The 139,164-nt window shown below is 49.9% G+C and overlaps 7 protein-coding genes and 3 long non-coding RNA genes across 15 annotated transcripts; 3 read left to right on the forward strand and 7 right to left on the reverse strand.

Annotated features, from left to right (window-relative positions):
• Positions 1–812: 812 nt before the first annotated feature.
• Positions 813–12,455, forward strand: LOC141998723 (E3 ubiquitin-protein ligase TRIM7-like). The gene is made up of 7 exons (XM_074971698.1): positions 813–1,310; positions 5,328–5,414; positions 6,394–6,627; positions 8,138–8,163; positions 8,743–8,858; positions 10,007–10,039; positions 10,539–12,455. Exons 1-7 carry the CDS (start codon positions 882–884, stop codon positions 11,063–11,065), a joined length of 1,452 nt encoding a protein of 483 aa, XP_074827799.1. The 5' UTR covers positions 813–881; the 3' UTR covers positions 11,066–12,455.
• Positions 12,456–14,182: 1,727 nt separating this feature from the next.
• LOC141998698 (uncharacterized) lies at positions 14,183–26,646 on the reverse strand. 4 transcript variants are annotated; one of them, XM_074971649.1, is made up of 7 exons: positions 26,491–26,646; positions 22,438–22,515; positions 21,108–21,794; positions 17,674–17,800; positions 16,986–17,099; positions 16,123–16,236; positions 14,183–15,534 (listed from the first exon to the last, which is right to left on the reverse strand). In XM_074971649.1, the coding sequence occupies exons 2-7, from the start codon at positions 22,459–22,461 to the stop codon at positions 14,453–14,455; spliced, it is 2,148 nt and encodes a 715-aa protein (XP_074827750.1). In that variant the 5' UTR covers positions 22,462–22,515; positions 26,491–26,646; the 3' UTR covers positions 14,183–14,452. The 4 variants fall into 4 exon arrangements, with proteins under 4 accessions (XP_074827750.1, XP_074827749.1, XP_074827747.1 ...); XM_074971648.1 differs by having other exon boundaries at positions 14,185–15,534; positions 16,986–17,102; positions 21,108–21,791; XM_074971646.1 differs by having other exon boundaries at positions 14,185–15,534; positions 16,986–17,102.
• Positions 26,647–33,540: 6,894 nt separating this feature from the next.
• Positions 33,541–54,277, reverse strand: LOC141998703 (uncharacterized). 2 transcript variants are annotated; one of them, XM_074971658.1, is made up of 12 exons: positions 54,122–54,277; positions 53,200–53,277; positions 51,876–52,559; positions 48,736–48,862; positions 47,688–47,736; positions 47,137–47,277; positions 45,460–45,588; positions 38,238–38,300; positions 37,269–37,347; positions 36,415–36,529; positions 35,558–35,657; positions 33,541–34,350 (listed from the first exon to the last, which is right to left on the reverse strand). In XM_074971658.1, the coding sequence occupies exons 2-12, from the start codon at positions 53,221–53,223 to the stop codon at positions 33,966–33,968; spliced, it is 1,896 nt and encodes a 631-aa protein (XP_074827759.1). In that variant the 5' UTR covers positions 53,224–53,277; positions 54,122–54,277; the 3' UTR covers positions 33,541–33,965. The 2 variants fall into 2 exon arrangements, with proteins under 2 accessions (XP_074827759.1, XP_074827758.1); XM_074971657.1 differs by having other exon boundaries at positions 51,876–52,562.
• LOC141998766 (uncharacterized) lies at positions 40,317–43,832 on the reverse strand. Its single transcript, XR_012641912.1, has 3 exons — positions 42,186–43,832; positions 42,000–42,081; positions 40,317–41,546 (listed from the first exon to the last, which is right to left on the reverse strand). It is a non-coding gene; the product is annotated as an uncharacterized LOC141998766 (long non-coding RNA).
• A 6,894-nt stretch (positions 54,278–61,171) lies between the features above and the next one.
• On the reverse strand, positions 61,172–81,917 carry LOC141998702 (uncharacterized). 2 transcript variants are annotated; one of them, XM_074971656.1, is made up of 12 exons: positions 81,762–81,917; positions 80,834–80,911; positions 79,510–80,193; positions 76,370–76,496; positions 75,322–75,370; positions 74,771–74,911; positions 73,094–73,222; positions 65,869–65,931; positions 64,900–64,978; positions 64,046–64,160; positions 63,189–63,288; positions 61,172–61,981 (listed from the first exon to the last, which is right to left on the reverse strand). In XM_074971656.1, the coding sequence occupies exons 2-12, from the start codon at positions 80,855–80,857 to the stop codon at positions 61,597–61,599; spliced, it is 1,896 nt and encodes a 631-aa protein (XP_074827757.1). In that variant the 5' UTR covers positions 80,858–80,911; positions 81,762–81,917; the 3' UTR covers positions 61,172–61,596. The 2 variants fall into 2 exon arrangements, with proteins under 2 accessions (XP_074827757.1, XP_074827756.1); XM_074971655.1 differs by having other exon boundaries at positions 79,510–80,196.
• LOC141998765 (uncharacterized) lies at positions 67,951–71,466 on the reverse strand. The gene is made up of 4 exons (XR_012641911.1): positions 69,820–71,466; positions 69,634–69,715; positions 69,050–69,180; positions 67,951–68,840 (listed from the first exon to the last, which is right to left on the reverse strand). It is a non-coding gene; the product is annotated as an uncharacterized LOC141998765 (long non-coding RNA).
• Positions 81,918–88,392: 6,475 nt separating the features above from the next.
• On the reverse strand, positions 88,393–113,463 carry ZNF692 (zinc finger protein 692). The gene is made up of 12 exons (XM_074971663.1): positions 113,447–113,463; positions 111,998–112,209; positions 111,438–111,469; positions 106,967–107,443; positions 105,457–105,505; positions 104,906–105,046; positions 103,225–103,353; positions 95,561–95,623; positions 94,591–94,669; positions 93,737–93,851; positions 92,864–92,963; positions 88,393–92,183 (listed from the first exon to the last, which is right to left on the reverse strand). Exons 2-12 carry the CDS (start codon positions 112,183–112,185, stop codon positions 91,799–91,801), a joined length of 1,758 nt encoding a protein of 585 aa, XP_074827764.1. The 5' UTR covers positions 112,186–112,209; positions 113,447–113,463; the 3' UTR covers positions 88,393–91,798.
• LOC141998767 (uncharacterized) lies at positions 97,693–100,142 on the reverse strand. The gene is made up of 3 exons (XR_012641913.1): positions 99,761–100,142; positions 99,575–99,656; positions 97,693–99,140 (listed from the first exon to the last, which is right to left on the reverse strand). It is a non-coding gene; the product is annotated as an uncharacterized LOC141998767 (long non-coding RNA).
• Positions 113,464–122,732: 9,269 nt separating the features above from the next.
• LOC141998866 (histone H2A.J-like) lies at positions 122,733–123,161 on the forward strand. Its single transcript, XM_074971839.1, has one exon. It carries the CDS (start codon positions 122,733–122,735, stop codon positions 123,159–123,161), a length of 429 nt encoding a protein of 142 aa, XP_074827940.1.
• Positions 123,162–130,791: 7,630 nt separating this feature from the next.
• Positions 130,792–131,223, forward strand: LOC141998867 (histone H2B type 2-K1-like). Its single transcript, XM_074971840.1, has one exon. The coding sequence runs from the start codon at positions 130,792–130,794 to the stop codon at positions 131,221–131,223; it is 432 nt and encodes a 143-aa protein (XP_074827941.1).
• The last annotated feature ends 7,941 nt before the right edge of the window (positions 131,224–139,164 follow it).

Raw genomic sequence — 139,164 nt, forward strand, 5'->3', positions numbered from 1 at the left:
TTGTTCTAACCACTAGACCCCACTCCCGTCCCAGAGCCCTGGACAGAACCTGGGAGTCCTGACTCCCAGCCCCCTTGTTCTAACCACTAGACCCCACTCCCGTCCCAGAGCCCTGGACAGAACCCGGGAGTCCTGACTCCCAGCCCCCTTGTTCTAACCACTAGACCCCACTCCCGTCCCAGGGCCCTGGACAGAACTCGGGAGTCCTGACTCCCAGCCCCCTTGTTCTAACCACTAGACCCCACTCCCGTCCCAGGGCCCTGGACAGAACTCGGGAGTCCTGACTCCCAGCCCCCTTGTTCTAACCACTAGACCCCACTCCCGTCCCAGGGCCCTGGACAGAACCCGGGAGTCCTGACTCCCAGCCCCCTTGTTCTAACCACTAGACCCCACTCCGGTCCCAGAGCCCTGGACAGAACCCGGGAGTCCTGACTCCCAGCCCCCTTGTTCTAACCACTAGACCCCACTCCCGTCCCAGAGCCCTGGACAGAACCTGGGAGTCCTGACTCCCAGCCCCCTTGTTCTAACCACTAGACCCCACTCCCGTCCCAGAGCCCTGGACAGAACCCGGGAGTCCTGACTCCCAGCCCCCCGCGTTCTAACCGCTAAAGGCCACTCCCCGCCCAGAGCAGAGAGAGAACCCAGGCGTCCTGCCTGTACCTAGCCACCAGAGAGCGCTGCGCTGTCTATTGCTGCAGGACCCAGACGAGCCTTCCCCTCTCCTCCCTCTTCCTCGGCTGCCTGCCCGGCGATTGGCATCTCCTCCGGGCTCGCCTGCGCTCGCTGCGGTGCAGAGCCACCCCTGCCCGGCGGCCCCGGGCCCCGCGGGAGAGGCGGCGGCGGCGGCCCCTGCAGCCCTTCGTGCGTTTGCAGCTGCAGCCATGGAGGGCGCGGCCGGGCCGGCCCGCAGCCTGCAGGACGAGCTGACCTGCCCCGTGTGCCTGGAGTACCTGCGGGACCCGGTCATGGTCTCGGACTGCGGGCACAATTTCTGCCGCGCCTGCGTCACCAAGTGCTGGGAGGACTCGGAGCGCAGCCTGGGCTGCCCCCAGTGCCGGGAGCCGGTCCCCCACCGCCTCTTCCGGCCCAACCGGCAGCTGGCCAACATCGTGGCGATCGTCCAGCGCTTCGGGGCCCAGGCGGCCGCCGGGCCGGGGGCGGCCGGGGCCGGGGTGTGCGAGCGGCACGGGGAGGCCCTGAAGCTCTTCTGCCAGGAGGACCGGAAGCCCGTCTGTCTGGTTTGCCACCTGTCCTGGGACCACCGAGCCCACCGCGTGGTGCCCATAGAAGAGGCTGCCCGGGGCTGTAAGGTAGGAAAAGCCGCCCGGTGCATCGGTGCTGGAACTAGGGGTGCGTCCGCACCCCCCTGGCTTGAAGGGTTTCCGTCCTATACAGCCCGGCTTCTCAACCGTTTTCTTTCCGAGGCCCCCTCCAACATGCTATAAAAACTCCACGGCCCGCCTGAGAGGCCCAGCAACTGCTTTTCTGCATATAAGGGCCAGGCCCGGCCTTAGGGGGCAGCAAGCCGGGCAGTTGATGGAGGCCCCGCACTAGAGGGGGGCCGGCAAAGCTATGGTGCGCAGGCTTCAGCATCAGCCCCGGGGTGGCCGGGCTCAGGGACCTGTGCTTCAGCTCTGTGGGGGGGGGGCTTCGTCTTTCTTTCCAGTGAGTCTAATGCCAGCCTTGCTTCGTGGACCCCCTGAAACCTGCTTGCAGCCCCCCCCCCCAGGGGTCCTGGACCCCTGGTTGAGAACTGCTGGTATACGGGGTTTCCAGTTTGGTTCAGTGGTTCTCAGGACTCCCCTGTGCGATACAAGTTGTGCCAGCTCCCCTGAGCTGGTGTGTTGCTAGGGTTTCCAACCTGGAGTCTCCAGGAATTAAAGATGAATCTTTAATTCAAGATTCTGGCATGCAATTAAACCTCCAGGGATATCTCCAGGGATACATCCCACCAAAATTGGCAACCCTATAGGGGCAAAATCGTGGGGTATGGCTTTGCCTGGGAGAAGTGTCTCTTGGGTGGCTTGCACAGGCCAGGGTGTGTTTTATCTTCTGCAAGGTAATCCTGTATTAAGAAGGAATCTAAATCGGGTGTTAAGGAAGCACGTCAGTCCTGCGTCTGGCTGAAGGAAACAGGCTGCTCTGATTATTTTCCTTCCTTCCTCTAATCAGCTTTCTTTGGATAGCCTGATCTTGGAGTCATTGTGGATAGTTCTCTGAAAACATCCACTCAATGTGCGGCAGCAGTCAAAAAAGCTACCAGAATGTTGGGAATCATTAAGAAAGGGGTAGATAATAAGAGAGCAAATATCATATTGCCTCTATATAAATCCATGGTACACCCACACCTTGAATACTGCTTGCAGATGTGGTCGCCACATCCAGCTATATTGGAATTGGAAAAGGTTCGGAAAAGGGCAACAGAAATGATTAGTGACATAAAACAAACACAATCAAATTTATTGCAGGCCTTTGTAACTGAGACAGGCTCCTACTGCAGGGTGAGGCCTAAATGCTAGCCCGAAAGCCTGGATCGGAAGCAGATTTTTATGAGAATTTGAGGGGATCTCTGGAGCTGGGGATTTAAGGTGGGGGGTGAAGGTTAGAGAAAAGGTATAGAAAACCTGACCTGAGAGGAGAGGTTAAAAATCTGCACATGTTGCCTTGGGAAAAGAAGAGTGGGAGGAAAACCCTAATAAGTTTTCAGTTCTGTTAAGGGCTATTATAAAGGGGACAGTGATCATTTCTTCTCCATGTCCACAGAAGGCAGGACAAGAAGCAATGGGCTTAATCTGCAGCAAAGGAGATTTCAGTTAGATATGAGGAAAAACTTTTTAACTGTCAGGGTAGTTAAACTCTGGAATAGGCTTCCCAAAGGAAGTTTTGAAATCCCCACCATTGGAGGGAATGGCCAACACCTGTCAGGGATTGTCTAGGTTTACTTGGTCCTGTCTTAGCGTGGGGGGATGAGATGAATTCTTGAGGTCCCTGCCAGCCCTACATTGCTATGATTCTATGTCTAGGGGTTTGAGGGGAGGGGGGCAATGTTTGGTTCCACTTGTGGGAGGAGCAGAGTAGGGGTGTTCCGAGCTGGGGGGATCGGTTTGGGTGTCGTGTTGGAATGACTGAGGGTATGTCAGGAGGGGTGGGAGATTTGGAGGCAGGGGCTGGAAGCTAATTTTGGGGCAGTGTTTTTGCTGCCATGTCTGGGGATGTTCAGAGCTGGGGTTTTAAGGGATGCGTGGATTTGGACTCGGTTTTTGAAATAGGTTGGAGGGGCTAGGACTTGGTTGCAGTGGGTTGGTTTGGGCAGGATGGATTTTTTTGGTATGTCAATACATGACGGAATTTCTGTCTGGGAGGTAAAACGAAGAAGGCTCCTCTATTTCCAATTGTGCCTGAGGTTTTTTGTCCCTCTTCCTTCCCCCCCTCCCCCGGTTGAAGATCCATTTGTCCTGTTGCCTCCTCTTCTCACATCTGCATGGTTGAGCATGAAGTGTAGCTAAGAAACAAAGTCCCAGAGAGGCCTACATCTTGCCCTCAGACATGCGAGTGAGCAGTCCCAATGGCTCCTAGGGAAGCTGTATGTGTTTTTGCAGAATTTGTGCCTGGATTTGTTGGGCTACGTAAAGGGTAAAGAATAACAAGGTCGGTATTTTAACAACATTCTATAAATCGGTGAGATGCCCTCACCTGGGATACTGTATTCATTTCTGGTCAAGCAGTAACAGAAGGGGTTTACAGATGGGCATAGAGCATGATCTGGACTCCAGAGAGACTTGTGAATGGGCAGGATTTGTCAGCGCGGGGGCTGCTCAGTTTAGAGAGAAGATAAACAAGAGGGGGAGAGAGATAGGTATCGGAAAGAGTGAATGCAATAGAGAATGGAGATTAGGAGACAGGGTGAGTAGAGTTTCCGCAATACTGTACAGAACAAGGGGACATTCAATGAAATTGAAAGGTAGCCAGTTTTAAAGCTGATCAAAGGAACTACTTGTTCACATTATATGCAATTAGCCAGTGGAACTCATTGCCACAGGATATAATTGAAGCTAGTACACGAGCAGAAGTCTATACAGGACTGGATATTTGTATGAATACTTCTAGCCTTAAATTGTTCTTTATTTGTACCGCCCTTTGTTTTGAGCTATAATAGTAAGGATTAAAAGTGCAAGGGCCACATTTTCAAGTCAAAGAGTGATTATGAATTACCTCTCCTTTGCCAACAAAGGACACTCTGAAATGACATGATTTTTCAGAGGACAAGCACTGAGTCTTCCTGAAAATCAGGGCCCTTTAATCTTCTCAAACTGGGCACCCCCCAAAAAAAGTTGACCCCCCCTCCCCCCCCGGAAGACTAATCATTCCTCAAACTGTGGATCCAAGACCAGTGGAAGGGACATACACACTTGTGCTTCAGTGTTCCTTCCTAAGTCTCTATGACGGGGTGGGCAAACTTTTTGGCCCGAGGGCCACATCGGCATTGCAAAACTGTATGGAGGGCTGGGTGGGGAAGGCTGGGCCTCCCCAAACAGCCTGGCCTCCGCCCCCTCCCACTTTCTACCCTCTCAGAACCCCTGACCCATCCGACCCCCGCCCCTAACCGCCCCCCCGGGACTCCACCCACTATCCAACCCCCCTGTCCCCTGACTGCCCTGACCGCTGTCCACACCCCCAGACAGACCCCCTGGGACTCCCACGCCTATCAAATCGCCCCCTGTCCCCTGACTGCCCCGACCCCTATCCACACCCCCACCCCTAACTGCCCCCTGGGACCCCACCCCCTATCCAACCCCCTCTGCTCCCTGTCCCCTGACTGCCCCGACCCCTATCCACACCCCCGTCCCCTGACAGCCCCCCCCCCCCCGGGACTCCCAAGCCTATCCAACACCCACTGCTCCCTGTCCCCTGACTGCCCCCCGGGACTCCCTGCCTCTTAGCCAACCCCCCCTCCCCGCCCCCTTACCATGCTGCTCAGAGCAGTAGGAGCTCGCAGCCCCGCCACCCATGCAGCCCGGGGGAGGGAGGACAGTGGGGGAGGGGCTGAGGGCTAGCCTCACCGGCAGGGAGCTCATGGGCCGGGCAGGATGGTCCCGCGGGCCGGAGTTTGGCCACCTCTGCTCTATGAGCTAGAATAATGTTTGCCTGGGGGCAGACTAGCCCATAATTCCCTATTGCAGGGTTTATCGCACCTTCTTGTGAAGAAGCTGGTGTTGGAGCCTGGAGATGGGCTCCTGATCTGACCCAGACTGGCAATTCCTGTGTTCCTAAATCTGGGAACTTTGTGGCGAAACCATCCCAACAAAGATCCTTCTTGCTTCTTCCAGGAGGCGCCACAAGAGCATCTGGCTGGTCTGAGAAAAGACAGAGAAGAAGCCAAAGCCAATGAGGAGAAGAGAAGTGAGGAGCTGCTGGTATGTGCCCAGAGCCGCCCTCCACCCCAGGTTTGCCTGGGATCAGAGTGCCCTGAGTGAGACAGCAAACGCAGGGCCTGTTTCTCTGTAGCCCCTGGGGGAGATGGGGAGAGAGAACATGGGCTGGCTGGCTGGAGAGTTTGGTTCAGTGCAGGTGGACAAGGTTTTGAGAAAAATCCCTGCTGTTGCTGTTAGCAAAGGTGCAGATGCCCTTGCATATGCTGCTGCTGTTGTCTGCTCTAAGAACTGCCCATCTGCAGGGCTCAGCAGCCATATTGTTCTCTGGGCCGCTGGAAACCATCACAGAGGAGGCACGCACGCTCTGCTACCCCTCTCATAGGGACTTCACTTTGGTTCCCTCTCTGTGCCCCTTTTCCCCTCCCTTTCCTCTTCCCTCACCGGGATGAGGAATTGGTCATCTGGCCAGACTCCAGGTCACCTCCCTCTCCAGGGCTGGGCTTCTGTGGAAAGGTGAGGGCTTCTGGTCTCTCCTGAACTCTGCTCACTCACAATCTCCAAATGAAATCCCATTTGCAGTGCATGGAGCATATCTTCATAATAGGATCATCCCTCTCCCTTGTCGCCTATTGTGGTCAGCGGTAAAATGTTTATCAAGGATGACGTCTACCTTGTAACCATTAGGCTTCAGAGTTAACATGATTTTGATACATGGTGACAGTTCATGTCTCTGAGAGATATTGTTTCAGGCTGTTTGCAGACTCAAGTAACCCTTACTGCATCATTCACATTTTCAGTTATTTTTTTGCCACTGTCAGGGAAAAAAAAATAGAAACTGAACCTCAGATTTTGGGGCACAAGATGCAGAGACTAGGGAAAAGTAACAGGTTACTGAGCTACTGCTAAAGGGCTCGATCCTGCCCTGAGGATCCTGCTCTGTCCTTTCTGTTTAAAGAAGTCTCCCCATCTGCTGAGAGACTACTTATGGTCTGTTACCGAGCCACCCTCTCTGTAATTGCAGAAACAGACAGAAGCCGAGAGACAGAAGATCCTCTCTGAGTGTAAGGAGCTGCGTGGGTTCTTGGAGGAGAAGGAGCAGTTCCTGCTGTCCCGTCTGGAAGCGCTCGACGGAGACATTGCCCAAAGAAGGGATGAGAGTGTCTCTAAACTCTCAGAAGAAATTTCCCACATTGACAAACTGATCACTGAGAAGGGAGGAGAGACGGGGCAGCAGCCGGTGAGCCAGTCCGCGCAGGTGAGAGATATCGTAGGGTTACTATCATTATCTTCCATCTTGCCGATTAGAGGAAGGCAGAAAATGAGGCATGGAACAAAGCAAGTTGATTGCAGTGCTGGGACTAAAATCCAGGAGTTCTGACTCCCAGATACCCCATCTATAGACCTGGCTCCTCTCCCAGAGTTTGGAGTAGAACCCAGGAGTCCTGATCCACTGCAAACTCCTTCACTCGACAGGGATGTGTCTGTCATATGTGTATTCTGATCCATTCCCTGTCGGAGTCCAGGATTCAGAGTTCACAACGTAATTGACACACACATTATCTAGATGCTACCTGGAGCCAGTCAACCCACTCCCCCTTTAAATTTGTATTTTTTTTTAATCATCTCATTTTCACAGTAAGGAACACTTTTTAAAAAAATGCATTTGTTTTGGTCCATTTTGTTCCATGGCCGGATTTTGAACTTAAAGGCTTCAAAAGCTGTTTGTTACAAAAAAGGAAACAATTGAGATTTCTTGCATTAAAAACATCCATGAAATTTCAAAGTTGGGAAAAGAGAACTTAAAAAAAAAATAAAAAAATCATGGGGTAAATTTCAGCCAGCGTTCATGTTAATAGCTCAGTAGGACAAATTGTGCTCTCAAGTGGGACTGGTTGGTGTAAATCTACTGAGTCAGTCTAGCTTGACACTGGTATGAATCAGATCTGAATGCGGCCCCTGTTCACATAGGTCTGGTCTGCACTAAAAAATAGATGGACCTAGCTACATTGCTCAGGGCTGTGAAAAATTTCGCACCGTGTGATGTAATTAGGTCAACCCAATCCCCACTAGAGATGCAGCTGGGTGGATGGAAGAATTCTTCCATCAACTTAGCTACCATCTCGCAGGGAGGTGGATTACCTGCAGCGACAGGAGGACACCTTCCGTTGATGTAGGAAGTGTCTACGCTACGGTGCTTCAGCTGCAGTGCCAGAGCTGGGCTGCTCTAGTGTAGACGTGCCCATTGAACACCTTCCTCCCAGTCATCTGGAATCCCTCTGCAAACACAAGTGAGTTTAGCTTCGAAGCTAGAAGGGCACTCCTAGCCTTGCTCTACAGATAGGGAAGCTGAGGCAGAAAAGGACTGACTTTCCAAGCAAGCCAGTGGCAGGACAAAGAGTTGGAGCCAGGAGTCCTGCACTGTAATGCCCCCCACCCCCCAAGCTCATCCTTCCGCACCACTTGAGGTCCCTGTTTAGCAGGATAGGGAGACTTGGGGGGCGCTGGGGCTCTCACTCCCAAGGCAGAAAATCTTTTCTTCTTGTAAAGTGCATGGGGAGATGCTTTCCCCTGTGGCCACCTCCCAGCTGACCCTTCCTGAGGCTGCTGAGAGCAAACATCCCAGCTGGAAGGAGCTGGAAGTTGCAGCTGCTCTCTGAATGGGAGCCTGTGTGTCAGACTCCAGTGGGGGCTCCCCTGCAGGACCAAGAGGCCTCCCCAGTCTGGGACACATTCACTGACTGCCTCTTCTTTCTCCTCTTCTCTAGGGTGGTGGTGGCGGCAGCAGGATGGGGTAAGTCCTGGGCTCCATCTCCCTCCCCTTCACGCTCAGCTCGGCTTGGAAATGGCACTGAATGCCACGGAGTGCGACACGCTGGCGCGTGATCATGTGTCCTGCTAGCAGCTGCCATAGCAAGGAGAGGAGGGGCTAGCTGCTATGTGACAGCCAATGGGATTACTCCTTTAGCTTCTGTGGTAGGGGCTTTGTCTTTTGGTGTTAGAGAGCCCAGGTTCTATCCCAGCTGGAGACCTGCGCTGTCTATGGTCCTAGTGTTTTACGTGAGATACACCACTCTGGATCTCTGTCTCCTTTCTTTCCACATAACCCTGGGATTGGTGCCCCTTGTTACTGGAGTAGCCCAGGGTGAGAGAACTGGGCTAGTGGGAATTCAGAGAGCTCTCAAACGGATCTCCATTCCTGCCCTCCGAAGTCCTGTTCCAGGCCATTTGGAGCATGGGGTTGTAGTCACATGACTCACAACAACCCGGATTGTCTTGCAAAGCTCAGATCCAAACTGGCCTGAGAGCTCCCAGGTTTTCTGGGGCCAGGCCTCAGGCATGTTTCTAACCCTTCGTCCTCCTCTCTCTCCAGCAGCGAGAACTGGACGTTTCAGAAGCCGGAGCCTGCGTTTGCGGAGCTGGAAAAAAGACTCAGGAGTTTCTCTCAGAAAAGCGCCGTCCTGAAGGAAGTCCTGCTGGAGTTCAAAGGTGAATGGAAGCATCTGTGTCTTCTCTGCTCATAGCTGCCGTAATATTGGGGAGGGCTGTTACGTCAGTAGCTTACCTGGTCTCTCAGTCCCTAACTTATATCAGTCGGCCTTACCTGTGGCTGTGTCAGTGGTCTCTGTCTTGCCACCCTGTAATTTTAAAATCCGCTGCTAGACTAAAGCAGCAGCAACCCCGTGGTTAAGGCTGCAGCATGTGGTCCTCAAAATCATTTCACATCTCCTCCAGTGACCCCCCACCACCACATACATGCTCCGTCCACATGTGCTGCTCTTTCTCTGAGGGCTTGTTTTATAGCAAGAGTTGGAAGAATTGGGTGTGTAGCATGTCTCTCACTCCTTGCAGTGGAAGGCACTGTTCTGAGTTGGGTTGTGAGGACCTGGTGACAGTGTGTCTTGCAAGGGATAGGATACTTTCCCCTTCACTGGGCATTTCCTAGCTCTGAGTGGTGTCTATAATGAAGCCTTAGACCAGTGGTTATCAACCCACGGCCCATGGGTGGCTTGTGGCCCAATCGGCACACAGTTGTGGCCCATGGGACATCCTCAGGGCCATACTGGTAGTATATATATTGTGTGGATGCAGCCCACATAACACACAGGGCTTGTCTTAAATCGGTGCCACTGCGATTGATGCAGCAGCATCGATTTAGTGGATCTGGTGGAGATGCAGTAAGTCGAGGGCTGAGAGCTCTCCTGTCAACTTCAGTACTCAGCCTCCCCAAGAGACGGAAGCTACGTTGATGGGAGAGCGTCTCCTGTCAACATAACACAGTGCTGTAAGTTGACTTAAGTTACGTAACTTGCCTAACTTAGATCGACTTACCTTGCTAGTGTAGACCAGGCCATAGAGAGCTGCACATGCAGCCCACAATGATAAACAGGTTGAGAACCACTGCCTTCGACACGGGATATTAAGCGGTGGTTGAAACTCTTCCAACAATGGCCTTTGTGCTAAAATGGAAACTCCTTCATCTTCCAGTGTAATGGAAAAACTTGTTTCCCATTCCCTACCCCGGTTCAGTGGCAGAAGGAAAGCTTTCATGGATATTGTTTCACTTTTTCAACCTGGTCTAGATGCTCATCCCCATGAAAGTCAGGGCTCAATTCTCTCTCCTTTCATTCCCCTAGAAAATCTGCGCTTTGAGCTGGAGAACGACACAGGTAAGCCTCCGCCTCCCTCCACTGACTTCTTCCAGTGCCCCAGGAACAATGCTGGAAACTGACGTTAACCCTGCTGCTGTGGCAGTAACAGTGCGGGCGTAGGCCTGGCGAGATGGCTGAAGGGAATTCAGCCAAAATCTCCCCTCAGTGTTTTGTTTCCCTTTTGGATAAGGAAACAAAATGCTGACGGCTGCGAAGCAGGGTGAGACAAACACCTGTTGCATTTCCTCAGCAGACCCCCTGCTTTCTAGTGCGCTCTCCTGAATTCCTTCCTGAATCTCCTGTTTTCTTTAAGGCAAACACAGTTTGGAAACTGTAAGAGCATGCAGTGTTTCTGGGCACAGAGACCTCCCCTTTCCCCTGCAGCTTCCTTCATCTCTCAGGCTATTGCCCGGCCACACAGATAGTGCCACAGCTTAAAAGAGGGAAGATCTGGTGGCGTAAGGGGCTGTCCCCAGGGATGAGCTCTGCTGTTAAATCCCTGTCTCCCTCTCTCTAGCCGATATAACTCTAGACCTGGACACCGCAAACCCCTACCTGGTGCTGTCCGAGGATAAGCGCAGCGTGAGGCTGAGGAGCGCCCCGCAGGACGTGCCGGACAGCCCCAAGAGATTCGATTACTCCTTCTCTGTCCTGGGGGCTGAGGGCTTCACCTCGGGGAGGCACTACTGGGAGGTGGAAGTTGGGGACGGGGACAGCTGGGCCGTGGGGGCTGCCAGGGAGTCGGTGAGGAGGAAGGAGAAGATCGACTTCATGCCCGAGGAGGGGATCTGGGCGGTGGGGCTGAATTGGAAGGGCAAGAACTGGGACCAATACCAGGCTTTCACCTCCCCTGAGACTCCCCTGTCCCTCTGCGAGAGGCCCAGGAAGATCGGGGTCTACCTGGACTACGAAGGGGGGTGGGTGGCGTTCTACAACGCTGATAACATGGCCCCCATCTTCACCTTCACGGCCGCCTTCTCGGAGAAAATCTTCCCTTTCTTCTGGCTCTTCTACGTAGGCTCCTCCCTCACACTTTGCAACTGACACGCCTGGCCTGGTTTGCTCCTTAAGGGGACCTGCAAAGGGTGGGGGTCCTGGCCCCTCCGTTCTTTGTTGTTGTTGGGGTGTGTGTTTGGTTTTTTGCTGATTTGAGGTATAAAGAGAGCCTGAAAGTTTGAAATGAGCTTTTCCCTCCAAACTTTTCTCTTCTCATTACACTAGAAATTCAGAGCTTGTCTACCCTGGAAAATGCCATGGCCTGCTGGGAATCTCTGCTTAGATGCTGAGGAGCACAAGTTGTATTGCCTTTCAATGAGACTTGCGCTCCTAGGTGGTTTTTTAACACCCCCACCCCCCCACCTGTCCTGGAAGACTATAGCCCACTGGAGACCTGGCAGCCATACCAAAGAACCTGCTTGAGATGAAGTGAATTAGTTTATTCAGGCAGGTTGTTTTTTTTAACACCCCACTAACTCAGTTGCCCTACACACACTTGGGAGAAAAGCTCTCTTTGTTAATGATTCACCACTCCCACCTGCTTGTTTGAGCTCCTGATCCACATCTCTGAAACCTCCAGTGAGTCTGCCAGAGAAAACTAGACTTGATTCTCCTGATGTCTCTGTGGTAAATTGAGCTGTGTGGGGGAAGAAGGCATAAACAGCTGGGCCTTTTTTTTGCACTTTGCAGGTCACCTTTTGTGAATGTAGCTGCTCCAATTCCCTCTCCCCTTCCTCCCCAGCCTTAGCAATAAGACGCTTTCTCTCATAACACAATGTTACCCCTTCTCCTGGCCACTAGCACGTAACAAGAGTAAAGCCTGCTTCCCCTTCTGTTGCTTTCCCTATGTTGTCAAATACCTAGTGAGTGTTATAGGGTTGCCCTTGATGTTGGTGTTTTGGGGCCATATTGAGGCTTCTGGAAGCCCAGGGCCTCAGTTTTGCTCAGGCTTGTTGTGCATGAGCTGTAGACGACCTAAGGGCTGGGGGTGATGGTGGTCTGTGATAACCTGCTGATCCACTGGTGAATGGAGCCAACTTGTCTAGAGGCCACATTCTGGAGTTACATGTGAGATAAGCAAGGGCAATCGAACCCAGGGGGTTCCCAGTGAGGTTGGATGATGTTTTTGAGTTACACTAGCACAACTGCAAGTTACAGCAGTCTGGAGTGACTCCAGTGTCAATTGAGAGCAGACTCCAGGAGTCAGTCTAGATTTGATTCCAGCCCTAAACCCCATTGATTTCAGTTGTTGTCCTGGTTGAACACAGATGCAACAGGGTAAAGTTAACCAGAGGGGTTTTCCATCTGCTTGTATCTAAGTCCAGCCCAGCATTCACTCTAGCCTCTGTAACCCCATCAGTGCTGTGCCTCTCTGAACTGTCGCTCTGTTTCGTAGGAAAATAAAATTCACTGTGCAAATAGAAAAAGCTCCTGTGGGGTTGAGTATTTCACTGCTGCCTGCCTGGCATACAGCCTTATGCAGGCAACAGAGCTGCCCTAAACAGGAGCCTCCCTCTTCCGCTGCAGCTGGTGAGGACAGCAGGGGTGGGCTGAGTGTGATGGCTAATCCACAGGCACTAATGGATATTCGCAGTACTTGGGCTGAGCACTGCTATGTCCCCTTGGAGGGACTGCAGCTCTGTCCCGCTGTAACCCGGGCTGCGCTGCTTTCATGACAGGCTTAAGGGCACTGAGGGGGCTAGAACCCAGCTTTCCCCATCTGGTGCCTTCATGAGTGCATAACACGATGGCTCCTCCGTCTGCCCGTCTCAATGCCAGGTAAGCGGAGCACATTTCCACGCCTGGCTGAGGCCTTGTCTGCGATGGGACGTAGCTGCGCCGGTGCACACTCCTAGCACCGATGAGGTTCGGCGCATCGTAGCATTGCTTGTGCCCACCTGAGACGCAAACAGAAGGTGTGCTGGCAGGTGCCTGCACGGGTGTGACCACTAGCTGGGGCAGCGGCCACGACGGGCAGACAAGGCTGCAGAAAAGGGAACATCTAGCTTGCTCTTCTCAAGACTGGGTCAGGGTCCATAAACTGATCCATGTGACTGTGTGGGGAGCAAGAGAGTGCCAGTGGGTGCCATATAATAGTGGGCACCAGTGTTCCCTCTGTTTTTTCCCACGCATGTGCGGAATGAATTTTGTTATGTGCAGCAGGGGTGGGGTCAAGGGGTTCAGGGCTGGGGCAGAGGGTTGGAGTGCATGGGGTGAGGGGTTTGGGGTGCAGGCTGCCCCAGGGCTACAGCGGGGAGAGAGGACTCTCCCCAGCTCTCTCTCTCTCCCTGTAGCAGCACCTGGGCTGGGGCGGGGAAAGGTGCCTCTCCCCTGGCAGTGGCAGGGCTGGGTTGGAGCCACGGGAGAGGTGCCTCTCCCCCGGCCGTGACAGGTCTAGGCTGGGGGAGAAGCATCACTCCCCACCGCGGCACTTAAGGGGCTGCTGTGCAGCCATACGGCTTAGAGGGACCTTAGGTGGGCACTCCTGCTGCGAGGAGCAGACACATGGACCATCCTGCTCGGAGCATGCTCCCTTGGGGGGAGATCTGGGGGAGGGATAGCTCAGTGGTTTGAGCATTGGCCTGCTAAACCCAGGGTTGTGTGTTCAATCCCTGAGGGGGCCATCTGGGGGGGGGGGGAATTGGGAATTGTGCCTGCTTTGAGCAGGGAGTTGGACCAGATGATCTCCTGAGGTCCCTTCCAACTCTGATATTCTCTGATCTAGTTAGCCTGTAAGAGCTGTGAGGCTGGCACATGCTAAGTGCAGACAAAATCTTGCCAGCATTTAGCTGCAGAACTCTTCAAGTCACCTCTACTGAGCACGTGCAAGCTGTTTGGTGGCTTATAACTGTGGCCGATTCAGGTGGATTTTTTTTTTTTTTTTAACAGGGGTGGCAAAAAGCAGGGTCCAGACACGAGGGTGACCCACTCCCACCAAATTTCAAGTCCCTGCTCCACAGCATGCAGTTATTACACCACCTTGGTGAAACTTTCACCTGGCAACACACCTTCTTCCAAAATTGGCTCAAAAACGAGGAAGCCGTTGGAGTTGATTTGTTTTTGAGAGTTTCAAGCCCCTCAAGCTGAGGCCGTCCCTAACCATGAGTGCTGACAGGCTGAACGGTTAGAATGGCAAAGTTAAACGATAGAGACAAGGGCTTCAGAGATCAATCTAGTAGCATGGGTACTGCTGGTACACACTTTCTGGCAGGAATTTTATTCGATGCACGCTGGGGCGTAGATGATACTCGAATACAAACAGCGATGGCCTTCCGGGCACAAGGCGGCCCGCTGACAATCCCCTCCCCAGTGGCAGCTCAGCACGTGGCTGTGCTGATCAAGGCTTCACCTGGTGATTGCTAGGCCAGGCAGAGCCAGAGCATCACTACCAGCTCGGGACCGGCCGCTGCCGGCTCCTGACCGGTGAGCCGACGCTCACCCTGTCCAAACTGAGGCGACGCCGAGGTAGAAATCCTCCCCGCCATGGCTTTTCTGATGGGCAGCCAGGTGTGCCCTCTCCTGGAAGCCTTTCCCACATGCGGGGCACTTGTGGGGCTGCTGGCCCGCGTGGACGCTCTGGTGGTTCCTGAGGTCCGAGCTGCGGCCAAAGCCGATGCCGCACTGGGGGCAGTGGAAGGGCCGGTCACCGGTGTGACTCCGCCGGTGGAGGATGAGGTCTGGGTGCTGGGCGAAGCCCTTCCCGCAGTCGGCGCAGTGGTAAGGGGCGTCCCCAAGGTGGCTGCCCTGGTGGGCCAGGAGGTGGGAGCGCTGGCTGAAGCTTTCCCCGCACTTTAAGCAGGTGTGCCGTTTCTCCTCCATGTGGCTGTACCGGTGCATTTCCAGCTGGCCGGGCCACTTGAAGCCCTGGCCGCACTCGGGGCACTTATAGCGATCGTCCTGCAGGTGGGTGCGCTGGTGGTTGACCAGGACAGAGCGCTTGCGGAAGCGCCGCCCGCACTTGGGGCACTGGTGGGGCCACTCCCCCATGTGGCTCTTGCGGTGGGCAGCCAGGTCACAGCGGCGCAGGAACCCCTCCCCGCAGTCGGGGCAGGGGAAGGGGATCTCCCCGGTGTGGGAGCGCCGGTGGACAGCCAGGTCGCAGCGCCGCAGGAAGCCCCGCCAGCAGTCGGGGCAGGGGAAGGGCTTCTCCAGGGCATGCAGCCGCTGGTGGCGCAGGAGGTGAGCGCTGTCAACAAAGATCTTACCGCACTCGGGGCACGGCTGCTGCTGCTGCTCCGGCTGGAGGCTCAGCAGGACCTGGATGTATCTGTGGCCCTCGCTGCCTCCCCCGGGGGAAGTGGGCTGGGCTCCCTCCTGCCCTTCTAACCCGCCCCAGCTCGCACAGACGTCCTCCTGTTCACGACCCCCTTCGCATTTCATTGATGACGTTGGGTGCGGCTCCCCCTGCACCGGTGTCCAGGACGCGTTCCCTTCGGATTTCACGGGCGGTGTCCTGCACAGCTCCACTTGCTGGGGACCCTGGTGTTGAGCATTTTCACAGGCCGGGCCCTCACCTGCTGGGACAGAGAGAGAATCCAGACAGGAAACCTCAGAGAAGGGAATGTGTAGGGGGGAAACAAACCACAGTAACAGCTGGGGAGATGGAAAAAAGAATTAAGTTCCTGCTCAAACTCTTCCCCAGAGGACAGAGAGCAGGGGACCAGTTCTGCCTCCACCCCATCTGACGACTCACGGGTGAAGGAAGCTACTGCTAGGTGTCAGTCAGGAACGGGTGGGCACAGAGGTGCTGGTTTTCTGATTGGCCGAGGGGTGCTCCGCCCCCTTCCCTGAGCATGCTTCATCCTTGCTCCTCCCCCCAGAGCCTCCTGCCCGCCGCTGAACAGCTGCTCCGTGGTGGGTGGGAGGCGCTGGGGGGAGGGGGAGGAGCTGATTGGTGAGCACCCATGGAGTTCAGCACCTACGTGCGGGCACTCGGGCGAAGGAACCTACTGCCAGGGGTCAGTCAGGAATGGGTGGGAAGCCATGCTGATGGTTGCCGTGACACAGCTGAGGATAACCCTGCTCTGGGGGGTAGAGAGCAGCTCAGCAGGCCAGTTATTTCCTTTCCTTGCTGATGGTGTGCATCAGTAGAGCTGGTTCCTCACCTGCACAGGTGCCCCGTGGGCTCTCCTTCTTATCACAGCCATGCAGATCGGGGACCCACGGCTCGCCCTCCCCTTTCAACTGGGAAATCACATCAGGCTTGGAAATTGGAAATCCTGCGCAAGGCAAAGAAACCAAGTGAGATGAGGTGAATTCGTGGAATATTTCTTACGAAGAGCGTTCCATGATTTTTAACCCCAGCTCATATTAAAGCGGTAAAATCCCAGGGCCAGCTCCCCAGCTGCTCAAAATCTCTGCATATTCTGCTATGGGGGGGCGGGAAACAGCTCTCTGCTGAAAACACTGAGAGCCAGACACTCATCAGCAAAGCGGTTCCTATAGTGTATGGAAACCAACTTTATGTCCTAGAAAGTGGAAACTCCACCTTGGATCCACTTCTTACAGACGGAGAGGGGCCCAGTGATAGAGAGTCACAGGGACACTGGGACCAGTGGGATTCAGTGCAGTAAGGGATGGGAAAAAGTTGGGGGTATCACCCAGTGCAGCAGTTCAAGGGCGTTAGAGGTCAGCCAAGCTCATTCTGTGGAATGAAGCCATCAACGAGCTTGTGAAATCAGGAACCAAATCCCCACAATCCCTTCCCCAGAGGACAGAGAGGAGTCCCCCCATCCTCCCTTCACACCCATCTGAACACTCAAGGCCAAGGGAGGTCAGTGGGGTGGGAGCTGGTGTCAAGGTGGGTTGGAAGCCTGGAGCGACATCTGCCATGAGGGGACTCCTAGTGTGGACAATCATGACCTGCGTGGGATGAGGCAGAACTGGGGGAGCACACGAGGCTTTTGGAGGATTCCCAGCTGTTCCTTTCATTGGCTGGTGGTGTGTGTTAGTTTAATCGATTCCTCACCTATGCAGGCACCTCTCAGGCTCCCCCTTTCCTCGGAGCCCTGAAGATCCGAGACCCACGGCTCTTCCCCTCGCTCCAGCTGGGAGATCACATTGGGTTTGGGAATGAGAAATCCTGCTGAGGGGGGAAGAACATGGTGGGATGGGATGAATGAATGGTTTGTGGAATGTCTGTTACAAAGAAAGTTCCATGATTTAACCTAGCCCCTCCCCACTCTGTGGGGACGTGGCATCAGAAGACAGACATGGGAGACCCTTTGGAAGAGTCGGACATGCTTTGCCCCCTGGAGGAGACGATGGGATCTGCACATGCCAGGTGATCCAGCCATAGCACTAATATCAAACCGCTTAGGCCAGATACCAGGCTGTAGCAGGGAATGAAACTTTCAACAAAAAAGACTTCTCTTCAGAAAATGAGATTTGGTTGAAAATTATTTCATTTGCAAAACAGTTTAGCTTTCAATTCCATTTTTAGAAAATATTTTGAAATGGTAATTCTTTTTTGGGAGAAAGAACTCTGCCAGAGTTCTACTTTCTCCTGCCTGTCCTTTTCCACCCGAAAAGAGGGGGAGGAAAGTCGAAGAGCGAGAGAAATTAAAAGTGAAGTGTTACTCTGAAGGGTTAAGCACTGAACGTGCTATTTGTGGAGAGAAAGCTTCTAATACCCAAGGGAACAAGGAATCCCTTACCCAGCGAGGTCACACTCTTGTAATTCTCCTGCATCACGTCCCTGTAGAAAGCTCTCTGACCGGGGTCCAGCACAGCCCACTCCTCCTCCGTGAAATACACAGCCACCTCCTCAAAGGTCACCAGCCCCTGAAACAGCCACAGTTCCCCACTCAGGACCTGTTCCCCAGCCACAATCCCACCTGCCCCAGACTGTTCTAGTTTCCTGTTTACTTTCAGTAAGGCTTATAGTATCCCTAATCCCCAAGTTAGAATCTCCTCCCTACTACTCCCATGTGCTGCTCAATGGCTCACTCACTCCTAGGTCTAACATCTCCCCACTCATCATTCAGGCCTCTGGCCATTCCCTCTGCTCATAGGTGCTGCCTTAATTTTCCAGGTGAGTGAGGGCCTTTTTGCCTGAGGCCCTGCCCCTTCCCACAAGGCTCCGCCCTCACTCCGCCTCTTCCCGCCCCTCCCCCAACTCCTCTGCCTGTCCCTCACTCGCTCCTCTCAGTCCCCTTCCCCAAGGCCCCCTGCCTGCCCACTTCTGGCTCCTCTCTGCCTTCCCCTGAGCCCCTGCCGCGATCGGCAGCCAGTCCGGGGGCCCCGCTGAAGAGCTGATTGGCAGCCAACCGTGGCCCGCTCAACAGATGTGGCTGGTGGGTGCTGAGCACCCCCTATTTTTTTTCTGTGGGTACTTGAGCACTGGAGCACCCACGGAGTCTGTGTCTATGCCTCTGCTACCTAATGCACCTTCAGTCTCCCAGGATGAGGGTCACTCATCAGTATGTGAAACTGAGGTGGTTCTCACTGGGTTCACAGGGACCGACCAAGCAAATCTATGGCAGCTCCATATGGAATTCCTCCAATGCAGGCTCCAGCAGGTGCGAGATGGAGCCCTCCTGCTCTTTATTCTCACCCAGCCAAATGAAACCTGAACCTTCAGCATCTGGCTCAGTCCACAAGGTTAATTTCTCTCTTTGGTTCCCTCCATTCCCTCGGGGGACCATGCCACCCTGTCATGCTATTTTATGCATGTGTTGCTGGTTTACTTTTGAGAATCTTGACTCCCCTTCCTGCCGCCCGCCCCGCAAGCTCTGGACTAGAGGTGGCCTGAACTATAACAGTGAACAGCTGCATTCTTTGCTTTACAGCAATGAGTCTCAACCTTTCCAGACTACTGTGCCCCTTTCAGGAGTCTGATTTGTCCTGTTTCACCTCACTTAAAAACGACTTGCTTACAAAATCAGACATAAAAATACAAAAGTGTCACAGCCACTATTATGGATAAATTGCTGACATTCTCATTTTTACCATCTAATTATAAAATAAATTGATTGGAATATAAATATTGTACTTACATTTCAGTGTATAGTTTACACTGCTCTATACACAAGTCATTGTCGATATGAAATTTTAGTTTGTACTGACTTTGCTAGTGCTTTTTATGTAGCCTGTTGTAAAACTAGGCAAATATCTAGATCAGTTGATGTACCCCCTGGAAGACCTCTGTGTCCCCCCAGGGGTACACGTACTTCTGGTTGAGAACCACTGCTTTACAGTAGCTTGAGACCTGACCTGCGGAGTTCAGATCTAGATCTGAAGAACTGAACTTGCCCAAAGGGAAACAGATTTAGAAAACCCAGCATCTTTTTTTTTAAAGACAACTGGTTCAGTTAGTATTATACAGAAGGTTTGAAGAGGATAAGTTTATTTGGCAGGGGGGAAAAAATCAGAAGAAATGGAAATGTTGCATTTTGTCTGACATTTTCCTTTTTAAGCTGTTTTAGGGTTTGGTTGGGTTTTTTTGAAAAAAAAAAACATTAAAAAACTTCTGTTTCCTTTTTGTGGGAAAATCCCCACTTTTCTGTCAGTTTTATAAGCTCCTTCCCCCGCTGGAAAAAAGATCAAGGTAATAAAAAGGCGGGGGGGGGGGGGGAAGGGGAGGCGTCTTGGTGAAACTAAACCAAAATTTTCTTAAACAAACAAAAAACTGACCAAAATGAAAAAATTGTTCACAAATGTTTCTGTCTATCAAAAAAAGGCACTTCACATTGGAAAAAAAAAAACCCACCCTGGCACAAAATCTTCCACCAGCTTTCCCCAGGTTATTTGTTCATTTCACACCGCAACAAAATAAGGGACAAATTGACGTGTGGGGGCAATAAACCGTCACTTGAAACCTTTAAACCTGGCATGGGGCACTGTCAGCAGACAGGATACTGGGCGAGATGGACCTTTGGTCTGACCCCGAGTGGCCGCTCCTATGTTCCAAGCGGACGTCTCTCTGTAAAAGTTGGGCTCTAGTTGAACCACAAGTTGCTGGGTTCTATGAAGGCCTCCTGGGGTGGGAGTCTCTAGTCTGTGTTATGCAGGGGATAAGACTAGAGGATGATCATAATGGTTCCTTCTGGCCTTAAAATACAGGAGTCTCTCTTTGGCGTGCTGGTCATGCCAACGTTTCTGCAGCAAGCACCTTCACTCTGTGCTCCATACTGCCCGATTCATGGGGAGGCGCTGCCTGTGAAACTCCACCGAGCCATGACGCTGCTTATTACGCTAGCTGCCGTCACCTCCCCGTTGTGCTGGTCTACGCAGCTGTTGCCTCATCTTAAGACTGTGAGCATTTGGGGGCAGGCGCTGTCTCTTGGTTCTAGGTTTTCACGCTATCCAGCGCAATAGGGCGGGGGTCCCTAGGGACTTCAGCAATGCACAGAGTAAATAATAACTATACCACTTCTGCTGACATGCACGCACTTGCCCACGACCCCTCACGCAGGGTGCACAGCGAGACTTGCTGGACAAGGATTTTGCCGGCCTGGCCCAGGTCTCAGAGGGGACGTTTCGATACGATGACCCTTCCTCTCATCTGTGGGACCTGGTTCAGGCTGAGGCCCTCACAGCAGGGGCGGTGGAGTCTTCCCAAACGTTGGGAGGGGGGACCGGAGGGCCTCCACTGTGACCCCACCGATTCCCCAAAGGCCCCACCTCCCGGCCAGGCCAACAGCTGGAGCCCGGCTGGGGAGCCCTGGCACCTCTAGGGAACCGCGGACCCTCCACCTTCCAGCTCCCCACAGCTGCACACATGGCTCTTACCCCAGCCCGGCTCTGGCCGGGGCCTCGGAGCCGCAGCCTGGCCATGATAATAGCCGTGCGGGCAGCTGTGAGGACCGCAGACCCTCCACCTGCCCTGGGCTCCAGCTGCCGGCCTGGCTGGGGAGTGGGGCCTCAGGGGGAAGAGGAAGGGCAGGGGTGGGACCCATGACGAAAAGTGGATGGGCCATGGCCCCCCTATTCTGGTGCCCCTGCCCCACAGTATCCTATCCGGGAGGTGTGGGAGGGGACGTTTTATCCTTTGATTTCCCATCAGATCTGTCTCTCCCATCATCCCTTCTCAGCCACATGCCTGGTTCTGCTCCCGCAGCATTTCCCCACCTCGCGCCGTATCAGCTACCTGAGCAGGCTGGGTCAACTCCCCCTGCCCCAGGCAGGCTTCAGCCAACGCAGCCGCCTCCTCGCTGCTGTGGGGCTCCCTCGCCGTCACCCAGGCCCGCACGTCCGGCCGCAGTGCCCCCAAGAACCGCTCCCGCACGACGACGTCCACAATCTGCTCCTTGGTGCGCTCCCCGGGTCGCAGCCAGAGCCGAGCAGCCCGGCTGAGCCGGGCTAGCGTCTCTCGGGGAGCTTCTCCGGGCCGGGCAGCGCCTGAGCGGAACTGCAACCGATGGGCTTCCTCGCTGCCCTGCTCTGAAATGGCTGCCTTGCCCTCGGCCCGGCCCCTAGTGGGGCCTGTCCCCAGGAAGCCGCAGGCCTCAGGTGTCTCCCTGAAAAACGAAGGAACCTCGTCCCCATGAGGCCGGTCACGGGATGGCACCGCCTGCTCAAGGCCTGCGGTGTCTGCCGCTTCCCGAGACCGGGGAGGCGTCTGCGCCGTCCTCAATGGAGAATCTTCCCCCTCCGAGCATCCCAGCAAGGACTGGGACGGCGTCCGCGGGGATAAGGGCCAGCCAGGGCTCTGCTCCTCAGCCTCGCTCTCCTCCCTCTTGGGATGCTGGACCGGGATCCCACAACGCCCTTCCCCCAGGGCACGGGGTTCTCCCCACATCCCAGCCGCCGGGGTCTCCTGTTGCCCCTGGTCCTGCTGGGAAAACGCCGGGGTTGAAACACTTGGACCAGCTACACGCAGAGTCTGTCGCTGCAGCCGAGCTGATGGGGCTGTCGCCTTAGTGCGGGTGCTGGAGACTCATCACACTTTTATATCCTGAGGTTCAACCCTCACAACCCCCCCAGCTGGGGGGTGGAGGGGAAGGAGGGGGTCGTGGCAGCCTCCATAGCAAGACTCATAAGCATAGGTGCTGACTCCGTGGGTGCTCCAGCCTCGGCTCAGCACCCACCAGCTGTTCAGAGGCTGGAGGAGGGGCTTGGGCAAAGGCAGAGAGCAGCAGGCGGGGTCTTTGAGGAGTGGGCAGAGCAGGGGTGGGAAGAGGCGGAGTGGGGGTGGAGCCTCAGGGGAGGGGGCGGAGCACTCCCAGGGAAAAATAAAAGTCAGCACCTATTCTTGCTCATAAGCTAGACAGAGGGGGAGATGGGAATACCACAGCACCCATGCTATAGTTTTCCTCCCAGTGGGCCTGTTCCTATAAACCAGGCTCCAGATCACGCAAGTCCCAGCACAGGTCTGTCACCCCCTGCCACCCACTCACCACCATCTTCCTCACCCCCCTGCGTTTTCTGCCCCTCTCCCTCCAGGAGGAGACCCCATAAGTTCCAGAAATATCCCCTACCTGAGCTGGTTCCACAGCAGCCATTTCCCTTCCCAGCCCCCCGGGGAGCCAGGGACAATCCGGACCTGATTCTGCAGCCTGTCAGGGCGAGAAGGGAGGTTTCAAAAGGGCCTTGGTACCATTTCACGCCCCGATTCCCTCCTGGCTCTTTCCCTGCAGACAGATGCTCTAGACACGGGGCAGTCACAAGGTGGGCCGCTGGCCAGACCCGCCCTGCCAGATGCTTTTGAAGAGGACCCCACAATCTTTTTTATGTATTTTTTGTGAGTGTGATTACGATTATATATATATATATATATATATATATATATATATATATATATAATCATGATTGTCTCTGGAGTCTGGACCTTGAGGAAGAAATTTGGACCCTGACTCTGCTCCACTTTATTACAACATCTTGGGATGGTGTTCCAAGAAGGAGGAGTGCTTGGCAGAGACGGGCTCCACCTAACGAAGAGAGGGAAGAACATCTTCGCAAGCAGGCTGGCTAACCTAGCGAGGAGGGCTTTAAACTAGGTTCACTGGGGGAAGGAGACCAAAGCCCTGAAGTAAGTGGGGAAGTGGGATACCGGGTGGAAGCACGAGCAGGAGCGCACGAGAGGGGAGGGCTCCTGCCTCATACTGAGAAAGAGGGATGATCAGCGAGTTATCTCAAGTGCCTATACACAAATGCAAGAAGCCTGGGAAACAAGCAGGGAGAACTGGAAGTCCTGGCACAGTCAAGGAATTATGATGTGATTGGAATAACAGAGACTTGGTGGGATAACTCACATGACTGGAGTACTGTCATGGATGGATATAAACTGTTCAGGAAGGACAGGCAGGGCAGAAAAGGTGGGGGAGTTGCACTGTACATAAGGGAGCAGTGTGACTGCTCAGAGCTCCAGTATGAAACTGCAGAAAAACCTGAGAGCCTCTGGATTAAGTTTAGAAGTGTGAGCAACAAGGGTGATGTCGTGGTGGGAGTCTGCTATAGACCACCGGACCAGGGGGATGAGATGGACGAGGCTTTCTTCCGGCAACTCATGGAAGTTACTAGATCGCAGGCCCTGGTTCTCATGGGAGACTTCAATCACCCTGATATCTGCTGGGAGAGCAATACAGCGGTGCACAGACAATCCAGGAAGTTTTTGGAAAGCGTAGGGGACAATTTCCTGGTGCAAGTGCTACAGGAAACAACTAGGGGCAGAGCTGCTCTTGATCTGCTGCTCACAAACCAGGAAGAATTAGTAGGGGAAGCTAAAGTGGATGGGAATCTGGGAGGCTGTGACCATGAGATGGTCGAGTTCAGGATCCTGACACAAGGAAGAAAAGAGAGCAGCAGAATACGGACCCTGGACTTCAGAAAAGCAGACTTTGACAACCTCAGGGAACTGATGGGCAAGATCCCCTGGGAGAATAACATGACGGGGAAAGGAGTCCAGGAGAGCTGGCTGTATTTTAAAGAATCCTTATTGATGTTACAGGGACAAACCATCCCGATGTGTAGAAAGAATAGTAAATATGGCAGGTGATCAGCTTGGCTTAACAGTGAAATCCTTGCTGATCTTAAATTCAAAAAAGAAGCTTACAAGAAGTGGAAGATTGGACAAATGACCAGGGAGGAGTATAAAAATATTGCTCAGGCATGCAAGAGTGAAATCAGGAAGGCCAAATCACACCTGGAGTTGCAGCTAGCAAGAGATGTTAAAAGTAACCAGAAGGGTTTCTTCAGGTATGTTAGCAACAAGAAGAAAGTCAAGGAAAGTGTGGGCCCCTTACTGAATAAGGGAGGCAACCTAGTGACAGAGGATGTGGGAAAAACTAATGTACTCAATGCTTTTTTTGCCTCTGTCTTCACGAACAAGGTCAGCTCCCAGACTACTGCACTGGGCAGCACAGCAGGGGGAGGAGGTGACCTGCCCTCTGTGGAGAAAGAAGTGGTTCGGGACTATTTAGAAATGCTGGACGAGCACAAGTCCATGGGGCCGGATGCGCTGCATCCGAGAGTGCTAAAGGAGTTGGTGGATGTGATTGCAGAGCCATTGGCCATTATCTTTGAAAACTCATGGCGATCGGGAGAAGTCCCGGACGACTGGAAAAAGGCTAATGTAGAGCCCATCTTTAAAAAAGGGAAGGAGGAGGATCCTGGGAACTACAAGCCAGTCAGCCTCACCTCAGTCCCTGGAAAAATCATGGAGCAGGTCCTCAAGGAATCAATTCTGAAGCACTTAGAGGAGAGGAAAGTGATCAGGAACAGTCAGCATGGATTCACCAAGGGCAAGTCATGCCTGACTAATCTAATTGCCTTCTATGATGAGATAACTGGCTCTGTGGATGAGGGGAAAGCGGTAGACGTGTTGTTCCTTGACTTTAGCAAAGCTTTTGACATGGTCTCCCACAGTATTCTTGCCGGCAAGTTAAAGAAGTATGGGCTGGATGAATGGACTATAAGGTGGATAGAAAGTTGGCTAGATTGTCGGGCTCAAAGGGTAGTGATCAATGGCTCCACATCTAGTCGGCAGCCGGTATCAAGTGGAGTGCCCCAAGGGTCGGTCCTGGGGCCGGTTTTGTTCAATATCTTCATAAATGATCTGGAGGATGGTGTGGATTGCACCCGCAGCAAGTTTTCAGATGACACTAACCTGGGAGGAGAGGTAGATACGCTGCAGGGTAGGGATAGGATACAGAGGGCCCTAGACAAATTAGAGAATTGGGCCAAAAGAAATCTGATGAGATTCAAAAAGGACAAGTGCAGAGTCCTGCACTTAGGAAGGAAGACTCCCATGCACCGCTACAGACTAGGGACCAAATGGCTAGGCAGCAGTTCTGCAGAAAAGGACCTAGGGGTTACAGTGGAGGAGAAGCTGGATATGAGTCAGCAGTGTGCCCTTGTTGCCAAGAAGGCCAATGGCATTTTGGGATGTATATGTAGGGGCATTGCAAGCAGATTGAGGGACGTGATCGTTCCCCTCTATTCGACATTGGTGGGGCCTCATCTGGAGTACTGTGTCCAGTTTTGGCCCCCACACTACAAGAAGGATGTGGAAAAATTGAAAGAGTCCAGCGGAGGGCAACAAAAATGATTAGGAGACTGGAACGCATGACTTATGAGGAGAGGCTGAGGGAATTGGGATTGTTTAGTCTGAGGAAGAGAAGAATGAGGGGGGATTTGATAGCTGCTTTCAACTACCTGAAAGGGGGTTCCAAACAGGATGGATCTAGACTGTTCTCAGTGGTGGCAGATGACAGAACAAGGAGTAATGGTCTCAAGTTGCAGTGGGGGAGGTTTAGGTTGGATATTAGGAAAAACTTTTTCACTACGAGGGTGGTGAAACGCTGGAATGCGTTACCTAGGGAGGTGGTGGAATCTCCTTCCTTAGATATTTTAAGGTCAGGCTTGACAAAGCCCTGGCTGGGATGATTTAGTTGGGGATTAGTCCAGCTTTAAGCAGGGGACTAGATGACTTCCTGAGGTCCCTTCCAACCCTGATATTCTATGATTCTATGAACACAGACCCAGCCTCTCCCTCCAGGAGGGAGCGCATTTCAACCCACAGTCTGAACCAAACCCGAGAAAGGAGCCGCTCTGGGGGATCCCCCCTGACACGGTCCCCGGGCAGCGCATCCCGCCAGCAGCGCGGGGACCAGGCAGAGGCAGGAACTGGCTTTTCCTCTCCCTGCTCCTCCCCTTCTCCCAGGGAAGTCAATCTGCCCGGGGTGCTGCAGGGAATGGGGCTGGGCGGTGCTGGGAGCCGGGACCTCCCTCCCCACTGATTGCTCCTGCTGCCCCTGCCAGTCTCTGCCCCCGTCTCCCGCCTGTCCCCTCCCCTGGGGGGGAGACTCGGTCCCTGGCCCTGGCCCGGGCCCGGGGCGGTCGCTCCCCCGGCGCTGGCTCGGCTCCTGCAGGCGCTCAGTGGGGCAGAGCCGGGCGGGGGGGGGCAGCAGCGGCAGCTCTGGGACTCACAGACTCCCGTCCCCCCGGGAGCAGAGCTGGGGCGAGGAGGGGCCGTTGGTGCAGAGTCACTTTCCTGCCCGGCCCCAGCCCTTTCCTCGGGTCTCTCCCCTCACCTGCAGGCTCCGGCTCAGCTGTCGGCAGAGCGGGGTTAATGCAGGTCGCTCCCCGCACAGCTGGGAAGCAGGAGCTCCTCAGCTCACAACGGAGCGAGCAGCGGCTGCATCTGACCCAGGAAGCTCAACCCCCGGTCTGCTGAGCAGAGAGAGCTCGAGCCCTAGGAGCTTCCCCTCCTGAGCAATACCCAGAGCCCCCTGGTGGGGAAAAGCGAAGGAAACCTTCTCCCTCCTCACCCCAGCAGTGGGGACAGAAACCTGGCTCACGGGGGATCCGGCCAGAGACTCCGTTTCTCTTCTCTGAAGAGAGAAAGAAACTTCCAAAGCAAAGGAACCAGAGTCAGAGCCCAAACCAGCGTGTCCGAGACCTTTTCCTTGTGATCAGAAAACATTCACTAGCAAACCTGGACTTAAGGCCTGCATTTACTCCAGAATGGATGTCACCATTTGCCCCAGAAGGTGCCCAGCCACTGTGGTGATGGACTCCACAGGAGACCCCTATGAAAAAATAAATGAAAACCAGTATTGCAAGATTAAGCTACAGCCCCTTTACTTCTGGAGGAGAGTAGCCCACACAGGGGCTTAATGTATTACTTTATGTGCGTTTATTACCTTTCACATCTTTAGTCAATTCATAATACAGCTTGTCTACACAGGGGAATTCATTTGGATTAAAGTAGGGTATGAATTTAAAATCCAATAGCTAGACATAATCAATTCTCTGTGTGAATACTCATATTCCAGAATAAAAGCATTTTATTCCAAATTACCGTAACCTGCTTGTGGGGCTGGAAAGCCCACCTTCATTAATACTTCCTATGTATACTTGTGGATTAAGCTAATAAAGTGGATTAAACTAATTTGGAATAAAGCACTCTTACTGCAGAATCAGAACATCCACACAGGAAGTTAAATTAGGAATAGTTATTCCAGAATAACTCCTCATGTAGACTCAAACCCAGGAGTCCTGTAGAGGACCCATTTACACAGCAAAGCAATTGTTGTTGAACTAGTCACAGGGAAAACAACCCCCTAGCCCAAGGTATCTGTCAGGGGTGATGAGATTAGTTGTCATGATTAATAGCTCAGTATTAACCCCGTTATGTGCAGACACAAAGCACCTTCAGGGCCGACTTGGCTGCCAGCTGATCCCAGGCTGTTAGAACCTGTAGGGTAGACAAAGTCTAACCACCTGATTTTCAGAAGTAACTACAGATTTTGGAAGTTCCAGCTTGAGGCACCTGGGGCCTGAGTTTTCAGCAGTACTGAGAACCTGCAGCTCCCAGTGACAGAGATTAGTGCTCATTTCAGAGTAGCAGCCGTGTTAGTCTGTATTCGCAAAAAGGAGTACTTGTGGCACCTTAGAGACTAACCAATTTATTTGAGCATAAGCTTTTGTGAGCTACAGCTCACTTCATCGGATGCATTCAGTGAGCTGTAGCTCACGAAAGCTTATGCTCAAATAAATTTGTTAGTCTCTAAGGTGCCACAAGTACTCCTGTTCTTTTTATTAGTGCTCATGTAACTCTATGTGGTTCTTTGTCCCCATCTAACGGCTAGAACACCCAGAATATTAACTGTTGCAGGACTTTAACCTGAGTCTCTGACATCCTAGGAAAGAGCCCTAGAGCGCTGGCTATAGAGTCAGTCTCTGTCACTTGCTTTCTTGGGCCCAATGCGTATTTAATAGGAAATAGAACTGCTCCAGCAGAAGAGATTTGGAAAACCACCCTGGAGTAGCAAGTCAGCAGGGTACACAGGTGGGATGGGGGAAATCTGGGCTCAAATCCCTGCTCCAAATCAGGCAGGGCAGTGATTTGCATTGGGATGCCCCACATCACAGGTGAATGCTTTAATCCCCAGGCTAGTGGCTATAATGGGGGCTCTCTTCCTGGTTTTTCACAAGATTAGGCATCTAACTCCAGGGTAAGATTCACGGTTGAGAATCTTGAGTTGGTGGAAGGGCCTGTCTCTGGCCCATCAGTCAGGAGCCGAAGACCCAGATCAATAGGGTTAGGTGTCTATATGCTTCTGAGGATCTGAGCCCTCAGCATATCCCATTCCTCTGCACCTCATTTTGGGCTAGTTTAGGCAACTCCCTGCTCAGCAAGCTGGCTTCTGAACAGCCCTTTCCTAGGGGCCTCACACAATGCATGGGGAGCCTGGGACCTAACTTGGGCTGAGAAGCCCACTAGGTAGTAGGGAGTTTGGTACTGCAATGCCTAAGTACCCTTATGACACTAGCGCCTGGTCCGTTAGCACAGGCAGGAGCTACTCATGCTTTCAGTTCGAGGGGTTGAACCTCACGGAGGGCCTGACAAGGGCATTGTTACACTCAGTCCCTTGGAGGATTAGGCCCTTGTGTTTCTTAAGGTGGGCACCTGAAAAATGGAAGCTGCTTTTGGAAAGTGTGGGGATAAGAACCTGGAGAGGACTGAGGAAGAAAAAGATAGAAATAAAGGCTGATCCAGGGGTTAGAGCAGTATCCTTGAACAGTGGAGGTCTGGGTTCTCTTCCCTCTCCCACCATGTACTCGCTGTGTCACTCTAAGCATGTCAGTCAGGCCCTGTTCAGTGGAAGCTAGGAACTCAGATACTATGGTAACAAGGGCCAGATAGCTATGATAGATGGACTTGGGAGATGTGGGTTCAATTCCTAGCTAGGCCAGTAACTTATTCTCACTGTTATTATGGATGCAATTTTTGTCAAGGTGATCATCCCTGTCACGGAACCCATGCATTTTACCACTGATTTCAACTTGACTGTGAAAAGACGGAAGTTATTAGTTCTTACTATAAAGTTAAGCAGTGTTTGAAAAAGAAAGTATTGTTGAAATAAATCAATCCATAAAATTCCATAGCTTCCTTTTGCAAAGTAAAGAAAACTTAAGGCTTGTCAACCAGAACATTTAGTTCCCTGCAAGCTTGCTGCGGACCAGCTGACCCTGTGCACCCTGCCTACAAGCATTAGTGGTTTGTTAATGTGCTTTGATCTCGTCCCCTTTGATAATATTGACGTTTATTTATTTATCACAGCACTGTAACAGTTAAAAGGAGGCTTGGAATGATTCAATTTCTATCTGGAAATGTTGGCAACCGTCTATTTTGCCATACACACACAAACCCATGAAAGAACATTTCCATCTATAATAATCAAAATGTACAGATAGGCAAAGTAAGAAAAATGCTGCTTGAGAACTTAGGAGAGTCAAATTCCAGTGAGTTAGACTTCTGAATTAGGGTTATCACAGATGCACTCACACATGAATAGTAAAAGCAGTTGTGATTTGTTGATTTAAGGATGTTTAGTTGGTATGTGAAGGGATAGCTCTGTGGTTTAAGGATTGGCCTACTGAATCCAAGGTTGTGAGTTCAATCCTTGAGCAGGCCATTCAGGGATCTGCGGCAAAAATGGGGGATTGGTCCTGCTTTGAGCAGGGGGTTGGACTACATGACCTCCTGAGGTCCCTTCTAACCCTGATATTCTGTGACAGGTGATATAGACAATTTGTATTTTAACCGTTGATAAAGTGTTAACTTTTTGAATCTCAGCTTGTCTATGTCATTAAATAATTCTCTGCCCACAGGCGTCATTTCCTGCAACTGTGAAAATTTAAATGGATCAAAATCAGGAAAAAAATTGCTTAAAAATAAACATTGATATTATCGGTCAAAATGGTGAAAATAAAAATAAAAATTGAATTTTATTAAGCCTCGTTAAAGAAATGAACTGTAACAACTGGTTAATGTGCTTTGATCAGCTCCAGTGTCAAAGAGGACTAGATCAAAGTGCAGTAATGAACTCTTAACGAGCTGCAGCAAGGCCCACGGCAGGCACATGTAAATGTTTCCATAGGCAAGCCCTGCTTGTTTAGAAGAAACATTTTACTGTTCATAAATGCACATTTATGTTCACAGTCAGCCTTTATTACAAAAATTTTTGTTGCCATGGCTCGAAATGATCTATTTTTCACCATGACTGTGCTGCGAATTAGGCATAATTTTACTGTCACAAAATCCTATCCATAACCATTATTACCACCCCGTGTCTCAGTTACCAATCTGTCCTTACTTCACAGGGTGCATGCAAGGACAAAATCCACAGATGATTGTCAGGCGTCCAGTGTGAGGGCTGTATAAGCCTTAAGAAAGGTAAGCACAGACCCAGTTCTGCTGGCATAAACCCCATTGACTTCAGGCAGGTGCATCCTGCAGAAGACTCAGGGTATGTCGACACTAGAAACGCTATAGCGACATAGCTGCAGAACTGTAGTGTAGACACTAATTACAGCAACGGAAGAGGTTCTTCCGTCACTGCAGTACATCCACTTCTCCGAGAAGCACTGTCTAGGTCAGTGGAAGAATTCTTCTTTTAACACAAGAATGGAAGAATGGATCTAGATTGTTCTCAGTGGTAGCAGATGACAGAACGAGGAGCAATGGTCTCAAGTTGCAGTGCGGGAGGTTTAGGTTGGATATTAGGAAAAACTTTTTCACTAGGAGGGTGGTGAAACACTGGAATGGGTTACCTAGGGAGGTGGTGGACTCTCCTTCCTTAGAAGTTTTTAAGGTCAGGCTTGACAGAGCCCTGGCTGGGATGATTTAGTTGGGGATTGGTCCTGCTTTGAGCAGGGGGTTGGACTACATGACCTCCTGAGGTCCCTTCCAACCATAATATTCTATGATACTATGATTCTGTCAATACAGTGCTGTCTATGCCAGGGCTTAGGTGAGCTTAACTTTGTTTCTCAGGGTGAATTTTTCACACGCCTGAGCAATGTACGTAAGTCAACCCAACTTTCTAGTGTAGACCAGTACTCACTGAGGAATGGTTTCCTCTCCATGACATGAACAGGCCCTGAGTGCAAATGTTTGGCTCCCTCTCGGGGAAAAGTGACTCTGTCCACAGACAGCCCACCCCAAGCTCGTCCTCTCCAAGGACTAGAAGACCATGTGCCGAGGAAACGGAAGGCAGAGTCTGCCTGATATCCCCAAGAGATTTGACTCATACTTGTGTTCTGGGCTTCAAGGAGAGTCACTACCGGGAGGTGGAGGTAGGTGATGGGACGGCTGGGCCATAGGGGTGGCCAGGGAGATGGTGAGGGGGAATGGGGAGTTCAGTGTCAAGCCAGAGGAGGGATCTGGACAGTGGGGCTGTACCGAGGGCAGTACTGGGCTCTCAGCTCCCCGCACACCCCTCTGGCCTTGAATGAGAGGCCAGGGGAAATCGGGGTGCATCTGGACTATGACTGAGGGGAGGTGACATTTTACAACGCAGACTCTGAGGTCAGTTCTTCAACTTTGAAGCTTCGTTTGCTGGGAAAATCCTCCCTTCCCTCTGGCTCACATCTCCAGGGTCTGGTATCTTGTTGAGAAGAGGGTTCAGAGCTTTTGCTGACTCCGCATAACAAGAACCTGCTTAATATGCAAGGCAGTTATCCCATTAGGAGTTAGGCACCTAAATGCCTTGGAGGAGTTGGGCCTCCATCACTTGAAATCTTCTCCCCTGACATAAGTGAAGAGGATCCAGGAAGAAAACAAAAGGGCCTTGTGCTTAACAGAAGGCAAGCGGCGAGATATGGTTTCAATTCCTGGCTCAGTCACAGACTCTCTGTATATAAGAACATAAGAACAGCCATACTGGGTCAGACCAAAGGTCCATCTATCCCAGTATCCTGTCTTACGACAGCGGCCCATGCCAGGTGCTTCAGAGAGAATAAACTGAACAGGCAATCACCAAGTGATCCATCCCCTGTCACCCATTCCCAGCTTCTGGCAAACAGAGGCTAGGGACACCATTGCTGCCCATCCTAGCTAATAGCCATTGGCGGGACTTAGCCGCCATGAACTTATCTAGTTCTTTTTTGAGCCCTGTGATAGCCTTGGCCTTCACAACATCCTCTGGCAAAGAGTTCCAGAGGCTGACTGTGCGTTGTGTGAAGAAATACTTCCTTTTGTTTGTTTTAAACCTGCTGCCCATTAATTTCATTGGGTGACCCCTAGTTCTTGTGTTATGAGAAGTAACGAACACTTCCTTATTTACTTTCTCCACACCCATCATGATTTTACAGACCTATATCACTTCCCCTCTTAGTCGTTTCTTTTCCAAGCTGAAAAGTCCCAGTTTTATTAATCTTTCCTCATACGGAAGCGGTTCCATACCCCAATCATTTTTGTTGCTCTTTTCTGTACCTTTTCCAATTCCAATATATCTTTTTTGAGAGGGGGCGACCACATCTGCATGCAGTATTCAAGATGTGAGCAAACCATGGATTTATAGAGAGGCAATATGGTATTTTCTGTCTTCTTATCTATCCCTTTCCTAATAAGCAATCTTTGAGCAAGTCCCCTGGGGTAAAGTTTTCAAACATGCCTAAGACTTGGACCTCAGAGGTATTTAGGCTCTTAATGCTCACGATTTCAATGGATGTTAGGAGCCTAAATACCTTTGAGGATCTGGGTCTAAGTGACTTAGGAGACATTGATGTTCAGCGGGACCGAGGTGTTACTGAACATCTTACCCTTAGGCCTAGATAGGCACCTAACTCCCATTGAAACCCACAGACTTTAGGAGTCTAAATACCCTTGAAGATCTGGCCCTTAGTCTGTCTGTGATTTGGTCTCCCATGTAAAAAGAGGGGATCAGAATCCTTACTGCCTCCTGCCCTTTGTCTGTTTGGTCTATTTACACTGGGAGCTCTTCAGAGTAGAGACTTTCTCACAGTGCATGCCTGCAGCTCTCAGCACAATGGGCTCACAGTCTCCATTAGGATACCAAGGTTCTGCTCTAATACAAAGACCAGAACACTGGCAGGCTTTTCTGCAGCTGGACGGGGGGTGGCTGCTGAACCTCCACTCAGAGGAGCTGCACCAACCGGGGGTGGGGTAATTTCACAGGAGAATGGCAGGGAAACAGCAGCAGGAGCTGTGGCCATTGGGATGAAGACAGGCTCACCTACCCTCACCCCTACCCCGCCCAGGCTGGCAGAACCAGCAGCCCCATCAGAGAAGACGCTCTACCCACCCCAGGCATTACACAAAATAATTCTTTATTGAGGATTTGTCCAAAGCCCTGAAGCCGAGAGTAGCAAAGCCGAGGCCTGTTCCTGGGGAGGGCAAACCTCAGCATCTCTCTTCAGAGCCCCCGTGCTCCAGAAAGGGTGCTGGTGTCAGTCCTCTTGGCCCACGGAGAGTCTGCGCTCTACTGACTGTGGTGTGGGGAGGCTGCGCAGGGCTGCGGGGGCTTTGCCTCCCTGTCCTCCTACTCTCAGTACCTGGGCAGAATTTCAGATCTTCTGCTGCAGTCCCCAACCATGGTTCAGTCATTATCCCCACCCCTCTGCTAAGTGCTTTAAGTCCCACTCTCAGCAGAGTCCAGCTGGAAGGCAGGATCCTGCTGGGATCATCTCTGCCAACATCCCCCGTGGTTCAGCCCCCAAGCACTGGTCAGACCTGGATCCCGCTCGGCGTGGCCTGTTACTCGGCAGAGGCTGCGATGGGGGACACCGGCCCTTCCGCCTTCTCCGTTTTGCAATGGCTCGGTGCAGGGATCTCCAGCTGCTCTGTGGAAAGTGGGCATGGCGCACATGGGTGGTCCTTGGTCGGTGTGTCCTCACCGAGGCTGGAGAGCGGGGATGGCGCGTCCCAGTGGCCGGGTGCTGGCATTTCCAGCATAGGCTGGGCCGGGCCGGCAGCCACCTCGGGATGGCTCTTGCTTTTGTGTGCGGTGACGTTGTCCTTCTTCTCAAACTTCTTGCCACAGATGTCACAGGAGAACTGGTAGAAGGAGTCTGCATCATGCTTCTTCATGTGCCAGTTGAGGGAGGCCTTCTGACGGCAGCTGAAGCCACAGATCTCACACCTGTGGGTGGGGAAGGGGATCAAGAGGAGAGTGTGGAGAAAGCCGGGCAGGGAATCAGAGAGAGAGAAAGCTCAGAGTGGGATGCACAGAGGAGACAGGAACACAGGAATTGCCAGACTGGACCAGACTCAAGGCCCATCTGGCCCATTATCCTGTCTCTGACAGAGCTCAGCACAAGATGCTTCAGAGCAAGGTGTAAGAACCTCACGGTGGCTAATGTGGGCTAATCTGGCCTGCATGTTAGGTCTGGTCCCGGGCTCTAATGGCTAGAGAACTGGCTTAAAGCCTGAAGCAGGAGGTTTAATCTCCCTTCCAAAATTGCTATTGTTCATTATGGTCATTCTCAATATTCTTGTTTCCACATAAATGTCCAATCCCTTTTTGGAATCTCACTAAATCTTTGGCCTCAGCAACTTCCTGTGGCAATGAGTTCAACAGGCTATTCACTACTCCCCAAACTTTTGAGGATCGTGCCCCCCCCCCTTACCCATCTGCCCCTCCCCTTGTCGTCCCCGGAGCCCAGGTTGGAATGGTGCCGCGGGTTGGGGAGGCGGGGAGGTGGCATGGTCAGCGGAAGGGGGCCGAGGCTGGGGGTGGGGCTGGGAGCTGGGCTGTGGCCAGGGGTCGAGGCTGGGGACAGGTGCGGGAGTGGACCCGCAGCTGAGCTGCAGTGGGTGCCAGCAACCGGGCCCGCAGCCAGGTGTGGCTCCGCTCCCGGCCTTGCCCCCAGCCTTGGCCCTGGGCTGGGAACAGAGCCGCGGCTGAGGCTGGGGACTGATGCGGGGCAGGGAGCAGCGCTGTGTTGAGGCTGGGGATGGGACAAGGCATGGGGCCAGGGATGTGGCTGGGGGTGGGACTGGAGCACAGCTGGGAGCAGGAGCTGGGGGCTGGCCTGGGCCCCGCTGTGTCCTCCCAGACATTTCTCCACGTCATCCCTAGGGGGGCAGGCTTTGGGGACCTCTGGTCTACAAGTATCTAATGGGTGTAGACATCAAAGGGGTGAGGGGGAGAGGCCTCGTCTGGGGTGTAGTTAGGAAGAGGGCCGGGACAGCCCTAGGGACTGTATCCTCCAGAACTGGATCGATGGCACCTAATCAGCCATTTCCACCTTTGGCCTCTCAGTGCTGCAATTCTTAGGGACAGAGAGAGCTCAACGCAGAGGAAGGACCCCAAGTCACAGAGCGAGCCAGCTGGGTTTGCTACTTACTGTATGGGTTTCTCCCCCGTGTGGATGCGTCTGTGGACGATCAAGTTGCTGCTGGTGCGGAAGGGGCGGGCGCAGTACTCACAGATGTAATCCCGTTTGTCTGCAGGGGGAAGGAGAGCAGATTACTGGCTGCACTGGGCAGCGGGATGTAGGGCAGGGCATTTTACCCAGGTGGAAGCAAAGGTAGGGACGAGAGAAGGGCAGTAGGTCCAGGGGACAAAAAGCAAGGGGTTGCCAGAGCAGATATTGGTAGTGAGTCCAGGGCTGGAATGACAGGGGGACCTGCAGGTTGGGATTGAGGAGCAGTGGCAGAATTGTGTGTGTAGGGGGAGCTCAGGAGCAGAACAGCAGAGGATTCTGTGGGTCCAGACTGAGATGCATTAGCAGCACTGGGGCTAGAATAACAGCGCTGTTTGCAGGTCATGACTGAGAGGCACCTGCAGAGCTGGGGTTGGGTGGGAGGGAATCCCAGGGCTGGAATAGTAGTGGGGGCTGTGGATCAGGACTGGGGGGCATCGGCAAAGGTCGAAAGGGGGAGGGGGCCCAACCCAGGGCTGGAATACCAGGGGGCCTGTGGGTTGGGATTGAAATGCATTGGCAGACCTATGTGATTGTGGGGCTGGAATTGAGGGGCATTTGACAGATGATTGTGTAAGAGCCCAGGGCTGGAACTGAAGGGGAGCTGTGGGGCTGGACTGAGGGGCACTGGCGGGGGTTTGTGTGTGTGTGTAGGAGCCCAGGATCTGGACTGAGGGGCCCTGAGAGAGCTGTGTGCGTGCTGAGGTGAGGGGGAGCCCAGCACTGTAGCAGAAGGCAGGTGCTTTGAGGCTTTAGCCCCTGTGCTCAGGCACACTGACCGCTGTGCAGCTTCTCGTGCTCCTTCAGGTGTTTCTTGAAGTTGAAGGACTTGCCGCAGCTGGGCTCAGAGCAGGTGAAGGTCTTCTGGTGCACATGCTGGTATTTCTTGTGGTACTGCCGTTTGGGGGTTGAGGAGAAGCAGAGGGTAGGGTCAGCTGCCGCCCAGAGACCCCACAGTCCATCCTCCCTGGTTCATACCTAACTGAGCGCCCTACCACAGAACTGGGAGTCAGAGGGAATGTTTGATTTGATTTTGGGGCTGGACCAGCAGCCCCAATACAGGGGGTCTCCCTGGTGCCACTCAGCTCTCTCTGTGGGACAGCAGAGGGAAGCCATAACTCTATGACCCATTCAGCCCCCAGCCTTTCTGTGGAGGCTGCAGCAAAGGAGGCCGACTGGATCACGTTCCAGAGTCAACTGCAATCAGTGGGAATCTCACCATGGATGTCGATCGGCTCTGGGTTGGGGCCTTAGCCCTGATATAGAATCTTGTCCTGCTGGGAACTGAGGACACACGGACTCGTTTCACTGAACAGCCAGTCAGATGGGAGCGACCGGGGCATATGTGACAGCTCCCATTTGGGCTGGGGATTGAAACGGGGATGTCCAGAATTAAAAGCATAAGTAGCTACAGATTGAACTATGGTAAGACCATCGCAGACTCCTATTCTCTGTGGATCAGGCACAGAGAGGGACCCGTAACATACGTTCACCGGTGGGTCACACTGAACTGATTGTCAAGCCCGCAGCTGGGCTGATACCATAATGGTTTTAGGCCACGTATCCCAACAGGGACCAGGCGGTGCTGGGGGTGGGTCAGGTGCCCCTCCCCTCAGGTCACCGTGTCACTCACGTTCAGGTACTGGCGGTTGGAGAAGATCTTGCCGCAGCCCTCGAAGTCGCACAGGAGCATCTCACGCTTGGTTGCCTTCCTGCAGAGAGGAGGGGGTGAGGATCTTGCAGGTATTGATGGAGCCAGGATGCAGTTCAGCAGCCCCTCGGTTCTCAAACCCTCCCTCGTCCTCTCCTCTCCCCGCTGCAGGGGCAAGAGCCGTGTCCTCTGCAGCCACCTCCCTGGATCTTTCCCTGCTCACCAGCTGCCTTCGTCACCTCTCCTCTGCAGCTTGTGATGTCTGGATGAAGCCCCCTTCATCTCCCTGCCTCACCGGCTCTCCAGCTCCTTTCCAAACTCTTTTTTCCCATCTGTGCCCATCTGCTCTGGTCTCTCGGTCAGCTGTGCAAAGTATTGGGGGTGGAGTGGTGGACAGATTGGACAAAGCACACCACTAGCAACGGGGATGGTGTGTGGGTTGGGGGCGCTAAGGGGTAGGTTGCATGCCCTGTGGAAGACGTCAACCAATGGGTGCAGAGGGGATGTGAGAAACGCCAGGGAGTATCACTAGCTGTGAGCCTATGCAGGGACAGAGAGGGGTGGTTGCAAGGGGGAATGGACAGGAGACCAAGTGGCAAGAGGACTGCACATCACTGGGGCCATTGAAAAGTATGTTAGGTAACGGGCTGTGGGAAGCAGTCCCTGGTGTGTGGCTCTGGGGCTAATGGGGCTTTTCCTCACCTCTAAGTCCAACTGGAATGGCGCTGCAACCCCCACCAAGAGGCCAATCCAGACAGAGCGGGAGATCCCACCCCTGCCCAACTACTCCCCTTTGCAGGAGGTACCACCTGCTGTTCAGTGGAATGGGGAGTCCAGCCGTGGGGAGCAGGGATACAAGGGACTGGTCTGCAGCCCAGCTCTGCTACTATAAGGGCTCTAGGGCAGGGCAGCCAGCAGAGTCATGGCCAGGGTTCCAGGCCAGCTTCCTACCTGATTCTCTTGGGGCCGATCTGGGCCACATCCTTGTTGCTCGGCTGTCCCCGCTTCTTGCGGCTGCAAAGGAAGAAACAAACTGATTGGGTGCTCCCAGAGGGGGTGTGTCTCTCCTCCTCCTTTCTCCCCATGTAGTCTCCCTTTCCCCTGTTCTGTGTTTTCCTTTTCTGTACACCCTTCCCCATCTCCACCATGAACATCTCTCTCATCCCCTCATTGCGAGAAGGCATAGGAGACGAAGGCTGCCTGGCCTGGCCTTCTCTGGGGCAGGGATCTCCAGCTACCAGCCTCCTCCTACAGGAAGGGCTTCTGGTGCCAGATCTCACGTAGCTGGCAGAATCCAAGGGTGCCCAATCGCCCCTTCTCAGGACTCATGTGGCCTTGGCACAGGAAGACGAAGGGTTCCCTGTCCTTTTTCTAGCAAGCACCAGATGAGGGTTGGAAAGGGATCCAGAGCATTCGGCCAGCTCAGTGCCCTCCACGGAGACACCAGGAGTCTTTCGCCCTTTGTTCACCTCAGACACCCAAGTCCTCCCTATAAGACCAGACTTTCCACCAAAGCTCCAGATTGCCCCAGATGAGAGCATCCCTGGGAAGTCCGGTCAATCCTGCCAAAAAGCCACTGAGCCTGTGGCACTGAGTGACAGGGTTTCATTCCAAGCACCCCTAAATCCCAGAGGGCAGGGCGGCTCTGGTCTACCCTGCATCTCAAGGACCCAAAGCAAACCCTGGTCAAAGGAGATTTCAGGGTGGTCACCCTAAGATTGCTCTGGCATCTTACTGGACCTCCAAGCCTCACTGACGCCCACATGGACACAGCAACGCCTCCCAGGCACCGGGAAGAGCTCCAGTTTGGCCCAGCACTATGAATTTCATGTCTTGAACGTCAGGTTGGTTTGGAGGCCAGTGCTCAAATCGTGAAAGATCTTAAAATGCCTAAGTCTCATTGAAATCAATGGGAAATAGGCACCTAAACATCTTTGAGGATCAGGGCCTGGGTGTTTCCATGGACTGCTAGGCTTTAGTTGTAGGCTGGGTGCACACCCCCATCTTTCTGATAAAGGGTAGCCCTGCCGAAAGGATACAGGACTCTCTCCAGCTCACCCCCCAGGCTGCTGGAGTCACTAGGGTTCAAAAGTTAAAGGTTTACACAGTAGAACCTCAAAGTTACGAACACCTCCGGAACGGAGGTTGTACGTAACTCTGAAATGGTTCATAACTCTGAACAAAACGTTATGGTTCTCTCAAAAGTTTACAAGAGAACATTGACTTAATGCACCTTTGAAACTTTACTATGCAGAAGAAAAATGCTGCTTTCCATTTATTTTTTTTTAACAGTTTACATTTAACACAGTACTGCACTGTATTTCCCCCTTTTTTTTTGTGTGTCTACTGGGGCCTGATTAATTGACTGGTCAGTTTGTAACTCTGGTGTTCATAACTTTGAGCTTCTACTGTAACTATAAAAACACACAGGCAACATCATGCCACAATATATAAATTGCTTTAAATCAAACCTCTAAAATGTTCTCAGGCAGCATTTTTCGTACTTTGCCTTTCTGTAAATTTTCAGTGGATTTTTTTTTGTTGGTTTGTGTGTATGTATGATGAAATGGATGTTTATTGACATTGAACAATAACAATCTAATCTTTCCAAGCCTAAATATACCGCAGGCGTGCTAGATACAGCTGAGCTCAGTGCCTTCCTGCCCTGTGAGAGGCTCCAACATTCACCAGATAAGCTAGCAGAGGACAACTTGTGCAATGTTACAATTGTTGGGTCTCTGTGCTCATAGTGATAGTACGTTTCCATATAAGTAACCTCAGTTTGTCTGGCATACAAAAACTATTACACACCGCAAGATCCTATGTGTGTGTCTAACATGGCAAGGAAAAAGAAATTGTACAACACTATATTTAGAAATAGCATGTGTTCATACAGTTAACAGACTACATTGGAACAGTTACACAAGAGGGCAGAGTTAAGGTTACATGTGCAGCCTTTAACATTCGCCTGACTTCTGCGCACTCATGGTCATGGATTTCCAGAGGAGACGAGCACAGCCTGCTCCCCTGACTTTCAACTAGAATCTCAAGTGCTCAGTGCTTCTGAAAATTAGGCCTTCGGGGTTAGTTTTTCAAGAGGACTCAGCAGCTCCCGAGGTCCTGATGAACATTTTGAACATTTGGCCATAACCATGCAACCAATACCATTCTCCTAATGGCTTTTTTGGTATCATATTTCCCAATTTTTAATTAAAGTAAAAAGATGGACAAAACAATAAGACCGAAGGAGAAAGCATCACTCTACAATTTCAAAGCTCTGATGGCTTGTAATAGAGATGTAAACAGAAAATTTAAGACCTTCAATGCAGTGTGGACGTATTTGGTAGGACACCCCCGAGATGCAGTCATCCTAGGGTTCCTAGGCACTACGGTAATACAAATAATAATGAAATGATAATAAAACTTGACTAGGTCAGTAGAACCAAGCTGCTCTTGGATAAGTCCATCGTTTGCATGATAAAAATAAAGAGCATTAAAAACCTTTAGAAAAATCCACTCTGGACATTAAATAAGACAGAAAATGATTTTATTTCTGTGCTGTTTGACAGTTATTTTAAATACCTACTCCTCACCGCACAAAATAGCTACAAGTTTCCATTATAGTGGAAGTTTCCATTTATAGTGTAAATAAATACAATTATCCGGTTACAAACATGATTAAATTTTATTATTTACGAACAATAAACAGTCTTTAAACACACTGTATTGCAAATAATACAGTTAAGAAAAAAAGATTCAGTCGTAATCACGTAAATCTAATATTTTTAAACACATAGAAAGTTTGGTCACATACACTTAAGTTTGATCTAATTTAAAATGTTCTGTCTGCATTATCCACCTTCCAAGGTAAATCTTGCAGCCACTTCGCTTTTGTTGTTGTTGGTCTATGATGGAATGTCCTGAAAAGAGAAAGAAGTTAGAAAATAGCAAAATTGTCATTTTGGTGAAGAAAACAGATGTTAAAAATCACGGACGATCTGCCATGTTCACTATGTAAGATGCAGGCTATGCAGCTTACTTTGCAAGTGCAAGTTGAGGCTGCTCAACGCTTTGCAATACTGTATATTGCACACAGGCATTGTCATCAGATTGGGATGACGGTACTTACAGAAGGAGATGAGAGTCATCTGCGAAGGAACACACACTCCAGTATGCGACGTGCTCTTGATGTGCTTTCTCTTGCTCCTCTGATTTTTTTTTTTTCTGTCTCCATGTCCCTAGCTGCTGGTATCATAATGGCTACAGCAAAAACCACACATCAATGTGTAACTAATTTGATCAAAACCATTACTTCCTTTAAACCTTAAAGGGACACCACAAACAAGTTCAGTCAATCTTTAAAATGCGTGAAAAGTTCAGGTGCTCTACATTTGATTTCAGTGGGAGTCTGATATCTATCCTACTTAGTTAGGCATGTCTGAAAATCCCACTAAGCACTTACACACCTTTGAAAATCTGGCCCTAAAAGATGATTAACAGAGTGCTCTCAAATGCACAAAGTAAAGAAACTGAAGGAAAAAGAAAGATTTAGAGGGAAATAATCTTTTTATTTCCAGTGATTTTAGAGATTAGTTGTAGGTAGAAAGTTTTCAGACACAAGCATGATTTTTGAGTAGATGGTGTACCTCTAATGGTAAAATTAAAATGCTGTAAGGAGAGGAAGGGGGAGTGCAAATTAAATACATAATTTACCATTATTGTCTGCTGTGCTTCAATTAATACCTCCAGAAATTGTTTTCTACTGGTCGCAAATTGTTACTTAGTTTCACAGCCCCTGTAAAAAAGACATTAATAGACTTTCAGTACAGAACTGAAGTCACAAAAACATCTAGAAATGAAAAAGGCAGAAGAGCTGTAACTGTGCATGTTAATACTTACTTGGTATGTGTTTGGGTGTACATTTTGGGGCTTCTTTTTCCCATAACCCCCACAAAAAATATCATTGTGAAGAGACAGTTGAGGATGGAAGACTGTTCACACTTAATTCAGCTAATTCCAAAGGAAATGCTTTTACACCTCCCTATGTAATAAAAACATGAGAAAGTCTGGAAAGACAGAGTTAGGGTCTATAATTAATTCCCTGGTGTTATGTAAGGCAGCAGTTCATGAAGGGACTTAAGCATATGCTTCTTTTTAGGCATATAAGTAGGCCCATTGACTTCTATGGGACTATACAAGTGTTTAAGCAGATGCACCATTGTCAGCCCTTGTGATTTTATTGAGAGTCTTGTGATATTTGGTGTTTTTCTTAAAGCCCCAGCTCCCAGAGTCAAGTGATCACAGGCATTTATTTAGATAAAATAAAAGTTTCTAGCCCTTATGCTTGGAAAAAAAACATTGAAACTGTGTCCTGAGTGTGACCTAAAGGCTCAGAAACCAGAAGAGAAATTTAAAGAACCTATAATTTATTGTTAGAAAAATAAAAAAAAAAAACCCAAAACCCCACAACCAAATCAAATACTCATGATTTTTGAGATGTGACTCATTACTTCTGTACACTTGAGATCGGCAGTACTGACTTTCAAATACTTTGGTGACTTGGAGCCTAATCATTCACTAGGGACCTGACCCAACTCGCAGTGATTTATTGCAAGTCATTCCTCTCACCTCAATAAAGGTTGCATTAGGCTCAGTCACCCCAAGCAGTTTCCAGCACCCACCCAAGCTTAACTTGGCTTCCTTGGATCTTCAGAGATTAACTCAACTATCAACATCATAGTACTGAAACCAACACATCTTCTCAGCAATGAGCAAATTTTCAGCATCATTTATCTAGAAATGTAATAACAGAGGGCTCTTCAATCTAACAGACAAAGGTATAACAAGATCCAAAAGCTGGAAATTGAAACTAGACAAATACAGATTATTAATAAGGCACATTTTTAACAATGAGGGTAATTAATCCTTGGAACAACTTCCCAAGGGTTGTGGTGGATTCTCCATCACTGGCAATTTTTAAATCAAGATTGAATATTTTTTTAAAAGATCTGCTCTTGTGCACACAAGAATTAATTCAGGGAAGTCCAGTGGCCAGCATTATGCAAGAGGTCAGACTAGATGATCACAATGGTCCCTTCTGGCCTTATAATCTAAGAAACAATACGCTAATGCATACATCATTTTCTGCATAAAAGTATTACAAATTCACACTAGCAGCTTCAGTGCAGAGAACCAGACACTACACTGCTGAATATTTATTATCATTCTGTGATGGACCCCTATGAAAACTACAGCATTAGTTTACTCCTGGGGGAATTCTGAGCCACTGCGCAAGTGCAGAATTAATGCCTCCCAGAGATATTTTTTCCCCCTGTAGAATAATTGATTCTGATGGGGAGGTGAAAGGAAACTGCAATTACACTTTTCATGCACTAGGGGCTGATGTGATGCCAGAAGAGAAAGCAGCTAACTCACGGGTCAGAGCACCCAGCCATGGAGTGGGAGGGGACAGAGGCTGCCTTCCTCACAGTGCCGTGCCAGGTGAGGAGGCATGGGATATTGAGGGGGGCAGAGTGAGGCACATGGTGTTCCTGGGGCAGGTCACACAGACTGAGGTTCCGAAGGGATAGTGGGGGTGACAGTCTGGGGCGGGAGCACAGGAGCTAGGCATGGGGGGAGGTTCCCCAACAACTCCCCACCCTGCAAAAAAACCTGTTCCATACTTCTCCCACCCATATCCAGCAACCCTCCAGATTCACTCCCAGGCTCCTTCCCAGCAATTACTTCCCTCTCCCTCAGCTCCTTCATTACCCCTGAAATCCCCAAGCCTTTGCACTGCTTCTCAACGGTGTGGGAAATACTTTTCTGTATTGTACTTTAAATACATTATTATCAAAGTTCTGTATTAATATGTCCGGTAAGGAATCTATTTGACAAAAAACATAACCTGAATCTTTTTGTTGTTGTTGTCTGTATTGTTACAGACAAACTTGCTGTCAGGTATTTTGAAATAAATTACCAAAATAATTGAAATTGGCGTGATTATATTGTATTATTTTGACAAATAAAATATGCAGAATTTTAAAATACTGTGCACAGAATTTTAAATATTTTGGTGCAAAATTCCCCCAGGAGTAACTACTTACACACTGAAGCCCTATTTAGCCATTCGCCTCTTCCCTGGTGAGCAGGATAGTGCAGTACACTATGGCCACTTTGTACCACTTGGGCAACACAGAGGCCATGTTCTGGCCCCACATGGCCAGAGGAGAAATCCCTTTGTGTCAGTGGAACTCTCTCCAGGGAGGGACGGCTCCTGTGGAACCCTCCCTGCACTCTCTGGTGCTGTGGGGGGAGCTCTGATATATCAATCCTCCATTGATGTTAGGGATCTTATGCCGGTGGTATGAGTTAGAGCAGTTGAGGAGCTTCTCCAAGTTATGCAGAGGGCAGACGGTGCAGGATCAGGGAGCTGTAACTGGTTCCCTGACAGCTCCCCCTGCATTGAATGGAACTGTGACGTGGGCAAACTTCAGCCCTACTATATTCTCTCTCTCTACCCAGACACTAGTACGCTTGTCTCCCTCGCTGTCCCATTGTTCCATCACTGGCTCCATTGCCATTGAAGTCAATGGAAACAATCTCTATTAATGTCAACGGGCTTTGCTCAGGTCCTCACATAGCTCCCATCACAGTGGCTAAACATCCTCCGTGAGCAGCACTGGCTAGGTACACAGAAGCATTCGTCCATCAACCTAGCTGCATCTAATCAGGGGCTAAGTCGGCATAGCTATGGCGCTTAGGGGTGAGACAAGTTTCACACTCCTGAGTGATGTAGCCATGTCGATCTCCATTTTAAGTGTAGACCATGCCTGAGGCACCCAGCGTGGTGTGGAAGACAGCTCTGCGCTGGGAATTGGCTGCGGTTTGGTCTGGCTGCTATTGACAGGGGTCTGCAGTTACAGAGCACAGGACAGCCCCATGCACGCCCTCGGGCCTCTAGCTTAGCCAGCATTCGAAAGCTCTGGGGTTGGGAAATGCAGTCGCTTCTCAGATGGGCCCAGAGCCACTTGGATGATCGAGCTGAGATAGACAAACAGACCTCAACCCCTTCCTTCTCACTCACCCACTTCTCGCCTTCCTTTCTCCTCTCCCTATGTGCTCAGGATCCCCCTCCTCACCTGGATCGGCCCTCTGCCTGTCTTCCCCTCACCTGGATTGCACCGCCTTCTCCTCAGAGGGGCTGCCGTTGGCTGGACTCGCCTCGGTAGGCAGCTGCGCACCCTTCACGGGTCTCTTGCGGCTCTTGTTCTGGCTTTGTTCTCTTTTCAGCTCGGAGTCACTGGATGGATGAGATGGACATAGGAACTGGTTACAACCTGTGAGAGGGGGCTCTCTATTGGCAGGTGAAGCTAGACATGGGAAACAGAGGGAAAGCAACCCAATGCCACTCAGGGAGAGGCACACAGACTAAAAGCATCTCCTCCAAGCCAGCGCTAAAGGAATCAATGTATTATTCCACGTTCACGCCAAGTTAGAGCTGAGAGTTTAGTCACACAACAGTCAGGGTTAGATTTGTCAGAGCAGCCTTCCCTCTGCAGAGTACGTTTAACAAATGGGTCTCTCATTTCCACTATCAGGACAAAGTCACAAGGAAGCTTGGGAGGAAGGATGGGATTGTGGTTAAGGTACAAGACTGGGTGGCAGAACACCTGGGTTCTGTTCCTAGCTCTGAAACTGACTCACTGTGTGGGTGAAATCAGGGGCCTTTATCGATCAGATCCCCCTTGTGGCAAGGTGGGGAGCTACACCAACTTGGCTCCACCCCCTGATGCTGTAATACTCTGTGTTTGTCAAGTCCTTGTTACAACCTGGCTTTTCCTGGCCAGATCCTCAGCAATCTCTGGCCCCTTCAGGGTGAAGGGGAGTCAGAAGTTCCATGGCTCTAGTAGGCGTTACTCAGCCCTAGGTCTCCTGCGTTTAGAACCTTCTTCTCCATAAGCCCCTGGCTGGAGTATGCAGGGGAGCCCAGGCCAGCCCAACTCACCGGGTTCAGCCCAGGGCCCGTTTGGATCAGCCAGAACCAGTCTTTGTCAGCCTCTTGCTGTTATATCCTGCCTCTCCCCCTCTGTAGGCTTCCCCGCTTCTCTCTTTTTGGAGTGTTAGCCGTTCACCAGCCTGCTAGAGGGCGGCTCTCTAGCAGCTGCCTTTCCTCTCGGAAACTCCCCTACTAACTGAGGTCCTTAATTTTTTTATCATGTCCAGGTGCTTCCCTGCCTAATTAACTGCCTCCCAGTACCCTCGGGTGAACCTGAGCTGCCTCATTCCCCATTGTGGAGCCTGTCAGAGCTGGGCTGGGCCCCTGAGCCTTCAAAGGGCCATCTACCCTCTGACATTGCAGTGGGCAAATCCCTTCCCTTCCTCTTACCAGTAATGAAAACAAGGTCCCTGGCCCTGGGGAATTTACAATTCCAGGGCCAGATTCTGATCTCACTCATACAACTGAGAATTAGGAGCATATGCTCTCAGCAGTGGTGTTTAGGAGCATCCCGGGGTACCACAGCTGCCTGTGAAATCAGAGTGAGGCCTCAATTATACCAGCAAAGTGTTGGCAACCACAAAGCAGGGAGCAGGTGGGAAAGGGCAGAGATCCAGGAAAAGCTACGGAGAGAGACACCTTGTTCTGTACGCGCCCTGTGAGTTCCTGGGTTAATTGTTAATGTACAAAAGGGCCACGGAAGGTGAAGGGACAGAAGACCAAAGCTGTGGAATTACATCAGAACGAACATACACAGAATCTTCGTAAAGTGCAAGACTTCGGTCCAGCCTGGCAGCCCTTCAGAGAGCAGTGCAGTCAGCTCCCTCCCAGCCCAGCTCTAGCATCCCTTACCTGTCCAGCGAGGGGTGGTAATTTTCATTGCACAGGTCGTCAGTGTAAGTGAGGTCATCTTCTTCGGTGAAGTCTTCATCCTCGTCCTCTTCCTCTTTGGGGTCAGGCACCTCCTCTGGTTTATCTTCCAGTCCTGGTGCACTGCAAGAATCAGATGTCAAGAGAGGAGGTTGGACGGAAGCGCATCTCCCTGAGCCGTGGCTCTGAGAGGGAAATCTCTGAGGACTCTGTGGGTCCTGATCCCACCATCTCTCCTCACAGCCTGATGGCCATCCTGTCTACATGTCCCTGTCAGTCACTGGTCTCTCTGCTGAAGCTGTTCACAACAGGGCTGATGCGTAATAATAGGGATGGGGCAAGACTGTCCCTCTGGGAACTGCCTTGAGAATTCAGCAGTTAATTTCGTACCAGATGTTGTCAGACGGGAGGGACTCTGGGTCATCGCACTGCTGGGGATACAGGACAGCTCCTCTCTAGTCCTGGGAGCATACGCGCAGGGGATAGGTGAGCACCAGGGACAGATGATGAGGAGAAGAGCCACCGTCACTCACCTCTCCGGCTCTATCCCTTCCATGCCAGCCTCTGCCTCTGCCAGGGGAGCTGTGGGGAGAGAAACTAGGTGCAGTCAGTTGAAGGGTGAGATGGAACCATGAAGCTGAGATCTGCAGAGAAGAGACGGGGAAGGAAGGTGCAGCTGTGGGAGAGAGGGTGCAGGGAGGGTTTGGGAGGAGAGAGCAACGCAGAGTGAGAAGGCCCCGAGGAAGGGAACTAAATCCTCATTCAGGGTATAAACCAACCACTAACAGGCCACAGAAAGGGGGCTAGGAAGAAACTATAAACAAGTTGTTCCATAATTGTCCAAAAGGGGGTTTCTTGCCCCTCCTATGAAGCACCTGATACTGGTCACTGAGGGATAAAGGGCTGGATGGACTCCCCCTTTCCTCAGAGTTGTGGGGATCCGAGACCCACGGCTCTTTCCCTCACTCGAGCCGGGAGATCATGTCGGGTTTGGGAATGAGAAAATCCTGCTGAGGGGGGAAGAACATGGTGGGATGGGGTGAATGAATGGTTTGTGGAATGTCTGTTACAAAGAAAGTTCCATGACTTAACCCGGCCCCTCTCCTACGCTGTGGGGACGTGGCATCGGACTACGGACATGGGAGACCCTTTGGAAGAGTCGGACATGCTTCATCCCCTGGAGAATATGCTGGGATCTGCACATGCCAGGTGACCCAGCCACAACACTAACATCAAAACACTTAGGCCAGATACCAGGCTGTAGCGGGGAATGAAACTTTCAACAAAAAGACTTCTCTTCAGAAAATGAGATTTGGTTGAAAATTATTTCATTTGCAAAACAGTTTAGCTTTCAGTTCCATTTTTAGAAAATATTTTGAAATGGTAATTCTTTTTTGGGAGAAAGAACTCTGCCAGAGTTCTACTTTCTCCCGTCTCTCCTTTTCCACCTGAAAAGAGGGGGAGGAAAGTCGAAGAGCGAGATAAATTAATAGTGAAGTGTTACGCTGAAGGGTTAAGCACTGAACGTGATATTTGTGGAGAGAAAGCTTCTAATACCCAAGGGAACAAGGAATCCCTTACCCAGCGAGGTCACACTCTCGTAATTCTCCTGCATGACGTCCCTGTAGAGGGCTCTCTGACCTGGGTCCAGCACAGCCCACTCCTCCTGCGTGAAATATACAGCCACTTCCTCGAAGGTCACCTGCCCCTGAAACAGCCACAGTTCCCCACTCAGGACCAGCTCCCCAGTCACAGTCCCACCTGCCCCAGACTGTTCTAGTTTCCTGTTTACTTTCAGTAAGGCTTATAGTATCCCTAATCCCCAAGTTAGAATCTCCTCCCTACTGCTCCCATATGCTGCTCAATGCCTCACTCACTCCTGGTCTAACATCTCCCCACTCATCATTCAGGCCTCTGGCTATTCCCTCTGCTCACAGGCGCTGATTTTTATTTTTCCCGGTGAGTGCTCCGCCTGAGGCCCTGCCCCTTCCCACAAGGCTCCGCCCTCACTCTGCCTCTTCCCGCCCCCTCTCCCAAATCCCCTGCCTGTCCCTCACTCGCTCCTCTCAGTCCCCTTCCCCAAGGCCTCCTGCCCGCCCACTGCTGGCTCCTCTCTGCCCTCCCTTGAGCCCGGCCAGCCCGGGGGCCCCACTAAACAGCTGATCGGCAGCCAACCCTGGCCCGCCCAACAGATGTGGCTGGTGGGTGCTGAGCACCCCCTATTTTTTTCCCGTGGGTACTTGAGCACTGGAGCACCCACGGAGTCTGTGTCTAAGCCTCTGCTACCTAATGCACCTTCAGTCTCCCAGGATGAGGGTCACTCGTCAGTATGTGAAACTGAGGTGGTTCTCACTGGGTTCACAGGGACCGACCAAGCAAATCTATGGAAGCTCCACATAGAATTCCTCCAATGCAGGCTCCAGCAGGTGCGAGATGGAGCCCTCCTGCTCTTTATTCTCACCCAGCCAAATGAAACCTGAACCTTCAGCATCTGGCTCAGTCCACAAGGTTAATTTCTCTCTTTGGTTCCCTCCATTCCCTCGGGGGACCGTGCCACCCTGTCATGCTATTTTATGCATGTGTTGCTGGTTTACTTTTGAGAATCTTGACTCTCCTTCCTGCCGCCCGCCCCGCAAGCTCTGGACTAGAGGTGGCCTGAACTATAACAGTGAACAGCTGCATTCTTTGCTTTACAGCAATGAGTCTCAACCTTTCCAGACTACTGTGCCCCTTTCAGGAGTCTGATTTGTCCTGTTTCACCTCACTTAAAAACGACTTGCTTACAAAATCAGACATAAAAATACAAAAGTGTCACAGCCACTATTATGGATAAATTGCTGACATTCTCATTTTTACCATCTAATTATAAAATAAATTGATTGGAATATAAATATTGTACTTACATTTCAGTGTATAGTTTACACTGCTCTATACACAAGTCATTGTCGATATGAAATTTTAGTTTGTACTGACTTTGCTAGTGCTTTTTATGTAGCCTGTTGTAAAACTAGGCAAATATCTAGATCAGTTGATGTACCCCCTGGAAGACCTCTGTGTCCCCCCAGGGGTACACGTACTTCTGGTTGAGAATCACTGCTTTTCTTTTTAAAGACAACTGGTTCAGTTAGTGTTATACAGAAGGTTTGAAGAGGATAAGTTTATTTGGTGGGGAAAAAAAATTTTAAAAAATGGAAATGTTGCATTTTGTCTGACATTTTCCTTTTTAAGCTGTTTTAAGGTTTGGTGGGGGGTTTTTGAAAAAAAAAAACATTAAAAACTTCTGTTTCCTTTTTGTGGGAAAATCCCCACTTTTCTGTCAGTTTTAAAAGCTCCTTCCCCTGTTGGAAAAAAGATCAAGGTAATAAAAAGGCGGGGGCAATAAACCATCACTTGAAACCTTTAAACCTGGCATGGGGCACTGTCAGCAGACAGGATACTGGGCGAGATGGACCTTTGGTCTGACCCCGAGTGGCCGCTCCTATGTTCCAAGCGGACGTCTCTCTGTAAAAGTTGGGCTCTAGTTGAACCACAAGTTGCTGGGTTCTATGAAGGCCTCCTGGGGTGGGAGTCTCTAGTCTGTGTTATGCAGGGGATAAGACTAGAGGATGATCATAATGGTTCCTTCTGGCCTTAAAATACAGGAGTCTCTCTTTGGCGTGCTGGTCATGCCAACGTTTCTGCAGCAAGCACCTTCACTCTGTGCTCCATACTGCCTGATTCATGGGGAGGCGCTGCCTGTGAAACTCCACCGAGCCATGACGCTGCTTATTACGCTAGCTGCCGTCACCTCCCCGTTGTGCTGGTCTACGCAGCTGCTGCCTCATCTTAAGACTGTGAGCATTTGGGGGCAGGCGCTGTCTCTTGGTTCTAGGTTTTCACGCTATCCAGCGCAATAGGGCGGGGGTCCCTAGGGACTTCAGCAATGCACAGAGTAAATAATAACTATACCACTTCTGCTGACATGCACGCACTTGCCCACGACCCCTCACGCAGGGTGCACAGCGAGACTTGCTGGACAAGGATTTTGCTGGCCTGGCCCAGGTCTCAGAGGGGACGTTTCGATACGATGACCCTTCCTCTCATCTGTGGGATCTCGTTCAGGCCGAGGCCCCCCGAGCAGGGACGGTGGAGCCTTCCCAAAGTCTGGGCGGGGAGGGGGGGAGAGACCCCGCCCCCTCTGTGGTCCCGCCTCTTCCCCCAAGGACCTTCCAGCAGCTCGAGCTCAGCTGGGGAGCTGCGGCAGCTCTGGGGAGCTGCAGACCCTCCCCCTGTCCGGGGTGGGGGAGCTCAAGAGCAGCCCCTCGCCTGTGTCCCCACCCAGGGCATGTGGAGGGCCCACAGTTCCCTACAGCTGCACACATGGCTCTTACCCCAATCCGGTTCTGGCCGGGGCCTCAGAGCCGCAGCCTGGCCATGGTAAGAGCTGTGCGGGCAGCTGTGAGGAGCCGTAGACCCTCCACCTGCCCTGGCTCCAGCTGCCGGCCTGGCTGGGGAGCAGGGCCTCGGTGTGGGGATGGGGGGGAGGAAGGGCAGGGGTGGGGCCTATGACGAAAGTAGATGGGCCATGGGCCCCTGCCCCACAGCATCATATCAGGGGTGTGTGGGGGAAGACATTTTATCCTTTGATTTCCCATCAGATCTCTCTCCCCCACCATCCCTTCTCAGTCACACGCCTGGCTCTGCCCCCGCAGCATTTCCCCACCTCGCGCCGTATCAGCTACCTGAGCAGGCTGGGTTGACTCCCCTTGCCCCAGGCAGGCTTCAGCCAATGCAGCCGCCTCCTCGCTGCTGTGGGGCTCCCTCGCCGTCACCCAGGCCCGCACGTCCGGCCGCAGTGCCCCCAGGAACCGCTCCCGCACGACGACGTCCACTATCTGCTCCTTGGTGCGCTCCCCGGGTCGCAGCCAGAGCCGAGCAGCCCGGCTGAGCCGGGCTAGCGTCTCTCGGGGAGCTTCTCCGGGCCGGGCAGCGCCTGAGCGGAACTGCAACCGATGGGCTTCCTCGCTGGCCTGCTCTGAAACGGCCGCCTTGCCCTCCGCACGGCCCCTAGTGGGACCTGTCCCCAGGAAGCTGCAGGCCTCAGGTGCCTCCCTGAAGAACGAGGGAACCTCGTCCCCATGAGGCCAGTCACGGGATGGCACCGCCTGCTCAAGGCCTGCGGTGTCTGCCGCTTCCCGAGACCAGGGAGGCGTCTGTGCCGTCCTCAATGGAGAATCTTCCCCCTCCGAGCATCCCAGCAAGGACTGGGACGGCGTCCGCGGGGATAAGGGCCAGCCAGGGCTCTGCTCCTCAGCCTCGCTCTCCTCCCTCTTGGGATGCTGGACCGGGATCCCACAACGCCCTTCCCCCAGGGCACGGGGTTCTCCCCACATCCCAGCCGCCGGGGTCTCCTGTTGCCCCTGGTCCTGCTGGGAAAACGCCGGGGTTGAAAAACTTGGACCAGCTACACGCAGAGTCTGTCGCTGCAGCCGAGCTGATGGGGCTGTTGCCTTAGTGCGGGTGCTGGAGACTCATCACACTTTTATATCCTGAGGTTCAACCCTCACAACCCACCCAGCTGGGGGGGGGAGGAGGGGGTCGTGGCAGCCTCCATAACAAGACTCATAAGCATAGGTGCCGACTCCATGGGTGCTCCAGCCTCGGCTCAGCACCCACCAGCTGTTCAGAGGCTGGGGGAGGGGCTTGGGCAAAGGCAGAGAGCACCAGGCGGGGTCTTTGAGGAGTGGGCAGAGCGGGGGTGGGAAAAGGCGGAGTGGGGGTGGAGCCTCAGGGGAGGGGGCGGAGCACTCCCAGGGAAAAATAAAAGTCAGCACCTATTCTTGCTCATAAGCTAGACAGAGGGGGAGCTGGGAATACCACAGCACCCATGCTATAGTTTTCCTCCCAGTGGGCCTGTTCCTATAAACCAGGCTCCAGATCACGCAAGTCCCAGCACAGGTCTGTCACCCCCTGCCACCCACTCACCACCATCTTCCTCACCCCCCTGCGTTTTCTGCCCCTCTCCCTCCAGGAGGAGACCCCATAAGTTCCAGAAATATCCCCTACCTGAGCTGGTTCCACAGCAGCCATTTCCCTTCCCAGCCCCCCGGGGAGCCAGGGACAATCCGGACCTGATTCTGCAGCCTGTCAGGGCGAGAAGGGAGGTTTCAAAAGGGCCTTGGTACCATTTCACACCCCGATTCCCTCCTGGCTCTTTCTCTGCAGACAGATGCTCTAGACACGGGGCAGTCACTAAGCGGACCGCTGGCCAGACCCGCCCTGCCAGATGCTTTTGAAGGGGACCCCACAATCTTTTTTATGTATTTATTGTGAGTGTGATTGTGATTATATATATATACACATATGATTGTCTCTGGAGTCTGGACCTTGAGGAAGAAATTTGGACCCTGACTCTGCCCCACTTTATTACAACACAGACCCAACCTCTCCCTCGAGGAGGGAGCGCATTTCAACCCACAGTCTGAACCAAACCCGAGAAAGGAGCCGCTCTGGGGGATCCCCCCTGACACGGTCCCCGGGCAGCGCATCCCCCCAGCAGCGCGGGGACCAGGCAGAGGCAGGAACTGGCTTTTCCTCTCCCTGCTCCTCCCCTTCTCCCAGGGAAGTCAATCTGCCCGGGGTGCTGCAGGGAATGGGGCTGGGCGGGGCTGGGAGCCGGGACCTCCCTCCCCACTGATTGCTCCTGCTGCCCCTGCCAGTCTCTGCCCCCGTCTCCCGCCTGTCCCCTCCCCTCGGGCTGGGAGACTCGGTCCCTGGCCCTGGCCCGGGCCCGGGGCGGTCGCTCCCCCGGCGCTGGCTCGGCTCCTGCAGGCGCTCAGTGGGGCAGAGCCCGGGGCAGGGAGGGCAGCAGCTCCGGGACTCGCAGACCCCCGCCCCCCCGGGAGCAGAGCTGGGGCGAGGAGGGGCCGTTGGTGCAGAGTCACTTTCCTGCCCGGCCCCAGCCCTTTCCTCGGGTCTCTCCCCTCACCTGCAGGCTCCGGCTCAGCTGTCGGCAGAGCGGGGTTAATGCAGGTCGCTCCCCGCACAGCTGGGAAGCAGGAGCTCCTCAGCTCACAACGGAGCGAGCAGCGGCTGCATCTGACCCAGGAAGCTCAACCCCCGGTCTGCTGAGCAGAGAGAGCTCGAGCCCTAGGAGCTTCCCCTCCTGAGCAATACCCAGAGCCCCCTGGTGGGGAAAAGCGAAGGAAACCTTCTCCCTCCTCACCCCAGCAGTGGGGACAGAAACCTGGCTCACGGGGGATCCGGCCAGAGACTCCGTTTCTCTTCTCTGAAGAGAGAAAGAAACTTCCAAAGCAAAGGAACCAGAGTCAGAGCCCAAACCAGCGTGTCCGAGACCTTTTCCTTGTGATCAGAAAACATTCACTAGCAAACCTGGACTTAAGGCCTGCATTTACTCCAGAATGGATGTCACCATTTGCCCCAGTAGGTGCCCAGCCACTGTGGTGATGGACTCCACAGGAGACCCCTATGAAAAAATAAATGAAAACCAGTATTGCAAAATTAAGCTACAGCCCCTTTACTTCTGGAGGAGAGTAGCCCACACAGGGGCTTAATGTATTACTTTATGTGCGTTTATTACCTTTCACATCTTTAGTCAATTCATAATACAGCTTGTCTACACAGGGGAATTCATTTGGATTAAAGTAGGGTATGAATTTAAAATCCAATAGCTAGACATAATCAATTCTCTGTGTGAATACTCATATTCCAGAATAAAAGCATTTTATTCCAAATTACCGTAACCTGCTTGTGAGGCTGGAAAGCCCACCTTCATTAATACTTCCTATGTATACTTGTGGATTAAGCTAATAAAGTGGATTAAACTAATTTGGAATAAAGCACTCTTACTGCAGAATCAGAACATCCACACAGGAAGTTAAATTAGGAATAGTTATTCCAGAATAACTCCTCATGTAGACTCAAACCCAGGAGTCCTGTAGAGGACCCATTTACACAGCAGAACAATTGTTGTTGAACTAGTCACAGGGAAAACAACCCCCTAGCCCAAGGTATCTGTCAGGGGTGATGAGATTAGTTGTCATGATTAATAGCTGAGTATTAACCCCGTTATGTGCAGACACAAAGCACCTTCAGGGCTGACTTGGCTGCCAGCTGATCCCAGGCTGTTAGAACCTGTAGGGTAGACAAAGTCTAACCACCTGATTTTCAGAAGTAACTACAGATTTTGGGAGTTCCAGCTTGAGGCACCTGGGGCCTGAGTTTTCAGCAGTACTGAGAACCTGCAGCTCCCAGTGACAGAGATTAGTGCTCATTTCAGAGTAGCAGCCGTGTTAGTCTGTATTCGCAAAAAGGAGTACTTGTGGCACCTTAGAGACTAACCAATTTATTTGAGCATAAGCTTTTGTGAGCTACAGCTCACTTCATCGGATGCATTCAGTGAGCTGTAGCTCACGAAAGCTTATGCTCAAATAAATTTGTTAGTCTCTAAGGTGCCACAAGTACTCCTGTTCTTTTTATTAGTGCTCATGTAACTCTATGTGGTTCTTTGTCCCCATCTAACGGCTAGAACACCCAGAATATTAACTGTTGCAGGACTTTAACCTGAGTCTCCGACATCCTAGGAAAGTGCCCTAGAGCACTGGCTATAGAGTCAGTCTCTGTCACTTGCTTTCTTGGGCCCAATGCATATTTAATAGGAAATAGAACTGTTCCAGCAGAAGAGATTTGGAAAACCACCCTGGAGTAGCAAGTCAGCAGGGTACACAGGTGGGATGGGGGAAATCTGGGCTCAAATCCCTGCTCCAAATCAGGCAGGGCAGTGATTTGCATTGGGATGCCCCACATCACAGGTGAATGCTTTAATCCCCAGGCTAGTGGCTATAATGGGGGCTCTCTTCCTGGTTTTTCACAAGATTAGGCATCTAACTCCAGGGTAAGATTCACGGTTGAGAATCTTGAGTTGGTGGAAGGGCCTGTCTCTGGCCCATCAGTCAGGAGCCGAAGACCCAGATCAATAGGGTTAGGTGTCTATATGCTTCTGAGGATCTGAGCCCTCAGCATATCCCATTCCTCTGCACCTCATTTTGGGCTAGTTTAGGCAACTCCCTGCTCAGCAAGCTGGCTTCTGAACAGCCCTTTCCTAGGGGCCTCACACAATGCATGGGGAGCCTGGGACCTAACTTGGGCTGAGAAGCCCACTAGGTAGTAGGGAGTTTGGTACTGCAATGCCTAAGTACCCTTATGACACTAGCGCCTGGTCCGTTAGCACAGGCAGGAGCTACTCATGCTTTCAGTTCGAGGGGTTGAACCTCACGGAGGGCCTGACAAGGGCATTGTTACACTCAGTCCCTTGGAGGATTAGGCCCTTGTGTTTCTTAAGGTGGGCACCTGAAAAATGGAAGCTGCTTTTGGAAAGTGTGGGGATAAGAACCTGGAGAGGACTGAGGAAGAAAAAGATAGAAATAAAGGCTGATCCAGGGGTTAGAGCAGTATCCTTGAACAGTGGAGGTCTGGGTTCTCTTCCCTCTCCCACCATGTACTCGCTGTGTCACTCTAAGCATGTCAGTCAGGCCCTGTTCAGTGGAAGCTAGGAACTCAGATACTATGGTAACAAGGGCCAGATAGCTATGATAGATGGACTTGGGAGATGTGGGTTCAATTCCTAGCTAGGCCAGTAACTTAATCTCACTGTTATTATGGATGCAATTTTTGTCAAGGTGATCATCCCTGTCACGGAACCCATGCATTTTACCACTGATTTCAACTTGACTGTGAAAAGACGGAAGTTATTAGTTCTTACTATAAAGTTAAGCAGTGTTTGAAAAAGAAAGTATTGTTGAAATAAATCAATCCATAAAATTCCATAGCTTCCTTTTGCAAAGTAAAGAAAACTTAAGGCTTGTCAACCAGAACATTTAGTTCCCTGCAAGCTTGCTGCGGACCAGCTGACCCTGTGCACCCTGCCTACAAGCATTAGTGGTTTGTTAATGTGCTTTGATCTCGTCCCCTTTGATAATATTGACGTTTATTTATTTATCACAGCACTGTAACAGTTAAAAGGAGGCTTGGAATGATTCAATTTCTATCTGGAAATGTTGGCAACCGTCTATTTTGCCATACACACACAAACCCATGAAAGAACATTTCCATCTATAATAATCAAAATGTACAGATAGGCAAAGTAAGAAAAATGCTGCTTGAGAACTTAGGAGAGTCAAATTCCAGTGAGTTAGACTTCTGAATTAGGGTTATCACAGATGCACTCACACATGAATAGTAAAAGCAGTTGTGATTTGTTGATTTAAGGATGTTCAGTTGGTATGTGAAGGGATAGCTCTGTGGTTTAAGGATTGGCCTACTGAATCCAAGGTTGTGAGTTCAATCCTTGAGCAGGCCATTCAGGGATCTGCGGCAAAAATGGGGGATTGGTCCTGCTTTGAGCAGGGGGTTGGACTACATGACCTCCTGAGGTCCCTTCTAACCCTGATATTCTGTGACAGGTGATATAGACAATTTGTATTTTAACCGTTGATAAAGTGTTAACTTTTTGAATCTCAGCTTGTCTATGTCATTAAATAATTCTCTGCCCACAGGCGTCATTTCCTGCAACTGTGAAAATTTAAATGGATCAAAATCAGGAAAAAAATTGCTTAAAAATAAACATTGATATTATCGGTCAAAATGGTGAAAATAAAAATAAAAATTGAATTTTATTAAGCCTCGTTAAAGAAATGAACTGTAACAACTGGTTAATGTGCTTTGATCAGCTCCAGTGTCAAAGAGGACTAGATCAAAGTGCAGTAATGAACTCTTAACGAGCTGCAGCAAGGCCCACGGCAGGCACATGTAAATGTTTCCATAGGCAAGCCCTGCTTGTTTAGAAGAAACATTTTACTGTTCATAAATGCACATTTATGTTCACAGTCAGCCTTTATTACAAAAATTTTTGTTGCCATGGCTCGAAATGATCTATTTTTCACCATGACTGTGCTGCGAATTAGGCATAATTTTACTGTCACAAAATCCTATCCATAACCATTATTACCACCCCGTGTCTCAGTTACCAATCTGTCCTTACTTCACAGGGTGCATGCAAGGACAAAATCCACAGATGATTGTCAGGCGTCCAGTGTGAGGGCTGTATAAGCCTTAAGAAAGGTAAGCACAGACCCAGTTCTGCTGGCATAAACCCCATTGACTTCAGGCAGGTGCATCCTGCAGAAGACTCAGGGTATGTCGACACTAGAAACGCTATAGCGACATAGCTGCAGAACTGTAGTGTAGACACTAATTACAGCAACGGAAGAGGTTCTTCCGTCACTGCAGTACATCCACTTCTCCGAGAAGCACTGTCTAGGTCAGTGGAAGAATTCTTCTTTTAACACAAGAATGGAAGAATGGATCTAGATTGTTCTCAGTGGTAGCAGATGACAGAACGAGGAGCAATGGTCTCAAGTTGCAGTGCGGGAGGTTTAGGTTGGATATTAGGAAAAACTTTTTCACTAGGAGGGTGGTGAAACACTGGAATGGGTTACCTAGGGAGGTGGTGGACTCTCCTTCCTTAGAAGTTTTTAAGGTCAGGCTTGACAGAGCCCTGGCTGGGATGATTTAGTTGGGGATTGGTCCTGCTTTGAGCAGGGGGTTGGACTACATGACCTCCTGAGGTCCCTTCCAACCATAATATTCTATGATACTATGATTCTGTCAATACAGTGCTGTCTATGCCAGGGCTTAGGTGAGCTTAACTTTGTTTCTCAGGGTGAATTTTTCACACGCCTGAGCAATGTACGTAAGTCAACCCAACTTTCTAGTGTAGACCAGTACTCACTGAGGAATGGTTTCCTCTCCATGACATGAACAGGCCCTGAGTGCAAATGTTTGGCTCCCTCTCGGGGAAAAGTGACTCTGTCCACAGACAGCCCACCCCAAGCTCGTCCTCTCCAAGGACTAGAAGACCATGTGCCGAGGAAACGGAAGGCAGAGTCTGCCTGATATCCCCAAGAGATTTGACTCATACTTGTGTTCTGGGCTTCAAGGAGAGTCACTACCGGGAGGTGGAGGTAGGTGATGGGACGGCTGGGCCATAGGGGTGGCCAGGGAGATGGTGAGGGGGAATGGGGAGTTCAGTGTCAAGCCAGAGGAGGGATCTGGACAGTGGGGCTGTACCGAGGGCAGTACTGGGCTCTCAGCTCCCCGCACACCCCTCTGGCCTTGAATGAGAGGCCAGGGGAAATCAGGGTGCATCTGGACTATGACTGAGGGGAGGTGACATTTTACAACGCAGACTCTGAGGTCAGTTCTTCAACTTTGAAGCTTCGTTTGCTGGGAAAATCCTCCCTTCCCTCTGGCTCACATCTCCAGGGTCTGGTATCTTGTTGAGAAGAGGGTTCAGAGCTTTTGCTGACTCCGCATAACAAGAACCTGCTTAATATGCAAGGCAGTTATCCCATTAGGAGTTAGGCACCTAAATGCCTTGGAGGAGTTGGGCCTCCATCACTTGAAATCTTCTCCCCTGACATAAGTGAAGAGGATCCAGGAAGAAAACAAAAGGGCCTTGTGCTTAACAGAAGGCAAGCGGCGAGATATGGTTTCAATTCCTGGCTCAGTCACAGACTCTCTGTATATAAGAACATAAGAACAGCCATACTGGGTCAGACCAAAGGTCCATCTATCCCAGTATCCTGTCTTACGACAGCGGCCCATGCCAGGTGCTTCAGAGAGAATAAACTGAACAGGCAATCACCAAGTGATCCATCCCCTGTCACCCATTCCCAGCTTCTGGCAAACAGAGGCTAGGGACACCATTGCTGCCCATCCTAGCTAATAGCCATTGGCGGGACTTAGCCGCCATGAACTTATCTAGTTCTTTTTTGAGCCCTGTGATAGCCTTGGCCTTCACAACATCCTCTGGCAAAGAGTTCCAGAGGCTGACTGTGCGTTGTGTGAAGAAATACTTCCTTTTGTTTGTTTTAAACCTGCTGCCCATTAATTTCATTGGGTGACCCCTAGTTCTTGTGTTATGAGAAGTAACGAACACTTCCTTATTTACTTTCTCCACACCCATCATGATTTTACAGACCTATATCACTTCCCCTCTTAGTCGTTTCTTTTCCAAGCTGAAAAGTCCCAGTTTTATTAATCTTTCCTCATACGGAAGCGGTTCCATACCCCAATCATTTTTGTTGCTCTTTTCTGTACCTTTTCCAATTCCAATATATCTTTTTTGAGAGGGGGCGACCACATCTGCATGCAGTATTCAAGATGTGAGCAAACCATGGATTTATAGAGAGGCAATATGGTATTTTCTGTCTTCTTATCTATCCCTTTCCTAATAAGCAATCTTTGAGCAAGTCCCCTGGGGTAAAGTTTTCAAACATGCCTAAGACTTGGACCTCAGAGGTATTTAGGCTCTTAATGCTCACGATTTCAATGGATGTTAGGAGCCTAAATACCTTTGAGGATCTGGGTCTAAGTGACTTAGGAGACATTGATGTTCAGCGGGACCGAGGTGTTACTGAACATCTTACCCTTAGGCCTAGATAGGCACCTAACTCCCATTGAAACCCACAGACTTTAGGAGTCTAAATACCCTTGAAGATCTGGCCCTTAGTCTGTCTGTGATTTGGTCTCCCATGTAAAAAGAGGGGATCAGAATCCTTACTGCCTCCTGCCCTTTGTCTGTTTGGTCTATTTACACTGGGAGCTCTTCAGAGTAGAGACTTTCTCACAGTGCATGCCTGCAGCTCTCAGCACAATGGGCTCACAGTCTCCATTAGGATACCAAGGTTCTGCTCTAATACAAAGACCAGAACACTGGCAGGCTTTTCTGCAGCTGGACGGGGGGTGGCTGCTGAACCTCCACTCAGAGGAGCTGCACCAACCGGGGGTGGGGTAATTTCACAGGAGAATGGCAGGGAAACAGCAGCAGGAGCTGTGGCCATTGGGATGAAGACAGGCTCACCTACCCTCACCCCTACCCCGCCCAGGCTGGCAGAACCAGCAGCCCCATCAGAGAAGACGCTCTACCCACCCCAGGCATTACACAAAATAATTCTTTATTGAGGATTTGTCCAAAGCCCTGAAGCCGAGAGTAGCAAAGCCGAGGCCTGTTCCTGGGGAGGGCAAACCTCAGCATCTCTCTTCAGAGCCCCCGTGCTCCAGAAAGGGTGCTGGTGTCAGTCCTCTTGGCCCACGGAGAGTCTGCGCTCTACTGACTGTGGTGTGGGGAGGCTGCGCAGGGCTGCGGGGGCTTTGCCTCCCTGTCCTCCTACTCTCAGTACCTGGGCAGAATTTCAGATCTTCTGCTGCAGTCCCCAACCATGGTTCAGTCATTATCCCCACCCCTCTGCTAAGTGCTTTAAGTCCCACTCTCAGCAGAGTCCAGCTGGAAGGCAGGATCCTGCTGGGATCATCTCTGCCAACATCCCCCGTGGTTCAGCCCCCAAGCACTGGTCAGACCTGGATCCCGCTCGGCGTGGCCTGTTACTCGGCAGAGGCTGCGATGGGGGACACCGGCCCTTCCGCCTTCTCCGTTTTGCAATGGCTCGGTGCAGGGATCTCCAGCTGCTCTGTGGAAAGTGGGCATGGCGCACATGGGTGGTCCTTGGTCGGTGTGTCCTCACCGAGGCTGGAGAGCGGGGATGGCGCGTCCCAGTGGCCGGGTGCTGGCATTTCCAGCATAGGCTGGGCCGGGCCGGCAGCCACCTCGGGATGGCTCTTGCTTTTGTGTGCGGTGACGTTGTCCTTCTTCTCAAACTTCTTGCCACAGATGTCACAGGAGAACTGGTAGAAGGAGTCTGCATCATGCTTCTTCATGTGCCAGTTGAGGGAGGCCTTCTGACGGCAGCTGAAGCCACAGATCTCACACCTGTGGGTGGGGAAGGGGATCAAGAGGAGAGTGTGGAGAAAGCCGGGCAGGGAATCAGAGAGAGAGAAAGCTCAGAGTGGGATGCACAGAGGAGACAGGAACACAGGAATTGCCAGACTGGACCAGACTCAAGGCCCATCTGGCCCATTATCCTGTCTCTGACAGAGCTCAGCACAAGATGCTTCAGAGCAAGGTGTAAGAACCTCACGGTGGCTAATGTGGGCTAATCTGGCCTGCATGTTAGGTCTGGTCCCGGGCTCTAATGGCTAGAGAACTGGCTTAAAGCCTGAAGCAGGAGGTTTAATCTCCCTTCCAAAATTGCTATTGTTCATTATGGTCATTCTCAATATTCTTGTTTCCACATAAATGTCCAATCCCTTTTTGGAATCTCACTAAATCTTTGGCCTCAGCAACTTCCTGTGGCAATGAGTTCAACAGGCTATTCACTACTCCCCAAACTTTTGAGGATCGTGCCCCCCCCCCTTACCCATCTGCCCCTCCCCTTGTCGTCCCCGGAGCCCAGGTTGGAATGGTGCCGCGGGTTGGGGAGGCGGGGAGGTGGCATGGTCAGCGGAAGGGGGCCGAGGCTGGGGGTGGGGCTGGGAGCTGGGCTGTGGCCAGGGGTCGAGGCTGGGGACAGGTGCGGGAGTGGACCCGCAGCTGAGCTGCAGTGGGTGCCAGCAACCGGGCCCGCAGCCAGGTGTGGCTCCGCTCCCGGCCTTGCCCCCAGCCTTGGCCCTGGGCTGGGAACAGAGCCGCGGCTGAGGCTGGGGACTGATGCGGGGCAGGGAGCAGCGCTGTGTTGAGGCTGGGGATGGGACAAGGCATGGGGCCAGGGATGTGGCTGGGGGTGGGACTGGAGCACAGCTGGGAGCAGGAGCTGGGGGCTGGCCTGGGCCCCGCTGTGTCCTCCCAGACATTTCTCCACGTCATCCCTAGGGGGGCAGGCTTTGGGGACCTCTGGTCTACAAGTATCTAATGGGTGTAGACATCAAAGGGGTGAGGGGGAGAGGCCTCGTCTGGGGTGTAGTTAGGAAGAGGGCCGGGACAGCCCTAGGGACTGTATCCTCCAGAACTGGATCGATGGCACCTAATCAGCCATTTCCACCTTTGGCCTCTCAGTGCTGCAATTCTTAGGGACAGAGAGAGCTCAACGCAGAGGAAGGACCCCAAGTCACAGAGCGAGCCAGCTGGGTTTGCTACTTACTGTATGGGTTTCTCCCCCGTGTGGATGCGTCTGTGGACGATCAAGTTGCTGCTGGTGCGGAAGGGGCGGGCGCAGTACTCACAGATGTAATCCCGTTTGTCTGCAGGGGGAAGGAGAGCAGATTACTGGCTGCACTGGGCAGCGGGATGTAGGGCAGGGCATTTTACCCAGGTGGAAGCAAAGGTAGGGACGAGAGAAGGGCAGTAGGTCCAGGGGACAAAAAGCAAGGGGTTGCCAGAGCAGATATTGGTAGTGAGTCCAGGGCTGGAATGACAGGGGGACCTGCAGGTTGGGATTGAGGAGCAGTGGCAGAATTGTGTGTGTAGGGGGAGCTCAGGAGCAGAACAGCAGAGGATTCTGTGGGTCCAGACTGAGATGCATTAGCAGCACTGGGGCTAGAATAACAGCGCTGTTTGCAGGTCATGACTGAGAGGCACCTGCAGAGCTGGGGTTGGGTGGGAGGGAATCCCAGGGCTGGAATAGTAGTGGGGGCTGTGGATCAGGACTGGGGGGCATCGGCAAAGGTCGAAAGGGGGAGGGGGCCCAACCCAGGGCTGGAATACCAGGGGGCCTGTGGGTTGGGATTGAAATGCATTGGCAGACCTATGTGATTGTGGGGCTGGAATTGAGGGGCATTTGACAGATGATTGTGTAAGAGCCCAGGGCTGGAACTGAAGGGGAGCTGTGGGGCTGGACTGAGGGGCACTGGCGGGGGTTTGTGTGTGTGTGTAGGAGCCCAGGATCTGGACTGAGGGGCCCTGAGAGAGCTGTGTGCGTGCTGAGGTGAGGGGGAGCCCAGCACTGTAGCAGAAGGCAGGTGCTTTGAGGCTTTAGCCCCTGTGCTCAGGCACACTGACCGCTGTGCAGCTTCTCGTGCTCCTTCAGGTGTTTCTTGAAGTTGAAGGACTTGCCGCAGCTGGGCTCAGAGCAGGTGAAGGTCTTCTGGTGCACATGCTGGTATTTCTTGTGGTACTGCCGTTTGGGGGTTGAGGAGAAGCAGAGGGTAGGGTCAGCTGCCGCCCAGAGACCCCACAGTCCATCCTCCCTGGTTCATACCTAACTGAGCGCCCTACCACAGAACTGGGAGTCAGAGGGAATGTTTGATTTGATTTTGGGGCTGGACCAGCAGCCCCAATACAGGGGGTCTCCCTGGTGCCACTCAGCTCTCTCTGTGGGACAGCAGAGGGAAGCCATAACTCTATGACCCATTCAGCCCCCAGCCTTTCTGTGGAGGCTGCAGCAAAGGAGGCCGACTGGATCACGTTCCAGAGTCAACTGCAATCAGTGGGAATCTCACCATGGATGTCGATCGGCTCTGGGTTGGGGCCTTAGCCCTGATATAGAATCTTGTCCTGCTGGGAACTGAGGACACACGGACTCGTTTCACTGAACAGCCAGTCAGATGGGAGCGACCGGGGCATATGTGACAGCTCCCATTTGGGCTGGGGATTGAAACGGGGATGTCCAGAATTAAAAGCATAAGTAGCTACAGATTGAACTATGGTAAGACCATCGCAGACTCCTATTCTCTGTGGATCAGGCACAGAGAGGGACCCGTAACATACGTTCACCGGTGGGTCACACTGAACTGATTGTCAAGCCCGCAGCTGGGCTGATACCATAATGGTTTTAGGCCACGTATCCCAACAGGGACCAGGCGGTGCTGGGGGTGGGTCAGGTGCCCCTCCCCTCAGGTCACCGTGTCACTCACGTTCAGGTACTGGCGGTTGGAGAAGATCTTGCCGCAGCCCTCGAAGTCGCACAGGAGCATCTCACGCTTGGTTGCCTTCCTGCAGAGAGGAGGGGGTGAGGATCTTGCAGGTATTGATGGAGCCAGGATGCAGTTCAGCAGCCCCTCGGTTCTCAAACCCTCCCTCGTCCTCTCCTCTCCCCGCTGCAGGGGCAAGAGCCGTGTCCTCTGCAGCCACCTCCCTGGATCTTTCCCTGCTCACCAGCTGCCTTCGTCACCTCTCCTCTGCAGCTTGTGATGTCTGGATGAAGCCCCCTTCATCTCCCTGCCTCACCGGCTCTCCAGCTCCTTTCCAAACTCTTTTTTCCCATCTGTGCCCATCTGCTCTGGTCTCTCGGTCAGCTGTGCAAAGTATTGGGGGTGGAGTGGTGGACAGATTGGACAAAGCACACCACTAGCAACGGGGATGGTGTGTGGGTTGGGGGCGCTAAGGGGTAGGTTGCATGCCCTGTGGAAGACGTCAACCAATGGGTGCAGAGGGGATGTGAGAAACGCCAGGGAGTATCACTAGCTGTGAGCCTATGCAGGGACAGAGAGGGGTGGTTGCAAGGGGGAATGGACAGGAGACCAAGTGGCAAGAGGACTGCACATCACTGGGGCCATTGAAAAGTATGTTAGGTAACGGGCTGTGGGAAGCAGTCCCTGGTGTGTGGCTCTGGGGCTAATGGGGCTTTTCCTCACCTCTAAGTCCAACTGGAATGGCGCTGCAACCCCCACCAAGAGGCCAATCCAGACAGAGCGGGAGATCCCACCCCTGCCCAACTACTCCCCTTTGCAGGAGGTACCACCTGCTGTTCAGTGGAATGGGGAGTCCAGCCGTGGGGAGCAGGGATACAAGGGACTGGTCTGCAGCCCAGCTCTGCTACTATAAGGGCTCTAGGGCAGGGCAGCCAGCAGAGTCATGGCCAGGGTTCCAGGCCAGCTTCCTACCTGATTCTCTTGGGGCCGATCTGGGCCACATCCTTGTTGCTCGGCTGTCCCCGCTTCTTGCGGCTGCAAAGGAAGAAACAAACTGATTGGGTGCTCCCAGAGGGGGTGTGTCTCTCCTCCTCCTTTCTCCCCATGTAGTCTCCCTTTCCCCTGTTCTGTGTTTTCCTTTTCTGTACACCCTTCCCCATCTCCACCATGAACATCTCTCTCATCCCCTCATTGCGAGAAGGCATAGGAGACGAAGGCTGCCTGGCCTGGCCTTCTCTGGGGCAGGGATCTCCAGCTACCAGCCTCCTCCTACAGGAAGGGCTTCTGGTGCCAGATCTCACGTAGCTGGCAGAATCCAAGGGTGCCCAATCGCCCCTTCTCAGGACTCATGTGGCCTTGGCACAGGAAGACGAAGGGTTCCCTGTCCTTTTTCTAGCAAGCACCAGATGAGGGTTGGAAAGGGATCCAGAGCATTCGGCCAGCTCAGTGCCCTCCACGGAGACACCAGGAGTCTTTCGCCCTTTGTTCACCTCAGACACCCAAGTCCTCCCTATAAGACCAGACTTTCCACCAAAGCTCCAGATTGCCCCAGATGAGAGCATCCCTGGGAAGTCCGGTCAATCCTGCCAAAAAGCCACTGAGCCTGTGGCACTGAGTGACAGGGTTTCATTCCAAGCACCCCTAAATCCCAGAGGGCAGGGCGGCTCTGGTCTACCCTGCATCTCAAGGACCCAAAGCAAACCCTGGTCAAAGGAGATTTCAGGGTGGTCACCCTAAGATTGCTCTGGCATCTTACTGGACCTCCAAGCCTCACTGACGCCCACATGGACACAGCAACGCCTCCCAGGCACCGGGAAGAGCTCCAGTTTGGCCCAGCACTATGAATTTCATGTCTTGAACGTCAGGTTGGTTTGGAGGCCAGTGCTCAAATCGTGAAAGATCTTAAAATGCCTAAGTCTCATTGAAATCAATGGGAAATAGGCACCTAAACATCTTTGAGGATCAGGGCCTGGGTGTTTCCATGGACTGCTAGGCTTTAGTTGTAGGCTGGGTGCACACCCCCATCTTTCTGATAAAGGGTAGCCCTGCCGAAAGGATACAGGACTCTCTCCAGCTCACCCCCCAGGCTGCTGGAGTCACTAGGGTTCAAAAGTTAAAGGTTTACACAGTAGAACCTCAAAGTTACGAACACCTCCGGAACGGAGGTTGTACGTAACTCTGAAATGGTTCATAACTCTGAATAAAACGTTATGGTTCTCTCAAAAGTTTACAAGAGAACATTGACTTAATGCACCTTTGAAACTTTACTATGCAGAAGAAAAATGCTGCTTTCCATTTATTTTTTTTTAACAGTTTACATTTAACACAGTACTGCACTGTATTTCCCCCTTTTTTTTTGTGTGTCTACTGGGGCCTGATTAATTGACTGGTCAGTTTGTAACTCTGGTGTTCATAACTTTGAGCTTCTACTGTAACTATAAAAACACACAGGCAACATCATGCCACAATATATAAATTGCTTTAAATCAAACCTCTAAAATGTTCTCAGGCAGCATTTTTCGTACTTTGCCTTTCTGTAAATTTTCAGTGGATTTTTTTTTGTTGGTTTGTGTGTATGTATGATGAAATGGATGTTTATTGACATTGAACAATAACAATCTAATCTTTCCAAGCCTAAATATACCGCAGGCGTGCTAGATACAGCTGAGCTCAGTGCCTTCCTGCCCTGTGAGAGGCTCCAACATTCACCAGATAACAAGCTAGCAGAGGACAACTTGTGCAATGTTACAATTGTTGGGTCTCTGTGCTCATAGTGATAGTACGTTTCCATATAAGTAACCTCAGTTTGTCTGGCATACAAAAACTATTACACACCGCAAGATCCTATGTGTGTGTCTAACATGGCAAGGAAAAAGAAATTGTACAACACTATATTTAGAAATAGCATGTGTTCATACAGTTAACAGACTACATTGGAACAGTTACACAAGAGGGCAGAGTTAAGGTTACATGTGCAGCCTTTAACATTCGCCTGACTTCTGCGCACTCATGGTCATGGATTTCCAGAGGAGACGAGCACAGCCTGCTCCCCTGACTTTCAACTAGAATCTCAAGTGCTCAGTGCTTCTGAAAATTAGGCCTTCGGGGTTAGTTTTTCAAGAGGACTCAGCAGCTCCCGAGGTCCTGATGAACATTTTGAACATTTGGCCATAACCATGCAACCAATACCATTCTCCTAATGGCTTTTTTGGTATCATATTTCCCAATTTTTAATTAAAGTAAAAAGATGGACAAAACAATAAGACCGAAGGAGAAAGCATCACTCTACAATTTCAAAGCTCTGATGGCTTGTAATAGAGATGTAAACAGAAAATTTAAGACCTTCAATGCAGTGTGGACGTATTTGGTAGGACACCCCCGAGATGCAGTCATCCTAGGGTTCCTAGGCACTACGGTAATACAAATAATAATGAAATGATAATAAAACTTGACTAGGTCAGTAGAACCAAGCTGCTCTTGGATAAGTCCATCGTTTGCATGATAAAAATAAAGAGCATTAAAAACCTTTAGAAAAATCCACTCTGGACATTAAATAAGACAGAAAATGATTTTATTTCTGTGCTGTTTGACAGTTATTTTAAATACCTACTCCTCACCGCACAAAATAGCTACAAGTTTCCATTATAGTGGAAGTTTCCATTTATAGTGTAAATAAATACAATTATCCGGTTACAAACATGATTAAATTTTATTATTTACGAACAATAAACAGTCTTTAAACACACTGTATTGCAAATAATACAGTTAAGAAAAAAAGATTCAGTCGTAATCACGTTAATCTAATATTTTTAAACACATAGAAAGTTTGGTCACATACACTTAAGTTTGATCTAATTTAAAATGTTCTGTCTGCATTATCCACCTTCCAAGGTAAATCTTGCAGCCACTTCGCTTTTGTTGTTGTTGGTCTATGATGGAATGTCCTGAAAAGAGAAAGAAGTTAGAAAATAGCAAAATTGTCATTTTGGTGAAGAAAACAGATGTTAAAAATCACGGACGATCTGCCATGTTCACTATGTAAGATGCAGGCTATGCAGCTTACTTTGCAAGTGCAAGTTGAGGCTGCTCAACGCTTTGCAATACTGTATATTGCACACAGGCATTGTCATCAGATTGGGATGACGGTACTTACAGAAGGAGATGAGAGTCATCTGCGAAGGAACACACACTCCAGTATGCGACGTGCTCTTGATGCGCTTTCTCTTGCTCCTCTGATTTTTTTTTTTTCTGTCTCCATGTCCCTAGCTGCTGGTATCATAATGGCTACAGCAAAAACCACACATCAATGTGTAACTAATTTGATCAAAACCATTACTTCCTTTAAACCTTAAAGGGACACCACAAACAAGTTCAGTCAATCTTTAAAATGCGTGAAAAGTTCAGGTGCTCTACATTTGATTTCAGTGGGAGTCTGATATCTATCCTACTTAGTTAGGCATGTCTGAAAATCCCACTAAGCACTTACACACCTTTGAAAATCTGGCCCTAAAAGATGATTAACAGAGTGCTCTCAAATGCACAAAGTAAAGAAACTGAAGGAAAAAGAAAGATTTAGAGGGAAATAATCTTTTTATTTCCAGTGATTTTAGAGATTAGTTGTAGGTAGAAAGTTTTCAGACACAAGCATGATTTTTGAGTAGATGGTGTACCTCTAATGGTAAAATTAAAATGCTGTAAAGAGAGGAAGGGGGAGTGCAAATTAAATACATAATTTACCATTATTGTCTGCTGTGCTTCAATTAATACCTCCAGAAATTGTTTTCTACTGGTCGCAAATTGTTACTTAGTTTCACAGCCCCTGTAAAAAAGACATTAATAGACTTTCAGTACAGAACTGAAGTCACAAAAACATCTAGAAATGAAAAAGGCAGAAGAGCTGTAACTGTGCATGTTAATACTTACTTGGTATGTGTTTGGGTGTACATTTTGGGGCTTCTTTTTCCCATAACCCCCACAAAAAATATCATTGTGAAGAGACAGTTGAGGATGGAAGACTGTTCACACTTAATTCAGCTAATTCCAAAGGAAATGCTTTTACACCTCCCTATGTAATAAAAACATGAGAAAGTCTGGAAAGACAGAGTTAGGGTCTATAATTAATTCCCTGGTGTTATGTAAGGCAGCAGTTCATGAAGGGACTTAAGCATATGCTTCTTTTTAGGCATATAAGTAGGCCCATTGACTTCTATGGGACTATACAAGTGTTTAAGCAGATGCACCATTGTCAGCCCTTGTGATTTTATTGAGAGTCTTGTGATATTTGGTGTTTTTCTTAAAGCCCCAGCTCCCAGAGTCAAGTGATCACAGGCATTTATTTAGATAAAATAAAAGTTTCTAGCCCTTATGCTTGGAAAAAAAACATTGAAACTGTGTCCTGAGTGTGACCTAAAGGCTCAGAAACCAGAAGAGAAATTTAAAGAACCTATAATTTATTGTTAGAAAAATAAAAAAAAAAAACCCAAAACCCCACAACCAAATCAAATACTCATGATTTTTGAGATGTGACTCATTACTTCTGTACACTTGAGATCGGCAGTACTGACTTTCAAATACTTTGGTGACTTGGAGCCTAATCATTCACTAGGGACCTGACCCAACTCGCAGTGATTTATTGCAAGTCATTCCTCTCACCTCAATAAAGGTTGCATTAGGCTCAGTCACCCCAAGCAGTTTCCAGCACCCACCCAAGCTTAACTTGGCTTCCTTGGATCTTCAGAGATTAACTCAACTATCAACATCATAGTACTGAAACCAACACATCTTCTCAGCAATGAGCAAATTTTCAGCATCATTTATCTAGAAATGTAATAACAGAGGGCTCTTCAATCTAACAGACAAAGGTATAACAAGATCCAAAAGCTGGAAATTGAAACTAGACAAATACAGATTATTAATAAGGCACATTTTTAACAATGAGGGTAATTAATCCTTGGAACAACTTCCCAAGGGTTGTGGTGGATTCTCCATCACTGGCAATTTTTAAATCAAGATTGAATATTTTTTTAAAAGATCTGCTCTTGTGCACACAAGAATTAATTCAGGGAAGTCCAGTGGCCAGCATTATGCAAGAGGTCAGACTAGATGATCACAATGGTCCCTTCTGGCTTTATAATCTAAGAAACAATACGCTAATGCATACATCATTTTCTGCATAAAAGTATTACAAATTCACACTAGCAGCTTCAGTGCAGAGAACCAGACACTACACTGCTGAATATTTATTATCATTCTGTGATGGACCCCTATGAAAACTACAGCATTAGTTTACTCCTGGGGGAATTCTGAGCCACTGCGCAAGTGCAGAATTAATGCCTCCCAGAGATATTTTTTCCCCCTGTAGAATAATTGATTCTGATGGGGAGGTGAAAGGAAACTGCAATTACACTTTTCATGCACTAGGGGCTGATGTGATGCCAGAAGAGAAAGCAGCTAACTCACGGGTCAGAGCACCCAGCCATGGAGTGGGAGGGGACAGAGGCTGCCTTCCTCACAGTGCCGTGCCAGGTGAGGAGGCATGGGATATTGAGGGGGGCAGAGTGAGGCACATGGTGTTCCTGGGGCAGGTCACACAGACTGAGGTTCCGAAGGGATAGTGGGGGTGACAGTCTGGGGCGGGAGCACAGGAGCTAGGCATGGGGGGAGGTTCCCCAACAACTCCCCACCCTGCAAAAAAACCTGTTCCATACTTCTCCCACCCATATCCAGCAACCCTCCAGATTCACTCCCAGGCTCCTTCCCAGCAATTACTTCCCTCTCCCTCAGCTCCTTCATTACCCCTGAAATCCCCAAGCCTTTGCACTGCTTCTCAACGGTGTGGGAAATACTTTTCTGTATTGTACTTTAAATACATTATTATCAAAGTTCTGTATTAATATGTCCGGTAAGGAATCTATTTGACAAAAAACATAACCTGAATCTTTTTGTTGTTGTTGTCTGTATTGTTACAGACAAACTTGCTGTCAGGTATTTTGAAATAAATTACCAAAATAATTGAAATTGGCGTGATTATATTGTATTATTTTGACAAATAAAATATGCAGAATTTTAAAATACTGTGCACAGAATTTTAAATATTTTGGTGCAAAATTCCCCCAGGAGTAACTACTTACACACTGAAGCCCTATTTAGCCATTCGCCTCTTCCCTGGTGAGCAGGATAGTGCAGTACACTATGGCCACTTTGTACCACTTGGGCAACACAGAGGCCATGTTCTGGCCCCACATGGCCAGAGGAGAAATCCCTTTGTGTCAGTGGAACTCTCTCCAGGGAGGGACGGCTCCTGTGGAACCCTCCCTGCACTCTCTGGTGCTGTGGGGGGAGCTCTGATATATCAATCCTCCATTGATGTTAGGGATCTTATGCCGGTGGTATGAGTTAGAGCAGTTGAGGAGCTTCTCCAAGTTATGCAGAGGGCAGACGGTGCAGGATCAGGGAGCTGTAACTGGTTCCCTGACAGCTCCCCCTGCATTGAATGGAACTGTGACGTGGGCAAACTTCAGCCCTACTATATTCTCTCTCTCTACCCAGACACTAGTACGCTTGTCTCCCTCGCTGTCCCATTGTTCCATCACTGGCTCCATTGCCATTGAAGTCAATGGAAAGAATCTCTATTAATGTCAACGGGCTTTGCTCAGGTCCTCACATAGCTCCCATCACAGTGGCTAAACATCCTCCGTGAGCAGCACTGGCTAGGTACACAGAAGCATTCGTCCATCAACCTAGCTGCATCTAATCAGGGGCTAAGTCGGCATAGCTATGGCGCTTAGGGGTGAGACAAGTTTCACACTCCTGAGTGATGTAGCCATGTCGATCTCCATTTTAAGTGTAGACCATGCCTGAGGCACCCAGCGTGGTGTGGAAGACAGCTCTGCGCTGGGAATTGGCTGCGGTTTGGTCTGGCTGCTATTGACAGGGGTCTGCAGTTACAGAGCACAGGACAGCCCCATGCACGCCCTCGGGCCTCTAGCTTAGCCAGCATTCGAAAGCTCTGGGGTTGGGAAATGCAGTCGCTTCTCAGATGGGCCCAGAGCCACTTGGATGATCGAGCTGAGATAGACAAACAGACCTCAACCCCTTCCTTCTCACTCACCCACTTCTCGCCTTCCTTTCTCCTCTCCCTATGTGCTCAGGATCCCCCTCCTCACCTGGATCGGCCCTCTGCCTGTCTTCCCCTCACCTGGATTGCACCGCCTTCTCCTCAGAGGGGCTGCCGTTGGCTGGACTCGCCTCGGTAGGCAGCTGCGCACCCTTCACGGGTCTCTTGCGGCTCTTGTTCTGGCTTTGTTCTCTTTTCAGCTCGGAGTCACTGGATGGATGAGATGGACATAGGAACTGGTTACAACCTGTGAGAGGGGGCTCTCTATTGGCAGGTGAAGCTAGACATGGGAAACAGAGGGAAAGCAACCCAATGCCACTCAGGGAGAGGCACACAGACTAAAAGCATCTCCTCCAAGCCAGCGCTAAAGGAATCAATGTATTATTCCACGTTCACGCCAAGTTAGAGCTGAGAGTTTAGTCACACAACAGTCAGGGTTAGATTTGTCAGAGCAGCCTTCCCTCTGCAGAGTACGTTTAACAAATGGGTCTCTCATTTCCACTATCAGGACAAAGTCACAAGGAAGCTTGGGAGGAAGGATGGGATTGTGGTTAAGGTACAAGACTGGGTGGCAGAACACCTGGGTTCTGTTCCTAGCTCTGAAACTGACTCACTGTGTGGGTGAAATCAGGGGCCTTTATCGATCAGATCCCCCTTGTGGCAAGGTGGGGAGCTACACCAACTTGGCTCCACCCCCTGATGCTGTAATACTCTGTGTTTGTCAAGTCCTTGTTACAACCTGGCTTTTCCTGGCCAGATCCTCAGCAATCTCTGGCCCCTTCAGGGTGAAGGGGAGTCAGAAGTTCCATGGCTCTAGTAGGCGTTACTCAGCCCTAGGTCTCCTGCGTTTAGAACCTTCTTCTCCATAAGCCCCTGGCTGGAGTATGCAGGGGAGCCCAGGCCAGCCCAACTCACCGGGTTCAGCCCAGGGCCCGTTTGGATCAGCCAGAACCAGTCTTTGTCAGCCTCTTGCTGTTATATCCTGCCTCTCCCCCTCTGTAGGCTTCCCCGCTTCTCTCTTTTTGGAGTGTTAGCCGTTCACCAGCCTGCTAGAGGGCGGCTCTCTAGCAGCTGCCTTTCCTCTCGGAAACTCCCCTACTAACTGAGGTCCTTAATTTTTTTATCATGTCCAGGTGCTTCCCTGCCTAATTAACTGCCTCCCAGTACCCTCGGGTGAACCTGAGCTGCCTCATTCCCCATTGTGGAGCCTGTCAGAGCTGGGCTGGGCCCCTGAGCCTTCAAAGGGCCATCTACCCTCTGACATTGCAGTGGGCAAATCCCTTCCCTTCCTCTTACCAGTAATGAAAACAAGGTCCCTGGCCCTGGGGAATTTACAATTCCAGGGCCAGATTCTGATCTCACTCATACAACTGAGAATTAGGAGCATATGCTCTCAGCAGTGGTGTTTAGGAGCATCCCGGGGTACCACAGCTGCCTGTGAAATCAGAGTGAGGCCTCAATTATACCAGCAAAGTGTTGGCAACCACAAAGCAGGGAGCAGGTGGGAAAGGGCAGAGATCCAGGAAAAGCTACGGAGAGAGACACCTTGTTCTGTACGCGCCCTGTGAGTTCCTGGGTTAATTGTTAATGTACAAAAGGGCCACGGAAGGTGAAGGGACAGAAGACCAAAGCTGTGGAATTACATCAGAACGAACATACACAGAATCTTCGTAAAGTGCAAGACTTCGGTCCAGCCTGGCAGCCCTTCAGAGAGCAGTGCAGTCAGCTCCCTCCCAGCCCAGCTCTAGCATCCCTTACCTGTCCAGCGAGGGGTGGTAATTTTCATTGCACAGGTCGTCAGTGTAAGTGAGGTCATCTTCTTCGGTGAAGTCTTCATCCTCGTCCTCTTCCTCTTTGGGGTCAGGCACCTCCTCTGGTTTATCTTCCAGTCCTGGTGCACTGCAAGAATCAGATGTCAAGAGAGGAGGTTGGACGGAAGCGCATCTCCCTGAGCCGTGGCTCTGAGAGGGAAATCTCTGAGGACTCTGTGGGTCCTGATCCCACCATCTCTCCTCACAGCCTGATGGCCATCCTGTCTACATGTCCCTGTCAGTCACTGGTCTCTCTGCTGAAGCTGTTCACAACAGGGCTGATGCGTAATAATAGGGATGGGGCAAGACTGTCCCTCTGGGAACTGCCTTGAGAATTCAGCAGTTAATTTCGTACCAGATGTTGTCAGACGGGAGGGACTCTGGGTCATCGCACTGCTGGGGATACAGGACAGCTCCTCTCTAGTCCTGGGAGCATACGCGCAGGGGATAGGTGAGCACCAGGGACAGATGATGAGGAGAAGAGCCACCGTCACTCACCTCTCCGGCTCTATCCCTTCCATGCCAGCCTCTGCCTCTGCCAGGGGAGCTGTGGGGAGAGAAACTAGGTGCAGTCAGTTGAAGGGTGAGATGGAACCATGAAGCTGAGATCTGCAGAGAAGAGACGGGGAAGGAAGGTGCAGCTGTGGGAGAGAGGGTGCAGGGAGGGTTTGGGAGGAGAGAGCAACGCAGAGTGAGAAGGCCCCGAGGAAGGGAACTAAATCCTCATTCAGGGTATAAACCAACCACTAACAGGCCACAGAAAGGGGGCTAGGAAGAAACTATAAACAAGTTGTTCCATAATTGTCCAAAAGGGGGTTTCTTGCCCCTCCTATGAAGCACCTGATACTGGTCACTGAGGGATAAAGGGCTGGATGGACTCCCCCTTTCCTCAGAGTTGTGGGGATCCGAGACCCACGGCTCTTTCCCTCACTCGAGCCGGGAGATCATGTCGGGTTTGGGAATGAGAAAATCCTGCTGAGGGGGGAAGAACATGGTGGGATGGGGTGAATGAATGGTTTGTGGAATGTCTGTTACAAAGAAAGTTCCATGACTTAACCCGGCCCCTCTCCTACGCTGTGGGGACGTGGCATCGGACTACGGACATGGGAGACCCTTTGGAAGAGTCGGACATGCTTCATCCCCTGGAGAATATGCTGGGATCTGCACATGCCAGGTGACCCAGCCACAACACTAACATCAAAACACTTAGGCCAGATACCAGGCTGTAGCGGGGAATGAAACTTTCAACAAAAAGACTTCTCTTCAGAAAATGAGATTTGGTTGAAAATTATTTCATTTGCAAAACAGTTTAGCTTTCAGTTCCATTTTTAGAAAATATTTTGAAATGGTAATTCTTTTTTGGGAGAAAGAACTCTGCCAGAGTTCTACTTTCTCCCGTCTCTCCTTTTCCACCTGAAAAGAGGGGGAGGAAAGTCGAAGAGCGAGATAAATTAATAGTGAAGTGTTACGCTGAAGGGTTAAGCACTGAACGTGATATTTGTGGAGAGAAAGCTTCTAATACCCAAGGGAACAAGGAATCCCTTACCCAGCGAGGTCACACTCTCGTAATTCTCCTGCATGACGTCCCTGTAGAGGGCTCTCTGACCTGGGTCCAGCACAGCCCACTCCTCCTGCGTGAAATATACAGCCACTTCCTCGAAGGTCACCTGCCCCTGAAACAGCCACAGTTCCCCACTCAGGACCAGCTCCCCAGTCACAGTCCCACCTGCCCCAGACTGTTCTAGTTTCCTGTTTACTTTCAGTAAGGCTTATAGTATCCCTAATCCCCAAGTTAGAATCTCCTCCCTACTGCTCCCATATGCTGCTCAATGCCTCACTCACTCCTGGTCTAACATCTCCCCACTCATCATTCAGGCCTCTGGCTATTCCCTCTGCTCACAGGCGCTGATTTTTATTTTTCCCGGTGAGTGCTCCGCCTGAGGCCCTGCCCCTTCCCACAAGGCTCCGCCCTCACTCTGCCTCTTCCCGCCCCCTCTCCCAAATCCCCTGCCTGTCCCTCACTCGCTCCTCTCAGTCCCCTTCCCCAAGGCCTCCTGCCCGCCCACTGCTGGCTCCTCTCTGCCCTCCCTTGAGCCCGGCCAGCCCGGGGGCCCCACTAAACAGCTGATCGGCAGCCAACCCTGGCCCGCCCAACAGATGTGGCTGGTGGGTGCTGAGCACCCCCTATTTTTTTCCCGTGGGTACTTGAGCACTGGAGCACCCACGGAGTCTGTGTCTAAGCCTCTGCTACCTAATGCACCTTCAGTCTCCCAGGATGAGGGTCACTCGTCAGTATGTGAAACTGAGGTGGTTCTCACTGGGTTCACAGGGACCGACCAAGCAAATCTATGGAAGCTCCACATAGAATTCCTCCAATGCAGGCTCCAGCAGGTGCGAGATGGAGCCCTCCTGCTCTTTATTCTCACCCAGCCAAATGAAACCTGAACCTTCAGCATCTGGCTCAGTCCACAAGGTTAATTTCTCTCTTTGGTTCCCTCCATTCCCTCGGGGGACCGTGCCACCCTGTCATGCTATTTTATGCATGTGTTGCTGGTTTACTTTTGAGAATCTTGACTCTCCTTCCTGCCGCCCGCCCCGCAAGCTCTGGACTAGAGGTGGCCTGAACTATAACAGTGAACAGCTGCATTCTTTGCTTTACAGCAATGAGTCTCAACCTTTCCAGACTACTGTGCCCCTTTCAGGAGTCTGATTTGTCCTGTTTCACCTCACTTAAAAACGACTTGCTTACAAAATCAGACATAAAAATACAAAAGTGTCACAGCCACTATTATGGATAAATTGCTGACATTCTCATTTTTACCATCTAATTATAAAATAAATTGATTGGAATATAAATATTGTACTTACATTTCAGTGTATAGTTTACACTGCTCTATACACAAGTCATTGTCGATATGAAATTTTAGTTTGTACTGACTTTGCTAGTGCTTTTTATGTAGCCTGTTGTAAAACTAGGCAAATATCTAGATCAGTTGATGTACCCCCTGGAAGACCTCTGTGTCCCCCCAGGGGTACACGTACTTCTGGTTGAGAATCACTGCTTTTCTTTTTAAAGACAACTGGTTCAGTTAGTGTTATACAGAAGGTTTGAAGAGGATAAGTTTATTTGGTGGGGAAAAAAAATTTTAAAAAATGGAAATGTTGCATTTTGTCTGACATTTTCCTTTTTAAGCTGTTTTAAGGTTTGGTGGGGGGTTTTTGAAAAAAAAAAACATTAAAAACTTCTGTTTCCTTTTTGTGGGAAAATCCCCACTTTTCTGTCAGTTTTAAAAGCTCCTTCCCCTGTTGGAAAAAAGATCAAGGTAATAAAAAGGCGGGGGCAATAAACCATCACTTGAAACCTTTAAACCTGGCATGGGGCACTGTCAGCAGACAGGATACTGGGCGAGATGGACCTTTGGTCTGACCCCGAGTGGCCGCTCCTATGTTCCAAGCGGACGTCTCTCTGTAAAAGTTGGGCTCTAGTTGAACCACAAGTTGCTGGGTTCTATGAAGGCCTCCTGGGGTGGGAGTCTCTAGTCTGTGTTATGCAGGGGATAAGACTAGAGGATGATCATAATGGTTCCTTCTGGCCTTAAAATACAGGAGTCTCTCTTTGGCGTGCTGGTCATGCCAACGTTTCTGCAGCAAGCACCTTCACTCTGTGCTCCATACTGCCTGATTCATGGGGAGGCGCTGCCTGTGAAACTCCACCGAGCCATGACGCTGCTTATTACGCTAGCTGCCGTCACCTCCCCGTTGTGCTGGTCTACGCAGCTGCTGCCTCATCTTAAGACTGTGAGCATTTGGGGGCAGGCGCTGTCTCTTGGTTCTAGGTTTTCACGCTATCCAGCGCAATAGGGCGGGGGTCCCTAGGGACTTCAGCAATGCACAGAGTAAATAATAACTATACCACTTCTGCTGACATGCACGCACTTGCCCACGACCCCTCACGCAGGGTGCACAGCGAGACTTGCTGGACAAGGATTTTGCCGGCCTGGCCCAGGTCTCAGAGGGGACGTTTCGATACGATGACCCTTCCTCTCATCTGTGGGATCTCGTTCAGGCCGAGGCCCCCCGAGCAGGGACGGTGGAGCCTTCCCAAAGTCTGGGCGGGGAGGGGGGGAGAGACCCCGCCCCCTCTGTGGTCCCGCCTCTTCCCCCAAGGACCTTCCAGCAGCTCGAGCTCAGCTGGGGAGCTGCGGCAGCTCTGGGGAGCTGCAGACCCTCCCCCTGTCCGGGGTGGGGGAGCTCAAGAGCAGCCCCTCGCCTGTGTCCCCACCCAGGGCATGTGGAGGGCCCACAGTTCCCTACAGCTGCACACATGGCTCTTACCCCAATCCGGTTCTGGCCGGGGCCTCAGAGCCGCAGCCTGGCCATGGTAAGAGCTGTGCGGGCAGCTGTGAGGAGCCGTAGACCCTCCACCTGCCCTGGCTCCAGCTGCCGGCCTGGCTGGGGAGCAGGGCCTCGGTGTGGGGATGGGGGGGAGGAAGGGCAGGGGTGGGGCCTATGACGAAAGTAGATGGGCCATGGGCCCCTGCCCCACAGCATCATATCAGGGGTGTGTGGGGGAAGACATTTTATCCTTTGATTTCCCATCAGATCTCTCTCCCCCACCATCCCTTCTCAGTCACACGCCTGGCTCTGCCCCCGCAGCATTTCCCCACCTCGCGCCGTATCAGCTACCTGAGCAGGCTGGGTTGACTCCCCTTGCCCCAGGCAGGCTTCAGCCAATGCAGCCGCCTCCTCGCTGCTGTGGGGCTCCCTCGCCGTCACCCAGGCCCGCACGTCCGGCCGCAGTGCCCCCAGGAACCGCTCCCGCACGACGACGTCCACTATCTGCTCCTTGGTGCGCTCCCCGGGTCGCAGCCAGAGCCGAGCAGCCCGGCTGAGCCGGGCTAGCGTCTCTCGGGGAGCTTCTCCGGGCCGGGCAGCGCCTGAGCGGAACTGCAACCGATGGGCTTCCTCGCTGGCCTGCTCTGAAACGGCCGCCTTGCCCTCCGCACGGCCCCTAGTGGGACCTGTCCCCAGGAAGCTGCAGGCCTCAGGTGCCTCCCTGAAGAACGAGGGAACCTCGTCCCCATGAGGCCAGTCACGGGATGGCACCGCCTGCTCAAGGCCTGCGGTGTCTGCCGCTTCCCGAGACCAGGGAGGCGTCTGTGCCGTCCTCAATGGAGAATCTTCCCCCTCCGAGCATCCCAGCAAGGACTGGGACGGCGTCCGCGGGGATAAGGGCCAGCCAGGGCTCTGCTCCTCAGCCTCGCTCTCCTCCCTCTTGGGATGCTGGACCGGGATCCCACAACGCCCTTCCCCCAGGGCACGGGGTTCTCCCCACATCCCAGCCGCCGGGGTCTCCTGTTGCCCCTGGTCCTGCTGGGAAAACGCCGGGGTTGAAAAACTTGGACCAGCTACACGCAGAGTCTGTCGCTGCAGCCGAGCTGATGGGGCTGTCGCCTTAGTGCGGGTGCTGGAGACTCATCACACTTTTATATCCTGAGGTTCAACCCTCACAACCCACCCAGCTGGGGGGGGGAGGAGGGGGTCGTGGCAGCCTCCATAACAAGACTCATAAGCATAGGTGCCGACTCCGTGGGTGCTCCAGCCTCGGCTCAGCACCCACCAGCTGTTCAGAGGCTGGGGGAGGGGCTTGGGCAAAGGCAGAGAGCACCAGGCGGGGTCTTTGAGGAGTGGGCAGAGCGGGGGTGGGAAAAGGCGGAGTGGGGGTGGAGCCTCAGGGGAGGGGGCGGAGCACTCCCAGGGAAAAATAAAAGTCAGCACCTATTCTTGCTCATAAGCTAGACAGAGGGGGAGCTGGGAATACCACAGCACCCATGCTATAGTTTTCCTCCCAGTGGGCCTGTTCCTATAAACCAGGCTCCAGATCACGCAAGTCCCAGCACAGGTCTGTCACCCCCTGCCACCCACTCACCACCATCTTCCTCACCCCCCTGCGTTTTCTGCCCCTCTCCCTCCAGGAGGAGACCCCATAAGTTCCAGAAATATCCCCTACCTGAGCTGGTTCCACAGCAGCCATTTCCCTTCCCAGCCCCCCGGGGAGCCAGGGACAATCCGGACCTGATTCTGCAGCCTGTCAGGGCGAGAAGGGAGGTTTCAAAAGGGCCTTGGTACCATTTCACGCCCCGATTCCCTCCTGGCTCTTTCTCTGCAGACAGATGCTCTAGACACGGGGCAGTCACTAAGCGGACCGCTGGCCAGACCCGCCCTGCCAGATGCTTTTGAAGGGGACCCCACAATCTTTTTTATGTATTTATTGTGAGTGTGAGTGTGATTGTGATTATATATATATACACATATGATTGTCTCTGGAGTCTGGACCTTGAGGAAGAAATTTGGACCCTGACTCTGCCCCACTTTATTACAACACAGACCCAACCTCTCCCTCGAGGAGGGAGCGCATTTCAACCCACAGTCTGAACCAAACCCGAGAAAGGAGCCGCTCTGGGGGATCCCCCCTGACACGGTCCCCGGGCAGCGCATCCCCCCAGCAGCGCGGGGACCAGGCAGAGGCAGGAACTGGCTTTTCCTCTCCCTGCTCCTCCCCTTCTCCCAGGGAAGTCAATCTGCCCGGGGTGCTGCAGGGAATGGGGCTGGGCGGTGCTGGGAGCCGGGACCTCCCTCCCCACTGATTGCTCCTGCTGCCCCTGCCAGTCTCTGCCCCCGTCTCCCGCCTGTCCCCTCCCCTCGGGCTGGGAGACTCGGTCCCTGGCCCTGGCCCGGGCCCGGGGCGGTCGCTCCCCCGGCGCTGGCTCGGCTCCTGCAGGCGCTCAGTGGGGCAGAGCCCGGGGCAGGGAGGGCAGCAGCTCCGGGACTCGCAGACCCCCGCCCCCCCGGGAGCAGAGCTGGGGCGAGGAGGGGCCGTTGGTGCAGAGTCACTTTCCTGCCCGGCCCCAGCCCTTTCCTCGGGTCTCTCCCCTCACCTGCAGGCTCCGGCTCAGCTGTCGGCAGAGCGGGGTTAATGCAGGTCGCTCCCCGCACAGCTGGGAAGCAGGAGCTCCTCAGCTCACAACGGAGCGAGCAGCGGCTGCATCTGACCCAGGAAGCTCAACCCCCGGTCTGCTGAGCAGAGAGAGCTCGAGCCCTAGGAGCTTCCCCTCCTGAGCAATACCCAGAGCCCCCTGGTGGGGAAAAGCGAAGGAAACCTTCTCCCTCCTCACCCCAGCAGTGGGGACAGAAACCTGGCTCACGGGGGATCCGGCCAGAGACTCCGTTTCTCTTCTCTGAAGAGAGAAAGAAACTTCCAAAGCAAAGGAACCAGAATCAGAGCCCAAACCAGCGTGTCCGAGACCTTTTCCTTGTAATCAGAAAACATTCACTAGCAAACCTGGACTTAAGGCCTGCATTTACTCCAGAATGGATGTCACCATTTGCCCCAGTAGGTGCCCAGCCACTGTGGTGATGGACTCCACAGGAGACCCCTATGAAAAAATAAATGAAAACCAGTATTGCAAAATTAAGCTACAGCCCCTTTACTTCTGGAGGAGAGTAGCCCACACAGGGGCTTAATGTATTACTTTATGTGCGTTTATTACCTTTCACATCTTTAGTCAATTCATAATACAGCTTGTCTACACAGGGGAATTCATTTGGATTAAAGTAGGGTATGAATTTAAAATCCAATAGCTAGACATAATCAATTCTCTGTGTGAATACTCATATTCCAGAATAAAAGCATTTTATTCCAAATTACCGTAACCTGCTTGTGAGGCTGGAAAGCCCACCTTCATTAATACTTCCTATGTATACTTGTGGATTAAGCTAATAAAGTGGATTAAACTAATTTGGAATAAAGCACTCTTACTGCAGAATCAGAACATCCACACAGGAAGTTAAATTAGGAATAGTTATTCCAGAATAACTCCTCATGTAGACTCAAACCCAGGAGTCCTGTAGAGGACCCATTTACACAGCAGAACAATTGTTGTTGAACTAGTCACAGGGAAAACAACCCCCTAGCCCAAGGTATCTGTCAGGGGTGATGAGATTAGTTGTCATGATTAATAGCTGAGTATTAACCCCGTTATGTGCAGACACAAAGCACCTTCAGGGCTGACTTGGCTGCCAGCTGATCCCAGGCTGTTAGAACCTGTAGGGTAGACAAAGTCTAACCACCTGATTTTCAGAAGTAACTACAGATTTTGGGAGTTCCAGCTTGAGGCACCTGGGGCCTGAGTTTTCAGCAGTACTGAGAACCTGCAGCTCCCAGTGACAGAGATTAGTGCTCATTTCAGAGTAGCAGCCGTGTTAGTCTGTATTCGCAAAAAGGAGTACTTGTGGCACCTTAGAGACTAACCAATTTATTTGAGCATAAGCTTTTGTGAGCTACAGCTCACTTCATCGGATGCATTCAGTGAGCTGTAGCTCACGAAAGCTTATGCTCAAATAAATTTGTTAGTCTCTAAGGTGCCACAAGTACTCCTGTTCTTTTTATTAGTGCTCATGTAACTCTATGTGGTTCTTTGTCCCCATCTAACGGCTAGAACACCCAGAATATTAACTGTTGCAGGACTTTAACCTGAGTCTCCGACATCCTAGGAAAGTGCCCTAGAGCACTGGCTATAGAGTCAGTCTCTGTCACTTGCTTTCTTGGGCCCAATGCATATTTAATAGGAAATAGAACTGTTCCAGCAGAAGAGATTTGGAAAACCACCCTGGAATAGCTAGTCAGTAGGGTACACAGGTGGGATGGGGGAAATCTGGGCTCAAATCCCTGCTCCAAATCAGGCAGGGCAGTGATTTGCATTGGGATGCCCCACATCACAGGTGAATGCTTTAATCCCCAGGCTAGTGGCTATAATGGGGGCTCTCTTCCTGGTTTTTCACAAGATTAGGCATCTAACTCCAGGGTAGGATTCACGGTTGAGAATCTTGAGTTGGTGTAAGGGCCTGTCTCTGGCCCATCAGTCAGGTGCCGAAGACCCAGATCAATAGGGTTAGGTGCCTATATACTTCTGAGGATCTGAGCCCTCAGCATATCCCATTCCTCTGCACCTCATTTTGGGCTAGTTTAGGCAACTCCCTGCTCAGCAAGCTGGCTTCTGAACAGCCCTTTCCTAGGGGCCTAACTCTCCTCACACAATGCATGGGGAGCCTGGGACCTAACTTGGGGCTGAGAAGCCCACTAGGTAGTAGGGAGTTTGGTACTGCAATGCCTAAGTACCCTTACGACACTAGCGCCTGGTCCGTTAGCACAGGCAGGAGCTACTCATGCTTTCAGTTCGAGGGGTTGAACCTCACGGAGGGCCTGACAAGGGCATTGTTACACTCAGTCCCTTGGAGGATTAGGCCCTTGTGTTTCTTAAGGTGGGCACCTGAAAAATGGAAGCTGCTTTTGGAAAGTGTGGGGATAAGAACCTGGAGAGGACTGAGGAAGAAAAAGATAGAAATAAAGGCTGATCCAGGGGTTAGAGCAGTATCCTTGAATATTGGAGGTCTGGGTTCTCTTCCCTCTCCCACCATGTACTCGCTGTGTCACTCTAGGCATGTCAGTTAGGCCCTGTTCAGTGGAAGCTAGGAACTCAGATACTATGGTAACAAGGGCCAGATAGCTATGATAGATGGACTTGGGAGATGTGGGTTCAATTCCTAGCTAGGCCAGTAACTTAATCTCACTGTTATTATGGATGCAATTTTTGTCAAGGTGATCATCCCTGTCACGGAACCCATGCATTTTACCACTGATTTCAACTTGACTGTGAAAAGAGGGAAGTTATTTTGTTACTATAAAGTTAAGCAGTGTTTGAAAAAGAAAGTATTGTCGAAATCAATCAATCAATAAAATTCCATAGCTTCCTTTTGCAAAGTAAAAAAAACTTAAGGCTTGTCAACCAGAACAAGCTTGCTGAGGACCAACATATCCTGTGCACCCTGCCTACAAGCATTAGCAGTTTGTTAATGTGCTTTGATCTAGTCCCCTTTGATAATATTGATGTTTATTTATTTATCACAGCACTGTAACAGTTAAAAGGAGGCTTGGAATGATTCAATTTCTATCTGGAAATGTTGGCAATCGTCTATTTTGCCATACACACACAAACCCATGAAAGAACATTTCCATCTATAATAATCAAAATGTACAGATAGGCAAAGTAAGAAAAATGCTGCTTGAGAATTTAGGAGAGTCAAATTCCAGTGAGTTAGGCTTCTGAATTAGGGTCGTTACAAATGCACTAGCAAATTAATAGTAAAAACAGATGTGATTTGTTGATTTAAGGATATTTAGTTGGTATATCTTGACACGTGATGTAGACAATTTGTATTTTAACCGTTGAGAAAGTGTTAAGTTTTTGAATCTCAGTGTGTCTATAAAAAGAACAGAAGTACTTGTGACACCTTAGAGACTAACAAATTTATCAGAGGATAAGCTTTCGTGGGCTACAGCCGAATTCATCGGATGCACAGAGTGGAACATATAGTAAGAAGATATATATATATATACATACAGAGAAGGTGAAAGTTGCCATACAAACTGTAAGAGGCTAATTAATTAAGATGAGCTATTATCAGCAGGAGAAAAAAACTTTTGTCGTGATAATCAAGATGTCCCATTTAGACAGTTGAGAAGAAGGTGTGAGGATACTTAACATAGGGAAATAGATTCAATATGTGTAATGACCCAGCCACTCCCAGTCTCTATTCAAACCCAAGTTAATGGTATCTAGTTTGCATATTAATTCAAGCTCAGCAGTTTCTCGATGGAGTCTGTTTTTGAAGCTTTTCTGTTGCAAAATTGCCATCCTTAAATCTTTTACTGAGTGGCCGGAGAGGTTGAAGTGTTCCCCTACCGGTTTTTGAATGTTATGATTCCTGATGTCAGATTTGTGTCCATTTATTCTTTTGCATAGAGACTGTCCAGTTTGGCCAATGTACATGGCAGAGGGGCATTGCCGGCACATGATGGTGTATATCACACTGGTAGATGTGCAGGTGAACAAGCCCCTGATGGCGTGGCTAATGTGATTACAACACATTACGCCTATTATGGTGTCACTTGAATAAATATGTGGACAGAGTTGGCATTGTGCTTTGTTGCAAGGAAGTTCCTGGGTTAGTGTTTTTGTTGTGTGGTGTGTGGTTGCTGGAGAGTATTTGCTTCAGGTTGGGGGGCTGTCTGTAAGCAAGGATTGGTCTCTCTCCTAAGATCTGTGAGAGTGAGGGATCATTTTTCAGGATAGGTTGTAAATCTTTGATGATGCGCTGGAGAGGTTTTAGTTGGGGGCTGAAAGTGACAGCTAGTGGCATTCTGTTATTTTCTTTGTTGGACCTGTCCTGTAGTAGGTGACTTCTGGGTACTCTTCTGGCTCTGTCAATCTGTTTTTTCACTTCAGCAGGTGGGTATTGTAGTTTTAAGAATGCTTGATAGAGATCTTGTAGGTGTTTGTTTGTCTCTGTCTGAGGGATTGGAGCAAATGCGGTTGTATCTTAGAGCTTGGCTGTAGACAATGGATCGTGTGATGTGGTCTGGATGAAAGCTGGAGGCATTTAGGTAAGTATAGCAGTCAGTAGGTTTCCGGTATAGGGTGGTGTTTATGTGACCGTGACTTATTAACACAGTAGTGTCCAGGAAATGGACCGCTTGTGTGGATTGGTCTAGGCTGAGGTTGATGGTGGGATGGAAATTGTTGAAATCATAGTGGAATTCCTCAAGGGATTCTTTTCCATGGGTCCAGATGATGAAGATGTCATCAATGTAGTGCAAGTAGAGTAGGAGCGTTAGGGAGAGCTAAGGAGAGCGATGAGAACTAAGGAAGCTTTGTTCTAAGTCAGCCATAAAAATGTTGGCATATTGTGGGGCCATGCGGGTACCCATAGCAGTGCCGCTGACTTGAAGGTATATGTTGTCCCCAAATGTGAAATAGTTGTGGGTGAGGACAAAGTCACAAAGTTCAGCCACCAGGTTTGCTGTGACATTATCGGGGATACTGTTCCTGATAGCTTGTAGTCCATCTTTGTGTGGAATGTTAGTGTAGAGGGCTTCAACATCCATAGTGGCCGGGATGGTATTTTCTGGAAGATCACCGATGGATTGTAGTTTCCTCAGGAAGTCAGTGGTGTCTCAAAGACAGCTGGGAGTGTTGGTAGCGTAGGGCCTGAGGAGGGAGTCCACATGGCCAGACAGTCCTGCTGTTAGGGTGCCAATGCCTGAGATGATGGGGCGTCCAGGATTTCCAGGTTTATGGATCTTGGGTAGCAAATAGAATACCCCTGGTCAGGGTTCTAGGCATGTGTCTGCACAGATCTGTTCCTGTGCTTTTTCAGGGAGTTTCTTGAGCAGATGGTGTAGTTTCTTTTGGTAATCCTCAGTGGGATCAGAGGATAATGGCCTGTAGAATGTGGAGTTAGAGAGCTGCCTAGCAGCCTCTTGTTCATATTCCAACTTATTCAGGATGACGATAGCACCTCCTTTGTCAGCCTTTTTGATTATGATGTCAGAGTTGTTCCTGAGGCTGTTGATGGCGTTGTGTTCAGCACGGCTGAGGTTATGGGGCAAGTGATGCTGCTTTTCCACAATTTCAGCCTGTGCACGTCGGCAGAAGCACTCTATGCAGAAGTCCAGTCTGTTGTTTCGACCTTCAGGAGGAGTCCACGCAGAATCCTTCTTTTTGTAGTGTTGGTAGGAAGGATTCTGTGGGTTAGTATGTTGTTCAGAGGTGTTTTGGAAATATTCTTTGAGTCGGAGACGTCAAAAGTAGGATTCTGGGTCACCACAGAACTGTTTCATGTTTGTGGGCCTGGAGGGAGAAAAGGAGAGGCCCCGAGATAGGACAGACTCTTCTGCCGGTCTAAGAGTATAGCTGGAAAGATTAACAATATAGTTGGGTGGGTTAAGGGAACTACTGTTGTGGCTCCTTGTGGCATGTAGTAGTTTAGTTTAGTGTCCTTTTTCCTTTGTAGAGAAGCAAAGTTTGTGTTGTAAATAGCTTGTCTAGTTTTTGTAAAATCTATCCATGGGGAAGTTTGTATGGAAAGTTGGTTTTTTATGAGTATCCAGTTTTGAGAGCTCATTCTTAATCTTTCCCTGTTTGCTGTATAGGATGTTGATCAGGTGATTTTGCAGTTTCTTTGAGTGTGGCACAATCTCTCAGCACAGTCTGTGTGATATGTAAATTGTAATGGATTTTTTACCTTTAGTCCTTTTGGTATGATGTCCATCTGTTTGCATTTGGAAAGGAAGATGATGTCTGTCTGTATCTGTACAAGTTTTTTCATGAAGTTGATGGATTTCCATTCCATATGGCTAAATTCAGTGCCTTGCATAATAACAGGTTTCAGAGTAGCAGCCGTGTTAGTCTGTATCCGCAAAAAGAACATGAGGACTTGTGGCACCTCAGAGACTAACAAATTTATTTGAGCATAAGCTTTCTATGCAGCCCACTTCATCGGATGCATAGAATGGAACATATAGTAAGAAGATATATATATATACATACAGAGAAGGTGGAAGTTACCATACAAACCGTAAGAGGCTGTAAAAATTTAAATGGATCAAAATCAGGAAAAAAAATTGCTTAAAAATAAACATTGATATTATTGGTCAAAATGGTAAAAAAACAAAGAGAGAATTGTATTAAGCCTCGTTAAAAAAATGAACTATAACAGTTCGTTAATGCACTTTGATCTGCTCCAGGGTCAAAGAGGACTAGATCAAAGTGCATTAACGAACTCTTAATAAGCTGCAGCAAGGCCCACGGCAGGCACATGTAAATGTTTCCATAGGCAAGCCCTGCTTGTTTAGCAGAAACATTTTACTGTTCATAAATGCACATTTATGTTCACAATCAGCCTTTATTACAAAAATTTTTGTTGCCATGGCTCGAAATGATCTATTTTTCACCATGACTGTGCTGCAAATTAGGCATAATTTTACTGTGACAAAATCCTATCCATAACCATTATTACCACCCCGTGTCTCAGTTACCAATCTGTCCTTACTTCATAGGGTGCATGCAGGTATAAAATCCACAGATGATTGTCAGGCGTCCAATGTGAGGGCTGTATAAGCCCTAAGACAGGTAAGCACAGACCCAGTTCTGCTGGCATAAACCCCATTGACTTCAGGCAGGAGCATCCTGCAGAAGACTCAGGGTATGTTTACACTAGAAATGCTACAGAGACACAGCTGCAACGCAGTAGTGTAGACACCAAGTACAGCGACAGAAGAGGTTCTTCTGTGAAGGAATTCTTCTGTCTATGCCAGGGCTTAGGTGAACTTAACTTTGTTTCTCAAGGTGAATTTTTCACACCCCTGAGCAACGTACGTAAGTCAACCTAACTTTCTAGTGTAGACCAGCCCTCACTGAGGAATGGTTTCCTCTCCATGACATGAACAGGCCCTGAGTGCAAATGTATGGCTCCCTCTCGGGGAGAAGTGACTCTGTCCACAGACAGCCCACCCCAAGCTCGTCCTCTCCAAGGTCTAGAAGACCATGCACCGAGGAAACGCATGGCAGAGCCTGCCTGATATCCCCAAGAGGTTTGATTCATACGTGTGTTCTCGGCTCCAAGGGGAGTCACTACCAGGAGGTGGAGGTAGGTGATTGGGACAGCTGGGCCATAGGGGTGGCCAGGAAAACGGTGAGAGGGAATGGGAAGTTCAGTTTCAAGCCAGAGGAGGGATCTGGACAGTGGGGCTGTACCGAGGGCAGTAGTGGGCTCTCAGCTCCCGGCACACCCCTCTGGCCTTGAATGAGAACCCCGGGGAGATTAGGGTGCATCTAGACTACGACTGAGGGGAGGTGACATTTTACAACGCAGACACTGAGGTCAGATCTTCAACTTTCAAGCTTCGTTTGCTGGGAAAATCCTCCCTTCCCTCTGGCTCACATCTCCAGGGACTGGTATTTTCTTGAGAAGTGGGGTCAGAGCTTTTGCTGATTCCACATAACGAAAACCTGCTTAATATGTAAGGTAGTTATCCCATTGGGAGTTAGGCACCTAAACACCTTGGAGGAGCTGGGTCTCCATCACTTAAAATCTTCTCCCGTGACATAAGTGAAGCAGATCCAAGAAGAAAACAAAAGGGCATTATGGTTAACAGAAGGCAAGCGGTGAGACCTGGTTTCAATTCCTGGCTCAGTCACAGACTCTCTGAATATAAGAACATAAGAACAGCCATACTGGGTCTGACCAAAGGTCCATCTATCCCAGTATCCTGTCTTCCGACAGTGGCCAATACCAGGTGCTTCAGAGAAAATAAACTGAACGGGCAATCACCAAGTGATCCATCCCCTGTCACCCATTCCCAGCTTCTGGCAAACAGAGGCTAGGGACACCATCCTTGCCCATCCTAGCTAATAGCCATTGGCAGGACTTATCTTCTATGAACTTATCTAGTTCTTTTTTGAGCCCTGTGATAGTCTTGGCCTTCACAACATCCTCTGGCAAAGAGTTCCAGAGGTTGACTGTGCATTGTGTGAAGAAATACTTCCTTTTGTTTTAAACCTGCTGTCCATTAATTTCATTGGGTGACCCCTAGTTTTTGTGTTATGAGAAGTAACGAACACTTCCTTATTTACTTTCTCCACACCCATCATGATTTTACAGACCTCTATCACGTTCCCTCTTAGTCGTTTCTTTTCCAAGCTGAAAAGTCCCAGTTTTATTAATCTCTCCTCATACGGAAGCGGTTCCATACCCCAATCATTTTTGTTGCTCTTTTCTGTACCTTTTCCAGTTCCAATATATCTTTTTTGAGAGGGGACGACCACATCTGCATGCAGTATTCAAGATGTGGGCAAACCATGGATTTATAGACAGGCAATATGATATTTTCTGTCTTCTTATCTAACCCTTTCCTAATAAGCAATCTTTGAGCAAGTCCCCTGGGGTAAAGTTTTCAAACATGCCTAAGACTCAGACCTCAGAGGTATTTAGGCTCCTAACTCTCACGCTTTCAGTGGACGCTAGGAGCCTAAATACCTTTGAGGATCTGGGTTTAAGTGACTTAGGAGACATTGATGTTCAGCCGGACCAAGGTGTTACTGAAAATCTTACCCTTAGGCCCAGATAGGCACCTAACTCCCATTGAAACCCACAGACTTTAGGAGTCTAAGTACCCTTGAAGATCTGGTCCTTAATCTGTCTGTGATTCGGTCTCCCATGTAAAAAGAGGGGATCAGAATCCTTACTGTCTCCTGCCCTTTGTCTGTTTGGTCTATTTACACTGGGAGCTCTTCAGAGTAGAGACTTTCTCACAGTGCATGCCTGCAGCTCTCAGCACAATGGGCTCACAGTCTCCATTAGGATACCAAGGTTCTGCTCTAATACAAAGACCAGAACACTGGCAGGCTTTTCTGCAGCTGGACGGGGGGTGGCTGCTGAACCTCTACTCAGAGGAGCTGCACCAACCGGGGGTGGGGTAATTTCACAGGAGAATGGCAGGGAAACAGCAGCAGGAGCTGTGGCCATTGGGATGAAGACAGGCTCACCTACCCTCACCCCTGCCCTGCCCAGGCTGGCAGAACCAGCAGCCTCATCAGAGAAGATGCTCTCCCCACCCCAGGCATTACACAAAATAATTCTTTATTGAGGATTTGTCCAAAGCCCTGAAGCCGAGAGTAGCAAAGCCGAGGCCTGTTCCTGGGGAGGGCGAACCTCAGCATCTCTCTTCAGAGCCCCCTTGCTCCAGAGAAGTGCTGGTGTCAGTCCTCTTGGCCCACGGAAAGTCTGCACTCTACTGACTGTGGTGTGGGGAGGCTGCGCAGGGCTGCCTTTGCCTCCCTGTCCTCATACTCTCAGTACCTGGGCAGGATTTCAGATCTTCTGCTGCAGTCCCCCACCATGGTTCAGTCATTATCCCCACCCCTCTGCTAAGCGCTTTATGTCCCACTCTCAGCAGAGTCCAGCTGGAAGGCAGGATCCTGCTGGGATCATCTCTGCCGGGATCATCTCTGCCAACATCCCCCGTGGTTCAGCCCCCAAGCGCTGGTCAGACCTGGATCCCGCTCGGCGTGGCCCGTTACTCGGCGGATGCTGCGATGGGGGACACCGGCCCTTCCGCCTTCTCCGTTTTGCAAAGGCTCGGTGCAGGGATCTCCAGCTGCTCTGTGGCAAGTGGGCACAGCACATCCGAGTGGTCCTTGGTTGGTGTCTCCTCAGTGAGGCTGGGGAGCAGGGATGGCGTGTCCCTGTTGCTAGGTGCTGGCATTTCCGGCGTAGGCTGGGCCGGGCCGGCAGCCACCTCGGGATGGCTCTTGCTTTTGTGTGCGGTGACGTTGTCCTTCTTCTCAAACTTCTTGCCACAGATGTCGCAGGAGAAAAGGTAGAAGGAGTCGGCGTCATGTTTCTTCATGTGCCAGTTGAGGGAGGCCTTCTGACGGCAGGTGAAGCCACAGATCTCACACCTGCGGGTAGGGAAGGGGATCAAGAGGAGAGTGTGGAGAAAGCCGGGCAGGGAATCAGATGCACAGAAGAGACAGGAACACAGGAATTATGGGCTAATCTGGCCTGCACGTTAGGTCTAGTCCCGGGCTCTAATGGCTGGAGAACTGGCTTAAAACCTGAAGCAGGACGTTTAATCTCCCTTCCAAAATTGCTATTGTTCATTATGGTTATTCTCAATATTCTTGTTTCCACATAAATATCCAATCCCTTTTTGGAATCTCACTAAATCTTTGGCCTCAGCAACTTCCTGTGGCAATGAGTTCAACAGGCTAATTCATTACTCCCCAAACTTTTGAGGATCGTGCCCTGCACGTACCTCTGTCCGCGACCTGACATGTCCTCCCCAGAGCCCGGGGAGGAGTGGTGCCGCAGCTTGGGGACTTTGGGGACCTGTGGTCTATAAGTTTCTAATGGGTGTAGACATCAAGGGGGTGAGGGGGAGAGGCCTCGTCTGGGGTGTAGTTAGGAAGAGGGCCCGGACAGCCCTAGGGACTGTATCCTCCAGAACTGGATCGATGGCACCTAATCAGACATTTCCACCTTTGGATTCTCAATGCTGCAATTCTTAGGGACAGAGAGAGCTCAGCACAGAGGAACAGACCCCAAGTCACAGAGCAAGCCAGTTGGGTTTGCTACTTACTGTATGGGTTTCTCCCCCGTGTGGATGCGTCTGTGGATGATCAAGTTGCTGCTGGTGCGGAAGGGGCGGGCACAGTACTCACAGATGTAATCCCGTTTGTCTGCAGCGGGGAGAAGAGTGGGTTACTGGTTGCACTGGGCAGCAGGATGTAGGGCAGGGCATTTTACCCAGGTGGAAGCAAAGGTAGGGACGAGAGAAGGGCAGTAGTCCAAAGGGCAAAAAGCAAGGGGTTGCCAGAGCAAATATTGGTAGTGAGTCCAGGGCTGGAATGACAGTGGGACCTGCAGGTTGGGATTGAGGAGCAGTGGCAGAATTGTGTGTGTAGGGGGAGCTCAGGACCAGACAGCAGAAGATTCTGTGGGTCCAGACTGAGATGCATTATTAGCAGCACTGGGTGTGGCTCCTGGGGCTAGAATAACAGTGCTGTTTGCAGGGCATGACAGAGAGGCCCCTGCAGAGCTAGGGCTGGGTGGGAGGGAATCCCAGGGCTAGAATAGTAGTGGGGGCTGTGGATCAGGACTGGAGGGGTATCGGCAAAGGTTAAAAAGGGGGAGGGGGCCCAACCCAAGGCTGGAATACCAGGGAGCCTGTGGGTTGGGATTGAAATGCATTGGCAGACCTTTGTGATTGTGGGGCTGGAATTGAGGGGCATTTGGCAGATGATTGTGTAGGAGCCCAGGGCTGGGACTGAAGGGGAGCTGTGGGGCTAGATTGAGGGGTACTGGCAGGGGTGTGTGTGTGTGCATAGGAGCCCAGGATCTGGATTGAGGGGCCTTGAGAGAGCTGTGTGCATGCTGAGGTGAGGGGGAGCCCAGCACTGTAGCAGAAGGCAGGTGCTTTGAGGCTTTAGCCCCTGTGCTCAGGCACACTGACCGCTGTGCAGCTTCTCGTGCTCCTTCAGGTGTTTCTTGAAGTTGAAGGACTTGCCGCAGCTGGGCTCAGAGCAGGTGAAGGTCTTCTGGTGCACATGCTGGTATTTCTTGTGGTGCTGCCGTTTGGGGGTTGGGGGGAAGCAGAGGGTAGGGTCAGCTGCTGCCCAGAGACCCCACAGTTCATCCTCCCTGGTTCGTACCTAACTGAGCGCCCTACCACAGAACTGGGAGTCAGAGGGAATGTTTGATTTGATTTTGGGGCTGGACCAGCAACCCCAATACAGGGGGTCTCCCTGGTGCCACTCAGCTCTCTCTGTGGGACAGCAGAGGGAAGCCATAACTCTATGACCCATTCAGCCCCCAGCCTTTCTGTGGAGGCTGCAGCAAAGGAGGCCGACTGGATCACGTTCCAGAGTCAACTGCGATCAGTGAAAATCTCACCATGGATGCCGATCGGCTCTGGGTTGCGGCCTTAGCCCTGATATAGAATCTTGTCCTGCTGGGAACTGAGGACACACGGACTCGTTTCACTGAACAGCCAGTCAGATGGGAGCGACCGGGGCATATGTGACAGCTCCCATTTGGGCTGGGGACTGAAACGGGGATGTCCAGAATTAAAAGCATAAGTAGCTGCAGATTGAACTGTGGTAAGACCATCGCAGACTCCTATTCTCTGTGGATCAGGCACAGAGAGGGACCCGTAACATACGTTCACCGGTGGGTCACACTGAACTGATTGTCAAGCCCGCAGCTGGGCTGATACCATAATGGTTTTAGGCCACGTATCCCAACAGGGACCAGGCGGTGCTGGGGGTGGGTCAGGTGCCCCTCCCCACAGGTCACCGTGTCACTCACGTTCAGGTACTGGCGGTTGGAGAAGATCTTGCCGCAGCCCTCGAAGTCGCACAGGAGCATCTCACGCTTGGTTGCCTTCCTGCAGAGAGGAGGGGGTGAGGATCTTGCAGGTTATTGATGGAGCCAGGATGCAGTTCAGCAGCCCCTCGGTTCTCAAACCCTCCCTCGTCCTCTCTTCTCCCCGCTGCAGGGGCAAGAGCCGTGTCCTCTGCAGCCACCTCCCTGGATCTTTCCCTGCTCACCAGCTGCCTTCGTCACCTCTCCTCTGCAGCTTGTGATGTCTGGATAAAGCCCCCTTCATCTCCCTGCCGCACCGGCTCTCCAGCTCCTTTCCAAACTCTTTTTTCCCATCTGTGCCCATCTGCTCTGGTCTCTCGGTCAGCTGTGCAAAGTATTGGGGGTGGAGTGGTGGACAGATTGGACAAAACACACCACTAGCAACGGGGACGGTGTGTGGGTTGGGGGCGCTAAGGGGTGGGTTGCATACCCTGTGGAAGACGCCAACCAATGGGTGCAGTGGGGATGTGAGAAACGCCAGGGAGTATCACTGGCTGTGAGCCTATGCAGGGACAGAGAGGGGTGGTTGCAAGGGGGAATGGACAGGAGACCAAGTGGCAAGAGGACTGCACATCACTGGGGCCATTGAAAAGTATGTTAGGTAATGGGCTGTGGGAAGCAGTCCCTGGTGTGTGGCTCTGGGGCTAATGGGGCTTTTCCTCACCTCTAAGTCCAACTGGAATGGCGCTGCAACCCCCACCAAGAGGCCAATCCAGACAGAGCAGGAGATCCCACCCCTGCCCAACTACTCCCCTTTGCAGGAGGTACCACCTGCTGTTCAGTGGAATGGGGAGTCCAGCCGTGGGGAGCAGGGATACAAGGGACTGGTCTGCAGCCCAGCTCTGCTACTATAAGGGCTCTAGGGCAGGGCAGCCAGCAGAGTCATGGCCAGGGTTCCAGGCCAGCTTCCTACCTGATTCTCTTGGGGCCGATCTGGGCCACATCCTTGTTGCTCGGCTGTCCCCGCTTCTTGCGGCTGCAAAAGAAGAAACAAACTGATTGGGTGCTCCCAAAGGGGGTGTGTCTCTCCTCCTCTTTTCTCCCCATGTAGTCTCCCTCTCCCCTGGCCTGTGTTTTCCTTTTCTGTACACCCTTCCCCATTTCCACCATGAACATCTGTCTCTTCCCCTCATTGCGAGAAGGCATAGGAGACGAAGGCTGCCTGGCCTTCTCTGGGGCAGGGATCTCCAGCTACCAGCCTCCTCCTACAGGAAGGAGAATTCAGGGTGGTCACCCTAAGATTGCTCTGGCACCTTCCTGGACCTCCAAGTCTCACTGACACCCATATGGACACTGCGATGCCTGCCAGACACCGGGAAGAGCTCCAGTTTGGCCCAGCACTACAAATTTCATGTCTTGAAGGTCAGGTTGGTGTAGAGGCCAGTGCTCAGATCCTCAAAGATCTTGAAATGCCTAAGTCTCATTGAAATCAATGGGAAATAGGCACCTAAACTTCTTTGAGGGTCGGGGCCTGGGTGTTTCCACAGACTGCTAGGCTTTAGTTGTAGGCTGGGTACACACCCCCATCTTTCTGATAAAGGGTAGCCCTGCCGAAAGGATACAGGGCTCTGTCCAGCTCACCCCCCAGGCTGCTGGAGTCACTAGGGTTCAAAAGTTAAAGGTTTACACAGTAGAACCTCAAAGTTACGAACACCTCGGGAACGGAGGTTGTACCTAACTCTGAAATGGTTCGTAACTCTGAACAAAACGTTATGGTTCTCTCAAAAGTTTACAAGAGAACATTGACTTAATGCACCTTTGAAACTTTACTATGCAGAAGAAAAATTTTGCTTTCCATTTATTTTTTTAACAGTTTATATTTAACACAGTACTGTACTGTATTTCCCTTTTTATTTTTTTTGGGAGGGGGGGGGTGTCTCTACTGTAGCCTGATTGTGTACTTTCGGTTCCAAATGAGGTGACTGGTCAGTTTGTAACTCTGGTGTTCATAACTTTGAGGTTCTACTGTAACTATAAAAACAGACAGTCAACATCATGCCACAATATATAAATTGCTTTAAATCAACCTCTAAAATGTTCTCAGGGAGCATTTTTTGTATTTTGCCTTTCTGTAAATTTTCAATGGATTTTTTTTTGTTGGTTTGCGTGTATGTATGATGAATTGGATGTTTATTGACATTGAACAATAACAATCTAATCTTTCCAAGCCTAAATATACTGCAGGCGTGCTAGATACAGCTGAGCTCAGTGCCTTCCTGCCCTGTGAGAGGCTCCAAGACTCACCAGATAGTGAGCAAGCAGAGGACAACTTGCACAATGTTACCATCACTGGGTCTCTGTGATAGCATATTTCTATATAAGTAACCTCAGTTTTTTTGGCATACAAAAACTATTACACATCGCAAGATCCTATGTGTGTGTCTAACATGGCAAGGAAAAAGAAAGTACAATGCTATATTTAGAAATAGCATGTGTTCATACAGTTAATAGACTACATTGGAACATTATTGCACAAGAGGGCAGAGTTGAGGTTACATGTGCAGCCTTTAACATTTGCCTGACTTCTGCGCACTCATGGTCATGGATTTCCAGAGGAGATGAGAACAGCTTGCTCCCCTGACTTTCAACTAGAATCTCAAGTGCTCAGTGCTTCTGAAAATTAGGCCTTAGTGGTCAGTTTTTCAAGAGGACTCACAAGCTCCCGAGCCCCTGATGAACATTTGGCATAATCTAATGGCTTTTTTGGTATCATATTTCCCAGTTTTTTATTAAAGTAACAAGATGGACAAAACAATAAGACCGAAGGAGAAAGCATCACTCTACAATTTTAAAGCTCTGATGGCTTGTAATAGAGATGTAAACAGAAAATTTAAGACCTACAATGCAGTGTGGATGTATTTGGTAGGACACTCCCTGAATGCAGTCATCCTAGGGTTCCTAGGCACTACGGTAATACAAATAATAATGAAATGATAATAAAACTTGACTAGGTCAGTAGAACCAAGCTGCTCTTGAATAAATCCATCGTTTGCACGATAAAAATAAAAAGCACTAAAAACCTTTAGAAAAATCCACTCTGGACATTAAATACGACGGAAAATGATTTTATTTCTGTACTGTTTGACAGTTATCTTAAATACCTACTCCTCACCGCAGAAAATAACTACAAGTAAATACAATGATCCTATGTTACAAACGTGATTAAATGTTATTATTTACCAACAATAAAAAGTCTTTAAACACACTGTATTGCAAAAAAATACAGTTAAGAGAAAAGGATACAGTCGTAATCCCATTAATCTAATATTTTTAAACACAGAGAAAGTTTGGTCACATATACTGTGACAAAGTTCCTCCTCTACTTTGGTGGGTATTGCGCTTATTGGCGGATTTGTTCGCCTTGGAGCTTCACGGCAGCCCTCGGTTTGGGCGTTTTCGTGAATCCACAGTCCAGGTCAACTCCTTCTGTGTCTGACCTGGAGTTTGGAGGTTTGGAGGCCCACGCTCTACTCCGGGTTCCAGCCCAGGGCCCTGTGGAATGCAGCTGTCTAGAGTGCCTCCTGGGACAGCTGTGCGACAGCTAAAACTCCCTGGGCTACTTCCCCATGGCCTCCTCCCAGCACCTTCTTTAACCTCACCATAGGACCTTCCTCCTAGTGTCTGATAATGCTTGTACTCCTCAGTCCTCCAACAGTCCGCGTTCTCACTCTCAGCTCCTAGTGCCTCTTGCTCCCAGCTCCTCACACGCACACCACAAACTGAAGTGAGCTCCTTTTAAAAACCCAGGTGCCCTGATTAGCCTGCCTTAATTGATTCTAGCAGCTTCTTGATTGGCTGCAGGAGTGGGTGGGTGAGATTCTGTGGCCTGCATTGTGCACGAGGTCAGACTAGATGATCATAATGGTCCCTTCTGACCTTAGTATCTACGAATCTAGTCCAATCAGCCAGTCTGTCTCAATTGTCCCCAGAAGGTTCCTAATTGTTCTGCAACCTTCCCTGTTACCTTACCCAGGGAAAAGGGACCTACTTAACCTGGGGCTGATATATCTGCCTTTTATTACTATCCTGTAGCCATCTGGCCCGACCCTGTCACAAGTTTGATCTAATTTAAAATGTTCTGTCTGCATTATCCACCTTCCAAGGTAAATCTTGCAGCCACTTCGCTTTTGTTGTTGTTGGTCTATGATGGAATGTCCTGAAAAGAGAAAGAAGTTAGAAAATAGCAAAATTGTCATTTTGGTGAAGAAAACAGATGTTAAAAATCACGGACGATCTGCCATGTTCACTATGTAAGATGCAGGCTATGCAGCTTACTTTGCAAGTGCAAGTTGAGGCTGCTCAACGCTTTGCAATACTGCATATTACATACAGGTATTGTCTTCAGATTGGGATGACGGTACTTACAGAAGGAGATGAGAGTCATCTGCGAAGGAACACACACTCCAGTATGCGACATGCTCTTGATGCGCTTTCTCTTGCTCCTCTGATTTTTTTTTCTGTCTCCATGTCCCTAGCTACTGGTATCATAATGGCTACAGCAAAAACCACACATCAATGTGTAACTTATTTGATCAAAACCATTACTTCCTTTAAACCTTAAAGGGATACCACAAACAAGTTCAGTCAATCTTTAAAATGCGTGAAAAGTTCAGGTGCTCTACATTTGATTTCAGTGGGAGTCTGATATCTATCCTACTTAGTTAGGCATGTTTGAAATCCCACTAAGCACTTACACACCTTTGAAAATCTGGCCCTAAAAGATGATTAACAGAGTGCTCTCAAATGCACAAAGTAAAGACACTGAAGGAAAAAGAAAGATTTAGAGGGAAATAATCTTTTTATTTCCAGTGATTTTGAAAGTTTTCAGACACAAGCATGATTTTTGAGTAGATGGTGTACCTCTAATGGTAAAATTAAAATGCTGCAGGGAGAGGAAGGGGCAGCGCAAATTAAATATATAATTTACCATTATTGTCTGCTGTGTTTCGATTAATGCCTCAAGCACTTGTTCTCTACGGGTAGCAAACTGTTACTTAGTTTCACAGCCCCTGTAAAACAGACATTAATAGACTTTCAGTATAGAACTGAAGTCACAAAAACATCTAGAAATGAAAAAGGCAGAAGATCCTTTACTGTGCATGTTAATACTTACTTGGTATCTGTTTGGGTTTATATTTTGGGGCTTCTTTCTCCCATAACTCCCACAAAAACATATAATCGTGAAGAGATAGTTGAGGATTGAAGACTGTTCACACTTAATTCAGCTAATTCCAAAGGAAATGCTTTTACACCTCCCTATGTAATAAAAACATTAGAAAGTCTGGAAAGAAAGAGTTAGGGTCTATAATTAATTCCCTGGTGTTATGTAAGGCCGCAGTTCAAGAAGAGACTTAAGCATATGCTTCTTTTTAGGCATATAAGTAGGCCCATTGACTTCTATGGGACTATCCATGTGTGTAAGCACAGGCACCATTGTCAGCCTTTGTGATTTTACTGAGAGTCTTGTGATATTTGGTGTTTTTCTTAAAGCCCCAGCTCCCAGAGTCAAGTGACCACCGGCGTTTATTTAGATAAAATGGAAGTTTCTAGCCCACACGCTTGGAAAAAAAAACTCATTGAAAATGTGTCCTGAGGGTGACTTAAAGGCTCAGAAACCAGAAGAGAAATTTAAAGAACCTATAATTTATTATTAGAAAAATAAAAAAAAACCCCAAACCACTCAAATCAGATATTCATGATTTTTGAGATGTTACTCATTACTTCTGTACGCTTGAGATCGGCAGTATTGACTTTTAAATACTTTGGTGACTTGGAGCCTAATCATTCACTAAGGACCTGACCCAACTCGCAGTGATTTATTGCAAGTCATTCCTCTCACTTCAATGAAGGTTGCATTAGGCTCAGTCACCCCAAGCAGTTTCCAACACCCACCCAATCTTAACTTGGCTTCCTTGGATCTTCAGAGATTAACTCAACTATCAACATCATAGTACTGAAACCAACACATCTTCTCAGCAATGAGCAAATTTTCAGCATCATTTATCTCGAAATGTAATAACAGAGGGCTCTTCAATCTAACAGACAAAGGTATAACAAGATCCAACAAGATCCAAAAGCTGGAAATTGAAGCTAGACAAATACAGATTATTAATAAGGCACATTTTTAACAATGAGGGTAATTAATCCTTGGAACAACTTCCCAAGAGTTGTGGTGGATTCTCCATCAGTGGCAATCTTTAAATCAAGATTGGATGTTTTTCTAAAAGATCTGCTCTAGTGAACACAAGAATTAATTCAGGGAAGTCCAGTGGCCATCATTATGCAAGAGGTCAGACTAGATGATCACAATGGTCCCTTCTGGCCTTATAATCTAAGAAACAATACGCTAATGCATACATCATTTTCTGCATAAAAGTATTACAGATTCACACTAGCAGCTTCAGTGCAGAGAACCAGACACTACACTGCTGAATATTTATTATCATTCTGTGATGGAACCTTATGAAAACTACAGCATTAGTTTACTCCTGGGGGAATTCTGAGCCACTGCGCAAGTGCAGAATTAATGCCTCCCGGAGATATTTTTTCCCCCTGTAGAATAATTGATTCTGATGGGGAGGTGAAAGGAAACTGCAATTACACTTTTCACGCACTAGGGGCTGATGTGATGCCAGAAGAGAAGGCAGCTAACTCACGGGTCAGAGCAACCAGCCATGGAGAGGGAGAAGACAGAGGCTGCCTTCCTCACAGTGCCCTGCCAGGTGAGGAGGCACGGGATATGGAGGGGGGCAGAGCGGGGCATATGGTGTTGGTGAGGCGGGTCACACAGACTGACGTTCTGGATGGATAGTGGAGGGGGACAGACTGGGGTGGGAGCAAAGGAGCTAGTGGGGTGACAACTTTGAGCCCAGGGCCGAATAGGAGTGGGGGTGCAGGGCCACATGGAGACGGGGGGAGGAAGGGTGAAGGGCCACATGGGGACATATGCAGAAATGCATGGCTGAATGGGGAGTGGGGATGCAGGGACACATGGAGACAGAGGCAGCAGATATGCCTGACTGAATCGGAGAGGCATGGGGAAGGTTCCCCAACAATTCCCCACCCCGCAAAAAAACCTGTTCCATACTTCTCCCACCCACATCCAGCAACCCTCCAGATTCACTTCCAGGCTCCTTCCCAGCAATTACTTCCCTCTCCCTCAGCTCCTTCATTACCCCTGAAATCCCCAAGCCTTTGTACTGCTTCTCAACGGTGTGGGAAATACATTTCTGTATTGTAGTTTAAATGAATTATGATCAAAGTTCTGTATTAATATGCCCGGTAAAGAATCTATTTGTCAAAAAACATTTCCTGAATCTTTTTGTTGTTGTTATCTGTATTGTTACAGATGTACTTGCTTACGGGTATTTGAAATAAATTACCAAAATAATTGAAACTGGCACGATTATATTGTATTACTTTGACAAATAAAATATGCAGAATTTTAAAATACTGTGCACAGAATTTTAAATATTTTGGTGCAAAATTCCCCCAGGAGTAACTACTTACACACTGAAGCCCTATTTAGCCATTCGCCTCTTCCCTGGTGAGCAGGATAGTGCAGTACACTATGGCCACTTTGTACCACTTGGGCAACACAGAGGCCATGTTCTGGCCCCACATGGCCAGAGGAGAAATCCCTTTGTGTCAGTGGAACTCTCTCCAGGGAGGGACGGCTCCTGTGGAACCCTCCTTGCACTCTCTGGTGCTGTGGGGGGAGCTCTGATATATCAATCCTCCATTGATGTTAGGGATCTTATGCCAGTGGTATGAGTTAGAGCAGTTGAGGAGCTTCTCTAAGTTATGCAGAGGGCAGACGGTGCAGGATCAGGGAGCTGCAACTGGTTCCATGACAGTTCCACCTGCATTGAATGGAGCTGTGACGTGGGCAAACTTCAGCCCTACTATATTCTCTCTCTCTACCCAGACACTAGTACACTCGTCCCCCTCGCTGTCCCCTAGTTTCATTACTGGCTCTATTACCATTGAAGTCAATGGAAAGAATCTCTATTAATGTCAACGGGCTTTGCTCAGGTCCTCACATGGCTCCCATCACAGTGGCTAAGCATCCTCCGTGAGCAGCACTGGCTAGGTACACAGAAGCATTCGTCCATCCACTTAGCTGCACCTAATGAGGGGCTAAGCCGGCATAGCTATGGCGCTTAGGGGTGAGACAAGTTTCACACCTCTGAGTGATGTACCCATGTTGATCTACATTTTAAGTGTAGACCAGGCCTGAGACACCCAGCATGGTGTGGAAGACAGCTCTGCACTGGGAATTGGCTGCAGTTTGGTCTGGCTGCTATTGACAGGGGTCTGCAATTACAGAGCACAGGACAGCCCCACACACGCCCTCGGGCCTTTAGGTTAGCCGGCATTCGAAAACTCTGGGGTTGGGAAATGCAGTCGCTTCTCAGATGGGCCCAGAGCCATTTGGATGATCGAGCTGAGATAGACAAACTGATCTCAACCCCTTCCTTCTCACTCACCCACTTCTCGCCTTCCTTTCTCCTCTCCCTATGTGCTCAGGCTCTCCCTCTTCACCTGGATTGGCCCTCTGCCTGTCTTCCCCCTCACCTGGATTGCACCGCCTTCTCCTCAGAGGGGCTGCCGTTGGCTGGACTCGCCTCGGTAGGCAGCTGCGCACCCTTCACGGGTCTCTTGCGGCTCTTGTTCTGGCTTTGTTCTCTTTTAAGCTCGGAGTCACTGGATGGATGAGATGGACATAGGAACTGGTTACAGTTACAACCTGTGAGAGGGGGCTCTCTATTGGCAGGTGAAGCTAGACATGGGAAACAGAGGGAAAGCAACCCAATGCCACTCAGGGAGAGGCACATAGACTAAAAGCATCTCCTCCACGCCAGTGCTAAAGGAATCAATGTATTATTCCACGTTCACGTCAGGTTAGAGCTGAGAGTTTAGTCACACAACAGTCAGGGTTAGATTTGTCAGAGCAGCCTTCCCTCTACAGAGTATGTTTAATAAATGGGTCTCTCGTTTCCAATATCAGGACAAAGTCACAAGGAAGCTTGGGAGGAAGGATGGGATTGTGGTTAAGGTACAAGACTGGGTGGCAGAACACCTGGGTTCTGTTCCTAGCTCTGAAACTGACTCACTGTGTGGGTGAAATCAGGGGCCTTTATCGATCAGATCCCCCTTGTGGCAAGGTGAGGAGCTACACCAACTTGGCTCCACCCCCTGATGCTATCACACCCAACTCTGTGTTTGTCAAGTCCTTGTTACAACCTGACTTTTCCTGGCCAGATCCTCAGCAGTCTCTGGCCCCTTCAGGGTGAAGGGGAGTCAGAAGTTCCATGGCTCTAGTAGGCGTTACTCAGCCCTAGGTCTCCTGCGTTTAGAACCTTCTTCTCCATAAGTCCCTGGCTGGAGTATGCAGGGGAGCCCAGGCCAACCCAACTCACCGGGTTCAGCTCGGGGCCCATTTGGATCAGCCAGAACAGTCTTTGTCAGCCCCTTTCTGCTACCTCCTGCCTGTAGGCTTGCCCTGCTTCTCTTTCTTTGGAGTGTTAGCAGTTCACCAGCCTGCTAGAGGGCAGCTTTCTAGCAGCTGCCTTTCCTCTAGGGAACTCCCCTTCTAACTGAGGTCCTTAATTTTTTTTTATCATGTCCAGGTGCTTCCCTGCCTAATTAACTGCCTCCCAGTACCCTCGGGTGAACCTGAGCTGCCTCATTCCCCATTGTGGAGCCTGTCAGAGCTGGGCTGGGCCCCTGAGCCTTCAAAGGGCCATCTACCCTCTGACATTGCAGTGGGCAAATCCCTTCCCCTCCTCTTACCAGTAATGAAAACAAGGTCCCTGCCCTGGGGAATTTACAATTCCAGGGCCGGATTCTGATCTCACTCACACAACTGAGAATTAGGAGCATATGCTCTCAGCAGTGGTGTTTAGGAGCATCCCGGTGTACCACAGCTGCCTGTGAAATCAGAGTGAAGCCTCAATTATACCAGCAAAGTGTTGGCAACCACAAAGCAGGGAGCAGGTGGGAAAGGGCAGGGATCCAGGAAAAGCTACGGAGAGAGAGACACCTTGTTCTGTATGCGCCCTGTGAGTTCCTGGGTTAATTGTTAATGTACGAAAGGGCCACGGAAGGTGAAGGGACAAAAGACCAGGGCTGTGGAATTACGTCAGAACAAACATACACAGACTCTTCGTAAAGTGCAAGACTTCGGTCCAGCCTGGCAGCCCTTCAGAGAGCAGTGCAGTCAGCTCCCTCCCAGCCCAGCTCTAGCATCCCTTACCTGTCCAACGAGGGGTGGTAATTCTTATCGCGCAGGTCGTCAGTGTAAGTGAGGTCATCTTCTTCGGTGAAGTCTTCATCCTCGTCCTCTTCCTCTTTGGGGTCAGGCACCTCCTCTGGTTTATCCTCCAATCCTGGTGCACTGCAAGAATCAGATGTCAAGAGAGGAGGTTAGACGGAAGCGCATCTCCCTGAGCCATGGCTCTGAGGGGGAAATCTCTGAGGGCTCTGTGGGTCCTGATCCCACCATCTCTCCTCACAGCCTGATGGCCATCCTGTCTACATGTCCCTGTCAGTCACTGGTCTCTCTGCTGAAGCTGTTCACAACAGGGCTGATGCGTAATAACAGGGATGGGGCAAGACTGTCCCACTGGGAACTGGCTTGAGAACTCAGCAGTTAACTTCATACCGGATGTTGTCAGACGGGAGGGACTCTGGGTCATTGCACTGCTGGGGATACAGGACAGCTCCTCTCTAGTCCCGGGAGCATACGCGCAGGGGACAGGTGAGCACCAGGGACAGATGATGAGGAGAAGAGCCACCATCACTCACCTCTCCGGCTCTATCCCTTCCATACCAGCCTCTGCCTCTGCCAGGGGAGCTGTGGGGAGAGAAACTAGGTGCAGTCAGTTGAAGGGTGAGATGGAACCATGAAGCTGAGATCTGCAGAGAAGGGACGGGGAAGGAAGGTGCAGCTGTGGGAGAGAGGGTGCAGGGAGGGTTTGGGAGGAGAGAGCAACGCAGAGTGAGAAGGCCCCAAGGAAGGGAACTAAATCCTCATTCAGGGTATAAACCAACCACTAACAGGCCACAGAAAGGGGGCTAGGAAGAAACTATAAACAAGTTGTTCTATAATTGTCCAATAGAGGGTTTCTTGCCCCTCCTATGAAGCACCTGATACTGGTCACTGAGGAATAAAGAGCTAGATGGACCCTGGTCTTATCTGTTCTGGCAGTTTGTGTGTTCCAGCACCTCAGATGTGCTTGGCTGGACATCTGCCCTTGTTTCTCCACAGCTGGGGGACACCCACAGCCAACCCTCCCCTCGGGACCTGCAAGCTGGACGACTACATTTGAAAGCTTCACAGAAGGCAGGATACACCTGCCCACTAGGTCAGCAGCGTGAATAGCATAGGATGCCTGCCCTGGCTCCCAATTCACTCCCAGGACAGATGTGGATCTGAAAAGTTCTCCATGGAACTTGGGCCCTCGTCACTAAAAAGACCTGCCTCTCTCCCCATGAAGAGCAGGGACACGCTGGGTGCTTTTACTAAGGCCACATTCTCACTTCAAGCCAGTGACCTGGTCGGTTACAACACAGTTAAAAGACGTAACAAAAAGGAGACCTACCCACATTCCTGGAACAGGGCCCCAGGACTCAGTGACCCACCCTTGTCCCTGTAACTGACTTAAATCTCTGAACCGTCCAAGGCTTCAGCCTGGTTTTAGGGTAAATGGTTAGTCCTGAAGCTGTAGTGTGATGGGGCCTGGGATGCCAATGATGGGAACATTTGGGTGTTGGGGTCTGGCAAGGTGGGTCCCTGCCTCTTTAACTCATTTCTCCTCTTGACTCGAAGGGGCCTGAATCTGTTGACTGATGGTCAGGGTCTGGTGTCAGCCTCCTGCACTGTCCAGGGGTGGGGGCAAATGTAGGGGGATAGGGACTAGTTTAGAGGAGGGTGGTTATTATTACAGGATCCCTATCATCACTATGGATGGAGCTAAGACTCATGGGTTGCTTGTTTGCTTAACAGGGTCCAGCTGATCACTTTCAGATAGGGAGGGGGTGGTGTGGGGTTGAGGAAGGGCTATCTGAACTTGTACTTCCAATGTACGGGGGGAGCCAGCTAGCCTGGCTGGGAGTGCCATGGGGGTTTGGAGTCAATGGGGCAAAAGAAATCAAGGACCAGTGGAGAGAGGGAAGAGGAATCCCAGTTTTGGTTGGACAGGAGGAGAAGGTTGTGGGGCCATGGGAAAGGGAAGACTGGTCAGCTGCATCCATTGTGCCACCACATGCTTGCATGGGGATCCGGGAACAGGGGGGGTCCTGCTCACTCCCTCACCTGTGTCAGTGCTCCCTTCTCCTAGCTCTCCACTGTGGTCCATGCTGCTGGTGGATGATGGAGCTGCCATTCTCTCCACCACTGCACTGTTCCCAAGGGGGTTGGGCTCCACCTTAACCACCTTCCCAGAGGAGTCCTGGGCAAGCGCTGCCCTGCGGAGCGAGCGCCTGCGGCTGGTAACTGGGGAAGGTGGTGGGCTGGGCCCTGAGCTGGCTCCTCTTTCCTTGCACTGGGAAGTGGCTTTGCCGGGCTGCGAGCTACCTCCCGGTGGCTGCTCCTCCGATGCAGGGGGGCCCCAGGAGAAGGTGTGTCCAGCCATGCACTCCCACACTAGACTTCCTGGGGCTCCCTTGTCGCCTGGTGAGGGGGTCTTCACATTGGGGATAAAGCTGCACTCCTGGCTGTGAACATGAGACAGGACGACCAGGCGCTGCAGTGCATCCGTGGGGAGGGCGCTGGGATCTGAGCCACCCTGCCCTGGGGGAGAGAGAGGGAAACCACATGTAAACCACAGGGTGCCCCTAGCACCATATCCCTGCCTATAACCCAAGAACCCACGGGGGACACTGCACCATCCCAACATTTACCCCAACCTCTCCATATAATCCTACCCCTAAGGGAGCCACAGCACCAACCCCTCCTCCCCCATAACCCAACTTCCTGGTCGTGTGACTCTAAGCACCCCTGTATTCATACACTGCACACTATTGGAATAATCTTTGTACAACATATGCCTTATGAGGTATCATTTGAAAACTAATAACTCACTGATCACCAATATTCTTGTGTGATGTATGGACGCGATGTGCATTAAGAGTTATGGATATAGACTAGAACTGTGACTAAAGTATGTTTAAATGAGACATGTCGGGGGGGTTGTAAATAGGTCTGCCCTAGACAAAGGAATTGTTTGCTTCTCTGAACAGCAGCCAGGCTGTCAATGAGAGACAATGAAGGTCCATTTACATATCAAATACCCAAAGCTATCAAGCCAACAAGTGGGGGAAGAGACAGCATGGGGTCTATGCCCAAGCAGGAGAGAGAAGCTTGGTCTAGGTTTTACTTTTCAAAAAATATATTGCCAAGTTCACTGATCTATAAAGGTGGGGTTGGGGGTGTTTGAACCTCAAGTGATAAGCAATTGAATCAACTGATTGTATACAATATTACCGACAGTACCAGGAGGTGTGAGCCAGTACGACATCATGCATCAACTATGGGAAAGGGACTGAGAGACTTTTTCCATTAGACCATATGAACTGGAACCATAAACTCACTGAACATTAAATCCTACCAAATGAGGGTAAATCCATCCTCATCATCGTATCCACTCATTATACTCCACACCTGAACATAGCCATTATATGAACAACATACCCCCATATCTCAATGTCTGTACTTTGACCCGTTAAACTTTTACCCCAGATCGGGGAGATTGCAGATTATGTATTCCTTATGCCACCCGTTCCTAAACCGAATTTTGCGCCCCTTCATAATCTGTACCTTATTCCCTGATAACCAGAAACTTCTATGCTTAAACTGTGTACCGTTTTCTTTTTACTTCAACATCTTCTTATTAAAATTATTAAATCTGTTAAAAGTGCATAGAGTGAGGTCTTTTCTGAAAGCTAGTAACACACTGGTAAATTGGTAATATCATTGTGAAATGTATGTATAAACCCAATATGAAAAAATATGGATACTTAATGATATCATGCTTTAAAGTCTATGGTCAAACAGGGAGAAACAGGTCCCCACCCAGACAGGAGCTAAGGTAGCTGTCTACCTGTTTTGAGTGAAATTAAGCAAGCTGTGACCAAAAACAATGGAAGCCCTATTTACATAGAAATCAGCAGGGGGATGGGAAGTCCACAGGATGGAAAGAACACTATGAGGTCACTCTGCCTCTTGACACAAAGTCATTGAACTTTGGAAGATATAATCAAAGAGAGAAGCCATGCCTGGCATCCCATCACTAGACAGACACAAGGGAACAGAACTCTTACAAGCTGAGAAAGATGGGCCCTTCAACCAAGGGAGGGGTTGAAGTCTCTGGAAACTGAGTATAAGCGAGAAACCTGCTTAGGCAAAGATCTTTCACCTAGGGAGACAAGGAAAGCCAATATCTTGCACTTCTGTGGAAGGTCCTGACTGAGGGAAAGTGAACCACGGCTTTGAAGAAGGAAGCTTGGTGAGAAAAAACATTTTGAACAAAGCCTGTACCTCGCTAGATTCAGTTTTAGACTTTTCAATCCATGTTTTCACTTTTATTTGCTTATTTCCCTTTCTAACTTTATTCCTTTCACTTGGCATCACTTAACCTATGTCCTGCTAATAAACTTGTTTGATTTTTATTATAAACCAACTCAGTGCTGTTTGCAGGGAAGAGTGTATTTAGCCTGGTTAATAAACTGTGATGTACTTTTGTCTCTTTAAAGGAACAAGCTGACCATTATTTCTCTGAACTGTCCAGGAGAGGGCTGGACATTGCAGAGCACATAGTTTCGGGAAAATTCAGGACTGGGAGAGTGTTGGGCTCAACTTGCTGGTTGTAACCAAGACTGGTGGAAGACAGAGTAGGGCTGTAGACTTGCTGCTGGGGTCAGAGCTGCTGAACCCAGCTTGTCTAGCACACAGACACTCAGGGTGTAACCTGCATACTTGTAGGCTGGCTGTGAGCATCCCAGGCTGTGGGCTACAGCAGCAAAGCACTGTACAGGACCCAGGGTTGCAGGACAAGCGGTGACACAACCCCTTACTGGTCTGGAGCACACCCAACGCTTTGACAGTGGAGTAGTCGAAATAAGATTTATACACAGCTTGCTATTTTAACTGAGGTTTGCTCTCCAAGCACTAGTAGAATAGTTTTAAGTATTTTTCACGTGAAAAGGCTGGGGAAAGTCAAAGAAAGGATACTGTTTTATTATTTTCTGTTTATTTCAGGGAAGGAAATAGAACAAAGGAAAGCATAAAGATGAGTCACAAGCAGAAAAGGCAGTAGGAGAAAAGAAGCAGATGCTGAGCTCACCAAGAAGCAATCAAAAGAGCTGTATGCACAGTGAGGTCTTTCAGCAGCTGATCAGAAGCAAACGGAGCTAGTGGTCATGCTGCACTCATATGCCATAAGGAAGGATGGGGCACCTGCTCCAAACCAGGGGCCGGAGCGGGTCCCTTTTTCCACTACAGGGCATGCTTGTAGGGTGGCTGTGAGCATCCCAGGCTGTGCACTGCAAAGCATAGGCGCCCAACCCCACTCTGCCCCCGGCCTCGCCCCGACTCCACCCCTGCCCCACCCCCATTCCAACCCCTTCCCCAAATCCCTGCCCTGGCCCCGCCTCCTCCCCCTCCCTCCTAGAGCATGTTACGCTGCAAAACAGCTGTTTTGTGGCAGCAAGTTCTAGGAGGTAGGTGGAGCAGGGATGCAGGTATGCTCAGGGGAGGGGGAGGATGTGGAGGTGGAGGTGGAGGTGGGGCGGGGAGGGGAGCTTGGCTGCCGGTGGGTGCAGAGCACCCACTAATTTTTTCCCCATGGGTGCTCCAGCCCCAGAGCTCCCACGGAGTCGGCATCTATGCTGCAAAGCACTGTACGACACCCAGGGTTGCAGGGCAAGTGGGACACAACCTCTTACTGGTCTGGATTGTACTCTGAACTCCATGACAGGGGGCCACAGCACCACCCCCCTAATTAACTCTAACCCCCTGTGATGGGATGTACAAACCCTACACTGGGGAACAGAGGGTTAAGGACCATCTGTGGGCCCTGGAGGCTCCACCCAGCTTCATCTGCTGGGTGTGCTCACAATGCACATGGAGCTTGAAAGGGCACTGCACAGCTCAGCCTGGGTGGTCAGTGCAAGGGAGCAGACCTTCCCTGGTAGCTCCTACAGGGATACAGCTGGAGTTCCATACTGCCTGAAGAAGACCTCAATACGGAGCTGCAGGCCACCATCAGAGAGACAGCAGAGTGAGGGTGAGGAATCTCCGGACCCCTTGCAGTTGAGTACGTGTTGCAAGTCAATAACCAGGCCCCCATTGGGCCTCTGGAGAGGCAGGGGGCACTGGAGGAAGAAACCTAGGGAGCAGACTTAGTGATACCCTTGAATTACCAGCCCCAGGGTCAAAACCAAGTGGAGCGGTGGGCCTAGGTTCCCCCGCTGCCAACCCAGACTTGAGCCACTAGGTGCTACTGCTAAACCATAGACTTGAGCCACAAGGGGGTATAGAGAGTTAGTGCCCCAAACACAAGGTGATCTCCCCATCATGCCCAGTCATATAACCCAGCACCACTGGGGCTGAAGCACAGTCTACCCCCACCATGTAATCCTTCTCCCTGACATGACTGTCACTAAAGGGGGGATTCCCCCACTGCACCTCCCTTTTTAGAAGGACACTCAAAGCTGCATACCCCTCCCCATAAGAAGAAGTGCGTGCAGAGTCACAGAGACCCCATTTGGGCAGGAGAGGTGCCTACCTGCACTCAGGACGCAGCCCTGTGAAGTGTACCTGCAGCAGAGAGAGGTGGGGACAGAAGGTGAGATATTGAGTGAACAGTGAGGGGCAGGGAGGGAACCCTGAAAACACAGATCCTGCACCCCCTGGCTGAGCCCATCCACCCAGAAGACAAAAGGGAACCTGCTCCATGACCTCCATCAGCCCACCCCAAAATCTCAACCACCACACGGGACAGGCATCAAGGTCAGACGCCAGTTAGGGTGCAATGGGGGAAATTGGGGGAAAGGACATATTGGAGCTTGTCAGGGTAATTGGTGGGGGCATGACTGGGACAGCAGGAACCTGTGAGGATCTGGGAGGGATGCACAAGGGGCTCTGTGGGGAAATTGGGGCTGTGAGGAGGGTGGGCCCTGTTAGGGGAAGGTGTGTGGGAGGTGGACTGTGAAAGAAATCAAGGGTCTCCTATGTCCATTCTACAGAGCCCCCCCTCCACTTCCTTCTCCTCCCATAGGACCTATCTCCCACATCCTGGCCCCTGCTGTGGGACCAGTACTCTCATCCCTCCCTCTCACTCCTCACCGGTCGATCAGGTACTTGGCCAGCTGGGAGTGCAGGGAGAATCCCAGCTGCTCCTTGAGCCGGCACCACTGCTCCAGGTGGCCCCCGATGCGGATGCGGCACTTGCTGCGCCGGGCATCCAGCTCCTTGCGCTTCTGTTTGCGGATGCACTCAGAGGCCTGCTGGCGGCCCTGCCGCCTCTGCTCCATCCTCCCACCAAGGACGCTGCCCACCTGGGAGTGGGGAGAAAGAGACTAGGGAGTGAGCTGCAAACCCCTTGGGGCTGCACAGAGGGAGTGGGGCGGAGATCCTGTCTGTGGTGCAGTGGGAGGCACACTGAGACAGATACAGGGGACAGTGAGCCCAACTAGGGCATTACTGGGGGTGAGGAAAGCATTTGAGAACTCAACTAGTAAAGACCGTACCCACCAAAAGAAATAGTGTGGGGGGTGAGATGGGTAAGTCAGGAAAAGGCAAGGGGAATATCCCAAGAAGAAAAGGGTCTGAGGGTGGGAAGGAAAAGGGACTATCACATCGTTAGGGTCCAGGGGGATAAGGGGTGTGGGGGACAAGCCTCCCAGAGACATTCTCAAAGGCCTCTTCCCTCTCCTGCTGTATTAGTTTGTCTAAAAGTAATCAGTTTCATCAATAATACCCAACCCCTTTCCCACCAAAGGAGTAAATCGATCTATTTGTTCCTTTTTCAGTGCCCTTGACTTGCTGCTCCCCGCAATGCATCCCTAGGACCCACTGTGCCCTGCCCTTCTCACCACATGGGGGACAGTGGTACCCAATGCCCCACTCCAGCCTGCCCCAGTAACATTCCCTGAACAAACCCAGGGCCAGGCCCCACACCCATCCTGCACCAGGCACACTGAGACAGATACAGGGGGCAGTGAGCCACCTCGGCCCTGGGCTGCCCAGGAACCATACAGCCCTAGAGCTGCCACCCCACACTGGCTGCCCTCCCCCCTCCATAGCCCCTCAGCGCTGCCCGGTCCCTCCCATCAAAGCCCCTCCTCAGCTCCGCCCACCGCCCCACCCCTATTCCTTCGACCCACCCATTACAGCCCATCCCCTTTTCCTCAACCCCACCCATCACCATAGTCCCTCCAGTATTCATCAGCCCCGCCCCTCCCCTTCTCAGACCCACCCCCGTTCCCCCCAACAGAGCCCCGCCTCAGCTCCACCCACCACCCCGTCCCCACCACCATAGCCCCGCCCCTTTCCCTCAACCCCGCCTCTGCCCCGTCAGAGCCCTGCTCCTGCCCTCTTCCACCAGGGCCCTCTCCTCTATCCCCACGGCTCGGATCACCCTCCCCTTCCGTCAAGCCGCGCTTCCCGCCGGACGCCTCTGGCCAACTAGAGCGAGGCGCGCGGCAGGAGCGGCCGTTGTGTGGCGAGAGGTGGGGGCGCGCGCTCATCTTCCCCCCTCCCCAACTGCCTCTTGCGTTTTTTCCGCCGTGGTACCTTAAAGTGGGCCCGTCGGGGCACAGCGCGGGATATGGGCGTTGGGGCAGCACCGGGTCCCGCTCCGTACCCCCGAGCCCTTCACCCCTTTCCTTGAGCTTACCCCGAGGAGGGGAGGGCCCACCCTGGGGCCGTGTCCCCTTTAAGAGACAGACCCCTCCTCCCCCAGCGCTTACACAGCGCTGGCTGAGACCGTGACAAGATGGCGTCACACCACCAACTCCACAAGCTCGGAAGGGGCGCGCATGCGCCGTGGACACTCTCCGGCCGATAGCGAGAGTGTGGCCCGGTGCTTAACGGGAAATGGAGTCCTGCGCGCAGGGCCTGACGGGTTTTCTTGTCTCCAGCTCACGGCCGAAGGGCACCTTGGCTCTCACAGGGGCATCATGGGAGTTACAGCATTTATCCACGCTGGAGTTAGATGTTCTCGTCTTTCCCCCTACCCTGATGCATGATGGGAGCTGTAGTCTTCTGCCCTTGGTGTATGATGGGAGCTGTAGGCCTCAGGCTCCCATTCAGCAAGAGACTGAAGCACCTGCCTGATTGGGAACACATGAGTACTCTTGATTGTAACGGTGCTATGCATGCATTTAAGTATACTCCTGGGGGAATTCTGCATCACTGCTGCAGAATTCATGTCTCCTGCAGATTTCTTTGCTTCCCCACAGAAAAATGACTTCTGATGGGGAAGCAAAGGGTAGCAAGAGTGGTCACATGCCCCTCCCCAGCAGTGCAGACAGTGCGGTTCGGGCACCAGGAGCAGCTGGTAGAGACGTAAATCACCGCTGGGAGGAGGGGGGCACTGAGCTGTGTGTGTGAGACACAGACACACACTCACTCACTCACTGTTGCAGTATGCTCAATGTGCAAGGGCAGGGCTTTGGGGTGTTTCTGAGGAGGTAGGCATGGGGCAGGCTCTGTCTCCACAGGCAGAAAGAATGTAGCAGCCTGCCTGCTTAGTGAATTGTTCCCATTGTCTTTGTGAATTGCCGCAGGAGTATAAAACAGGTGTAAACATTTTAAGGCTCCTTTACTTTGCCAGAGTGGTGTAAAGGACAGTACGGCCTTATAAATGCTTATGCTGCTTTAGTGATTAGAACTGGTCTAAATTTTTGGAGTGAAAAAATTTCCCATCAGAATGTGCTCCAAGAACTGTTTGCTACTGACCTTTCTGGAGTTGGTCAGTAGTCAATATAAATTGAGTCTGATTCACCAGTGCTCACTTGCTTTTCAGTTGCCTATGATGTAACACTGAGCATATGACTTTATGTATTTGTTGACTAATAACTAGAAGTAAAGGATCAAACCTAGCTACATTACTATTAGACAAAGGGGTTTGGTGATTTCCTCCAATGCTTCCTACTCCCATTCTCTATAAATTGTATTGTAGTTGAAATAAATTACCTATATTATTGAAACCAGTGTGATTATACTGCATTATTTTGACAAATAAAACATGCAGAATTTTTAATTTTTTGGCAAAGAATTCCCCCAGAAGTATTAAGTACCTTCCTGAACTGAGGCCTTAAAGAGCCCGGAAATGCAGCTCAATGGCCCCATCATCCTCTGTTTGGGGAATTTTCTGGTCTCAAAAAGGAAACAGAAACTATAGCCTGGTCTGTATCTAAAACTTAAAGGAGTGTTGCTCCGCCAGCCAAAAAAACAAAATCCATGCCTCACTGCTGTACTTATACCTTTCCCCATAACCCCTCTCTTCAGTGGAGCAAGAGGCTGTGCAGGTGGTTGTGGTGCTGGCCTGTGAAGGAAAAGAGGTCAGGGAGTCTTTGTTCTGCCATGGGCTTTCTGAGTGCCCTTGGGCAAGTCACTTAGCTTTTCTGTGTCTCGGTTCCCCATCGGAAAGTGGAGATAATAGCACAGCCCTGCCTCACAGCAGTGTGGTGAAAATAGGTAGATGAAATATTGTAAAGCTCTTGGAAGTTTATTGATGAAATGCCTCTCTAAGAAATAGACATTACGATAACAAGGTCTTGGTTTCCATGTCCTTTTCAGGAGCCTGACCCTTTGACCTTCAGAGAAGCCTCAGTGAGGTCCCTGGAAGGGGTGGTGCAGAAGAAACAGCTATCACCCGCCCACTGTCACCAATCCTTCTGTACAGAGTAGGCATGCATAAATGGCTCTCTCTGAGTATGTCTACTCTCAAAGTGCAGATGTAGCTTAGGCCTTGTCTAGGCTAGAACAATTCTACTGGTGTAGCAAGCAAAAGCACCATGCCAGTATAAGCTGTGTTTACACTAGGAGGGTCTGCCAGGACAGTTATGTTAGCAGACCTTTTCTAGTGTAGACAAAGCCTAAGGCTCCAATCCTGTAATTGGATGATACATTTTATGGTCAGAAGGGACCATTATGATCATCTAGTTTGACCCCCTGCACAACGCAGGCCACAGAATCTCACCCCCAACTCCTGTAACAAACCCCTAACTGATGTCTGAGCTATTGAAGTCCTCAAATCGTGGTTTAAAGACTTCAAGGTGCAGAGAATCCTCCAGCAAGTGACCCATGCCCCACGCTGCAGAGGAAGGCGAAAAACCTCCAGGGCCTCTTCCAATCTACCCTGGGGGAAAATTCCTTCCTGACCCCAAATATGGCGATCAGCTAAACCCTAAACATGTGGGCAAACGTGTCTGTCACCAGCCAGACACCCAGGAAAGAATTCTCTGTACTAACTCAGATCCCACCCCATCTAACATCCCATTATAGGCCATTGGGCATATCTACCAATAATAGTCGAAGATCAGTTAATTGCCAAAATTAGGCTAGCCCATCATATCCTCTCCTCCATAAACTTATCAAGCTTTGTCTTGAAGCCAGATATATCTTTTGCCCCTACTGCTTCCCTTGGAAGGCTGTTCCAGAACTTCACTCCTCTAATGGTTAGAAACCTTCATCTAATTTCAAGTCTAAACTTTCTGATGGCCAGTTTATATCCATTTGTTCTTGTGTGTCCACATTGGTACTGAGCTTAAATAATTCTTCTCCCTCGTGGTATTTATCCCTCTGATATATTTATAGATAGCAATCATATCTCCTTTCAGCCTTCTTTTAGTTAGGCTACACAAGCCAAGCTCTTTGAGTCTCCTTTCATAAGACAGGTTTTCCATTCCTCGGATCATCCTAGTAGCCCTTCTCTGTACCTGTTCCAGTTTGAATTCGTCCTTCTTAAACATGGGAGACCAGAACTGAACACAATATTCCGGATGAGGTCTCACCAGTGCCTTGTATAACACAGTGGTTCTCAAACTAGGGGCACCGCTTATTCAGGGAAAGCCCCTGGTGGGCCGGGCCGGTTTGTTTACCTGCTGTGTCTGTAGGTTCAGCTGATCGCGGCTCCCACTGGCTGCGGTTCGCCGCTCCAGGCCAATGAGTGCTGCAGGAAGGCGGCCAGCACATCCCTTGGCCCGCACTGCTTCCCGCAGCCCCCATTGGCCTGGAGCGGCGAACCGCAGCCAGTGGGAGCCGCGATTGGCCGAACCTCGGGATGTGGCAGGTAAACAAACTGGCCCGGCCCGCCAGGGGCTTTCCCTGAACAAGCAGTGCCCTTAGCTTGAGAACCTCAGGTATAACGGTACTAACACCTCCTTATCTCTACTGGAAATAACTCGCCTGATGCATCCCAAAACCGCATTAGCTTTTTTCACGGCCATATCAGATTAGCAGCTCATAGTCCTCCTCAGATCAACCAATAGAGGTCCTTCTCCTCCTCTGTTATTTCCAAGTGATGCACCCCCAGTTTATAACAGACATTCTTATTAAGCCCTAAATGCATAACCTTGCACTTTTCACTATTAAATTTCATCCTATTACTATTACTCCAGTTTACAAAGTCATCCAGATCTTCCTGTATGATCATAGAATCATAGAATCATAGAATATCAGGGTTGGAAGGGACCCCAGAAGGTCATCTAGTCCAACCCCCTGCTCGAAGCAGGACCAATTCCCAGTTAAATCATCCCAGCCAGGGCTTTGTCAAGCCTGACCTTAAAAACCTCTAAGGAAGGAGATTCTACCACCTCCCTAGGTAACGCATTCCAGTGTTTCACCACCCTCTTAGTGAAAAAGTTTTTCCTAATATCCAATCTAAACCTCCCCCATTGCAACTTGAGACCATTACTCCTCGTTCTGTCATCTGCTACCATTGAGAACAGTCTAGAGCCATCCTCTTTGGAACCCCCTTTCAGGTAGTTGAAAGCAGCTATCAAATCCCCCCTCATTCTTCTCTTCTGCAGACTAAACAATCCCAGCTCCCTCAGCCTCTCTTCATAAGTCATGTGCTCTAGACCCCTAATCATTTTTGTTGCCCTTCGCTGGACTCTCTCCAATTTATCCACATCCTTCTTGTAGTGTGGGGCCCAAAACTGGACACAGTACTCCAGATGAGGCCTCACCAGTGTCGAATAGAGGGGAACGATCACATCCCTCGATCTGCTCGCTATGCCACTACTTATACATCCCAAAATGCCATTGGCCTTCTTGGCAACAAGGGCACACTGTTGACTCATATCCAGCTTCTCGTCCACTGTCACCCCTAGGTCCTTTTCCGCAGAACTGCTGCCTAGCCATTCGGTCCCTAGTCTGTAGCGGTGCATTGGATTCTTCCATCCTAAGTGCAGGACCCTGCACTTATCCTTATTGAACCTCATCAGATTTCTTTTGGCCCAATCCTCCAATTTGTCTAGGTCCTTCTGTATCCTATCCCTCCCCTCCAGCGTATCTACCACTCCTCCCAGTTTAGTATCATCCGCAAATTTGCTGAGAGTGCAATCCACACCATCCTCCAGATCATTTATGAAGATATTGAACAAAACCGGCCCCAGGACCGACCCCTGGGGCACTCCACTTGACACCGGCTGCCAACTAGACATGGAGCCATTGATCACTACCCGTTGAGCCCGACAATCTAGCCAGCTTTCTACCCACCTTATAGTGCATTCATCTAGCCCATACTTCCTTAACTTGCTGACAAGAATACTGTGGGAGACCGTGTCAAAAGCTTTGCTAAAGTCAAGAAACAATACATCCACTGCTTTCCCTTCATCCACAGAACCAGTAATCTCATCATAAAAGGCGATTAGATTAGTCAGGCATGACCTTCCCTTGGTGAATCCATGCTGACTGTTCCTGATCACTTTCCTCTCATGTAAGTGCTTCAGGATTGATTCTTTGAGGACCTGCTCCATGATTTTTCCAGGGACTGAGGTGAGGCTGACTGGCCTGTAGTTCCCAGGATCCTCCTTCTTCCCTTTTTTAAAGATTGGCACTACATTAGCCTTTTTCCAGTCATCCGGGACTTCCCCCGTTCGCCACGAGTTTTCAAAGATAATGGCCAAGGGCTCTGCAATCACAGCCGCCAATTCCTTCAGCACTCTCGGATGTAACTCGTCCGGCCCCATGGACTTGTGCACGTCCAGCTTTTCTAAATAGTCCCTAACCACCTCTATCTCCACAGAGGGCTGGCCATCTCTTCCCCATTCTCTTCCCCATGCCCAGCGCAGCAGTCTGGGAGCTGACCTTGTTAGTGAAAACAGAGGCAAAAAAAGCATTGAGTACATTAGCTTTTTCCACATCCTCTGTCACTAGGTTGCCTCCCTCATTCAGTAAGGGGCCCACACTTTCCTTGGCTTTCTTCTTGTTGCCAACATACCTGAAGAAACCCTTCTTGTTACTCTTGACATCTCTTGCTAGCTGCAGCTCCAGGTGCGATTTGGCCCTCCTTATATCTTTCCTACATGCCCGAGCAATATTTTTATACTCTTCCCTGGTCATATGTCCAACCTTCCACTTCTTGTAAGCTTCTTTTTTATGTTTAAGATCCGCTAGGATTTCACCATTAAGCCAAGCTGGTCGCTTGCCATGTTTACTATTCTTTCGACTCATCGGGATGGTTTGTCCCTGTAACCTCAACAGGGATTCCTTGAAATACAGCCAGCTCTCCTGGACTCCCTTCCCCTTCATGATAGTCCCCCAGGGGATCCTACCCATCCGTTCCCTGAGGGAGTCGAAGTCTGCTTTCCTGAAGTCCAGGGTCCGTATCCTGCTGCTTACCTTTCTTCCCTGCGTCAGGATCCTGAACTCAACCAACTCATGGTCACTGCCTCCCAGATTCCCATCCACTTTTGCTTCCCCCACTAATTCTACCCGGTTTGTGAGCAGCAGGTCAAGAAAAGCGCCCCCCCTAGTTGGCTCCCCTAGCACTTGCGCCAGGAAATTGTCCCCTACGCTTTCCAAAAACTTCCTGGATTGTCTATGCACCGCTGTATTGCTCTCCCAGCAGATATCAGGAAAATTAAAGTCACCCATGAGAATCAGGGCATGCGATCTAGTAGCTTGATATCCCGGTCCTTCTCTGTATTGGCAATACCTCCCAGCTTTGTGTCATCCACAAACTTTATTAGCACATTTTGTGACAAGGTCAGTAATAAAAAGATTAAATAAGATTGGTCCCAAAACTGATCCCTGAGGAACTCCACTAATAACCTCCTTCCAGTCTGACAGTTCACCTTTCAGTGTGACCTTCTGTAGTCTCCCCTTTAACCAGTTCCTTATCCACCTTTCAATTTTCATATTGATCCCCATCTTTTCCAATTTAGCTAATAATTCTCCAGGTAGAACTATATCAAATGCCTTACTGAAATCTAGGTAAATTAGATCCACTGAGTTCCCTTTGTCTAAAAAATCTGTTACCTTCTCAAAGAAGGAGATTGGGTTGGTTTGACACAATCTACTTTCTGTAAAGCCATGTTGTATTTTGTCCCAATTACCATTGACCTCAATGTCCGTAACTACTTTCTCCTTCAAAATTTTTTCCAAGACCTTGCATACTACAGATGTCAAACTATCAGGCCTGTAGTTACCCGGATCGCTTTTTTTACCTTTCTTAAAAATAGGAACGATGTTAGCAATTCTCCAGTCATACGGTACAACCCCTGAGATTGATTAAAAATTTTTGCTAATGGGCTTGCAATTTCATGTGCCAGTTCCTTTAATATTCTTGGATGAAGATTATCCGGACCCCCCGATTTAGTCCCATTAAGCTGTTGGAGTTTGGCTTCTACCTTGGATGTGGTAATATCTACCTCCATATCCTCATTCCCATTTGTCGTCCTACCATTAATCCCTAAGATTCTCATTAGCCTCATTAAAGACTGAGGCAAAGTATTTATTTAGATATTGGGCCATGCCTACCTAGATTATCCTTAATCTCCACTCCATCCTCAGTGTTAAGCGGTCCCACTTCTTCTTTCTTTGTTTTCTTCTTATTTATACGGCTACAGAACCTTTTACTATTGCTTTTAATTCCCTTTGCAAGGTCCAACTCTACATGACTTTTGGCCTTTCTCACTTTATCCCTACATGTTCTGACCTCAGTAAGGTAACTTTCCTTGCTAATCCCTCCCATCTTCTACTCCTTGTAGGCTTTCTACTTTTTCTTAATCACCTCTCTGAGATGCTTGCTCATCCAGCTTGGTCTACAACTCCTGCCTATGAATTTTTTCCCCTTTCTTGGGATGCAGGCTTCTGATAGTTTCTGCAACTTTGACTTGAAGTAACTCCAGGCCTCCTCCACCTTTAGATCCACAAGTTTTTTAGTCCAATCCACTTCCCTAACTAATTTCCTTAATTTTTTAAAGTTAGCATTTTTGAAATCAAAAACCCTAGTCACAGATCTATTTTTGTTTATCCTTCCATTTAGTTTGAACTGAATTAGCTCATGATCACTCGAACCAAGGTTGTCCCCTACAACCATTTCTTCTATGAGGTCCTCACTGCTCACCAAAACCAAATCTCAAATGGCATCCCCTCTAGTTGATTCAGCAACTACTTGGTGAAGGAATCCATCAGCTATCGCATCCAGGAAAATCTGAGCCCTATTATTATTACTAGCACTTGTCCTCCAGTCTATATCTGGGAAGTTAAAGTCTCCCATGATCACACAATTCCCATTAGTATTTACCTCTTTTAAAAACATTAAAGAGGGCTCTATCCATATCCAAATCGGATCCTGGTGGTCTATAGCACACCCCAAGCACTATCCCAGGGGAGGCTCTAGTAGCTTTCTTCCCCAGTGTGATTTTTGCCCAGACAGACTCTGTCTTATCTATTCTATCACTTATTATTTCTTTACAGTCTACTTCATCATTGATATACAATGCTACTCCACCACCTTTGCCTTTATTTCTGTTTTTCCTAAACAGCACATACCCTTCAATACCCGTACTCCAGTCATGACTACTATTCCACCATGTTTCTGTTATCCCTATAATATCTGGTTTCACTTCCTGCACCAGTAGCTCTTGTTCCTCCATTTTGTTACCTAGGCTCCTCGCATTAGTGTAAAAACATCTTAATTTTTGCTGTTTGGCTTCGCTTACATTCTTTACCTGATTGGGCACAGACATTCTACCACCAATATTACCTATTAGATTGGTAGGTACACTGCCCTTCCTCCTCATTTCCATTCTTCTACCCACGGCTGTATCCTTTCTTACTTCTTTTTCTTCCCTCTCAAAGAGAAAATCTGGTGTAGATTACCTGGACATCTCCCAATCATCTCCCCCGAATTCCTAGTTTAAAGCTCTCTTGATTAGTTGTGCCCTCCTTACTCAGGTGAAGTCCATCCCGAGAGAACAGTCCTCTATCCATGAATGCTTCCCAATGGCCATACATCCCAAAGCCATCATCTAGATTGGCTTGGAACCCTGGTTGTTTGAGGGAGGTTTTAAGAGGAGAAGTCAGTTCAGGGTGCTCTGGTTTTGGGAGATCAGGGGAGACTGAAGCTGGTGCTTCTGCTGTTTCTTTTCAGGGAAGGGAATAGTTGATGGTGGAAAGGGGCATCTTGTGCGTTTCATAATTTCAAAGGCTTAAAGAAGGATCATTACTATGGGAAATTAAAATAATTTTATAATTGAGCTTCTCTAAGAGCAGCTGTGATTGGCTAAAAATCACATCTGAAAAGGACTGCCAGAGGGCATGATGTCACAGAACTGATGACATATCACACTTGGTTTTGCTGGGAAAGGATGTAGCTTTCCATTGGTTAGCATCCAATCAATCAGAAAGTGAGGTGTGTTGGTTTTTTCCCCTTCTGCCAAGGTTTTCAAAGGGCCAGGGGGCTGGCAAGGTTAGTTCCTAGTTCCGCTTGATAAGCTGAGCCAAGCCAAGGCAAGCCAGACTTCATCAGACCAGGCTAGAAAGCTAAGAAAGTAACACAGGAAAAGAAAGGCCAGAAAGACCAAGCAAGCAAATTGCTTGAACACTGTCAGCTGGTGACATGAGTGAGAGTATGAATTCAGGTGAGACCTCCAAGCACTTCAAGGCCAAGGTGTCCTATTCATCCAGGACTGGGATGCTGTTCCCTGTTAGCCACATGGATAGGATGCTCTGCAGAGGAAACTTTGCAAAGGGAATTGGAGCCAAAGCCTTGGTTTATGTGTCTGCAGTTCTTGAATACCTGATCTTCAACATTGTGGATAGGGCTGGCTCCATCACCAAGCACCACAATAGGCATCAGATTTCCCCATGGCACCTGAAACTCGCTATCCGAAATGACTTTGAGCTCAACAAGCTGCTGGGTAGGGTCACCAACTATCAGCGCGGGGATGCAGCCAACAGCAAGTCTCTGCTTTTCCAACCCAAGAAAACCAAGGACAGGAAATCCTCCAGGAGAAGGACTGTTCCACCTCCCATTCCTGCTGAGTGAGGACTGAACAAAAGGGACGGAATCGACTTGATTGCTAATCACTTTTCCCACCCATCAACTGTGATGTAATAAAAGAGGTTAAAGTGCCCTATCTGACTTTGTGAATTCCTTTTCTCTGTTGTTCATCTAAGGTTGTAAGGGGTAACTCAGGAATTTAGGAAGCTGCATAGATACTGTGATATGAAAGCCTTGATAGATATAATATAAGCATTTAATAAAAATAGACATGCTCAGAATGGCTTAAGAAGACCGTGAGAAGTGGTTATCGTAGATTTATTATTCTGCAGGTATTTCTCCAATTGTCTGAACATTAAGTCCATTTTTCTAGGCCGTGGAGCTGCTTTAGATCAAGTTCTTGGTGAAGACCGGGAGAACAAACTCCCTAGGGGAGTAGTAAATCCAGATACAAAAATAAGAGAGAGCCTGTGGGCTAAATTTTCAAAAGTGACCAGTGTTTTTCAGTGCTGTAGGTTTTGGTTGCCCAGTTTGAGATACCCTAAATGAGCTTGAATTCCAGGAGAGTGCTGAGCAGCCGATTCCTGAAAATCAGGTCTCTTTACAGTGTCCAAAGCTGGGCATCCAAAAATTGATGCACTCAAACTTACTGTCCATAAGAACATAAGGATGGCCATACTGGGTCAGACCAAAGGTCCATCTACCAAGTATCTTGTCTTCTGACAGTGGCCATTGCCAGGTCCTTCAGAAGGATGAACAGAACAGATAATGGTCAAATGATCCATCCCCTGTTGCCTATTTCCAGCTTCTGAAAAGTGAGGGCAGCCGGCTTCAGCAGTGTTACTGAGCATGCCCAGTCCGTGTGAGCATGCTCAGTCAAAGTCAAGCGGCAAATCTGGGGGGGGGGGGACCTTGGCCCCGCTCTCCCCCCCATGCATCCCCTCTGATAATAATGCTTCAAAAGGAATGAAATGTATCAAGTCATGGGGCTCCAATCCTGGTTGGAATCGCTAGATGCTACTATAATAATAATAATTAATAAATAATTTAGTTATTAAAATGCATTTAAACTCAAAGATGGTAATTGCAGAAATATAATGATAAATCTACAGGATAGAATGGTTTGTGTGACAGTTTAAAAAAATTAAATTATTCTCACAAAGATCACCATGACTACCCCAAAATAATTATAGAATAAATTATTATTAATATTATTTGTAAAACACAGCCCTGTTCAGATGCTCAGCATACTGTGTAACCTCATGTTGGTAGTCCAACGCTGCTGCTGCTGCTGATAAATAACCTTATAACTATATGGAAATACATGAAAACATAATATCCCTCCTCTCAATTTAAAATTGTAACCAGTCTAGGGGTCCAGTGCTGATCCTGCAAATGCTTACTACCAAGTGCTTACTCCCATGAATTAATCCCTTGGAAGTCAGTGGGCCTTCTTGAAGTAGTAAGCTTGACAGTTATGGCAATATCCGGCAGTATCCTGGACAAACCTGACTGAATTAAGTTCAAGTATTTTAGGAGTTTAGTGTATTAAGAAAGTAAATGTTTCTGTGCTATTGTGGGATTGCATGGAACTTCTTTAGAAGGAAGACCAGATTAAAGCAATCTTGGGGAAGTGTTGTGAGCTTTGAATGACGACGTTGACGAATGTAGCGGGCATAAATGATCTTTTGGTACAATACATGTGAAGTGGAATTCCTAGGAAGTATATGGGAGAAGGGGATTGCAAACTCCTACCTACAGGTTCAGCCTTTGAAGCTTTGCATTCCGGAGGGGGATGGGGGACCTTTTGTCTGCTGATCCCCCATTACATGAGGACAGTCCAAAGACAAAATGTACGGCAAAGTGGCTGATTTAGGGTTATGTCTACACTTAAAATGCTACAGCAGCATAGCTGCAGTGCAGTAGTGCTTCAGTGTAGATACTCACTACAAAAATGGGAGGGGTTCTCCTGTCACTGTAGTTAATCCACTTTCCAAGAGGCAGGTTTCAAACCCACACCCCTGAGAGATATTGCTGTGTTGAGGTAAGTTTCCAGTCACTTATGAGGGAGCTTTTTCTGAGCTAACAGCTGTTATGAACTCGTGACCACAGAAACTCCCCTGGGTGGGTTTTGAAGGACAGTTCACCGGCCAGAGCCCTTGTTGGAACTGTGGTGAGCTCTGGTAAACTTATTAGCATGTTGTAGGTTCTATTGTTCTGAATAGGTTTTCTCTGTAATGCTTTTAACTTAAGAATAAATGTGCTTGCTTAGAAAGAACTATGCGGTAGCTTCACTATCTCAATTACATTGTTTACCATCACTGAGAAGAAGAGTAAAGCAGGTCAGCTTAGGCAGCCTGACTTTGCTGGGAGCTGTGCAGTTTGGAAATACCCTGGTCAGGAGGGAGAGAGATGCAGGTCTCCACTCAGGGAGGGGTGATGGCTTAGGAGCCAGGAGCCTAAAGTGGACCACAAGGGGGAATACAGGTGCTGTTGCCCTGAACTGTGATAATAAGCACTGTGCTTAGTAGCAAGTGACTGCAGGATCCAACTTTTTAAGAGGTAAAAGGGATACAGGGGAAAGTAATGAATAGGAAGAAAACTAAAAAGATTAACACATTCAAAATGAGGTTATTTCTAAAAATTGGGAGAGGTGGATTGAGAGCTAGATCTGCGCTTTAGAAGCCAGCACTGCAAATAGATAATCTCCAGCCAATCAAACACTTGATGGTTAGCATCCCTGTCTGAGATCACAGGACAAGGCCCCAGGGAAGAGTTATTAAACATGGCCAGAGTTTATACCAGTTAGACCTATTAAAAATCCTAGCATCTATAGTCAATATTGAACCAGTCCATCAAATCACTCCATCACTTCGCAGGCAGGCACTGTGAAGAAGGCAAGAGAGGTGACAATTTATCTCTGTCTTCTTTTGATTTGAGGATTGCTTTTTAAGGAGTGGTTTGACTTTACAGCCTGAGTGGAAAAGTTTTAGTTCATTGTAGGTGTTTGTAAAATAGGTGATAAAAGAGATCCAACACAAAAGATGAGGAATCATCATATTTCCTTCCACCAGAGCAGGACCAAGAGTTTTATCCCGAGAGACTTTTATGCATCACCTTCTTAAGTCTATTTTCTTAACACTGATTAAAAATAGTTCACCAACCAAAGCTAAGAAAATGCACTTCAAGCTACCATTGCCTCATGGGAATGGAAGTTCAGTAAATATTCCCACACCATCCTAAGATTCTGAACTATTGAGATAAAGGATGTGTACGGGGAGATCTTGGCAGACTAGCAAAATACTTGGACCACTGTCGATAATTGGAATATTAATTATCATACTTATTGCCAAAAGGAGCTAAATCAGTAGGTGTTAGCAGGCCTCTGCAATGGCCTTAGCAAGCAGCCAGGAGGGCTGGTGGGGGTGGAGGGCCTGACCTTCTGTTCTTCCTGATAAGATCTCTGTCTAAAACACATACTTCAACAATTTCAACAATCAGGGAGCTTATCTATATCTGCCCATCCCTGAAATGGATCTTTACTGACTCCCGGTGGAGCAGATTACTGTCATACCAGTGAAAAAGGTCCACAGCAATTATTTTCAATATACAGCAGTTTATTGAGAAGGAATTACACAAGCGGTAAAGGGTTATATCAAGCACATAACTCCTATGTTAGACTTTAAGAGCAATATATTAAGAGCTATACATTCCTCTGAACGAGCCTCTCTTTCACAAACATACACAAACAGGCCCTGCGCTAGCTTCATGTATTTCCTGCTTGGCAAACAGGACAATTTTACAGACAGCTTCTTCTCTCCTTGTCTGTTCTTCTCAGCCCTCTGGTCTGTCTTGGATTCCCCCGAAGCAAGGCCTCAGTTGCCTTGAGATCCCTCTGGTTCACAGTCCTACTCGAGCCCACAGAGCAGAGTTTTGGCTACTCTGTCTAGCAGTGTTGCTTCTTTACACGTCAATTAAGGAATCCCAACAGTAATTTAATTTGCTTGATTTTTATACTCTTTTTCTGATGTAAGCAGAGTCAGGATGAGCTCCACCCTGACATCCGGTGGTGAGGTGTGGCAAGTTGTGGAAAAGAACTTCAGGGGCTGATCTCATTTGCATAGGCACACCCACCCCGCCTAGAATGAGGCTGTAACTGCCCAAATGGTCACTTTGGCTGTTGTGGGATCCCCAGTATCTCTGTTATTGGAGCGGGAAGAATAAATTGTTATTACCCTGATTATGGGAACTGTGCTTGGAACTGTACTTGGCCTTTTGTTATGATGGAGGGACTCACCATCAACTAAGTAGCACTCGCTAGGCAAGGGACTGGGTTCCAAAACTCTGTGAATTGAGAGAGGCTTGAGACAGGTATTAGTGCCTGGTGGTGTGAGGGCCTGAAACACTAATTGCACCTCTGTCTCTCTCCACTATGGAATGTCAGAGCTAATTTTGGGTCTGTTAAGAGTCTTGCTACAGGTACTGTGCTGAGTTCACTTTGGCCTTATGGTGCACCAGCACTAAGGCTCCCACTACTATGAGCTGAAATCACTGTGCATGGTGTCAAGTAGTGGGGAGCTGGAAGAGTGCAGTGGTACTGTTTGTGGATAGGCTGGTGGAGTGTTTGTGAGATGGTGAGCTGTGCAGAGTGGAGCCGGTCATGGTGGTAGAGGAGCAGTTTGTGAGACGGCGGAGCAGAGCCCTGTGGGGCAGTCAGCTTCAGGACATGTAAGGTGCCCCTTACCTCTTTCCCCCACACACGTGCACATTTTAGCCAGACTGGGGAGTAACACTCTGCAGATGAACTTTTGAACTCTGGGGCTGGATTTTTTGGACTTTGGGTGATTTGTGGATTGCTGGACTCAAGAACCCGAGGGAAAGGATGTGGCCCAATTTGCTGGGGTGGGTCTTTGCTCATGGTTTGGTTAATGACCACTAGTTGTGGTGTTTCCCCAATTTAATGCTGATGTTGTTTACCTCATGTTATTAAAGATTCTCTGCTACACTGAGACTCTGTGCTTGGGAGAGGGGAAGTATTGCCTCTTTGAGGCGCCCAGGGGGTAAGATTTTCCCAGGTCACTGGGTGGGGGCTCGAGCCAGTTTTGCATTTGCTTTGATGAGAGGGAACCCCTGTGTACTGAACCCGGCCCTTGCTGCTATCAACTCAGCCTGGCAGAAGAGTTACACTTCAAAGGAGTCACATGTCCTCAAAGGAGTCATGGCTTAAAAGCATGCCCAGTGGGTGTGTGGTTACTAATTTTTACCTAAATAGTATTTTTAGGAGGGGTGGTAGCCAACAAAGATCACCCCACGTCGACTCACTCATCAATCATTCACTCTGGCTCTCTGTGTGACATTCCTGCTGTAAGGTCACTATAGCCAGGTTGACCTGTGCTCCATGCTGGAACTTTATACATGTGATATTTATTTTTGCATGGGCCCATATTTGCTGACCAATAGGTTCCATATCGATCGTACACGCAGACTTTGCCAGTTCTTTATTAAATTTGCTTTTTAAAGGGAGCCTGCTCCCAGGTTCCTTTGCAGCCATTCAGCCATATTTAAGTCGTGTCAAGTTATGCTCTCACCATTCATTCAGTATGGCCACACCAATTTGGCACCATCCAAACAGTTGGGATGTGTTTGTCAGGGCCCTCAAGATGTGGACTCTGCAAAAAAAATCTGTCTATTTAATGGTTTGAGGAGATGTCTTGCTTAAACTTTGAAATTGTTTGCTTAACAAGTTTTTTTTTATTGATATATTACTGTTACAGTAACCGAAATAAATAAGAGAGAAAGTATGGGGATTTTTCAGGAACAGTTCATGGACACATCATATGGTCCCCAAAAGCAACTGAAAGACTGGCCAATTGGATGGTTGTTGTTGTACCACTTGAAGACTGCTCCAGACTTCAGTAATTATTGATTTTTTGAGTATTTTACTAACCAGTTGCAGATGTGTGTAAATGCTTCAGACTAAATAAAGTGAAAGGGCTCTTGTAGTGTACTCTTTGGGCAAACCATCTATTGGTCGGACGGATGTGTCTCCATTGATTTATTTCTTGCCACCACCTCACCAAGAGTAATAGTTACCAAGAGCTTTGTGTTTTTAGAACCATGGCAACAGGGAGGCCATCACCCTTTTAGTAGTAAGAGTTACACACCCTCTCAAGCTCCTCCTGGTGTTCCCTTCTTGTTATCAACAGCACCTGGCATGGTTTGAGTTTAGGACGGTTGACTTTCATCCGGGAACTGCAACCCTGGATCTGACTGGAGCTCCATCTAGTCAGGGATCCTCTCCCTGACAGAGGCTAATACAAGAAATTTCAAATATCTAATTATGTTCTTTCTTGACTAGCCAATGAATTGGGGGTAAGGGTGTTAGGCACCCAACTCTCATTGAAAATCAGAGGGATCTAGGCACCTAACTCCTTTAGGTTCCTTTGAAAATCCCTGCCTGGGAAAACAAGGAGGAATGGAGTTGAGAAACCGCTTCCTGACTGATACTGCAGCCCCAGATAGCTCATAGTCTCAACATCTGAGTTTTCCTTTTTTAGAACTATGCGTAAATGTACACAGAGAGCAATCAGGTGGGCACATTTTCTTCATCATTCAGACATTTATACAGTTCTCCTTCTGGGCCCATTATAAATTCATAGGTTATGTCTACACAGCAAAAAAGACCCATGGCAGTGAGTCTCAGAGCCAACTGACTTGAGTTAGCTTGGGTCAACTGACTTGAGCTCATGCTGCAGGGCTAAAAATAGCAGTGTAGGCAAGCTGACTCAGGTTGCAGCCCAAGCTCAGAGACCCTCCTTCCTTGCTGGGTTTCAGAGACTGGGCTCCAGCCTGAGCCCGAATGTCTATACTCTTATTTTTAGCCCAAGTCAGCGGATCTGGGCTCTGAGACTTGCTGCTGTGGGCTATTTTTTTTTCTGTGTAGATGTACCAATGGATTCCAAAGCCAGAAGGGACCATTGGGATCATCTAATCTGACCTCCTGTATAAACCAGTACACAAAACTGCCCCCAAATGATTCACCCTCCCTACGGTTCTGTCACCCTCCCACACTGTGCCACAGCTCCAGTTTTGACTGTAACACCTTTGGGGCAAGGGAAAAGTCTTTTTGTGTTTCATGTGGCGAGACGGGCCCTCTTTTAGTTAACAGCATATAACAATGTTCATAAGAATCCTAAAAAGCTGGCATAGTCCCTTAAATGTTTGTTAAGGCAATTAGAGCCACAGAAAAAATATATAATGTAAATGAATGATGAGTGAATCCATTGAAATAAATAATAAATGCAATGATAACGTGATTAATAAACTGATAAGGGGCAGCAGGAGTCCATTATAACCCCATAAAATCACCATGTCTTTCCAATTTTCCAACTTGTTCTGCCCAAGTGTCAACGAGCAGGTGGGGTATTATGATCCCTTTCATTTCCATGAGGGAGGGAATGGCTCACAGTCCCACATTGTGAGGCTCTGGAGTCGGTACACGCACCACCGCTATGTCATGAGCCAGGGCATTGTCCCAGCCAGCCAATCACAGGACTCAGAAGTGACCCCCTCATTTGAATGCCGGCAATTATATAAGGGCACCGGTGAGGGGAGGCTCACAGCATTCGCAGATGGTGAGGTGAGGAAGTGAGACGAGGAGCAGAACAGCACAATGATGGCTACTCAGAGACGGAAGAAAAGAGGCCAGAGGAAAAGGAAGCCCCAGAGAAGGAAGGCCAAGTGTAGGAAGCCACAGATAAAGCAGAAGAAGCTGCCGCTCAAGGGAGGGAGGAAGATGAAGCACAAACCTGCAGTGAGGCAGGTGAGGCGAGGCCGGGGGCTGAAGCGCCCGTATGATTTGTACGTGTCTAAGATGCTAAAGCAGCTGCATCGGGACAAGGTGCCCATGTCAGCCAAGGCCAAGGGAGCGATGATTTCCTATGTGAGGAAGGTCTACAACAAGGTGTCCTCGGCAGCTGAGTGCCACAGGAAGAACAGCGGCTGCTGCACCATTGGCTCGAAAGAGCTACAATCTGCCCTGAGGCGGGTGATGCCAAAGAAAGTGGCCAAGCATTTGGCCACTTCCGTCGACAGCAATTCTCCATAGGGAAATGTCCCCTTCCCTTCCCCTCATAGGCTGGTATAAGAGAGAGAATAAGGGGAGAAGGGAGAGGTACAAACTCCAGCCTGAGAGAGACCTCAAAGCCCATCTGATTAAAAATCTGACAATGCCTTAAAGATGCCTAGCAATCCTGCACTCTGACCCACACAGGGAGACCAACCTTTGATGCTTCCTACAAGAGACTCAGTTACAGAATATACTGAATGGGTGAAAATGAATTTCCATCACTGCTAAGAAGAGGCCACTCTGCTGCAGCCTTGAGTGAGTGAGAGACACAGACCTCTATTGAGACTACCACTTATGGACCCAATTGAGACCTGTTTTCACTGGAAAACAGAGGCCGTCCTGCTTCAGACTGGATCAGTGACAAAGATTTGGGCAGAAGACACCCTCATGCTGATGATGAAGTGAGCAAGAGACTTTCCATCATAGTAGGTCCTGAACCATAAAGACTCAGAAGAGAGATTTGCCATCATGAAGAAGGAAAGGATTGTATTGGGGATTTTCCTAAGAGGAAAAGTGGTATCTTGTGATTATAATAAAGCAGGATTTTAAACAGCACTTTTTTATTGTAATGTGTATTGGGGAATAATGAGGAGGGTGAGTTGCGCTTCAAAATATAATGTGAAGTATCGTGAGCATTGGCGCCAACTCTGTGGGTGCTCTGGGGCTGGAGCAAACATGGAAAAAAAATAGTGGGTGATCAGCACCCACTGGTGGGCCCCACCGATCAGCTCCTCCCCCTCCCCACCAACGCCGCCTGCCTGCTGATGATCAGCTGTTCAGTGGCAGGCAGGAGGCGCTGGGGGGGGGAGGGGAAGAAGTGGGGGCAGGAAGCTGAGGGTGGGAGTGCACTGAGAACAGGCCTGGGGGTGAAGGAGCAGGCTGGGGGTTGGGGTGTAGGGTCTGGCCAGGAGCTAGAATGAGGGAGGGGGCTCAGAGTTGGGGCAGGAGGTTTGGGTGTGGAGCGCTTACCTGGGCAGCCCCCATTTGGTGTGGGGGTGCAGGTAGGAATGTGTGAGGGGGGGTGTAGGAGCTCCCGTTTGGTGCTCAGGGTGGGGGTGAGAATGTGGGGGGTGCAAGAGTCACGGCAGGAGGCTGGGGTGTGTGGGGGGTGCAGGGGTCAGGACAGAGGGCTGGGGTCGTGGGGGGTGCAGGGATCAGGGCAGGAGGCTGGGGTGTGTGTGTGGGGGTGCAGGGGTCAGGGCAGAGGGCTGGGAGTGTGTGGGGGGGTGCAGGGGTCAGGGCAGAGGGCTGGGGTCGTGTGGGGTGCAGCGATCAGGGCAGGAGGCTGGGGTGTGTGAAGGGGGTTCAGGGGTCAGGGCAGAGGGCTGGGGGTGTGAGCTAAGGTCGAGGGGGTGGTCCCAGCCCCCTGCCCAGAGCAGCTCACGGCAGGGGGCTGGAGGGGATATGCCCTGATTCCACCCCCCCTTCCCCAAGGCCCCGTCCCCACCTCTTTTCCGCCTCCTCCCCGGAGCAGGAGCGCGCTGTGGCTTCGCTTCTCCCGCTGCCTGGCAAGGGCCATCAGCTGATCGGCGGCAGGGAGGGAGAGGAGGAGGGGCAGGAACCCAGCACGGCGGGGGAGGGGGAGCTTGCCTGCCCTGCAGCAGCAGCTGGTGGAACCAAGCTTCTTCACCCTGCCCCCGTGGGGGGGAGGGAGGGGCGGAGAAGAGCGGGCCGGAGCGGGTAGGATTTTTAATGGCAGGCTGCTGCCTGCCGGGGTCCCAGTCTGGGTTCGGCAGCGGGCTGAGTGGGGCCGGAGGCTAGGACCCGGCAGGCAGCAGCGTGCCATTAAAAATCAGCTAGTGTGCCGTCTTTGGCACGTGTGCCATAGGTTGCCGACCCCTGCCTTAGCCCATCAGAGTAAGAGAGAATACCTTAGCCTATCAAAAACAATGATGTTATTGTTAATACTAATGAATAACATTTAAATTGAAATATTAATGCAATAAATACTACTACTAAGTAATTGATAACGTAAACAATAAAAATACTAATAAAATAAAATAATGCAATATAGTAAAATAAAATAAAACAGCATTATTAACATGGAAATAATATAATATCATTAATCTCCTTAAACTTTTAAGGAGCAATTGAAGTCTGTTATAATTCTTTAAATTCAAAATATCTACCAAACTGACTAAAACAGCCAGGTAGTAAGCAAGGAGTTTTGTGATCCCTTTGTAATTTAATGCTAAACTGTATTATATGTTCAACCATTAGGTGGGACGGTGTGTAAAATACCTTATTTAAACTAATCGCAGCCATACCTAGCAGATCATTAAAGGATATGATGATGAACAGATCTGGTGTGTATAAGCAAGTTCTGTAGCCAGTCCATATCTCGTACTGAAGAACATGACACAGTGTCAGGAGTAAACTAAGAACAGAAACAGTAGGAAAACAGGAACAAAGGTTGCAGACAGAAGGTTGTAGGATCTCATCAACATGCCGCTCTTCAGTGCCCCAGAGAATTTCAGCTTTGACAAACCTTCACAATGGACAGACTGGAAACAATATTTTGCAAGATTTGGCATTGCTATGAAACTGCACAAAGAAACTGGAGATACACAGGTGTCGACTTTAATTTATGCTATAAGGAAGCAAGCAAAGCATATCTTTAAATCCTTTGACTTTACTAAAGACAGTCACAGAGATAACTATGAAAGGGTTCTGGCTATTTTTGATACATATATACTTTATACTCCACAGAAATGTGTTTTATGAAAGAGCATGTTTTCAGCAGAGAATTCAAAAACCAGGGGGAAATGTTGATGTTTTGTAAGAGCTCAGCATGCATTGGCTGAAAACTGTGATTTTGAAACTGCAAAACATTAAAATATCAGAGACAGCCTGGTTATTGGGTTACCATATGTGTAAGCAGAGTCAGGATGAGCTCAACCCTGACATCTGGTGGTGAGGTGTGGCAAGTTGTGGAAAAGAACTTCAGGGGCCGATCTCATTTGCATAGGCACACCCACCCCGCCTAGCATGAGCCCATAGCTGCCCAAATGGTCACTTTGGCTGCTGTGGGATCCCCAGTGTCTCTGTTATTGGGGCAGGAAGAATAAATTGTTATTACCCTGATTATGGGAACTGTGCTTGGAACTGTACTGGGCCTTTTGTTATGATGGAGGGACTCGCCATCAACTAAGCAGCACTCGCTAGGCAAGGGACATGGGTTCCAAAACTCTGTGAATTGAGAGAGGTTGGGGACAGGTATTTATACTTGGTGGCATGGGCCCCCTGGTTAGGGCCTTACATGCTAATTGTGCTCCCCCCCTCCCCCCACTGTGGAATATCAGAGCTAATGTTGATTCAATTAGGAGTCTAGTAACAGGCTGCTGAGCTGAATTCATTTTGGGCTAATGATGCACCAGCACTGAGGCTCCCCTACTACAAGCTGAAATCACAAAAGAGCTAAAAACTGACTAAGAGCTGAAATCACTGAGTGTTGTGTTAAGTAGTGGGGGAGCCTGAAGATATATTGTGGAGCGGCTTGTGGACTGGCTGGTAGAGCAGTTCATGGGACGGCAGGAGCTGCTTGTGGGATGCTGAGCCGAGTGGAGCAGTTCGTGGACCGGCTGGTGGAGTAGTTCATGGGATGGTGGGAGCTGCTTGTGGGACGCAGAGCAGTTTGTGGACTGACTGGTGGAGCGGAGCCCTATGGAGCTGTGGGGCAGTCAGCTTCAGATCATGTAAGGTGCCCCTTACCTCTTCCTCTTCCTCTTCCCCTTCCCCCCCCATTTCCACCCAGGTTGGGAGGTAAAACTCTGCAGATAAACTTTCGAACTCTGGGGCTGCCCTGACCAGGGACAGTGAGTTTTGGGAAGCCCAAACATCGGATCCAGCCAGCACAACACCACTGCAAATGGCCAGTGTACTGATGGTGAGCACCAGAGAGGAACTTGCCCAACAAATGCAGGTCCTGACGGAACGGATAGCTGAGCTGCAAAGTACCGTTGACCGAGTTAAGACTTCCAGGAATAAGAAGCCTGAAACTGTGGCGATTGAGAAGCCCGCACTTAGAGCCACCATCCCACCCAGGCGAAGGGGGAAAGGTCAATTCTTCTGCTACCGATGTGGTCAGGATGGACACAGTGCTGCCAAGTGCCGTAATGAAGAAAACCCCTCCTTAGTGTATGGAAAGCTAAGGATCGGTTGGGAGAGATCCGGTAGCTGCCAGAGGGTCTGGGGACGGGGACCCCCCAGGTCTGCAGGATTTGAAGATTCCCCCAGAAAAGACTGTCCAGTTGGGATCCCTGCAGGACTGATAGGGCCTCGAGCAGAGGTCACGGTGAGGATTGAAGGGGTGGAGTGTAAAGCAGTGCTTGACACTGGATCTCACGTGACTATTATATTTCAGTCATTCTACCAACAGATGCTTAGGCACCTGCCTATACAGCCACTGACTGGCCTTGGCCTGTGTGGCCTCAGCATGGATGAATACCCCTACCAAGGATATGTCATAGTGCACCTGGAATTCCCAGAGGAGGTTGCTGGGGTAAGAGAAGAGGTAGACACAGCTGCCTTAATATGTCCTGACCCTAAAGGGACCTCTGATGTGTCTGTGCTGCTAGGGACCAACTCCAGTCTCTTCAAGGTACTCGTGGATTACTGCAGAAGGCGGGCTGGGGACCAGTACCTGAATACCCTGATGATCCATACGCTTTGTGCTGAAGCCTACAGGAAAATTGAGAGCGCTAAAAGGGACACATCTGAGCTACCGCTTGCGGCACTGAAGTACATGGGCACGCCCCCCTTAGTAGTGCCTGCAAGGATGGAGCAAGAAGTGCTTGTCATGAGTACCTGGCTGAAAGGCAGTAAACGGACGTTAGCAATGATAGAGCAGCCGATGGGAGGAGCTCCCTGAAGGAGTGCTGGTCCCCAGTGGAGTCATAACCCTACCTGCTGACGCCCAGGAAAGGGTGACTATACTGATTGCTAATGAAACGAGTCGTGATGTTGTTGTGAAGCAAGGACAAAAGATAGTAGACCTCTTTGAGCCTGAGTCGATCGTAAAACCTCAGTGGGAAACTCAAATTCCAACAATAGACCCAGCAAAGTTTGACTTTGGAGATTCACCAGTGTCCGAGGACTGGAAAGATCGCCTGAGGAAGAAACTTTGTGAAAGGTCCAAGGTGTTCTCACTTCATGAGTGGGATGTGCAAAAGGAGTAGAGCACAATATCAGACTACATGACTCTCAACCTTTCAGGGAGAGATCTAGGAAGATTGCTCTCTCTGAGATGGAAGATGTGCGACATCATCTTCAGAAGCTGGCTGAGAATGGCATCATTACAGAGTCCCGCAGCCCATATGCCTCACCCATTGTGGTAGTCCGTAAAAAGAATGGGAAAATCCGGATGTGTATTGACTACCGCACCCTAAACAGATGTACTGAGGTCGACCAGTACACTATGCCTTGAGTCCAAGATGCTTTAGACTGTTTGCTGGGAAGCCAGTGGTTCTCTGTGTTGGATCTTCGAAGTGGATACTACCAGATCCCTCTGGGAGAAGAAGATAAGGAGAAGACAGCCTTCATCTGCCCATTAGGGTTTTATCAGTTCGAACGCATGCCCCAAGGGATTTCTGGAGCACCTGCCACCTTTCAACGTCTCATGGAGAAAGTTGTGGAAGACATGAATTTACTGCAAGTGTTAGTTTATTTGGATGACCTGATTGTGTTTGGAAGAACCTTAGAGGAGCATGAAGAAAGACTTCTTAAAGTGCTTGATAGGTTGGAGGATTATGGTCTGAAGCTTTCAATTGACAAATGCCAGTTCTGCAGAACCTCAGTGAAGTATGTGGGTCACATCGTGTCCGAAGAGGGTGTGAGTACTGATCCTGATAAAATAGAAGCACTCACTACATGGCCACGTCCAAGTAACTACAGAGAACTCAAGACCTTTCTTGGATTTAGTGGCTACTACCGCAGATTTGTGAAAAACTATGCTACGATTGTAAAGCCTCTGAACGATCTTACCAGGGGACACCAGTCCAGCAAGAACAAATCTAAGACCAAGAATAAGGGGAGGTCTCCAAAGCCTCCTGTGCAGAGACATTATGGCCCCTTTGAACCATTTGGGCCACGGTGGGATGAGAGATGTGAAAGGGCTTTTCGAGAAATCATTACTTGCCTAACTCATGCTCCAGTCCTAGTTTTTGCTGACCCAAGCAAACCATTTATCCTGCATACCGATGCCAGTTTGGAGGGTCTGGGAGCAGTCCTGTACCAGGAAGTGGAAGGCAAACGTAAACCTGTAGCCTTTGCCAGCCGAGGATTGTCTGATAGTGAAACTCGCTATCCCACCCACAAGCTGGAATTCTTGGCCTTGAAATGGGCCATCACTGAGAAATTTTGAGACTACTTGTATGGTGCTCAGTTCCAGGTGTGGACAGACAACAATCCACTGACTTATGTGTTAACAAGTGCTAAGCTGGATGCTACAGGGCAGAGATGGGTGGCCACCTTGGCTAGTTATGAGTTCAGCATTCAGTACCGATCAGGGAGAAGCAATGTAGATGCAGATGCATTGCCCAGGCGTCCACAGGCTCCAGAAGTTGCTGTGATACTCACGGATGGAGTGAGAGCTATTTGCAGTGTGAGCCGCCGAGAGCCAGAGGCCCGTGAGAGCCTTCAGGGATGTGTTGCAGAAGCTTTGGGCCTGCCCCCTGAATGCATGCCTTCTGCTTCAGTGAACTATATTGCATTAGACCAATCTCCCTTGCCCGTGCTCAATGCGGCTGACTGGCAAGAAGCCCAGCGGCAAGATATTGACATTCATGATACATTACTTGCCAAAAGGGAGGGGCGAAGCCCAGCTGCGGTTGTCCCACCTAACTCAGAGGTAAACTACTGTTGAGAGAATGGACCAAACTGAAACTGATTCAGGGAGTGCTACACCGAATGACCACCGACCCTTTACAAAAGCAACGAGCCCAACTAGTACTGCCAAAAGAGTACAGAGCCCTGGCCATGAGGGCCCAGCGTGATGACTTTGGGCATTTAGGGATGGAGAGAACCCTGGAACTTATTCGTAGTAGGTTCTATTGGCCCCGAATGGCTGAAGATGTTCGCAGGAAATGTGAGACTTGTGCTTGATGTGTTCAAAGGAAAACTCTGCCCACTAGGGCTGCATATCTCAAGAACATCACCAGCAACAAACCTTTGGAACTGGTATGCATTGATTTCTTGTCTGTAGAGGTAGACAAGAGGAATGTTGGGAACATTCTAGTAGCGACTGACCATTTTACATGGTATGCACAGGCATATCCCACACGTGATCAGAGGGCCACCACCGTTGCTCGAGTATTGTGGGACAAATATTTCTCAGTCTATGGATTCCGGGCTCGGATACACTCTGATCAGGGGTGGGATTTTGAGAGTCACCTTCTGAAGGAGGTGTTGAAGATAGCAGGAATTAAAAAGTCTAGGACAACGCCTTATCACCCACAAGGTGATCCTCAGCCAGAGAGGTTCAACCGAACCCTATTAGATATGTTGGGAACTTTGCGACCAGAGCAGAAGGCAACCTGGAGCCAGCATGTTGCATTTCTGGTGCATGCCTACAATGCCACAAAGAATGATGCTACGGGAGTCACCCCATATCTCTTGATGTTTGGGTGAGAACTAAGATTACCCATAGATTTGTGCTTTGGTGTATCAGAGGATGGAGATAGCTATGAAACTCATCAGCAATATGTATCCCGACTAAGAGAAAAGCTGCAGGATGCTTATCACTTAGCTACCGCTGTGGCTCGGAAGAACGCAGACCACAACAAACATCGATATGATGCTAGAGTGCGTTCGCAGGAGCTCCAGCCGGGGGACAGAGTCCTGCTGCGAAATTTGGATATTGCTGGCAAACACAAGATAGCTGACAGATGGAAGGCAATACCTTACCTGGTGATGGAAAAGCTG

Source organism: Natator depressus, chromosome 14 (genome assembly GCF_965152275.1).
Source record: "Natator depressus isolate rNatDep1 chromosome 14, rNatDep2.hap1, whole genome shotgun sequence".
Classification (NCBI taxonomy): domain Eukaryota; kingdom Metazoa; phylum Chordata; order Testudines; family Cheloniidae; genus Natator; species Natator depressus.

Coding starts and splice junctions, on each gene's coding strand:
- LOC141998723 (XM_074971698.1), top strand. CDS start 882: ATGGAGGGCGCGGCCGGGCCGGCCCGCAGCCTGCAGGACGAGCTGACC. Junction 8,164..8,742: donor GGTGGCGGCAGCAGGATGGG/GTAAGTCCTGGG, acceptor CTCTCTCTCCAG/CAGCGAGAACTGGACGTTTC. Junction 8,859..10,006: donor AGTCCTGCTGGAGTTCAAAG/GTGAATGGAAGC, acceptor TCATTCCCCTAG/AAAATCTGCGCTTTGAGCTG.
- LOC141998698 (XM_074971646.1), bottom strand. CDS start 22,461: ATGGCTGCTGTGGAACCAGCTCAG. Junction 17,801..21,107: donor AGTTGACCCAGCCTGCTCAG/GTAGCTGATACG, acceptor TGGCTGTTTCAG/GGGCTGGTGACCTTTGAGGA. Junction 16,237..16,985: donor CCTGAGAGGTGCCTGCATAG/GTGAGGAATCGA, acceptor TGCCTTGCGCAG/GATTTCCAATTTCCAAGCCT.
- LOC141998703 (XM_074971657.1), bottom strand. CDS start 53,223: ATGGCTGCTGTGGAACCAGCTCAG. Junction 52,563..53,199: donor CTGCTGTGGAACCAGCTCAG/GTAGGGGATATT, acceptor GCGTTTTCCCAG/CAGGACCAGGGGCAACAGGA. Junction 48,863..51,875: donor AGTCAACCCAGCCTGCTCAG/GTAGCTGATACG, acceptor TGGCTGTTTCAG/GGGCAGGTGACCTTCGAGGA.
- LOC141998702 (XM_074971655.1), bottom strand. CDS start 80,857: ATGGCTGCTGTGGAACCAGCTCAG. Junction 74,912..75,321: donor GAAGGGATAGAGCCGGAGAG/GTGAGTGACGGT, acceptor TGATTCTTGCAG/TGCACCAGGACTGGAAGATA. Junction 64,979..65,868: donor ATCGGCCCCAAGAGAATCAG/GTAGGAAGCTGG, acceptor TCCTCTCTGCAG/GAAGGCAACCAAGCGTGAGA.
- ZNF692 (XM_074971663.1), bottom strand. CDS start 112,185: ATGGAGCAGAGGCGGCAGGGCCGCCAGCAGGCCTCTGAGTGCATCCGC. Junction 95,624..103,224: donor GAGAAGGCGGTGCAATCCAG/GTGAGGGGGAAG, acceptor CTTCTTTTGCAG/CCGCAAGAAGCGGGGACAGC. Junction 92,184..92,863: donor ACGGGGGAGAAACCCATACA/GTAAGTAGCAAA, acceptor CCCTACCCGCAG/GTGTGAGATCTGTGGCTTCA.
- LOC141998866 (XM_074971839.1), top strand. CDS start 122,733: ATGAGTGAGAGTATGAATTCAGGTGAGACCTCCAAGCACTTCAAGGCC.
- LOC141998867 (XM_074971840.1), top strand. CDS start 130,792: ATGGCTACTCAGAGACGGAAGAAAAGAGGCCAGAGGAAAAGGAAGCCC.